At 52.9% G+C, this 140,403-nt stretch overlaps 5 protein-coding genes across 16 annotated transcripts; 2 read left to right on the top strand and 3 right to left on the bottom strand.

The window, feature by feature from the left end:
- Positions 1 to 3,304: 3,304 nt before the first annotated feature.
- LOC139440242 (arylsulfatase L-like) lies at positions 3,305 to 19,364 on the top strand. Of its 2 annotated transcripts, XM_071220382.1 has the most exons (11): positions 3,305 to 3,710; positions 5,675 to 5,719; positions 6,309 to 6,467; positions 7,511 to 7,632; positions 9,645 to 9,767; positions 10,460 to 10,883; positions 12,251 to 12,387; positions 13,043 to 13,177; positions 14,041 to 14,203; positions 16,333 to 16,454; positions 18,977 to 19,364. In XM_071220382.1, the coding sequence occupies exons 2-11, from the start codon at positions 5,697 to 5,699 to the stop codon at positions 19,360 to 19,362; spliced, it is 1,794 nt and encodes a 597-aa protein (XP_071076483.1). In that variant the 5' UTR covers positions 3,305 to 3,710; positions 5,675 to 5,696; the 3' UTR covers positions 19,363 to 19,364. The 2 variants fall into 2 exon arrangements, with proteins under 2 accessions (XP_071076483.1, XP_071076484.1); XM_071220383.1 differs by lacking the exon at positions 3,305 to 3,710 and having other exon boundaries at positions 5,519 to 5,719.
- A 2,739-nt stretch (positions 19,365 to 22,103) lies between these two features.
- On the top strand, positions 22,104 to 35,701 carry LOC139440584 (arylsulfatase D-like). Its single transcript, XM_071220384.1, has 10 exons — positions 22,104 to 22,232; positions 22,859 to 23,002; positions 23,550 to 23,671; positions 25,158 to 25,280; positions 25,692 to 26,115; positions 27,265 to 27,401; positions 27,904 to 28,041; positions 31,071 to 31,233; positions 33,279 to 33,400; positions 33,711 to 35,701. The coding sequence occupies exons 1-10, from the start codon at positions 22,159 to 22,161 to the stop codon at positions 34,073 to 34,075; spliced, it is 1,812 nt and encodes a 603-aa protein (XP_071076485.1). The 5' UTR covers positions 22,104 to 22,158; the 3' UTR covers positions 34,076 to 35,701.
- A 3,698-nt stretch (positions 35,702 to 39,399) lies between these two features.
- Positions 39,400 to 63,843, bottom strand: LOC112313313 (glycogenin-2). Of its 7 annotated transcripts, none has more exons than XM_053917129.2 (11): positions 63,715 to 63,843; positions 63,053 to 63,189; positions 59,614 to 59,755; positions 56,056 to 56,230; positions 54,981 to 55,143; positions 54,099 to 54,225; positions 52,293 to 52,515; positions 50,540 to 50,713; positions 43,698 to 43,802; positions 42,592 to 42,699; positions 39,400 to 39,828 (listed from the first exon to the last, which is right to left on the bottom strand). In XM_053917129.2, the coding sequence occupies exons 2-11, from the start codon at positions 63,057 to 63,059 to the stop codon at positions 39,667 to 39,669; spliced, it is 1,386 nt and encodes a 461-aa protein (XP_053773104.2). In that variant the 5' UTR covers positions 63,060 to 63,189; positions 63,715 to 63,843; the 3' UTR covers positions 39,400 to 39,666. The 7 variants fall into 7 exon arrangements, with proteins under 7 accessions (XP_053773104.2, XP_071076460.1, XP_053773103.2 ...); XM_071220359.1 differs by having other exon boundaries at positions 43,752 to 43,802; positions 63,602 to 63,728; XM_053917128.2 differs by having other exon boundaries at positions 39,401 to 39,828; positions 63,602 to 63,728.
- A 4,491-nt stretch (positions 63,844 to 68,334) lies between these two features.
- Positions 68,335 to 91,866, bottom strand: LOC112313314 (Xg glycoprotein (Xg blood group)). Of its 3 annotated transcripts, XM_053917386.2 has the most exons (11): positions 91,498 to 91,866; positions 83,955 to 83,999; positions 81,861 to 81,884; positions 79,312 to 79,374; positions 78,446 to 78,508; positions 77,677 to 77,739; positions 76,949 to 77,053; positions 74,281 to 74,322; positions 73,491 to 73,526; positions 70,902 to 71,018; positions 68,335 to 69,677 (listed from the first exon to the last, which is right to left on the bottom strand). In XM_053917386.2, the coding sequence occupies exons 1-11, from the start codon at positions 91,556 to 91,558 to the stop codon at positions 69,661 to 69,663; spliced, it is 636 nt and encodes a 211-aa protein (XP_053773361.2). In that variant the 5' UTR covers positions 91,559 to 91,866; the 3' UTR covers positions 68,335 to 69,660. The 3 variants fall into 3 exon arrangements, with proteins under 3 accessions (XP_053773361.2, XP_053773362.2, XP_053773363.2); XM_053917387.2 differs by lacking the exon at positions 74,281 to 74,322; XM_053917388.2 differs by lacking the exons at positions 73,491 to 73,526; positions 74,281 to 74,322.
- Positions 91,867 to 96,633: 4,767 nt separating this feature from the next.
- Positions 96,634 to 125,487, bottom strand: LOC139440583 (CD99 antigen-like). Of its 3 annotated transcripts, none has more exons than XM_071220379.1 (10): positions 125,332 to 125,487; positions 114,859 to 114,888; positions 112,992 to 113,036; positions 111,711 to 111,755; positions 111,057 to 111,125; positions 107,783 to 107,827; positions 106,714 to 106,791; positions 106,473 to 106,586; positions 99,895 to 99,951; positions 96,634 to 98,846 (listed from the first exon to the last, which is right to left on the bottom strand). In XM_071220379.1, exons 1-10 carry the CDS (start codon positions 125,396 to 125,398, stop codon positions 98,821 to 98,823), a joined length of 576 nt encoding a protein of 191 aa, XP_071076480.1. In that variant the 5' UTR covers positions 125,399 to 125,487; the 3' UTR covers positions 96,634 to 98,820. The 3 variants fall into 3 exon arrangements, with proteins under 3 accessions (XP_071076480.1, XP_071076481.1, XP_071076482.1); XM_071220380.1 differs by having other exon boundaries at positions 106,714 to 106,788; XM_071220381.1 differs by lacking the exons at positions 96,634 to 98,846; positions 99,895 to 99,951 and adding an exon at positions 101,515 to 102,938.
- Positions 125,488 to 140,403: the final 14,916 nt, after the last annotated feature.

The following is a 140,403-nucleotide window of genomic DNA, read 5'->3' as shown; positions in this document are numbered from 1 at the left end:
GCCTGACCCACGGACACGCACAGTGTGTGGTGCGGACACAGGGAAAGGGGGCGGGCGCTGGGTGGACACAGGCAACAGCTCGGAAATGGGGACACTTGCAGTAGCATCAGCAATGTACATAAAGGGACAAAATACAATAAAATGAAACGTGAAAACGTAACCCAGGCTACCGTTCGGCATTAACAGGGAGGGACAAGCAATAGACAGGTAGCCAGGTGACTTCAGCACCTTCCACAGCACCACACACTTGTAAGCATCTCTTCCTCCTCTGGGACATGGGACACGTCATTCAGCCTCAGCCCACACGCCTGGACGGGTGAGCGTCCCACACTGCACCCACAGGTGGAAATGGTCCGGCTCTGAGACGTCAGGACCTTGCACCCAGAGGTCAGCAAGATGATGCCCACAAAATGCTTCTGTCCTGGGGTTTTTCTCACTTAGGACGGAGCCGATGGCAGGGATGTCTGGGCAAGAGCAGACGCCCCTTATGAAAACTGTCATCAGCAACCACACGGGTGTGCCACGTGCCAACAACCTGACTCATGCCACGGCCTCGGGATTTCTGGAGAAGCACGACGTTTCCGAGACCGAGGATTCAAGGCGTGTCTTCTCTTATTGCATTTCCCTTCCCTGTTCTTCACAGACAGGGTGCTTCTCGAAAGTTGAAGGCTGAACAAGCCCATCGGCACCGTGTTAGCCACCAATCCGGCTGGGAAGACGGATTCCCTTCTTTAAAAGTAACGTATTTTATTTTGTTTTTTTAAAATTAATTAATTTATTTTTATTCAGTTACAATTGTCTGCATTTTCTCCCCATCCCTCCACCCCACCCCAGCCAGTCCCACCTCCCTCCCCCACCTCTACTCTCCCCCTTGATTTTGTCCTTGTGTCCTTTCTGGAGAGCGTTATGCTAAGTGAAATAAGCGAGGCGGTGAGGGACAAAATACCATATGATCTCACCTTTAACTGCAACATAATCAACAAAAGAAAAAAGCAAACAAAATATAACCAGAGACATTGAAATTAAGAACATTGTAACAATAGCCAGAGGGGAGTGGGGAGGGGATAGTGGGAAGAGGGGTCTATAGGAGCTACTATAAAAGTAACGTATTTTATAATTCAGTTCACATAATACCCTCCAGGTCCGCCCATGTGGTCACAAAGGGCAACATTGTATTCTTTTCCATGGCTGAGGAATATTTCATCGTACATCAGGAGCAGGCCGTGAGTCCCAGGTTTGGGCAACCCAAGGTATACATCCAACTCTTTAAAAGTAAACGGGATGTGCCTCTGTGAGGTGTCCACCTCGTGCCTGGCACAGACGTCTGCGGAGGCTCAGCGGCGTCCGAATTTCCCCACCTGGGCGAAGGTCGGAGTGGGACTCCAGGGCTCCAGACTCCTGTGTGACACCCTCCAGCCTGCGGGTGCTTGTGACTTGCGGGGGGAAGTGAATGCAGATCCCTTATCCACTCACCTGGCGGGAAATTCTACTCCGTTTTTTTGTTTGTTTGTTCGTTTTTGCAGTGTAATTCGGAGAAACGTACAGCTATTGAACACAGAAGCTAACAGGAGAGATGGCGGCGTCCCCCATCGGGCGTGGAGAAGTTCGGTGAGGGAGGGCTGGAAGGGGGGATGGCGGGGGACGTCTGCTCAGCTGGGACCGGGACTGCCTGCTGATGTTCCCACACAGCAGCTGGGAAGGAGCTGACCTCAGGTCCTCGGCTCTTATGTGGCGGAAGAGAACAAGTCCGCTAACGAGGGGCATTGTGGCCTGGTGCTTAAAAGCGAGGCTTGCAGAGTGAGAGGGCTTCGGTTCGGAATTCGAGCTGGGCCCCTGACGGGCTGGATTTGCCCTCGTTGGTTGAGCTACACTCCATGAGCCTCAGTTTCCCCAATTAGGACGGCATGCAGGGGAGAGAAGGGGGTACTGAAAGATATCTCCCTGGGGGTGGCTGCCTTGTCGGAAACAGTGTTTGCTGTGCGGTACCTGGGTGCCTGGAGGGGGGATGGAAACCTGTATGAAAGTCAAACACACACCTGCAGCACTTGAATCCCTCCTGCTCCAGAAACAGAGACAGAATTAAAATTCCAAAGATTTTCGCAAATCCAGCAACGATCAGATAAAACAGGGCCACAGCCGGCACAAGACATGCCTGTTTGGAAACACGTGGATAGTTGAGATTAAAAACAGCCTTTGCAGAGTTCTGGCGAAATAGGTCACCAACAGAGAAGGCGGTTTCTCGTGGAACCTAACCCTTCATTTTACCCTGAGAGCGACATTGTTTTTCTCTGTTTTAATAACACCGGGGATCAGGTGACTAGCTGAGCACTGTGCATATTCTACGTGAGTGAAGATTTTCAAGTGGGTCCCTTTATAATCCTGAACAGAGGGGCTTGAACATGCAATGCAGGATGAAGCAAATATCAGTTAGAAGAAGAGAAGAAGGAAGAGCAGGTAGCTTAATCTTAAAACAACCTGGGAATTTTTAATAAAGACCCCAGAGGCCTGTTTGGGTTTTGTTTTGTTTTGTTTTTTAAGTTTTGTTTGAAGTTGTGCCAAAAGAATTCCAAGTATTTTGAGAGCCTTTTTCAGCTGTCATTCAGTACGCATGGGTAGGTGCTCCTAAGTCAGTGGCCCCTGAGTCTGTTCTTTGGATTTGTTAAAGCCATAAACAATGACTCCAGGGCCAGCCGGTGTGGCTCCGTGGGTTGGAGCGTCGTCCCGGGCACCGAAATGTTGAGGGTTCGATCCCCCGTCAGGACACACACCTGGACACTGGTTGGGGTGCATGTGAGAGGCGGCTTCTCGATGTTTCTCTTTCCCTCCCTTTGTCCCTCCTTTCCCCTCTCTCTGAAATCAATCAGCACAGGTGAGGATAAAAAAGAATTGTCTCAGGTAAGCAGCTAGCTATAAGATGGTTCTTTAGCCCCATCAGTCTCAAATGAAAAGCTGAACAACGCCCAGGCACTGAGTATAAAAAAAAAATACACATGGTGCTTTTAAAACAAACGTGTTGTACGTATTTCAACACCTGCATGGGGGCAAAAAGTTCTTATTCCGTAACGTCTTTGAAAAGAATCATTTTTCCCTCCCATGTTGCGCAAAACAGATGCTCTGCAAGCATATGAAAAAAAAAAACAAACCACTTTTCTTAATGAAAAAAATTCTGGCCCAGAGCCCAAAATAAGTTTGCAGACACCGCGGCCACGTCGTTCCCGAGCGAAACAGTTATTTGCTTGCTGTGGCCATTCTGTCTCCGTTTTATTTTTTCAGGCCGCTGTCGGAGGGGAGGGGAAGACAAATAACTACAAACTCTTCCAGCCAACTGCCTTCCCGGCTTGGAGGAGAGCCAGGCCAGGGCTTTTGTGGGTTGCGAGAAGGCCAGAAGGCCGGCAGGCGCCCGGAGAATAAAGCGCTCCCTGTTTCAGGGAGAGCTGTGTGGCCCGCACGGGGACCCAGTTCGCAAAGCAGAGCAGACGGCGGCGCCCGGGGCAGCAGTCTCCTTCCTTCTCTGAGTCGTCCCAGCTGACGTCTCTGGAATCTCTGTTTATTTGTAGAGTGAATCAGCCAGTGCACAGGCGTGTATCCATCCGAGAGGGGGTGACTTGGAGGAGCCGGCGACAGCCTGGGTCCTGCCAGAAAGAGGTCCCTCGGACAAGCAGCCGCGTGAGGACCTCCACCTGGCCCAGCCCGCCACGGCCGGCATTCAGGTAATGCGCTTCTGTCTGGTGGCTTGCAGGTCCCGTGCACCAGCACAGGGAGACGCTGGGTGGCAAGCCATGACTTCGGGTCCTGCGCCCTTTGGCCGGGACAAAGAAGAAATTGCCATCCAAAAAAAAAAAGGGGAAATGTACCAAAGGGATTCTCCCTGGGGAATGCGCAGGCATACTGCCCAGCGGGGATGGAAAGGGGGCTCCGCTTGGCTTTTAGAGATGGTATAGCATGCGGGCTGGATTTCACACAGACGCTGGAGTCGGGAACCCAGCCTGGGTTTGGGAACAGAACCAGCAGCCACGGCGACGCCAGGCTGGCTGCCCCTGGGGCTGGAGGACAGCCTGATCCTGGAGAGTTCCTTCTGCCCTTGGAACAGACCCCAAGGCTAAGTTACTGGTGCCACTTGCTCGCTGGAAATACTTTCTTCCTCTTTTTAGAATGTTTCCTTCAACGGAGGTGTAATTGACAGATAATGGGGTGTGACTTAAGGTTTTGCAACATCCTGGTAACAGTATCATCAGCAAACGCCTCGTGATGTCACAGAATTACCCTGAATTGATTCGCGTTGAGAGCAATTACAGTGTAGCCTGTTAGTCACGTGGACGCCAGGAACAGTGTTGCTGATGATAATGCCCATGCTTGCGGCGTGACATCTGCAGACCTCAGTCATCTGCCGCTTGCAACTTTGTATCCTTAAGCCTCAGCCCCCTGCCCCCCACCCTTCCAGCCCCTGGAGGCCGCTGCTCTGTTTTCTGTTCCTTGTCTCTGTTTTTCTTACGGAAAATTTTATCTACCCCAACAAGAGCGAACGTGAAGCACCATTGTTAACGGCTAAAACGCTGAGCTCAGTGCAGTGGTGTCATCGTTGGCTCTGTCTAAATAAATGGAATCGATTATTTAAGACGTAGGCCAGTGATGGGTTGTCACTACGCCTCATGTGACTTTCCATCCACAGGGGTGCAGCTTACACTCACACACTCAACTCAAACGCACGCATAACCAGCCTTGTGCCCTACAGAAGTCAGGTGCAGTTCATAAAATGCTTTCTCTCTCTCTCTCTCTTTTTTTGGCTTATGTTTTTATTGTTGACACTATTGCAGACGTCCCTCATTTTCCTCCGCTTTGCCCACCTCTACCCAGCCCCCGCCCCCCTTCCCTGTGATCACACCACACTGCTCCGTGTCCGCGGGCCAGGCGTGCGTTCTCTTCGGCTGCTCCCTTCCTGTTCTCTCCCCCAGTTGCCTCCCCACCCCTCTGACAGCTGTCAGTCTGTCCCTGTGTCTGTGCCTGTGTCTCTACTTTCTTCCTCCGCTTATTTTGTTGATTAGACTCCACAGATGAGTGAAATCCCAGGGCACTTGTCTTGCACAGCCTGGCTTATTGCGCTGAGCCTAATGCTCCCCAGGTTCATCCGCGCTGTCGCAGAAGGTAACATCTGTTTCTTTTTCACGGCCACATAGTATCCCATTCTGCCCCTGGCCTCCAGCTGTTTTATCCATGTACACCTTCCATATAGACGTTCCCATCATTTCATTTTGCGTTCTTCTTCCTTTCACACCGGCTCCCTCTACGTGAGGGATCAGAAACCAAAGCCAGGACAAGCCTGGCGTATTTTTGTGAGTAAAGTTTGATCGTCAAACGCCAACACCCAATCCCTGGCGTGTTGTCCAACACGGCTCTCTATGCACACAACAGCTCAAAAGGAGCCGGCGTGACCCTCCACGCAGAAAAGCCCGAAACAGGTGTCACCTGGCCCTTGGTGCACACGTCCTACCTTCTTCACAGCGTGTTTGGCCTTTTCAAACCCTTCCCACAAGACACAGCACTGTTTTCTCAGTGTTCCCTCGTGGCTTTGGGGGTGGACTGACCGTAGCAGAGACCGGCAACGTCCACCTTTCTGCACTTACGGATGAGTTCATTTTCCGCTGCCGCTGAGGACGGATGTCTCTCCTCCTTACAGGAAATAAAACGCAGGAGAGACCATGTTACCTGTGGAACGTTCTTGGTAAGGTGGGACTGTGTGTGGTGATGAATCTCCCATCCCCGCGTCCGCGTGTCCTCCGGGGGCCGCCTCGGAGTGCACCCGGGACAACGGGTCTTCCTCCATCAGCAATTCATCTCGGGTCTCAGAACTGGGGCGTGAGACTCACCATTCATAGAAGCACCCCTGGGGCCCCTTACCTGGGGGGGTGCAGGGCACCTCCAGAAGGACCTCGGTTCCCCACCTTCCCCATCCAAGTAGGCGTGGAGGTCTGGGAGCTTCCTCGGCGGACCGTGGCATCCGGGCCCAGCTGGCCTCAGGCCTCCTCTGACTTTTCGATCCTTCCTCTCCCACGGGCTGGCTGGGCACCTGCTTTTCCAAGCGGTCCATCAGGCACCTTCATTTTATAACCCCGGGCATTGGAGGACTGTCGTGCCAGTGTGTATGTTTTCACCTAAAAAAAAAAAGAGCAACCAAATGCCTGAGAGATATATTCAGCATCTGCGGCAGTGGGATGGTGACGTCAGGGTCCCCTAAAGTAGAGACACCCGTGCTCCGCGCACAGAAGTCCGTGGCTGAGACAGAAAAGCGGCATTCCACGCGGTTTTCCCAGCTTGTTTTTCAGGAGCTGGCTGGCTGTGGGCATCGCCATCCTGGGCTGCAGGCCCTCCGTCGCGAGGGGCATCTCCAGCTCCCGCCCCAACATCCTGCTTCTCATGGCGGATGACCTTGGCATCGGGGACGTCGGCTGCTACGGCAACGACACAATCAGGCAAGAAGGAGAGAATCACCCAGAAGTGAGCAGCACGAGGCCTCTCAGCCTGCATGTGGGCAATTGGGATGCTGAGTTCTGTACACGGCAATTTAGCGTCCCGATACTGCCGCCGCCTCAGCCCGCGACATCCCCGCTCCAAACCCACCTCACGTAGCAGTCACCTTTCCATTTTCTAAATACGATGGCCATCGCCACACCCCGCGGTGGCCGATGTTCTTAAAGCCGCCGTGGCCTGTAAGCCAAAGACCAAAGCTCTGTCTCTCTGGCGCCTCCATCCATCCCACCAAACACACCCCGTCGTGCGTGATTCCAACGCCACCCCACGAACATCTCTAATTCAGACAGACGACGTAGCTCATGGTCACCTCCGGACGTGACGCGCCCATCTGGCACGGCGACTCTGTCCCCCTCACAATGAGCTCGCCCCCTCGGTCACCTTCTGGCTGTCCTTGGAGGCCAGCACGAAGCTGTGTGTGACCCTCACCCTCACACACCACTTCCACGTGTTGGTCCCACAAGGCGGGGTTTCCCCACTAAGACCGTGCGTCCCAAGTCAGAACCCTGGAAGGACCCTGCCTTCCAGATTCCCCGGGGTATCTGTTTTGGTTGCAGAACCTGAGTGCATAACTGTGAATCAAGTCAATAAGTTTCTTTTGTGTTTTTTTGTATTTTGTTTGTTAATCCTCACTCAAGGGCAGGCTCAGAGGGGACAAGAGGGAGAGAATATCGGTGGGAGACAGCAACATCGATCGGTTGCCTCCCGTGTACCAGGGGGCCAAATCCACAACCCGGGCACTCGCCCTGACAGAGAATCAAACCTGTACCCTTTCGGTTTACGGACAGTGTTCAAGCCACTGAGCCACCCAGCCAGGGCAACCCGATGACTTTGTTTGAAGGTTCAGGAGGCGAAATGCCTCACCACTGCCTTTGGTCATTCTTAGGAACCCCTGGGTGTATCCAGTAATGACCGGGAGACGTTTGTGAGAAAAGCTGTGCTGTCGTTGGTTAAAGAACAAACCGAGTTATGTTTTTCTCCGTAGGACTCCAAACATCGACCGCCTCGCCGAGGAAGGCGTGCAGCTCACCCAGCACCTCGCTGCCGCCTCAGTTTGCACCCCGAGCCGGGCCGCCTTCCTCACGGGCAGGTACCCTCTCCGATCAGGTGCGTCCCCTCCTGTGTCTGCTCACGGGCCAGGCTGCCTGTAGCTCCTCTCGTTCACTTATTAGAGTCCGGATCCTCCGGGGCAGTGGAACAGTACGGCCCAAGCCCCCAGGTTTTGTTTTAATCATCACGGAAAGATATATTTTACTGATTTTAGAGAGAGAAAGAAGCAGAGAGGGGGGCGGAGACATAGAAGGAGAGAGACAGACAGACAAAGGGATGGAGACAGAGAGACAGAGAGAGAAGGAGACAGAAGCATCAATGGGAGAGATACATCAACCAGCACACTCCCCGAGTGCGGATGGAACCCACAGCCCAGGTAGGTGCCCTGACCAGGGATCAAACCTGTGACCTTTTTTCGTGTACGGGGCAATGCTCCAATCCACTGAGCCACTGGGCCAGGGCAAGTGTGCCCTACTTTTATCATGGTGTTTTTGTTCAGATTTTATTCATTTATTTTTAGAGAGAAGGGAAGGGAGGGAGAAAGAGAAGGAGAGAAACATCCATGTGTGGTTGCCTCTCGTGCGCCCCCTACTGGGGACCTCGCCCACAACCCAGGCATGTGCCCTGACTGGGAATCGAACAGGCAACCCTTTGGTTCACAGGCTGGAGCTTAATCCACTGACCCACACTGGCCAAAGTATCGTGATATTGAACTGACTAATTTATAGAGCTTCATAGCTAACGAGGGACATGGACAGGGATTGGCCCATCTGGTGGCTTCCTGTGATGTGGGTGACCAACCAGGGAAGGAGTTGACAAAGGTTTTCTGTGAAGGGCTAGACAGTACATACTTTTGGCTCTCGGGCTGTGAGGACTCACCTCTGTCCTAGCGGGAACACCTGTGCAGACACAGCGCTCACCAGTGGGCGCGGCTGTCTCCAGGGAGACTTTCTGTACGGATCGGAAATGAGAACATCACCTCCTTCCACACGTTACGAAATGTACTTCTGGCATTTAAATTTTTCCCCATCATTTGAACATGTATGCTCTTCTCAACACATTAGAATCAGTTGGAGGGATCTTTCAACTGTCCCAATCACTAATTCCACCCCACGTCAACTATTGGATAAAATCACAATCTCTAGAGTCATAACCAGGTGTCAGAATATTTGCAAGCTCCCGAATGATTCCAATGGGCACACACGTTTGAAAACCGGTAGACCCCATCAAGACTTTGATGAAATCACAAAACCATTTTTAAGTCTTTCTTGTTGACTTCATTCTCTTGTTATTTGTAATCTTCCCATACCAAACAATGAGTCTTCTCACCCACGTTTTCAGTGAGTTGATCATTTTCTTTGCTGCAGAAAATACGCCCCAGCACGGCAGAAGTACATTTCCAACCTAGTGTGCACTGGTGGAGATGTCCACCAAATATTCTACATTTAAAATTAATGGTAATGATTGAAAACGGCCCACCAAGAAATGATTGGATAAGGAACATGTTGTGCATATAGGCAACAGAATATTTCAGCCAAAAAGAGAATGCAATTCTACCACGTGCAACAACAAAGATGGCCCTGGAGGGTATTATCGTCAGTGAGCAGACAGAGAAAGACAAATACCGTGTGACTCTGCTTATCTGGGGAATCTAAAGAAGAACATTGAGAGGCAAACAACAGAGAAACAGACTCACACACACAGAGAACAGCTGATGGTGGCCAGAGGGGAGGCGTGTGGGCAGGGCTGGGTGGAAAAGGTGAAGGGATTGAGAAGTGCAGCTTGCTCGTCACACAATAGTCGCGGGGACCTCAAGTCCCGGGAACGGGGCCCACCACTTTGCCCTAACGGTGCATGGTGCCAGGCGGGCCCTGGAAAGACCAGGGGGATCACTTTGTCAGTTACATGTAACAAATGTGTAACTATTATACTCTACACTGGAAACTAATCTAAGATTGAATGGACACTGTCGCGGGCATGCACAGAATTAGTGGTTAAGTGTAACAATTAAAATAACAATGATCACAAGCAATGCTTCGTGGTGACCTTTCTCTGCCAACTGCTGAAAGGAATGGTCTCCAGCCGTGGGAGCCGCGTTCTGCAGTGGACCGGGGTCCCGGGCGGCCTTCCGACCAACGAGACTACTTTTGCAAAGATATTACAAGATCGAGGCTATGCCACTGGACTCATAGGTAGGTTCAGCTGCAAGTGCAAACGACATTCCTTTCGTATGGAGAGTATGTTTAACCGAAAAGGCTTGGGAGCCAGTGGGCTTTTCCCACTGGACAGCCAGTTTCGTGCCCACAGCATTGAGGTGATGACTCAGGTTGCTGGGTGTCGAGCAGATGCTGAGAAAACAGCACCCCAGTGAGGCCGTGCCAACTTGCTGACGCCCCATCATCCCAAACTTTAACTGCTTTTCTAATTTTACCCATTTTCCAACTATTCCCATAATGCTGTTTTCTTTCTTTTCTGAATAGAAATGTGACTACTTCGTCCTTCTTTCTCTGCGTCCATAAATAGCATTCTTACCCTTTTTTTTTTTTTGAAGATGTTATTGATTCATTTTTAGAGACAGGGGAAGGGAGGGAGAAACAGAAGGAGAGAAACTTCAATGTGTGGTTGAGTCTCGAGCGCCCCCTACTGGGGACCTGGCCTGCAACCCAGGCATGTGCCCTGACTGGGAATCGAACCGGCAACCCTTTGGTTTGCAAGCCCAAGCTCGATCCACGGAACCACACCAGCCAGGGCACATTCCTCATCTTTTGATAAGTCAACAAACTGTGTCACATATGCAATGAAATAAAATGAAGGACACCAGGCACATGCCTCCCGAGGGGGACGATAAGCCCGTGGTCACCCCAGCGTCCTTTTGGCCTTTCAGGGAAGTGGCACCTGGGTCTCAACTGCGAAACCTCTGACGACCACTGCCACCACCCCCTCAGGCACGGGTTCGACCACTTCTATGGGATGCCCTTCACCATGATGGCAGATTGTGCGTACTGGGTACTGTCGGAGAAGCGGGCGGGCCTGGAACGCCAGCTCAGTGTCTGCGGGCTATTCGTGGCCTTCGTTGCCCTGGCGCTCACAGCGGGCAAGTGCACCGGCCTCTTGACAGTCTCGTGGGCGCTGCCCATCTGCTCCACCATTGTGGCCACCTTGTTCTTTATGACCGTCTATTTCATCGGCGTGCTGATTGTTCACGCGGACTGCTTCCTGATGAGAAATCACAGCATCACCGAGCAGCCCATGAGGTTTTCGAGGACGGCGTCGCTCTTTCTCCAGGAGGTCTCGTCCTTCGTCGAAAGGTGAGCGCCAGAGGGTCCGCTTCATCTCGGGGCTGTGCTCCGTGATGAAAGCGTGTCCCAAGGTCTCCCTCTGCCCTGGGTAGGGAGTGAGATGCTGAAATGGTGTGGGGTCCAGGGAGGCGTTTTTGTCAACACGAGCCCTGGCTGACGCTCACTGCAGCGTCACTCCATGGTGTCCGTTCAAACAGGCACGGGTCCCGTGGACGTGAATGCTCTCCCCCTTTACTGAGGAAGGAATCCCATTCCCCCAGCCCCTGGTCACCATGGGCCGCATCGAACGAGCATAACCAGACGCGTCACCCCACAACTCTTTACAAAAAATGTCTAAATCTGTTTCAACTCCGTCCAACCAAGACTAAAGTGTTGTGAGGTTCACTTCAGCCTAGATTTCGATTTCCGTGAGGGAGGAAGTATGTCACGGGAACAGGGGTGTGATGACAAATGGCACCAAGCAGCCAGGAGGGTCTGTGCTTCCCAAGGGCGTTCCAATAAAGCGGAACCAACTCGCCGCGGTGAGCTTGTGACCGTGTTCTGGAACATTCTCTGAGAGGTCTTGATGGAATGCCTCCTATGTGTAAGGCACAAAGCTGACAGTTAGAAAAAAAGCTGACTAATTCAGACCGAGCTGTTCACCTTTGCGTCTACACTTTCAGAATTAGTATTAAAGTCTGTGGAACAAGAATTAAAATCTACGAGAGACATACATTAGATCATAGAATTCAGACAGGGAGAAGAGAAAAAGAAGTTCTGCCTATATAAGAGAGAATCAAATAGAAATTAATAACCTATTATTTTTTTAAGATTTAATTTATTTATGTTTTAGAGAGAGGGGAAGGGAAAGAGAAAGAGAGGGAGAGAACCTTCAATGTGTGGCTGCCTCTCATGCGCCCCCTACTGGGGACCTGACCCGCAACCCAGGCATGTGCCCTGACTGGGAATCGAACTGGTGACTCTTTGATTCGCAGGCCAGCCCTCAACCCACTGAGCCACACCCACCAGGGCCATAACCTATTATTTTTAAAGTGAGCTCTTCCACAACAATTTCACGCCCTAAACGTCGCCAGATACGCAACACCACTTACTCTGAGAGCTCAGGTTTGAGGTGGAAACGGGTCGCGCAATGATCGAATGAGACGAACGTCACATCACGGAGGCACAGCTGCGATCCCCCCTTTCAGCTGTCAGAAGGGGGTTGGGTTGAAATAATCATCATATTCGCGATGCGTCAATCCAGCGTCGATGTTCCAACAGACTTTGACAGGGAGAACCACCCCGTGAGAGACGCTCTAGCTCGAGGACGTCAGTCTCTGGGGGGTTTTTTTTGCCAAAAAAGGAATGAACTCTGGTCCTGCCGTGTTTATTTGTAGAAACAAGCAACGACCTTTCCTTCTGTTTGTGTCCTTCCTGCACGTCCACACCCCTCTCGTCACTACGGAGGCCTTCCTCGGGGGCAGCGTGCATGGGCTGTACGGTGACAACGTGCAAGAGATGGACTGGATGGTGGGTGAGTGCCTCTTTGCGGGGGAAGTGTGCAGCCTCCTCGTCCAGCAGACGGGAGGGAGACCAAGGATGAGGTGAGGCTCACGAAGGGTGGAGACAGAATACGCGGGCATTCTACCGTGATCCCGTGGACGGCTGAGGGTGTAAAGCATCACAAATCACACCTCCGTCTTCCCTGGTCTTCTCGTGCGGAGCGACGGAGGCGTGGGCTGAGAATGGTCAGAAGCTGCGGAATGCTCACCGTCAGACACTTTACGGGGAAATGTGTTTTTTTTTTAAATCTTCCATGCACATCCTCTTAGAGTAACATGCGGGATGTGGGTGAGAAACGGTGGAAGTTGGGAAATGTGTCCAAGCATTCATTTGACATCCTTTCTGTGGTAGGACTAACCCGTCCCGTTTCAGGAGACAGGCTCCTAGTCTTGCAAAGAATGAGTTTATTTTAGGAAACTCCATCCATCGTTGCCACGAGGGGCCCTTGGGTGGCAAAGATAGAGAAATCTCTGCAAAATATTGGCTATTTTATAAGGTGCATGCCATGCTTTCTTTTTAAATTGAATTCACAATGCCACACTTGGGGGGGGGGGTCCGAAAGGCAAGTGATTTGCTGTAACAGAGTCTTCTACTTTGCCCGGCTCAGACGCACCCCTTCTTTGCAGGGCAGATCCTGGACACTTTGGATGAAGAGGGTCTGGCCAACAGTACTCTCGTTTATTTTACATCGGATCACGGGGGGTCCTTGGAGGCTCAACTGGGACGCCACCAGTATGGAGGCTGGAACGGGGTTTACAAAGGTAAGGCTCACAGACCCCCCCCCATTCCTCGTCTGTGGTCTTTGCTGCCATCCCCAGCCCTTCCACGGAAAGGGGGCTATGTACCTTAAGAGACGCAACGAATACGGGTAAGAACTTTGCATCTCTCCTGCAGGCAGAAGGGACAACTTGCTCTCTTGAGATTTGATTCTTGTTTGCACTATTCACTGGTTTTCAGTCCGCTCTCAGAATTGTACAACCACCTCACTCCTTAATTACTGAATATGTTCACTGCCTTAAAAAGAAACTCGGGCGCCCGTTTATAATTGTTCCTCATTTTTCCTGGTGCCCAGCTCTGCCAACTACTACCTCCTTCTCTCTCTCTCTCTGTGTTCCCATTCTAAACATTTTATGTCAATGAAATTATTCAACGTGTAGTCCTTTGCAGCGGACTCGTTTTCCTCAGCATAATGTTTCCTAGATCCATCAATATCGCACCATGCACTTCGCTTGGTTCCTTTTTCATGGCCAAGTAATACTTCATTGGGCAAAGAGACCACACTTCCTGTATCCGTCCAGCTGCTAATAAGCTCAGGTTTGAATCTCGTATCCAGGTAATGCATTCAGGGAGTGTGTGGTGGCCATAATATATATTGAAATTCAGAATCTATTGATTATAAAGACATTATTGGACAGGGAATTCCTTGTTGTCCATGGCTGACATGGATCGACAGAATAGAAAGCCTATAAAATCTGCCAGGGAGCAATTGCATCAGACAGAGAGACACAGAGCCAGACAGAGAGGGAGAGCAGGAGTTTAAAAACCAGCCGAAAGGTTCGATCAGGCAGGGTGAGCAGCCACAGCTGATTCAACCACTCTCTCTTCTCTTCCTCTGTGACCGCAGGCGGCAAAGGCATGGGCGGCTGGGAAGGCGGGATCCGGGTCCCCGGCATTTTCCGCTGGCCCGGAGTGCTGCCCGCCGGCCGGGTGGTCTCTGAGCCCACGAGCCTCATGGACGTCTTCCCCACCGTGGTCCAGCTGGGGGGCGGCGAGGTGCCCCGGGACAGGTACGGAGCCTCCCAGGGAAAGCAATTCACGTTTGCCTCGAGAAAACAGCGATGTGTAATGTGGCTTCTGTTGGCAGAGGGTGAAGTACTGTGTGAAATCAGTACCTGGGGAGAGAGGCCAGGCCTCTCTCCTTGCCTGCCGGGGTCACCTGTCCACTTCATTTCATGCAAAAAACACTCTTCTCGTCTTCTCCCGGCTGTTAACAGGGGCCCATTTTATTGTAAGGGCCACCGTCCGGGAAAAATCTCACAACCCACCATAGGAAGGTAGTTTCAGTTCAGTGTAGTACAGAGATTTTAGGTGATTTCAATTTGTCTTGTCTTAAAATGTGTAGGAAATCTGCCCTGGCTGGTGTGGCTCAGTGGATTGAGCAATGGCCTGCGAAAAAATGGGTCGGCAGTTCGATTCCCAGTCAGGGCACATGCCTGGGTTGTGGGCCAGGTCCCCAGTAGGGGGCGCACGAGAGGCAACCACACACTGATGTTTCTCTCCGTCTCTTTCTCCTTCCCTCCCCCTCTCTCTAAAAATAAATAAAGAAAATATTTTAAATATATATATATAGAAAATTTCAGGGAGAAATAGCAAGGGAATAAAATGATTTCATAACTTTAACAGCCTAAAGGTGAATACATAATTAAATTATGCAATACATATCTAATAGAAATAATTATATATATATTATTTCTATATGCTTATGTATTATTATTCATGTATATTATATATTTTATATATTTATATATTTAAAAATCTTTGTGCACAGACAAAAAAGTAATGGCTTATTCAAGGGTGGGCAAAGGTAGGTTTGTGGTTGTGAGTACATGAAACACAGAGTTTATTCTGGTGTTATTATTAATTATTGTATTTTTATACGATCAACTGGAAACCTACTTTTGTCCACTGCTGTATAGAGACAATTAGCTTTGGAGTTTTTTTTTGGGGGGGGGGTTGGTTTTTACAAAACTCAATTTTGTCGCTTCCCTGCCTGTGGTAACTACCTCCTTAGTAAAAACCGCTGGGACCTGAATTCTTGGGTCAAGCAGTGTGGTTGTCTACAGGTAAATCTCTGTATATCTATCGTGTTCGGTAGTTTTCTGGGCACCGCTCCCAGCCATACGTGAGTGTCTGCCACTTCAGGACGAACAGAGCTAACATCAGCTTGAGTTCTGTAGGTGTTTGTACAACTTAGTGCTCACGTGTGCAAATGCTGCGTGTGTGAGAAGGCACAGACACTTACGGCCGTGTCAGGGTGTCCGTGCGTTCCCGCCGGAGAGCTCGAAGACTTCAAACCTTCGCTTGACACTCTCTTGCTTCATGTCTCTAGTTGCTGGGTTTTTCTTTTTTTAATTGGCAGTTACTTTTAAAATATGTTGATAGAATTTTATCTGTTTTAAAAAGTAAAAATGTCTCTCATGTATACTGCAAATGTGTTTCACTACACAATGAATTGAGCCATATATCGTTGATTCGTAATAAACATACACATCGGTGTGTTTAGAAATACGCATATTTGCAGGGGAAATTACATATGTACACACATTTTGATTATACTATATATCAAATACATAATATATAAGGAAAGAATAGAAATAGAGGTGATGGAATATTGCGTGTAAGAATATTGCATAAATATATAACAGATTAAAGCTGTATTGCATTGAACGACATTCCCCCGCGTGGGAAGTGGGTAGCCCCGTGCCGTAAGCAAATTATTTTTAGTAAACTTGTAACGTGTAAGGGGTCATTCATCAAGTCACAAAACACAGAGACACGTGTTCCATCCCACAGCAAGGGACCACATCACAGAGAAGGAAAAGGCACAGGACTGTGGCTGTTCGTGAGCACCAGTGGGTCTGTCTTCTCCCCTGACAAGGGTGAGAGAGGGGGATCGGCAGCCACGGGGCGGACCCGGCCCTGAGACACTGGAAGAAGGGAAGGGGAAGGAGGAAGTGAGAGCAGAGGGCCGTGCACAGAACACAGTGCTTCCGAGCCTTGCAGAAACACACACCGATTCTAGAAGGACTGCAAACCCAAGTCAGCATCGAAGAACAAAAAGGTGTCCCAAAGACAGGGTGGCTGATTGCTGGATTTGCTGTGAGGTCAGATTGATTCCGCATCCTGCTTCGTGCAGGGTGATCGACGGCCGCGACCTGCTGCCCCTCTTGCTGGGCACCGCCGGGCACTCAGACCACGAGTTCCTGCTGCACTACTGTGAGGCGTTCCTGCACGCGGCTCGCTGGCACCAACGGGACCGTGAGTAGGCTGCCGGACCGCGAGCCCTTGCCTTCTGTCCTCGGCCGTCCGCTTCTGCACTGCGGTCACTCTCCACCCGCTCCTCCTTCTGCTCCCCCGTAGGATTTTCCTCCTGTTTCCAGCAACACACGTCCGGCCATGCCTTCTCGGAAGGCAGTCCGTGATTTTGTATACACACTCACACACCCACATGTGTGGTCGAGTCTGTCTCTAACCTTGCCCGTCTGTTCTTCCCACCCACAGGGCTGTGCACGCGTCTTTCGCAGCTTAGCCGAGTGGCGTGATTTCATCTTTGTGGTAACAATTGTAACATCGTAACCTAAGCTGCAACGTGCTCACCCAACACTTTTCACGCTGCGGAATGTTCTGGGCTACGGGGACCCATGATCTTTTCCGAAGAACTGTAAAATTATTTGCAAGCTTTTTAAAAATCCCGTGAGAATATACATGGCTGTTGCCTACAATGCATCATTGAACTTGGGGGAAACTGGTATCTTTCCAAGATCAACTTTCCCCAACTGGAAGCAGGTTACATCTCTCCAGTTATTATTCACAAAGTATCCATTTCCCCAGGCAGTTTATTCTCTTACCCAGGAATGTGACTGTGTTTTTGTTGCCACACTGTTTCTGCTTCCACTTTCCACCATCCACCTAACAGGAGTTGACAAACGTTTTCTGTTTTTAGGAATCGTTTTTAAAATATCCAGCTCTGGGATTTACTTACTAACTGTATTTTATTTTTTAATATTTTATGTATTTATTCATTTTAGAGGCAGGGGAAGGGAGGGAGAGACACATCCATGGGAGAGAAAAACATTGATCATTGATTGGTTGTCTCTTGTACGCTGCCCAACTGGGGACCGAACCCACAACCCAGGCACGTGCCCTGAGTGGGGATTGAACTCATAACCTTTCGCTTTGTAGGGCGACGCCCGACCCACTGAGCCACATAATTCAGGGCCTGTTTTTTAATGTTATAAATGATTAATTTCTGCCTCTGATAATCAAATCTCACCTCTTTGAGTTCCTCCTTTTTTCTTCATTTGCATTGGTCTCTCAGCCTGCCTTTCCTGGACAGCCTCCTCTTCCCTGCATTTGCTTGACAAACTTGATTTTATTGATTCTTTTCTTTTTGCAGGGTTTGGGGAGGTCTGTGTCCCTTTTGCTGTTGAACCCACATTTATTCCTCCCTTCCTTCCTTCCTTCCTCAGAAGGATTCTTGAGACATTTCCGTTAGTCGTAACCAAGACCGTAAGACTATTTCTTGGAATCTCCCTTATTTACGGAAGTTAGCAACGATTATTCTTTTATCTTCCTCCTTTCCATCCATCCTCTTCAATATCATTATAGTTCTTATAGCTACATCTTTAAAATCACATATTATCACCTCCTCTTTCAGCGTATTCTAACAACTTTCACTCAGTTGGGTAATATTCCACCTGATTCAATAATTCAGTGTAGGTTTTTTATGCCTCATGGCACAGGTAACCGGGGTCAGCATTTGCTCTTTTTTCTTTAGTCTTTGGTTCCCCGTTCCCAACCTCGCATGCCTTGTCCACTGGCCAAAATTTTAAGTGTTTTTCAAGGTAGGTATATGAAGATGGGAGTCCTGCGGCCCCACCTGGCCTTCCCGGGCCCCATCTCTATCCTGCCTGTATCGACCACTTCCTGCCCTGCGGGAAGCCTTCCCGGGACCACCCACTGCCCACCGGTCAGACCCAGTCCAAACCCCTCCTGGGAGAGGAAGGAGCCCCTCCCCACCTCCGAGAATCAGCGCTGACGAAAGGAGCGCTGAGTCGTCTGCAGACTCCAGCTGAGCTCTGTGATTCTTGGACAGACAGACAGACAGACAGGCTCAGCCAGGTCCTGCTTAGGGGCCTCTGTCCCAGCCGTCCTGTCTCGGAATACAGTTCCGGTGCTGAGTCACCCGATCACCCGCTCAGGGTCGACGTCCCTGGGAGTTTAGGAGGGAACGGCAGGGGTCCCGGGCGTGGGTGTGCTCAACCAAGAACACACCGGGCATCTCTATGTGGAGGGTTTTATCTCTTTGCCCGTATATGAATTTTCAGAAGGGGCAGACACGAACATCTAATCACCAACATTCACGTACCATGTCCAAGTGTCCACTTCCCACTGTTGTGTTACCATCACCCCCATCTCATTCCAGAATATTCTCATCATCCACAAAGTTAAGGCCATGCTCACAAGCAGTCTCTCCCCACCCTCCTGCCCCCCGCTTCTGGCAACCACTAACCCCCCGCCTGTCTCTGTGGATGGGCCAGCTCTGGGTGGTCTTATAAACAGAATAAGACCCCACGGGACCCTGGGTGGCTGGCGTTTCTCCCGGAGCTTCCTGCTTTCAAGCTGCATCCACGCTGCATGCTGAGTCAGAGCTTTGCTCCTGTTCCTGGCTGCGTACTATTCCAGTGTGGCCGGGCCCATTCTGTTCCCCGCCCACTCTCTGGTGTACACTCGCATTCCCTGTCCCTCCAACACCTTCCGCCATTCTTGTCTTTGACCAGGAGGAGCCATCTGGAAGGTCCACTACCAGACTCCCGTCTTCCACCCTGACGGCGCGGGAGCCTGCTACGGCAGAGGGGTGTGCCCGTGCTCCGGGGACGGGGTGGTCCGCCACAACCCACCTTTGCTGTTTGACCTCTCCCGAGACCCCTCGGAGGCTCACGCCCTCACACCGGACACAGAGCCCGCGTTCCACCGGGTGATGGAGCGAGTGGCTCAGGCCGTGGAGGACCACCGCCGGACGCTCAGCCCCGTCCCCCTGCAGCTGGACGCGCACCGCAACATCTGGAGTCCCTGGCTGCAGCCGTGCTGTGGGACGTTCCCGCTGTGCTGGTGTGACCGGGAAGGGGACGGGGATGGACAGACCCCGCCTGCCCGGGACCTCTGAGTTGCTGTGCCTCGATGTCTCCATTGGGGACAGAATGCAACGCCCCTGTGAGGTTCGGTCACGCGTGTCTATGGGGCCGACCAGGAGGGCCAATGCTAATAAGAAAGAGACAATAAATAAATATTTATTTATTCTGCTAAATAAAATACACCTTCGGGAGCTGTCCATCCAGACAATAGGCAATAACCAGCAAAGTCCCTCCTGCTACAGAGTCTCTGGACAAAGGACCCCAGCCCTCCCCCCGGGGAAAGCCTGTTCCATCCCCACAGAGAGCTCAAGTCCCAAACCAACAGGTTTCTTTATCATAGGGATGTGCAGACGCCAAGGCTGGCAAGGGGCCACGATGCGGACTGGCAGGGGCCGCATTCCGGAGCGGGGGTTTATCATTTCGGTGTGGGTGAGGACGCCGTGGTTTTCAGGCTGGAGCTGTTTCCGGGGGGTGTTCCCTGGTGAGCAGACGCCCCGGTGAGTCAGGGAAGCCCAGAATTCGGAAAGTGTGCTGGACACCCAAGGGTGGTCTTGTGTCTGCGTCCGTAGAAAGGACCCGAGACTGGGCGCCTTACACAACACACATTGTGTCTTCCCGTCCTGGAGGCTGGAGGCTGAGACGCAGGGGTGGGCAGGGGTGGCTCCCCCTGAGGCCTCTCTCCTGGGCGTGGGGACAGCTGTCTCCCCCTGTGTCCTCACACGGGCGTCCCTCTGGATGTGATGTGTCTGTGTCCCCAGCTCCTCTTCTTACAAGGACCCCAGTGCTATGGGATCAGGGCCACCCTAGGGACCCCCTTTTACCTTCACCCACTGTTTAAACACCCATCTCCAAATCCAGCACCATTCTGAGGTCTGGGGCGGGGGAGACTCCTGCATGTCAATTTGGGGAACATCATTCAGCCCCTAACACGTTCTCTGCTGGTGTCTGTGGCTTTCTCATCAGTTCTTTCTGTCCCCAGATGCACTAACAGTCACTCCTCACGGTTCTTCAAACCCAGGCTGCGAGAAGGTGCCCCACCCTCGAGCACCCTCCCCTGAAGCCACCCAACCCCAGCGGACTGACAGACGAACCCCAGCCTCCAGGAAAGGAGGTGCTCACCACTGCCAACCAGAGCCACCTGCGCCTCTGGCTAATTCTACCTACGGTCGATTCCTCTTTGGGGTCAAGAAAGAAAAGACAGTCCAGCAAACACCCTAGTACCCCCAGCTCTGTGCCCACCACTAGGTATCAGAAACGGAGCCAGCACTTCCCGCCAGCTCTGGCCTGTCCAAGGTCAGCTGGGCCTGGTCACTGCCTTGCCCCCACCTATCTCTGCCCTCGACCCTGGTGGCTCTGACGCCCCTGGAGACCCTACATTCTTAAAGTGAATTCAGACCCATGGGATCAAAATGACCCTTCCTCCCCATCCACACAACCTCCCCCCAACAGACCTTCCCGGGGTTCCAGCTCCCACCACCCTCTCTCTGTTGGCCATTCCTAAACGCTCCTGACAACCCCAAGCGTCCCCGAGCTCCCTTCTCTGCACACTTTGGGCACATCCTGACCCCTTTGGTGAAATTCATGTAGAATTTCACCAAAGTGTCCCTCCCACCTCCGTTCTCAGCTCCATCTGACTCCACACTGCGAGTCCAACAAACCCTCCCAGGGCCCTGAGGGAGGCGGCGGAGCCCCCACCCTCCCCCCCAACTTTCGGTGAACACCGATACTCAAATGCAGAACTGACTGGCAAAGGTGAAGACGTCACTGGTGACGTCCGCGCAGCTCAGGGCGGCCGGGACCCGAATAGGACAGCCAGGGAGACCCCCGTGGGTGACTGACAGTCCGGCTGGGCTAGATGGCATTGAACACACAAACCCTTGGTCGCACAGTAGAAATCTGGGATCCAGGACCGCGGGAAAGTGAATTTGCATCCTGGATGCTTGATTTCACCGGGAAACCTACGATACCCTTCCTCCGATGAAGACGAGGCGGTTCGGTCCTCAAGGCAGAGGTGTGGGCCGTTGGGGAGTCACCGTGCCCAACCCCAGCCCAGCTCGGATTGGTCAGCTCCTCCTTCGCCCCGGTCTCCCGGGGTGACCAAAAGAACCTGCAGGACCCAGGAAAACCTGTTTCAAAGATTAGTTGCCCGGAGGCCCAGGAGATCAAGCAGATTAGGGAGGCGGGGGCCACACCCCGCATATTTTACAGCTCCGGGGGCGGGACTCGGGCGCAGACGGCTCCGGGCAAGGTCCAGGGCGTCTAGCTCGCGCTCCGCCACGGGACAGATGGTGCCGAAGGGCCGCGCCACAGCCGCCGCCAGGTGCGCGGGACCCCGGGACGCAGCGCCCCCTGGGGCCTGGAGCTGGGGGCGCAGGGTGGAGGGGCAGGGGAGTCCATGGTGAGCGTGGATCCCCGGGAAAAAGCAGCTGCGTTTGTGCCTAAAAGCGATCAAGACACTAGAGGCCCGTTTTGACCCGGACCGAGTACAAAATACGTGGGGCGGCGACAAAGCCCCGCCCTCGGGGTTAGGAGGAGAACAAAGAGCAAGGCCGGGCTGGGCCCTCCCCCACTTTCTAAGGCACGCCCTCGCGGCCCCCTCCTAGCGCCCCGGGAGCGCGCTGCCTGACCTCCCTATAACACTAGCCCCCCACCCTGACCCATCCCCCACCCCTGCAACACTAAGATGCGCGCGGTCCCCCTCCCGGCAACCCACAAGCCTCCCCGAGACGCCCACCTCTCTGGCCACGCCCGGGCCCGCCCCTGTCCGGATCCCTCCGGAGCAAGGCCGTCTCTCTCCGAGCCTCCACGAGCCGTCGCACCCGGGCGCAATGGTGGGGTTCGCACAGCACCCGAGGAACCCAGGCGCTCGGGGCCTCCGGACACGCTGGAGCGTACAGCCCAGGTCCGGGAATCCCGAGCAGGGCCACCCGGTCGCCAAGTCCCTCCGGGTTAGAGGGCGGGAAGAGCCCAGGGCCCGCCCCGTGCGCTCCGAGTCCCTTTACGCAGGGTAGCCTGCGCGCTTCGGGAGCGCGCGGTTACGCGCGTTTCAAAGCCGTGCCGTATCTCCGGGTCTTGTCTGGGGTGCTTTTAATCTCACTTTATCCTTTTAATATGTAAGTGGCCCTCCGCCACGACCCTCCCGGCCGCCTGCATCATGGCGCACCCGGAACTCGGGACACCCAGCCTCTCCGCACGGACGAAGGGAGGCGCCAACCCTGAAGGCGCGTACTCACCCTCCTAACCCGCCCTTTACTGAGGCTTCTGCGGTGCAGTTACGCAGTGGTGGGAATCAGGGGTCTGGATTCAAAAACAAAACTAAGTTTGGCACAGCGGGCTTGTTTGGGTTCCCTGCGGTGCGTGTCGTTCTGCAAGCAATTACGACAAAAGGAAGCCAACCGTACATGCAATCCCTTGCTAAATCCTAAATTAGGGGAAAAAGCACACGCCTGCCCAGGGAGCCGCTTTGCAAGGGTGACTTTTCCTTCCAAAGTGGAGACGCTCACGCCTGCCGTTTGCGTTTCTCTGCAGGGCCTGCTGGCCGGCTCTCCTCACTGTGTGTTTGCTTCTGAGGACTTGCGACTTGAAAACAGCCTTTAAACCAAATATTCTACTGATAATGGCGGACGATCTTGGCATCGGGGATCTTGGTTGCTATGGGAACCACACTCTGAGGTACAACGTGCTGCTGGTGGTCCTGGTGGGGTCTCTGAGGGGGCGTGCCCATCTGGCAGAGGATGCTTTTAAAATCTGCCGGGTGAAAGTAGGAAATTCCTGAGTGTATCAGATCTCGACGGTGAAAAAATTAGTTTTCCAGAGGAAAATAGTGCCCTTTTCCAACAATATGGAACAGCGGGGGGTGGGTATATGTTTCCTTTGGCTGCCTTAGCAACAGACCACGCAGGGGTGCACTGTCCTGGAACCGGACCTCTGAGGTCCAGGTGTCCAGGGGCTGGTGGCCGCATCCCTCCGGTCTCTGCCTCCGTCTCCACGTGGCTTCTCCTCTGGGTCTGCGTCTCCTCTTCTGTCTCTTCCCAGGACACTGTCATTGGACGCAGGGCCACCCTGACCCAGGACGACCTCCTCTGAGATCCTCCCCTCATCCCACCTGCAAACACCCTATTCCAAGGAAGGACCCTTCCAAATGCTTTCCAATGCAAGGACCTGCTGAAGCCGGGTGCCCTTCCCCTTCCTGACAGTGACATGGGTGTGGTTTTCTCAGGACGCCCAACATCGACCGGCTGGCGGAGGAAGGCGTGAGGCTCACCCAGCACCTGGCGGCCGCCCCACTCTGCACCCCGAGCAGGGCCGCCTTCCTGACCGGGAGACACTCTTTCCGATCAGGTGGGTGTCGGGGGGAATAACCAAAGAAAGGCACATCTGTGTCCACTCATTTTATTTTTTTAAGACTGTATGTATGTATTTTTAGAGAGAGAGAAGGGAAGGGAGAAAGAGAGGGAGATTCCTGTTGGTGGCTGGAATATCGATCAGTTGCTTCCCATCTGCACCCCTTCCTGGCACCGAACCTGCAACCCAGGCAGGGGCCCTGACCAGGAATCGAACCCGCAACCTCTTGCTTTAAGGGATGACGCCCAACCAACTGAGCCACACTGGCCAGGGCTCGTGGATTTGTTTTTTAACAATCAGGCCGTGATGGCTGAGATACAAGGGAAATGGTAGAAACACAGTTTGCCCTTTAGTGTCTCGTAATGGCCTAATTGCTGTGGTTTACGGAGTCGTGAGAAAAGTCACGATACGTGGAGATTCAGAAGGCTGAAAGTCTCGTGGTAGCTGACAGGGATGTTTTCTTTCTTTAAATATTGGCATCAAGCCCTGGTCGGGTGGCCCAGTTGCCTGGGAGTGTTGTGCTGTACACCAAAAGACATAGATGGTGGCTGGGTGGATAGACATGATGGATGGATGGATGGATACATAGAGAGATGGCAGATGGATGGATGGATACATAGACATGATGGATGGATGGATACATAGAGAGATGGTGGATGGATGGATACATAGAGAGATGGTGGATGGATGGATGGATACATAGACATGATGGATGGATGGATACATAGAGAGATGGTAGATGGATGGATGGATACATAGAGAGATGGTAGATGGATGGATGGATACATAGACATGATGGATGGATGGATACATAGAGAGATGGTGGATGGATGGATGCGTGGATACATAGAGAGATGGTAGATGGATGGATGGATGGATACATAGATAGACATGATGGATGGATGGATACATAGATAGACATGATGGATGGATGGATGGATACATAGAGAAATGGTAGATGGATGGATGGATACATAGACATGATGGATGGATGGATGGATGGATACATAGAGAGATGGTAGATGGATGCGTGGATACATAGAGAGATGGTGGATGGATGGATACATAGATGGTAGATGGATGGATGGATACACAGATAGATGGTAAAAGGATAGATAGATAAATCGGTAGGTGTTGGATGGATGGGTGGGTAGATAAATACGTGGATGGACGGAAAAATAAAAAGAGCTGATGGATGGATGGATGGACAGATTAGCTGAGTGACATGGGGACTCGGACTCGCTACCTCAGCACTCCTGATTTTCGGGGCCGGGGCATTCTCTTGGTAAGTCTGCCCCGCACACTCCAGGGTGTTTCCAAGCACAAGATGCTGTTCGTACCCCGCCCCCCACACTGTGACAACCGAAACCAATTCCAGGCCCCTTGGAGTGCCCCCTGAAGGGGCGTGCACACCCGCCCCCAGTGGAGAGCGTCCACAGCCGCCGGCAGACCCCAAACGCCTCCCCTCTGCTCTGCTCCTCAGGCATGGACGCCAGCGACGGGTACCGGGCCCTTCAGTGGAACGGGGGCTCGGGCGGGCTCCCCCAGAACGAAACCACGTTTGCGAGGATCCTGCAGCAGGAAGGTTACGCCACAGGCCTCATAGGTACTCGAGGTGCTCTTGAAGAGCCGTGGTTACGGGAACCCCTCCCTGTTCTTCCGAGGGGAAACGGTCATGGGTCAGAACCAACACTCGGCGCCGGGCCTGTGCAGATTCTCTTGGGTCGTCTCCGGTGCTGGAGTTTCTCACGTACAAGGAACTTTACTTCAGAATCTTGGTGGACTCCACCTCTTCTTCTCCCCGGACTTGCCCATCTCCTTGTCTCCTGCTGTGCTCTTTCAAATCTCTATCATTCCCTTCTCTTTTAAATGTCTGCTGTACTCATCTCCCATTGCAAACTTGGCTGCTTCATGCCTTTGTCGTCATCGGAACCTCTAAGTTGACCTGACAAGGCGCTCGGTGTCTGACATAGGACGTAGGTGTTTTGCGCTGAGCTTTTTTTGCTTCTGTCTCCAGGAAAATGGCACCAGGGCGTGAACTGTGCCGCCCGTGGGGACCACTGCCACCACCCTCTCAACCACGGATTTGACTACTTCTACGGCATGCCCTTCACCCTGGTGAATGACTGCCAGCCAGGCCGGCCGCCCGAAGTGGACGCCGCCCTGAGAGCAAAGCTGTGGCGTTACACCCAGTGGGCGGCCTGGGGGGTCCTGACGGCCGCCGCGGCCAGGGCCTGCGGGCTCATCTCCGTTCCCTGGAGGGCCGTGCTGGCAGCGGCCAGCCTCCTCCTCCTGTTCTTCGTCTCCTGGTTCTCCAGCTTTGGGTTCGTGCGGCGATGGAACTGCATCCTGATGAGGAACCATGACGTGACCGAGCAGCCCATGGTTTTGGAAAGGACAACCAGTGTGCTGCTGAAGGAAGCCGTGTCCTACATTGAAAGGTAATTTAACCACCAGGTTAAAATTTTTTTCTTTGTTTTCAACGTATTTTTCAAGTACAGTTGACATTCCGTATTAGTTTTAGGAGCACAGAATCATGGTTACACTTTTATATGACCAACAAAGTGGTTCCTCCTGATACTTCCCGTCCCCACCTGGCGCCCTACACAATTATTACAGCATTAGTGACTCTGTTCCCTGTGCTGGAGTCTGCATCCCTGTGACTGTTCTGTCACTATCACCTGTACTTCTGAATCCGTCCACCTTTTTCAATCAGCTCCTCATCTCCCCACCGTCTGACAATCATCAGTGTGTTCTCTGCATCTTGGAGTTTGTTTCGGTTTTGTTTGCTTAATTCTTTTCTTTTTTACATTCCACATATAAGTGCAACCATGTGGTGTTTGTGTTTCTCTGTCTGACTTATTTCACTGAGCGTAATACCCTGTAGCTCTACCCAGGCTGTCTCAAAAGGTAAGCGGCCATTCTTTTTCACGGCCGAGTAATATTCCATTGTGCGAATGAGCCACATCTTCTGTGCTCACTCATCTGTGGATGGGCACCTGTGCTGTTGCCACACCTGGCTGTAACACTGCAGTGAATACAGACGTGTCTTTGTCTTTTTCAATTCGGGTTTCGAGTTTCTTCAGAGAAACACCCACAGGCGGACTTGGTAGGCTGTAAGGCAGTTCCGTTTTTGGTTTTCTGAGGACATGCCGTACTGTTTTCCACAGGGGCTGCCCCAGTCTGCATTCCCACCCACAGTGCACTGGGGTTCCCCTTTCTCCACGGCCTCACCAGCACCTGTTGCTTGTGGACTTGTTGATGCTGGCCGTTCTGAGTGCTGTGAAGTGGTACCTCATGGTGGTTTCAATGTGCATTTTTATCATGGTTAGTGACATTGAGCATCCTTTCATGCGTCTCTTGCCCATCTCAACCCGTCACCTTTCAAAGACAAGAGGAGCTCTCAGAGCATCTGCGTCCCTGTATCCCCTTTGGGATTTTGTAAGCCCACCATTGGTGCAGACGGGCTTGAGGAATTCAACCCTTCCTGTGGACTGGTTCCCCAAACTCCAGTCTCCGCTGTGACCCCACGGGCCCCAGAGCGTTGACACAGAGGCCGTTGCATCTGAAGGGCGTTTTTCTCCTCCCAGTAACAAGCACAGGCCGTTCCTCCTGTTTGTGTCTCTGCTGCACTCACACATCCCCCTGGTCACCACAAACGAGTTTCTGGGGAGGAGTCAGCACGGCTTATACGGCGACAACGTGGAAGAGATGGACTGGCTTGTCGGTGAGTCGAGGCCCGATGGCACTCGCCCTTGGCCTCCCCGGGGCAGAGTGCCAACACCTCGGCCGTTTCACCCTGCAGTAGAATCGGAGAAAAGGCAGGGCAGTGAGCAACTTGCCCCGCATCGCCATTTGCCCCGCTGCTTTGGTATCTTGGGATGTCTTGGTCTCCTTTTGACCAAAAATCACCCTGCCACAAAGTGCATTACTTAAAGCCAGCCAGAGGGATTATGGAAAGTGAAACATAAGGCCCTCTTTCGGGATAACGGGCCAAAATCGCTTTCTTTCTATGGCCTCAAGAAACCAATGAGGTTGTAGACTCTTAACAAATTGTGGGCATTGAAATCATCGCTATAAATGACATTGTTCACGTCAAAATGAAAGGGTTTCGAAGGGCGGGGCAACCGGAGCCCACACAGGGTCCCCATGAGCAGACAAAGGGGTGGCATTTACAAGTGATGCTCTTTTATGTAACTTTTCCCGAAACATTCTGTTTTTCCATAAAGGTAAAATTCTCAGTGCGCTTGAAGAAAACGGTTTGAAAAACAGGACATTCACGTACTTTACCTCGGATCATGGAGGGCATCTGGAGGCGAGGGATGAAGCACTCGGCCAGCTGGGCGGATGGGACGGAATATACAGAGGTAAGACCGATGGACATTAGGGCTCAAGCATAAATAGGTGGCCAAGCAAGTCAGTCTGAACAGTGAAGGCTGGACATAACGTGGAAGGCAAAGAGTGAATTCAAGGGCTATTTTTTTGAGCATCTCTGACAGACCATGTTCTAGTTTGACGAAACGGAGAGATAAGAATACACACCCTTCCCATAAAGGCCTGACATATTTATAGAAGAGACAGATGTAGCCCTGGCTGGTGTGGCTCAGTGCATTGAGCACAGGACTGTGTGCAAACCAGGGGGCCGCCAGTTCGATTCCCAGTCAGGGCACAAGCCTGGGTCGTGGGCTGGGTCCCCAGTAGGGGGCGCTCGAGAGCCAACCACACATTCATGTTTCCCTCTCTCCCTTGCTTCCCCTCTCTAAAAATAAATAAATAAAATCTTTTTTTAAAATAAGAAGAAAAAGAGAGAGATGTAGAACTAAATAATTAAGATAAAATCACAATAAAGCTCATTGTAAATGAAAGGTGACATCGCAACTCTAACCCCAGCTGTGTGCCTGCTTTTCTTCCAATAGATCATATCAGATTTAGGGTATAATTCGCTTACATGGGTATGTTTGTATTTTTTTTAAAGTCTGGTACGGTCCCTTGCGTTATTTAGGGATTTGATATTTCTGAAGTGTTCTACTTCCTAAAGTACATTTGGAACCCCCCCCCCCCCCCCCCCCCCCGCAAATCAGGACTGGTGTTGCTTCTAAAGTCATTCAAACAGCAGCCAAAAGTTGAGTCGCCCGACACGCACGCCCAGCTGAGGCTGGACAAGGTGACGTTTCAACGCTTTGCCGGTGTCAGCTCTCAGGCTGTGAACACCATCCATTTCCTGCCACGTGTTTATATCTTCACGCCTTCTGGTGGTAGGTTACCTGTTTAAAGCAGCCTCACGTGGGAAGAGAAGTTCTGTCTGGTGTCCCTAAGCTCAAGGACGCTGGGGTGTGCCTTACGGAGATGAGCTTCATTCACGCACAGGGGACAGTGTCGGAGGCTGTGAGTTCAGCGTTGATGAATGAGCCACACCCAAGCAGTCAGGGGTCTTTAGGCAGAAACGCCAGAAAGCCAAGGTTTAACTTGTGGGCTGGTGTGAATATAGTGACCACAGGCTCTCAGGCACCTTTCCCCATCTTAACCCAAACACCAATAGTCCCGTAATTTATACTTCAGTGTTGGAGGTGACTTTCTAGAACATACGTACTGGAAATAATAAGAATTGACTATGTACGGACCTATAACGTCTTGGGAAGTTCCCACATGTAATTGTGTTTGTGGTAGGCAGAATTCTAACAGTGGTCCCTCCAAAACGTCCCTCCCTGTGCCCTGGTATCTGGGACCATGACCAGATATGAATGCCAAGGTCACTTTCTGCAACATAACACAGGTGACAATTACACAGGGAGATTATCTGGGTGGGTGAGCCTGGCCTCATCCCATCCATCCATCCACCCATTCTTCCATCCATCTACTCATCCATCCATCCTTCCACCCAACCTTCCATCCCTCCATCCACCCAACCTTCCATCAATCCATCTACTCATCCATCCATCCACCCATCCATCCATCCATCCACCCATCCACCCATCCACCCATCCATCCATCCATCCATCCAACCACCCAACCTTCCATCTATCCATCTATCCATCCATCCATCCATCCTTCCACCCAACCTTCCATCCATCCATCCATCCATCCATCCATCCATCCATCCATCCACCCAACCTTCCATCCATCCATCCACCCATCCATCCATCCATCTATCCATCCACCCAACTTTCCATCCATCCATCCATCTACTCATCCATCTGTCCTTCCACCCAACCTTCCATCCATCCATCCATCCACCCATTCTTCCATCCATCTACTCATCCACCCATCTATCCATCTATCCAACCTTCCATCCACCTGTGCATCCACCCAGACTCTTGGTTCTGTTTCCCTGGAGAACCCAAGCAAAAGGAGTCAGACAGTCTTAAAACATGAGCGCTTGACCAGCTGTTGATGCCTCAAAGGTGGGGGTCACCTGAACAGGTGAGTGTGACCCTCTGAGCATGGGAATGGGAACCTCAGTTCTGCACCCACAGCAAACATGTTTTTCCAACAACCTGAGTGAACGTCAAGGTGAATTTCTCCCTCTGATGCTTTACCTCAGAGCCCAGACAGCCGACACCTAGATTTCAGACGTGTGGGGCCCAGAACAGCACCCAGCACACTTCCTGGCACCTAGTAGACACCTAGTAGACAGCCGTGGCACCTAACAGACAGCCGCTGAGTTTGTAGTGACTGGTTAGGCGGCCGTAGGCAACTACAGCAATAGCATTGCAATGAAGACACCCATAAGAAGCATTTAGTGGTTGGGATTCTGTTTAAAATTCTCCCACTGTAATATGCTAGCTTGCATTTCCGTACCTGGAGGTCCTAAGGAGTGTGAGCACGTGGTTCACTGTTATGTGTATGTTAGGAAGAAATAGTAGTCGTCTAGTGCTTCATCACTATTAGTATTTCAGCAAGAGGCAGACGGGGACCCCACCCAGTACCACAGCTCTCTGGCAGGGGTTCGTCTTGCAGACAAAGGACCTGGAGAGTGAGGGTAAGAAAGCAGGGCGGCGGGTATGCTGAGGTGTTTGGAGAAGAGGAGAAAGTAGGCTCCCAGGTCCAGTGCCCTCTCCTTCCAGGAAAAAAAGGAAGAAGAAAGAGCAAGACCACTAACTTGGTGTTTGTATGAAACCCCACTAATGATTCTGAAGTGACACATTCCATGTCCTGTTTGTTGAGGGGATCACAAAGGCACCCCAAATTTCAGGGGGAAGGGATATGGACTCCACCTACCGGGGAAGGGGCATCACAAGGTTCTGGAACAATCCCTGTGGCCAGTTTTGGGAAACAGGAGCTGCCCCGTGGGCAGCTAGGCACGGGGTTGGGGGGAGTGTGGAGACAGACACACAGACGTGTGGGTGTCTGGATTGGGCAGTCTCCTGGGGAGTCCTCACGGTTTGTTTGCTTTCAGGCGGCAAAGGCATGGGCGGCTGGGAAGGCGGGATCCGGGTCCCCGGAATATTCCGCTGGCCCGGGGTGCTGCCCGCTGGCCGGGTGGTCTCTGAGCCCACGAGTCTCATGGACGTCTTCCCCACCGTGGTCCAGCTGGGGGGCGGCGAGGTGCCCCAGGACAGGTACGTGAGCGGACAGCCTGCTCCCTGATTCCAGACATCATCCACATTTTGGGGGGGAAACCAACAATATGAGAACAGTACAAGAATCCTCACATCCTCCAATGTAGGGGACAGCTTAGCGTAAAGTAACCCAACTCAGGCAAGCTTAAGGTTAAAATAAACTATTGGGTCAAGCTACCTGTTCTGCAGTTTCGGTAAACTTTCAGACCTCTGCTTAATGGGGCGGAGATGAATGAACTCGTTAGAAAGTGACCCATGGAGACATCGCCCCATCACTTTCTGAAATGCCGTTTTGCCCACGTGTAGTTGAAGCTATGATAATATGTAAAAATGAGTTCTCACCTCGACATTAGCACTTTGGCAAAGAATCACTCTCACACGAGAGAAAAAAGTAGACATCAATATATATTTTCTTAATCGTCACCCAAGGACAGGCTTAGAGAGGAAGGGAGAGAGAGAGAAAGAGAAAGAAACATTGATTAGTCACCTCCTGTATGCGCCCAGAAAGACCCATTGATTAGTCACCTCCTGTATGCGCCCAGAAAGACCCATTGATTAGTCACCTCCTGTATGCGCCCAGAAAGACACATTGATTGGTCACCTCCTGTATGCGCCCAGAAAGACACATTGATTGGTCACCTCCTGTATGCGCCCAGAAAGACACATTGATTGGTCACCTCCTGTATGCGCCCAGAAAGACCCATTGATTAGTCACCTCCTGTATGCGCCCAGGAAGACACATTGATTAGTCACCTCCTGTATGCGCCCAGAAAGACACATTGATTAGTCACCTCCTGTATGCGCCCAGAAAGACCCATTGATTAGTCACCTCCTGTACACGCCCAGACTGGGGATCGAACCAACAACCTAGGTGTGTGCCCTGACCAGGAATCGAGCCTGCAACTTTTTTGGTGCAAAGGACAACGATCCAATCAACTGATATCTGGCCAAGGCTAGAAATGAACATTTTGATCATAATTTCATTTTGTTCCAATAGAAGGACCGAAGAAATACGCTTGTGTAAGTGTTGATAATGTCAAGTACCCTTTCCCCAAGCTCCCCTCACAGAAAAACATATTTTTAGTTTGATTATTCGTTGAGAGAAAGAAGCAAAGCTCTAGGTGGGTGGCCGGAATATGGGAGGGTGTGTGTTTGTGTATCAAGCAAGACTTCTTTTAAGAAACTCCCACACGCAATCACAGAAGCCCACAAACTGAAGTCCTAGGTCAGGTCAGCAGGCTGGAAACAGGCGGAATTTGTATATTAGTCTGGGGGCTGAAGTCCACCTTTTCCCAGAAGCCTCAGTCTTTGCTCTGGACAGCCTTCGACTGATTGGATGCGGCCCACCATCCTTCTCCAGGCGGTCATACTCCATGAAGGGTCCACGGGTTGTCGACAGCAGGCCACGGCCGCAGAATGCCTTCATCATAACTCGCAAACTAAGGTGTCCCCAAACGCCTAGCCCAGCAGGCACACAAAGTGAGCCCTCCCCCCCGAATCTGGGTGCAGGGAAAAATAAAACAGTTGCTCCAAGGGCTTCTCTGTGGTCAGAAAAAGCCCCACTTTCCCGCGTTCCACCCAGGTTAAGGCGTCTTCATAGTTACACTGTGTTTCTAAGGAAGGACCTAGAGGCCACGGGCCCATCCAGTTATACAGGTGACAACGTATCTCGGAGTCTGTCGGGATTGAAAAGGTTTCTGCAACCTCAGCGCTTGAGCCGGGGGCCTGGGCGAGGCAGCTGGACTTGGAGAAGGCTTTGTGTTAACCTCCGAGGTCAAATCGGGTGTGTGTGTGTGTGTGTGTGTGTGTGCGTTCTCTTCACCCAATGCTGCGTAACGAGCGTCCCTGAAACGTGGTGACTTCGAGGCTCAGTGGGGCAATACGTGCCTTGCTGGCACGCTGGCAAACTGGTCACAGCTCGGGGAGACACCTTGAACCTGCCCCCCCCCCCCGTCGCTGCCAGCTGGAGTTTGTTCCCAGGGGCAAAGCACGGCCCTGCTGGCCTCGAGGGCTCATTCCTTCCTCCGGTCTCTGCACTGACTCAGGGTGATCGATGGCCGCAGCCTGCTGGCCTTGCTGCGAGGAGCTGCTGAGCACTCGGCCCACGAGTTCCTGTTTCACTACTGCGGGCAGTATCTGCACGCCGCACGCTGGCACGAGAAGGAGCGTGAGTACACGCCCGCCCGACACCGTAGGGGGCCGCGGGGACCCAGGGTTCTCCGGGGAAAGGGGTTGGGTGGGGGACGCACAGGGGGATGGGAGGATGTATGCATGCATGAACACAGACACAGGTACATGCATGGACACACGGACACGTGCAATGTGACAGCTCAATGTCACCAGTCACCTTGCTTTCTCCTCCCTTTCTGTTTCTGTCACACGGGAGTTTGATGACGACACCCCCGTGCCGGTACGTGGGCCGCGTGTCTGCTCTCCATGGATCCCCGCGGCCCTGACCACGGCCCGTTTGCCTCCAGGTGGACGGCTATGGAAGGTGCACTACCTGACTCCGCAGTTCCACCCCGAGGGAGCGGGGGCCTGCTACGGCCGAGGTGTGTGCCCCTGCTCTGGGGCCGGCGTGACCCAGCACAGCCCGCCGCTGCTCTTTGACCTCTCCAGCGACCCTGCGGAGGCACGGCCCCTGTCGCCCGCCTCCGAGCCCCGGTTCCACGAGGTGATCGCCACGGTGGGCCAGGCCGTACGGAGGCACAGGGTGACGCTGAGCCCAGTGCCCCCCCAGTTCTCCCTGAGCCACATTCTCTGGAAGCCGTGGCTGCAGCCCTGCTGTGGGACCTTCCCATTCTGCTCCTGCAGCCAGGACGGAGACCACAGGGACACGTGACCTCCCGGGGGCAGGGGGAGCCGCCCTCGGGAATGTACCCCCAGCCCGCGCTGGCAGGACTCGGAGAAAGGGGAGCCCTCCTGCACTGGAGGTGGGGGTGCAGGCGGTGTGGGGCTTCCTCAGAAAACTAAACATGGAACTAAGTGCCTTCTGACCCGGTGATCCCACTTCTAGAAATAAATCCTCAGATTCCCAAAACACCGGTGAGAAAGAACGTGGGCACCCTTATGTTCTTAGCAGCAGAGTTATTCATGGTTGCCAAGCCCTGCAGACAACCTGAGCGTCCCTCGGTGGGCGCGTGGGCAAAGAAGGTGTTATTTCTATACACTATGCAGGCAATAGGATATTATTCGCCCACGAGAAGGAAGGGTACCTAAAGAGCAAAATAAATGATAACGTGAAGGAAGTGTAGACTATAAAATTTCAGGAAGTGCAGCCCCTTTAAAATGGAGCCTGAGCGGCCGGCCCCGAGGTGCTGCCTTATACATCTCGTGCCTCCAGCCTGTGGGCGTTGAAACAGGGCAAAGTCAGCTCTGCACGGGGCCCAAAGCCACCCTGCGTCCCACAGAGCTGTCTGCAAAGGTGACAGGAAGGCAGACGGGGCAACCCAGGTATGTGCCCTGACTGGGAATCGACCTGGCGACCCTTTGGTTTGCAGGCTGTGCTCAATCCACTGAGCCACACCAGCCAGGACAGTGTTTCTGTCTTTTTTTAAAAAAGGATTCTGCCTGTAAGTGAAATCCTACGGTATTTGTGTTTCTCTCTCTGACTTATTTGACTGAGCATAATACTCTCTAGGTCCATCCATCTTGTCACAAATGGTAAGATTTGGGTGGCGTGGTTTCTTTGTGGCTGAGTGATATTCCATTGCGTGAATGTGCCACATCTTCATTATTCCGCCACTCGTGGACACCAAGATGTAAGTTCTTGGTGCCCAGTAACGACCAACAGCCACACGACCGAATTCCCAGACGGAGCCCAAGAAAACTAAAGACAAGCAGGTGCTACACCCGTTCCCAGCACTGTACTAAAAGCTCATGGGTCACCTCCCTTTTCTCCTCACCACGTGGGCGGACACTAGGTGTCCCTCCCCTGCAAGGCACAAGTAGGGGGCAGTAGGTGCAGCTGTGCCTTCCACAGCCAAGGACACCCAAGGGAGACCCAGGTGAGGCTCATCTGGGGCGCTGATTGGGCTGCTGCCCGCGCTCTCTACCGCCCCCACAGGTGGCTCTCGGTATTGCCTCTCCCCCACACTAACCTCCCCATGCCACGTGCTCACGGCACCCCCATCACTCCGTGGAAGCAATGCAGGTGCCATCCTCTCACTAGAAGACACCCTAGCTGTCCCCTCCCAGCACAGAAAATACCAACTACTCCCCTATTTTCATATCAGAGGTCAGCTTAGTGTCCGATTCTAGGAGCGCACCTGGACATGCTTCCAGACAGGGGGCAGGATGTTCTTCACACAAGGAGAGAAGGTCAATGGATGTCCGCTTAGGGTCAGAGGGACAGGTATTGCAATGGGTGCAAACGAGGGGCACCAGGCTCCACTCAGGTGAGCTGCTGACGGGGGCCGCGCACAACCACCGTTCCACACAGAACCTGCGGTACTGCTCCGTGGCCACGCTCCCCGCGCCCTCGGCAGCCTCCCTACACGGTGCACAGACCTTGATTCGCTACGTGGCCTGCGTACGGGCACGATGCTGAGGCAGGGCACACTGGCAGCTGCCAATAGCGCCCGCCGCAGGAGGCGCACACAAGATTGGCCCTTCCCAGGTGCTCTGCACTAAATTCCGGTGGCCTTTCTTTCATCATTCCACCCCCCAAATGGCCCGTGTGAGTGAAAAAATAAGGAAGCAGTATGCAAAACGACAAGTTCAACGTCTGCAGAGGCCGGGTAGCTAAGGCACGCGGGCTGAATCGGTCCAGGAAGGGGCCATGAAGAAGGCGTTCCCAGAAGGAGGTGAGGGTGTGTGTCCAGCCAGGTAAAGGAGCGCTTGCCAGGTAGATGACTCGTACCATCTCTGGAGCAATGAACTCCTGTGCAACCTTAAAAACTTGGAAAACACTCCAATATTTTAACAGGTTCTGTTCTTGTTGAATTTTGAATTTATTTTAAAAACGTTTCCAGGGACAGCGTACATTGAATACTATTTCGTCTTAGTTTTCACATGGATAGCATAGTGTTCTGACAACCATATACACTACAAACTGATCCTCCCAATATTTCCAGCACCCACGTGGCACGAAGCATAGTTTTTATAGTATTAGGGACTATATTCCCTGTGTTGGACTTCACTTCAGCAATTCCACTTCTGGGTATATATCTAAAGAAGCCCTACTGTTCTGAAGGAATACACACACCCCTATGTTCATTGCAGCATTATTGGAAACAGCTAAAATTTGGAAGCAGCTCAAGTGTCCATCAGTAGAGGAGTAGATGGAACAGCTTTGGTACATATATACACAATGGAATATTACTCAACCATGAAAAAGGAAATCTTACCAGCTTGAGAGCATAAATGGACCTAGAGGGTATTACGCTCAGTGAAATACTTCAAAGAGAAACACCATATGATTTCACTTATATGCAGAAGCTACAGAACAATATAAACGGGCCAACAAGAAGAGAAAATGAACTTAAATTCGTCACGCGCAGCATTGTGAAGGTCTCGGTGCTAACGTTCACTCATAGGTGCACAGGCACACTAGCTGACTCCCTACGTGGTATTCTCTTAATTTTCCCCTGAACATAGGACTGTCATGTTTCACTTCCTGATTCTCTGCTCATTATTTTGCTATAAAGTCAACTGGAGTTTTCTTGAACTACGATTAGCCCTTTTTTTTTTTTTTTTGCTATTAAACTCATAAGAAAATGGCTTGTCTGCAAAGCACGTTTCACACACTGGGTGTATCTGGAGCTGCACCATTGCGTTTCAACAGGCGTACTTTCTGCCACGAATCATAGTCCAGTTTTTGTTTCTTTGGATGGTGGGAAGAGTTGGTATAGAAGCTGGTCAGCTTTTAACCAACCCAAAGGCACTGTTGTGCTGTGAACTCTAAACAACACAGCTCTGTAAAATCAGGATAATTGGCCTGCTTTGCCACCCGCAGCACGGGTGGCCGAGAGCAATGCATTCCGCCTCAGCTTGCTTGCGATTCCACCCAGAAATTCCCAGCCCGCGACTGTCCATGGGCAAGTACGTACCAGGCAATAGTGTCAGCGGGCTTCAGCCAAGGCAGTTAGAGAAAGAAAAGTTCTACCCTTTCTTGCTGTAAAGCTACACATCACACATCTTAACCCACCTGGCCAAATCAATGTACCTGGAAATCCTCTTCCTGCCCGTGCTCCTCCTTTCTGCCCCCCCAAAGTAAGCATTTCTAGAACAAGAAAACGGTTTAAAAAAAATCCTTTCTTTTTACCAAAGTGTTAGGAATAGTGCAGGTTGAATCCCATCTCTCAGGGACTGAGCTTGTATCAATTCTGTCGTCCTGACATTGTGTGGTCCAGACTCTGGCCCTGGAATTATTCAGAACCGTCTTATACTTCTTACATGCATGCCATTCAGAGGTCATCAAAATGTCCTTGAACTTCTCCTGCCCTGTAGTGGGACATGTCCCAGTGCCTCCCATGTACGGAGACCTCAGTGAGCTTTGGGAGGGATGGGTAAGTGGGTGGATGGATGCACGAGTGGGTGAATTGATAGACGGGTGGGTGGATGGATTAGTAGTTAGGTAAATGGGCAGATGAATGGTTATGAATGATGGATGGGTGGGTGGGTGGATGGATGCACGAGTGGGTGAATTGATAGATGGGTGGGTGGATGGATTAGTAGTTAGGTAAATGGGCGGATGCATGGTTATGAATGATGGATGGGTGGGTGGGTGGATGGATGCACGAGTGGGTGAATTGATAGATGGGTGGGTGGATGGATTAGTAGTTAGGTAAATGGGCAGATGAATGGTTATGAATGATGGATGGGTGGGTGGGTGGATGGATATTGCATTGATGATGGATGGATGAATGGACCAATGTAGGAATGAATAAATGGATATATTGGTGGGTAACTAAGTTGGTGAATGGATGGATGGATGGGTGGATGAGCGCTTGGATGGATGATAGATGAATGGATGAATAATGGATAGATAAATGGAAGGTGGATGGATGGATGGATGGATGGATGGATGGGTGGTAGATGAAGCCAAATGCTACAAAAAAGGCAGCTTCCCTAGTCTACGTACCTTACTTATTACCAGCGATGTTGGAAACCTCTGCGGTAATTTAAATGTACTACAGAAAAAGGCAGGCAAGCCACATTCCTTCACTGTGTGGAATACCAACTTTTCTTCTGCTCTCTCAGAACGCACACAAGCACACACCGGAAGGGAGACCGAGTTGCTGTCTCGAAATTTCAATCAAGTGCGTTAGCAGCTGTCTAGCAAGATGAGGATGCAAAAACAGACCTGCGTGTTGAACGCGGTCCGTCGGCCTGTGGACCACGACACCACTGCCCACCAACACGAATTCTCTTCTCCGGAGTGGCCGAACCCGACTCCGATATTCCTCATTCACACTGCTTCCCTCTCCCATGTGCTGGCTCAGGCTTCCCTTTCTCCTGCCCCAGCACCACAGCACACAGCAGCCACACTCTTTCCGTGGGACGCATTCACGGCATTATTCGGACGGTGGGCCACCGCCCACCCCACACACCTCAGGCTGTGTCCCTACGGCTGTTCTCAATAACGCTTTCCCTGACTATCCTTCTCCCGAAAGAGCCGAGGTGATATGGCTTGCAGAACAGCGAGGCTGTTTGGAACTGAGGTAGCAACAGCCAGCACGGAGCTGTTCAGGATGAACACGGTGGCAGCCCGCGAAATGAGCGTCCACATCGCCTCCCCCGACGCTGTGATCACCACGAACAAGTTCTCCGCAGACATCCCGTGCGGTACGCAAGCCCTTGCTTCTTGCACAGAAGCCGGCAGACCAGCTCAGGAGAGGTCACAGCTCCCTGGCCAGCTGGGGTCTGTCTCCCAAACACCTCTGGCATTTCCCACGTCGGGGGTCTGTGGATGGCACTCTGAGGCCCCGTCGGGTTTCACGGAACGGGAGCAAGAGCTGCAATACACTTGGCAAAGTCCAAACGGGACTCCAGCTTGAGACATTGAGCGTTTACCAAGTCCTCGGAGGATGTTCGAGTCTGGGGGCTCCCGAGCAGGCACGGAATGCGTGTCACCGCGGGTATGTGCTTAGGAGCTGAAGAAGATGTGTTGACGGGGAGGTCTATTCAGGATGAACAGGTGGCAGCTGTCCGCAGCCCCGTCAGGCGGGACGGTGGTCCAGGGCCCACCACGAGTTTCTCCCGGCTGCTCTTGCTGACAAAGGGACACCGTACAGGTCTCTGAAGGAAGCCAGGTACGGCTGGGTGGCTTGGGTCAGCAGGGCGCTTCGGTCTGGGTTTTTTGTCTTGGAGAGGCACTCAAGTTGGGCAACCATCATCGGCCGCCCTAAAGAGAGGCACCTGGTGGGACCGGGTCTCCCTGTGGAAGGACAGAAGGAAGCATTCACGCAGCAGGCCCTTCGATGGCCCGGGCTACTGCAGAAAGCGGTCCAGCTTCTCCTGAATTCGGGCAAATGCGTCCCTGCCCATGTAGTCGATATGGCCTTCTTCCCATTTGCGCCGTTCCTCCTCGGGGCTCAGTTCCCTGGCCTTCTCTTCGATGGAAATCTCGGAAAGCGAGACGGCCAAGCCGACCTGGGGAACACAGTACAACAGGAGACAGGTTGGGAACCACCCACACGCAGCCCGATCTACCCACGCCCATCAGTTCTCAGAGGCGGGTATTAGATTCCCGGGGCCTACGTTTTTCTAAGTATTATGAAATGTAATTGCACATGTGTTTGGCTTTTGTTAAGAATTGTTTTTCGCCCTGGCTGGTGTGGCTCAGTGGGTTGAGCACCAGCCTGCAAACCAAAGAGTCACCGGTTTGATTCCCAGTCAGGGCACATGCGTAGGTTGTGGGCCAGATCCCCAGCAGGGGGCGCATGAGAGGCAACCACACATTGCTGTTTCTCTCCCTCTTTCTCCCTCCCTTCCTCTCTCTCTAAAAATAATTTTTTTAATCTTTATTTAAAAAATCCTGCTTTGGATCACCGTATATAATCAGACAATCAAGCAAATCTCACCCTTCGAACTATGAAAAATGAAGAAAACATTCACTTTACGTCAATAAAGCGTATCATATTTTGGACTTACTGCCAACCCTAATTAAGTAGGAACTTCAGTAGTGCCCTCTTTGCAACGGCAGGGTTGCTACGTCCCTCAGGAGAGACTGAATGGTTACACAAGGGAGCGAACGCACACACACTCACCTTGCTCCTATCAGGCGCTCCGATGAAAACAGTACACATGTGTGCTCTAAATGTTCGTCACCCAGGATTATAAAGAGACTTTCTAAAACGTGCACGTGTCGATGACAAATAATAATTGACACACGCACAGACACAAACAGACTCAGGTGCTCTGTGAGGCTACCGGACGCCCACGACCTAAATCGGCATCCCTGTCTCCGGTTATTTGCCACAGTGGCTTTAAAGTGTCTTCACAGAGGGTCTGCTCTCCATTTTCCCCTCCCAAACTCTGTTCCAACGCAGCCATCTAGTCCATCAAGTAAAACGCCAGCGCGAAGTCTTTTCCAGAATCGCTCCCAACTCAACCCCTCGCACACGTGGGCTCAGGGAGTTCCTGCTCATCAAAACGTTTAGGAATTAATGGGACTCGTCCCTCCCAATCCTCCCTGGCTCTCGGTACAAAACGGTGGTGACTGCATCGTCCACGGAGCAAGACGCCCGGAATGTCCAAGAAAAAAAAATGCCCTGACTTTCTACAACAGCATCACACGAAATCCCAAACTGGGGTCATCTGCCACATGGTGAACACGCAACGCAAGAGAAAGAATGTCAACGCAACCCAGTTGAGCAAACCGGTAACCGATCTGTCCTTCTGTGTCCTGGGGTTCACCACGCCCACGTCACCAGATCGCTTTGAGGGCCATCCCCTGGGAGTGGCCGGGCAGGCCTGCAGCTCAGCTGGAAGAGCCCGGAAGCATCTAAGGTTTCTCCCAGACCACTCTCAGGTGTCCTGCCCCGCGTCTCTACAGCTGGCTCATCGTGCGTAAGCTCAGAAACGGTAATGAACTCCCCTGAGCTCCCACACCTACCACGCCGCTGAGCCCTCCAAGACGGATGTGCCCAACGAGGCCAGTCCCCAGCCACGGTACCCACTCACAGCTCTGCATCCAGGGCTCGGAGCCACAAAATCGAGATTCAAGGGCTGGAGATGATGAAAGAGAAAACCCCCACGGGACACGTTCACCAGCACCCTCTCAGAAGAAACCCCAGCACCAAGAGCTCAGATGCCAAATCTGAACAGCGCCCTTGGCATTGTACTAGACGGACAAGAAAAGAGGGCAAAAAAGCGTTCACGCTGTCTGCCAGGCTTGACTCTGGGGAATGCTTCATGCAAACGACACTATGCACCCTGTCGCTGGTCTTTCCCCAAACAGACGTTGCTAGAGAGTGAATACTCAGTGTCTTCCTTCAATCTCCCAGGCGGACAGCTGACCTCTGTGGTGATGACATTGGGCGGAGGGGCCTGGGGGAGGTGATAAGGGTGGAGCTTCATAATGGGATCAGGGTCCCTTATAAAAGACACCGCACAATGCTCCGTCACCCCTTCCACCAGGTGAGGACACAGCGAGGAGACAGCCGTCTATGAACCAGAAAAGGGATCATCACCAGACACTGAGTCTGCTGCAGCCTTGATCTTGGACTTCCCACCTCCAGAAGGGTGGGACCTCAATATGTATTCCTTGACAGCCACCCAGGCTCCGACATTTTTGACACAACCGCTCGAATAGACGAAGACACGCATTCAGTACACGCTTCCGACACCCAGCTACAAAGCTACAGCTCCTATGACTTAAAGAGCAAATTGTGTTATTAAATCATTGTTGAAAAAAATATCAGCAGTGGCTCTCATTAAATGCATGCACGGAGAGAGGGAAGTTTATGAAGACATCACAGGTGTGAGGAAGGGTGAGGAAGGGTGAGGAAGGACTCTTATTCATCCTTAAAGAAGAAATTGCCGCATGCTTGGTTTGGACCAAGGATTCACCCCTAATTCTCCAGCTTTTAGAGAAGGAATCACTTCTGACCACGGATCTGTGAGTGTTGATTTCCAAGCTTGCTCTCTCTACAAGAAAACACAGCATCGCTCCTTAACTTCAATGAACTTCTGCCAGACAGCTTTGGAAGGGAGATAGGGTGTGATTATTCAGGACAGGAGAGAAACGGAGCCAGCCACCAGGCCAACGCTGGAGAGAAGACACCTGGACCAGAGGCCCGGGAGAGGCGGGCAGACTCTAGATTTCAACAAAGTGTGGCTGGAAATCGAGGTCACATAGCAGACAGCACCCAGCAGCAGGAGCCCTGAGTAAGCAAAGGACTGAATTGTCACCTCCAATGCATCCTGAGGGCTGGGGTCCCCGGGGACGTCCGCTGGGGGCTCCGGGCTTAGTTCTACAGGTGCCTCTGATGGGCCACCTCCTGTGTGAGCCGCTGGATGCTGGAGACATAACAGGAACCGTTAGTCTGGGGTGGGTCTCAGAGAACTGCCGTGTAAACCAAACTGGCAGAAAACTCTTCCCGGTGAGAACGAGAGATGATGAACAGGTCCCACGGGCGGCCTTTCTGCTCTGTCTACAAGGGCTGAGATCCCGGCTTCTCTCGAGCACAGGCATGCCTGACACAGGATGGGAGGCTATGAGTTTGGGGGGCCGGGATCGACAGCAACTGTCAGAGACAAGTTCCGTTGGCTCCCAGCGAGTGCCTACGGGACAGTTTGCTAAGACAGCCTGTCCGCCAGAGGAAGGAACTCTCTCTCCTTGCGATGTTCCATGGACAGGTCATTTTTAACTAAGAAGAGTCTGTCTGGCTTCAACCTTCAGAGGACACAGATAAAAGAAGGTAGATTTAGGAAAACAGCCAGGGACATCGATCCTTGTGAAATACGATCCATGTCAAGCCTGGTTCTGGAGTCCTACTGATTTTTCTTTTCTAACGAAGGGATACGGATCTGCCACACTGATGCTCTGCTTTCTTTTCTAACTCTTCCCAAACATGGAAGAGAAAGGCCGAATGGCCCGGGACACACGGGAAGGGTGCGGTGGGTATCTGAGAAGAAAAACAGCTGCCTTCTGCACCTGCACAGTGAAGAGACTAATCTCAATACCTTGTTGCCCTGGCTGGGGTGGCTCAGTGGACTGAGCGCAGCCTGTGAACCAAAGGGTCACCGGTTCGATTCCCAGTCAGGGCACATGTCTGGGTTGCAGGCCAGGTCCCCAGTAGGGGGCGCACAAGAGGCAACCACACATGATGTTTCTCTCCCGCTCTTTTTCTTTCCCTTCCCCTCTGTCTAAAAATTTTTAAAAAGAAAGAAAGGTCACAGGATGCAGACGAAAACCACAGGGCATATTCCTTCACAGTCGGAGGACACAGACAGGCTGAGATGACAAGACCGCCCCCAGACAGACGGGCACCCGTGAGTGTTTACAGGTGGGGTACCGAGGGGCCTGGGGTCTGTGTGATGTCGGTGGAGCCGGGGCAAGGTGCTGAGACCAGGTCGGACGTCACTCCCATGGAAGCCTCGGCATCAGGCTCGCTTATCATCTGTTATAAGAAAAATAACAAAAGCACGTTAGCCAAGCCTTCAGGCAAAGGGGTGCAGCTTCCCTGAAGACACCCTGCTATTTCTCCTCCTCCAGGAAGAAAACTGGGGAAGACAAGGAAGACATGGAGGGCAGAGTGCCGGGTTAGCATCTTTGTTTGGGGCGCACACAGGACACCGCTTCCTGATGTCCCCCTGGTGGGGGAGACACAGCACAGGGGACGAATTCTTACCCCCGGCGCTGACAGCACACACATCCACTCACTGAAAGCACGCGGAGGACCCTGACACAGCCGTCTGCTCCAGCAGCGTGAGGAGAAGAGGAAGGACATGTGGACACCAGACGGATTTAAGTCTGGGCTCGTCCAGGATGCACGGCATTGCATGGGTGTGGGGCCTGTCTGCTCTGTGGTGGTATAAATGGGTTTCCTTGTTGCCCTCACCTCCCTGCTCCTGGATTCAGGCTGCGGCTTCCTGACGTCGGAAGCCGGCTTTCAAGTGATTCGGAGAACACAGTGTGTGTGTGCACGAGAGAGAGAGAGAGAGAGAGAGAGAGAGAGAGAGAGAGAGAGAGAGAGAGCAGGCAAAGGAGGCAAAATGTAAACACCTAACACAGGTGGGCGAAGGACATATACATACAGCTGTCCGTTACGTTACTTTTCCACCGTCTTGTTGGACGTTTTTCCAAACAGAAAAGTGTTAGAAGGAAGACAAGAATGTAACCACCGTTTGGTGCAAATTCAGCCTCTGGGGTAAGTGTGGCCAGTTCTGGGAGCCCACGTGTAAGGCGAGGGACTTTTGCAAACTGCACTCACTGTTCGGGGACTAGCGGTGTCCCTGCTTCATCCCCCTACGCAGCAGCGGCCTCAAGTTCAGGGTCCTCTTGAGAGAAAAGACTCAGGGACCAGGGAGGGTGCAGAGGATTCTTGGCTCAGAGGACAAAGGAGCTCAGACTCGGAAAGAGTCTGAGTCGGGGAAGAGAAAAGCCGGTGACAATGTCACGAAGCCAGATTCCTCGGGGAAGGAACATAAAATTGGCACAGAGACTCAAACGCAGGACCCGAACAGATACATGTAGAAGGAAATGAAAAAGAAGCCCCTCTCTGCACCATGGGCTACAATCTTGTGAAAGCTCGTGCTGCCGAAGGGGGTGGGAAGCTTCAATGCAAGAAGATGTTCGAGAAAGTGGGGCATCTGCATTTTCAGCAATTGGCGAAGCCACTTGGTTCCTATGAAGTTGCCCACCGAAATCAGCTAAACAGACTTGACCAACTACAGACACAAAATATAGAAGAAGCATGTGTATGGAATAAGGGCATCTGGCATCTGGTTTCACCTGGAGCCCACCGAGAACTACAGCTGGGAACCCGGTCAGACATTTCTGCAGCGGGGACCCCACAACGCTGAGGTGTACGCACAGGGGCCCTCCAAACACCACGAGGTCTTCCTAGGGATCCCCCGAGACAGGGACCAGAAATAGACCAGCTGCACAGCAATGAGAAAAACCGCATTTCACGCCAGCTCTGCCCGCGATGGGCAGACCACCTCTAGGGAAACTTCTTGCCCAAAACTAAACTAAAATAAAATAAACGCTCGCTGAATGAGGACAATGTGGTTCAGAGCTTCCAACTCCCACTGCAGTTCTGGGATTCTTCGATGGCCAGAAAGCATCAACGTAGGTTTTTTTTTTTATTTTTAGAATTTTATCAGAATACAGGAAGTGAGGAGTGAACATTGGAACCTCTGAGTAAGCATTTAAAACACAAAGTAACGGGAATGATAGGTAAATAGAGGCTGCAGAGGAATAAATAAAACTACATAATGAATCCAAAGAAAAACGAGAAAAGAGAGGAAGAAATATCCTTAAAACACGTAATAATGGAAAGCAAACCAAGAGACAGATTTAGCCATAAATATACCAGTAATTGCGTAAAATGGCAACAAAGTATCCAAGGGAAAGCCAGAAGTATTTGAGTGGATAAAAAGAAAAAGAAAACCCCATCCTAAGTTTGTTAAAAAGTAACATCCTAGGGCGTGGTGGGGTGAAAATAGAGACGACTGTACTTGGAAACAACAATAAAGAAGAAAAAGAAAAAAAGTAACATCTTAAACATAAGAACACAAGACAGATTGAGAGAAAAAATATATACAGAATAAGATATACCTAATGAATATTAACCAAAACAAAGCTTTAAGGCAATAAACTTCAGTCGAAATATTCTGTGACGATAAGATCAGTCTGCGAAGAACATACAGCAACTTTAAATTTGTTTGGCCAGTGGGTTTACTGAGGTATAATACGCATCCTATAAACTGACCACAGCTAAATCACACCATTCAGCACATTTTGAGGTACCCACGTGAGTGAACATCTATTTTTCCCTTAAAGTTTCCTCTGTTCTGTGTCCCGCTTTCCTGCGCCATCCCCCCGCCCCCCCGCAAAAACCACTCATCTGTCTCTCGCTGAAGATAACGTTGAACTTTCTATAATGTTACAGGAATGGAATCCTACGGGATGTAGTCATTGTCGGTTGCTTTGTGCCATGACTCCGCAGAACTGGCAAAGCCCGTTACTCATCTCCCTCGTGCTAATTAAACCCCCACCGAGAGACACCCCCATGCTCCTTGGGTCACGCACCCCTCTGAGAACACCCTCGGCACCATCTACTCAAGTTTTATCACTCACTTCATGTGGTTAAGGGTAAACGTGGGCATGCCCTGACCCAGCAGCCCCAGCGTGGGGACAAGCCCTCCAGAAATAGCTGCACAGGACAAGGAGAAGCCCACCAGCTGGCCCCTGGTGGTGATGTCGGGGTTAGTCCACACCCCAAAGAGTGCACCAACAGAAGGACTCACCCACAAATGGTGCCTGCACACGATTTGTGACATGCACCCCGAGAGAACGCACCAACTAGGGCTTCACTCAGCAAGATACAGGCACGTCATTAATATGCCCATTGAAAGAGACCAGGCTGGCCCTGGCTGGTGTGGCTCAGTGAATTGAGTGCTGGCCTCAGAATGAAAGGGTTCCCCGGTTCAATTCCCAGGCAGGGCACATGCCTGGGTTGCTGGTCAGGTCCCCAGTAGGGGGCGCATGAGAGGCAACCACACACTGACGTTTCTCTCCTTCTCGTCCTCCCTCCCTTCCTCTCTCTCTAAAAATAAATATACATTAAAAACAAGAAAAGTAAAAAAAAATAGACCCGACTCACAACTCTGCTGCAGGATTGAATTTCGTTGGCGGCGCTGAGGGGTGCACCCTAGTGAGTGATACTAGTTAATAAGACAACAGCTCCCGTTTCAGGCCCGGTTTCCCAGCGCTGCCTGGACCCCGTGTCCTCAGGACTAGAAAATTCCTGCACATGCCCAGAAGGCTCGGCAGCTCCGGGAACTTACAGAACAGGCCACACCAGACCACAACCCCCACCGCACCCTGCACCCACAGATAACATCGCTGCCAGCTGCAGCCTGTACAGCGGCAACCGAAACCTTGCTCCACAGTGGCCCCAACCGCCTAGACAAAGCTCCAAGCCCCCAGCCCTCGGGGCTGCCGCACCTGGGCGCACCAAGCCCCTCTCCCCTCCCGGAGTGAGAACCCACACTCTCCTCTCCGCCCCCTCTCCTCCTTGGGAATCTTTCTCCAACAAAAAGCTTTATTAAAAGTAAGACGCAAAAATGAAATAAAAAAGCATATTGTGAATCAAGGGCGGGCGGGGAACGAAAAGCAACAAAGAAAAATGAAGAAGTAAAAAATATATATATTCCCCCATCCCCTCCCCTAGCCCTGCACTGGGTTAAAAAGTTTTTTTTTTAAAGTGGGGAGAAGGGGAAGAAGCCAGAGTCGTAATGCAACAAGCGGCCAGTAGGTGGCAGCAGCATTGCATCATTAATTCCAAAGAGGCCCAGGAGCAGAAAGGACGAAATACTGAATATATCTCAGATCCTGTAAAAGCGTCTGGCCTGCATCGGTTTTACAGACTCCTCATAAAATATCCAAGCGACAGACATGTTTAAAAGCCCCCCGCCCTCACCCTCCTTCTTCACAGGACGCGTAGAGGGAGGGGGACCCGGGGGTAGCGGAATGCAGCGGCGGGGGAAGCAGGAAGTGTAAAGTAGTTTTTCCCGTATTCTGTCTTTTCGTCCACGTTTTAAGTATCTGTGTCCTGCCTGCAAGTGGGGCTCTCAGCTGCAGTCTCTGCTTCCTTCTCTAAAAGTGTTTACTTCACGTCCTGGCTTTCACTACCCCTGACCCTCTCTGGGCTCCGTGGGGGTCGGGGGGAGCAGGGTCCCTATCCTCCCCATTTAGTGGGATTTGCTTTGCAAAAAAAGCCCCCAAAGTGCTCTGCTCCCCCTCACCCCCAGCGCCTTCGGGGACCAGAGGCACGCCTTCCCCCTCCCCAACCCCTCCTGGGGTCACCGAACATTTTACAAGACAAGTCCCGAGCCAGCTTGCTTTTCAAGATGAGAAGGAGCCGCGATGGACACCTGAGCAGCTCAGGCCGGCCAGCGAGGCGGTCTTGCCCACGCAGACACCACACGGGAGGGTCCGAAATGAGAGCTTCTGAGAGCAAAGCCGGCCATGGCGGCAAGCAGGCATTGGCCTAGGGCAGAATCTTCCCTGACCAACGTCCTGTGTATTGTCTTTTTGCACCTGTGACAATAACACACCTTTGGAATGTCAGATAATGTCCCTTTGCCCCAAACCCCGGGGCCCAAGCTGAGACCACACATCCCCTCATTGCTATTGATAGCATGTTAATTGTTTAGTGCTAACTAGCCTGTGCCCGCCTGTGGGTACAAAGTGCGTGTCTACCATTTTACCTGTTATCCAATCGCAGAGGTGTCCCCACCTTGCTTCCTCCCACCTCCCTAATCAATCACTCACGGGTTTCATGCAATCCCCTTAGGCCTTTTCCCTGACTGTAACGTATAAAAACAAGGCGCAAAACTGCCATTTTCCAAAGTGTTTTCTCACACCGTCAAGGTCTTGCTTCCCAGCCATGGGCATCGGATTGGCTCCCATAAACTGATAAAAACTCTTAGATGTCTGGACCTTTCTTAAAAGGCCCATTTCTGCCTTCTGATTCCCACCGAGGGACTCCCACCTCAAAGCTCTGCTCTCCCCTGAAAACAGAACACTGATCGAAGTCACGAGTGTATCGCAAATGGTTTTCTGACGGATATTGGTGGTCTGCTCTTTGCTCTGCCCTGGCTCGGTCTGGTTTTTCTTCAACGTGTCCTTGCAGGCCTGGCTCCTAGCTGGGGAAGAGAGAGCAACTCTATACACAGCACAGGAGCTCAACCCCACATTCTTCGCATTCCTGGAGCTTCGACTTGCCCTATATTTAACTCCCAGCAGGCATTCCTGGGGCCAGACCCTGGGGGGCGGCGGAGGCGGTAGGGAGAAGAAATGAAAAACTAGAAAAAAAAAAGTTCGTTTCCTACCACCTCCGTCTCCCCTGTCCAAACGGGAGGGTCTTTCCTAATGGTGCGGCATGCGCTGAAATCACAACTCACAATCGATTAAAGTGCAAAGTTGCCTGAGCAAAATTGATTCCATATGCTTGTCAAGTACCGGGTGCCTTCCACAGGACCAACTGCTACAATGTAAACGCCGGGTGTTTGTAATCAGCAAGAAACAGACTTTGGAGAAGTATCTGAAACCCTGAGGCACACAGGACCTTCCTTCCACCCTGTCCCCAAAGCTATGCCCCCACCCGCCATGACCTCCTAACAGTTTTAGCAAGAATCTAAGGGACTTTGAACGTGAGGACTGAAAACGAGAAATCTTTCAACAGCACACATTCATCCAGTGTGTCTGCTCAGAAATCAGGGTGGAGAAGCAGCCGCCGCAGTGAACGTTTTGTTTTGCAAACGGGGTGTGCCTTTCCTTGTCCGAGGACAGAAATCTACAGCCTCCGTGGAAAAGGCAGGTGGGAGGAGATTAACCTGCGCGTGTCCTGTTCAAATTGGGGCTTTGGCCCGACCTTCCCACACGCAGGGCTGCTGACCAGCCGGGAGCCCAAAGCGTCCCCTTGCCAACCGCAAAGTTTCGGGGCTCCCCCATACCGAGATCAGAAGGAACACCTGTGCTTAGGTGTGTGTGTGAGATTCCTGGAACGAGTGGCCACACCCTGGGGACCCGAAGAGCTCCGCAAGTCAGACGCCCCAACCCTCGCGGGTCTCCCCGGGGTAACACCCAGGGGTCAGCAGCATTGTGGTCCTCGTGCAGGCTCCTGCAGCTGACTGGTCACCTCACCTTTTCCAGCGTCCGCAGCCAACAAAGCCACCAGCCTGGCGCCTACCCTCAGCTACCCTGGTCCCACCGCCTTCCTGCGCCCTCACCTCTCCCTCTTCCGAGCAGCCTTGGGATGGTACCGACCGCCACCTGGGCCATCGGGATCACCTCCCCCCGTCCCTGGTCCTTTGCTTCTTTCAAATGTACATTTCAGTGACAGGTGATGTGATAAGCAACGCCTCTCAGGTGTGCAACATAGAGATGACGCATCTGTCTCCCTCACAGACGATCAGCCAGCACAGGGCCCTGCAAAGCCCCTGTCCCCATGCAGGGGAGCATTTCTCGTTCGGCGGATGGGGACGCAGATATCTTGGGGCGCCCACTGCGGGATCTGCCACCGTCTCCAACTGCACAAAGCATCTGCAGCTTTGCCAGACCGCACGAGGGGACCCCATGTCTGATTGCCCACCACACCTGAGTGCGTGGCGTGCAGGTACTCACGTCTTCCGAATGGCCTCTTTCAGGTGAGGGTGGGGCCTCACTCACTACCAGGGGTGGCTCCACTGGGTCTTCACCAGGCCAAGGCGGGCTGGCCCCCGCCACGGAGTTTGCACACTGCGCTTCGGCACCAGGTGCCACGGGCGCACACGGCCCCTCCGTGCCGCCGACACAAGCCTGCACGGAAAATGGGGCACACTTAGTAGGCGGGTCTGACCTGTTTTCAACTCTCGGGCGGCCAAGACCCACCCCATTCTCTGTGCGGCCAGCGCTACCACCTGTTCAACGTAAGCTCACCCCAGGAACGCTGCCGTTGTGGAAGGCACCCCCAAAACCCACATGTAACCTGAGCAGGCCTCATCCACAGCCAGGAGCTCTGAAAGGAAGAGCATGAGATGCCACCCTCTGGCCGTCGATGCAGGGTAGCCCCACGGCTGAAGGACTCCTGGCAATGAGACCACTCACAAAGTCACCCGTGACGAAACACACAGGTGCCAGGTGGCCCCTGAGAAAGAAAGCCGCTGCCTCCCAGGTGACAAGGGCCCCCCAGCACACCTGTGAGCGGTGCAGACTGCACCTCTCCATGCTGTTCAAGCACAGCCCTCGGCCCACAGTGCCCAGCCGAAAACACAGACAAAAACGCATTCCTATTCACCCACGACCCAGCAGCAGAGAAAGGGCCCGTTCTGCTGGAAAAGCAGCCGGGAGATGCGCCACACAGGAAAACCGTAGGCCACCCCCCGCCCCGGCCCACGGGGAATTCTCTGCGAGTTCTCAAGCTATACATTTAGTTTCCGATACTCGTGTTCAGTAAATTTACAATAAAACAAATGCCCCTCTACCGGGAAGTCTGCTGGTTAAAAATTCATCAGGGGACATATTCCAGCGACCGAATTTCAAACGGCCTTTTGCCAGGTAAATGCATCCACCTTGGCAGCAGACTCTTCACGATCTAGAGCATGCAGGGTTGGCAATATATATATTATTTTTTCCCACCAAATAGGTGTCAACAAGTTTTAAAACTCCTCCTCATGAGCTCCCTTTGATTGCCATTTCAATGATGCCTCCTCGAACGACATGAGAATCAGTCACCTTTAGCCACTTATCCTTTGATGAAGCAGCTAATTTAAATAATTCATTTTTTCTGCATTATTCATGCACCAGTCCTGTACAAGGCTGCAGCATCTCTGCTCAATTAAGAGTCACTATTTTGAGTCCCAAAAGGTCACCTCTGCCTTTATTATCCTTCTGTCTGAAATACACTCTGGGGAGAGAGAAAGGGGCCACATTTGCCGGAAATACACTAGGTGTTGATGGTGGAGAGTTTCTGTCCGTTCCCAACTCTTGCTTTAGTTTTCAAAAGGTAATTTGATTTTTATTTTTTTCCCCTCACCCGAGGATGTGCTTTAAGAGACAGGAGAGGGAGGTAGAGAGAGAGGGAGAAAAATAGCCATCTGTTGCTTCCCATATGTGTCCGAACTGGGAATCGAACCTGCAACCTTTTGGAGAACGAGACAATGTTCCAACTGACTGAGCCACACTGGCCAGGGCTAGATACTTTTTAAATTAAAGGATAGTTGACATACAATGTTATGCCATTTTTCAGTGTACAGCACAGTGATTCAACATGGGTGTCCCTCACAGTGTAACCGTTATGATAACTGCAGGCGTCATCTGCCCGTGTGCAACATTGTTACAATATTCCTGACTCCACTCGCAACTGTTGCATTCCAGGGCACCGGCTGCCCGCCCTTACTGTGTGTGTGGCTGCCGCGTGCTCCTCCGCGTCCCGCACGCTTCCGTACAGAGGCAGGATGCTGCGGTGGAAGATGTCCCACCAGAGGTTGAGAAAGGACAGCTGGTACTGGTGGGCCGACTCGGACCCCTCCGCCGACACCGAGCCGGTCTGCGGGTTGTACTTGTAGTGCCACGGCTTGGCGGACCCCAGGAAGTGCACCACCTTTGCGCCAGAGCCGAACCTGAGGAGGAAACACACAGAGGTTCCCCGAGGGCCCCCAAGCAGACACGCACGAAAAGCCACCAACAGCCACGGGGCTCGTCCAAGACAGGTCTTACAGCTCATGGACTGAGTGGAATCACCACGACGTCCCCTCGCAGTTATTCAAGCAAAACCCAGAAGTGATGGCTTAAAGATAATGTTTTGGGGTTATTTCTTTATTATTTCTTCTTTTATTTTTAAAACATGATGGACGCTGGGAGCATTTCAGTTTGCAAATACCGGGAAATGTAACTGTAACCCATGGGGAACATCCCCCAAACTGGAAACAGTAAATGAAGGGTTTTATAAACACAGATGCTATAGGAGGCAAGCTCTTCATCTTCTCAAAACAACAGGGGCAGAGCCAACGGTGAGTTTTGTAGTTCAGAAGGCAAGCTGCCCCTCAAAAGGACTGGCTTCTTTAACAAGTTTATCAGTTTCTCCCTGCTCAGCCTTTTTTTATTATATCCATTATCACCATGGCCAACACCCAGGGACATTTTTCTTTGTTTATTTTTTCCTTCGGTTAGTTATTTCTTATGGTTTTTTTTTTCATTCCATTTCCTCCAGCTCCTCCCCTGTGACAACCATTAGCTTGTTCTCTGTGTCTGAATTTGTTGCTATTTTTTTTTTGCTTGTTTGTTTATTTCTTTTTGAGATTCCGCATGTAAGTGGAATCATACGGTATTTGTCTTTCTCTGGCTGGCTTATTTCACTGGGCATATTACCCTCTAGGTCCAGGCATTACCTTTATTGGTACAGAGGGTAAGAGTTCCTTCCTTTTTCATGGCTGAGTAATATTCCATTGTATGTATGTACCGCATGTTCTTTACCCACTTGTCTTACTGATGCCCAGCAGCTTGCTTCCACATCTTGGCTACTTTAAATAATACGCCCGTGAACATACGGTGCACACGTCTTTTCAAAACAGTGCTTTTGTTTCCTGCGCACAAACATCCAGAAGTGGAAATGCTAGCTTGTATGACAGCTCCACTTTTAACCGTTTGAGGAACCTCCCTGCGGTTTTCCACAGTGGCTGCACCGGGCTGCGTTCCCACCCAAGGTTCCCCCCAGCACCTTAATAAACACCTTTTTCCCCCTGTAATTGCCTTCCGATGAAATGGCAATACCACGTTTGCTCTGCATCTGCCTGCCTTCCCCGTGTGCTTTGTACGTTAAAAAGGGTCCAAGGTTTTCACGCCCAAAGCACGCCTGCTCCCTGGCGGGGGTTGTTGCTCATGTGTGCCCCACACTGACTCACGTGCCAGATTCTTTTCAGATTCCCCATGTTCCCTTACGACGAGGTGGCCCGCCGCAGCTGAGCTCAACCGCCTTGGCCCCAGGACTGCCTGCCGTTCTTAAAAATCACGGAGGACCAACAGCTGTGTCCTGGAGGACTCCATCCAGACAGATGCACCACACCAGAAAGGGAACCCACACAATTATTTGTGTCACTTGTCTCCGTAGAGGTGCACAGGAGCTACGCGGAACCCCCAGGGGTTCCCCGGGCAACGCTTTGGGAACCGAGGACACAGGGGTGGGGGGTGGGAGGCAGGCACTCACTGTTTGAAGGCGGGGCTGTAGGTGTACGCCGAGTTGCTGCTCAGGTTATAGATGAAAGGCAGGTGCTTGTGGATGTCTGCAGTCGGCCAGCTGCTGAAGAAACTGTTCAGCACGCCTTGGTCGGCCCCTAACAGACACGCACGGACGTTAACGGGTGCGGGACCCAGGCATTCGACGCAGGGCAGGGCGGGTCTGAAGGGCACTCAAGGTCGGCACCTCCATGTCCCTGCTTCCGCCTGCTGAAGCGTGACCATGGTCTCCAGGGAGGGCTCTAACCCTTGGCGTTCATTTGTTAATACCATTCATACTCTGAAGCAAATACCACGAACCCGTACCACTAATAGCAAACCACTATTTTAACAATGCACATTCTCTCCAAAATTCTCCTCCGATCGGCCAAAGGACTAACAACAAAATTGCCAACCGTCTTCAAAATTCCCCACTCCACCCACGACAAATTCTATCTTGTAGTGACGATGCTTTTCCCACCCTTTTCGTGAATTCCTCCTTCTTATCGATATGCCATATTTTTTTCCACTACCAAAGCTCTAGCAATTTTGCTGTCTGTTAATGCCCCTTCAGTCAAATGGTGGGCTCCTGGAGGGCTCGACTGAATTCTCCCCTTTCATTCCACAGCAAAGGGTGGCCAGCTGAAGTCTGCACCACTTTTTATAAATAAAGTTTTATTGAGACACAGCCACGCACATTTGGTGGCTAGTTTCAGTGGGCAAGTGCGGACTTAAATATTTCCAACAGACGTCGCTAAACTATGTGCAACCTGGCCCCGTGGAGAAAGGTTTGCCGACCTCTTCTGCACGATCGGGAGTGGGGGGTCACTCCTTCTACGGACACAAGATATGTTCGGTGGGTTTCGCCACCTACCGTCAAAGCTGCCGTGCTCCGTGGCGTGCCTCAGCAGCAGGCTGTGCGTCTCCAGGGACGGCTGGAAGACGAAGACCCCGCTGTTGAAGCAATCCGGCCAGCCGGGGTCGGGGGCCGCTGACAACTCGTGCCTCTCAAAGAGCTCGTCCACGTTGGACAGCACCTGGCGGAAGGGAACGCGGGGACCTGTAGCCACGTGCCTCTCGGCTGCGGTTTGCAGCTGACAGATGCAGGGGAGGCTGGAGGATGGGCCAGACACTGTCGGGTGACGGGGGAAACAACCTGCACCTGAGTGACTTTTTTCTCTTAACCCTGTACAGTCCTGTGCGCCTAACATTTTGGCCAGTGAGGGACGCAGAATGTGACGATGGTCCCACAGAACTGGAAAATCCCTATCCTGTAGTGACATTGTACTCTCTGCAAAGGCATACAATGTGACATGTCACACACCATACCACATACGTGTTGGGGGTGATGCTGTGTTAACAAACCTGTCACCAGATGGATAAAACAAAAACAAAAACAAAAACAAACAGTAAGACATAGACTTATGCCCCGTGCACAATACTTGATACAGGCAAAAATGTTCCTGGTTTATGTATTTACTGTGCTACATTTTGACACTTAATTTAAAGTACATTGTTTCTCCTTCTGAAAAAACAAATTTGCTGGGAAACGGTATGCCCCACCACGAAGGGGTGGAGAGGACCGTGAGTCTCAGAGTGCTCTCCGTTTACCCCAAGTGATGGGGATACCGGTGTCTCTACAAGTAAATTAGTTTCTGAAGGTTCCACATGGTGTCCAGAACACTAACTGGGTAGCCTCTCCAGTGTGCTCAGTAAGACGGCGGACACTCAGCAACGGAAAGCTTTGTACGTGAATATAATGTAATCAGCTGCATTTGAGAGCTTGGCCACTAATGGTAGTTCCATGCAGCCCCTCTCGGCTTCCTCGATTGCGCTGCATTCGGGGAAAGAATTACTCTGCTTGTGTCTTTGTTCTCCTTTTCCTTTGGGCCTCCCTGCGTGTGCAGAGAACTACTTCTTCACCACCGCCTCAGAGTGACCGTACTCACCAGGGTGTCCGCGTCCAGGAACACACACTTGCTGTAGTGCGTGAGCGTCCAGCAGTGGAGCTTGGTCAGGGTGACGCCAAGCTCAGGCCTCCTGAGGAAGGCCAGGTGGACGTAGTCTGCGCTGTCTATCAGGTCCACGCTGACCACCTCATCGAACACCTCGGAGAGGATAAGCCTGGGAAAGACATTTGCCGAATACCAGGAGGACTGGATAGCGTTGAACTGGGAATATGTGCCTTCAACAGGACACCCCGCTGCTGCTCACTAACAGGGAATAGGAGTCTGAATCCCTCCCTCCACACTCTGTGCAGCCTTGGTAGCCTGGCTTTCTTTTTATTGTTTAATCCTCGCCCAAGGAGACACTCATTCATTTCAGGAAGAGAGAAAGGGAGAGAGAGACAGAGAAGCATCCATGTGAGAAGCATCGATCGGCTGCCTCGCCTATGCCTCCCGACTGGGGATCGAACCTGCAACGTTTTGGTGTACGGGATGATGCTCCATCCCACTGAGCCACCAGCTCAGGGCCTGGCTTTGTTTTCTTCCCATGGATGCCTTAGAGTTTTGCACACTTTTTCGCTCATGCTCAAAAAGCATGCAAACTTGAACAGCCTGGACAAACTGTTCAGAACTGTCTTAAGAGAGATTGAGTTGCGTTAGCGCTTAGGAAGGCACCTCTGTTTGCAGAATGGGTGGCAGTGAGCAGGTAGCAACCGACCGATGTTCGCTGCAATGTCTGCCAGTGTTTGCTTTCCGTATTCAGAACACAAGTTGTTAGTTGCGTATACATTGGAGAGTCAAATGGGGAAAGACCGTTTACCCTTTCTCAAAACGAAATGTGCCTCTCTTTCATGTATTGATTTTTGCTTAAATATTATTATTTCACCACAGCCTACAACATCTTGTGAGGATGAAAAATTAAGGAAGAGGTAGAAAAAGGCTAACAGCATGTCAAAAGGATATAAGGAACCAACCAGGAAGCTCCCAGTGGCCACAGCTGAAAGAATTTGATCAACAGCACCAATTAGGAGCCCGATATGGAAAATCAATATTCATGGGTCTGTACTGATATCAAAATTAAATGAGTAAGTAAATAAGGGAGAAGGGCAGGTATTCTTTACAGAAACATTCCAACTAATAAATGTCGAAGGAAGGAAGGAAACAGAAACTTACCAGCACTGCGGCAAACACCACAGTAATAACTTTTGCGGTCAAGATTCAGCGATGGACATTGAAAACCCACCGGTAAAGATTTTTGAGGAGAAACAGCGTGTTTAAAATGGGGTTTTAATCCATCCCCCTTGTTTACAATCATTGATATGTGTGAATTGAATCCTACAGGTTTGGTTACTTTTTCCTTTTAAAATTTATGATACTTTTGTCCTGGCTGGTGTGGCTCCGTGGACTGAGCACTGGCCTGCAGACCAAAGGTTGGCTGGTTCGATTCCCAGTCAGGGCACATGCCTGGGTTATGGGCCAGGTCCCCAGTAGGGGGTGCATGAGAGGCAACCACACATGATGTTTCTCTCCCTCCCTTCCCCCTCTTTCTAAAAATAAATAAATAAAATCTTTACAAAAATTTGATCATACTTTCTTCTTCTCTGTAATCCTTCCCCACCTCTCATTGTGAGACTTGTATTTTTTCTCTCCCTTTCCATGCATTTTATGTTAATGCCTTGAGAGTCATAAGTTTCGTCCTTCAGTGGCTCCCTCAAAGCTCCCCCAAATCATTTGGACCATCCCTGCAGGGACACACACTTCCTGAAACCGTGCTGCTTCCAACTAGGGTGCTGGCCGCCTGCCCTCGCCTCCTCCTCCACTCAGCGGGGGGAGCAAAATGCACACACTCCTAACCCCACGTGGCCCCAGAGGGCATCAAAGGCTCTCCACACACCCTACTCTCAGCCCACAAGCTTCAGGAAGTGGGTGCCTTGTCTGGGGTCCAGGAGGCAACCCCAAACCTCACCCTTCACATCACTAACTCCCATGGTTCTCTGCGTTCTTGCAGCCAGCCCACTTCCAGAGAGTTCGCTTTATGAGGAGCAAAGAAAGTAACATTCTATTGTCTCTTTCTGCCTCTTCAAAGGGACAGCTAAACCGAGGTGCCTTTGGTCAGCTGGTAGCACGCAGAAGGAATCCATGGGGCCCTGAGTGAATGAACGCCATTTACGAAAATCGGGCAGCACCTTCCCGTGCTTCCCTCCAAGTGGGGACCGTCCCGCACTCTGGGGTGACACGTTATCACTCTGTGGTAACTGGGCTGACGGGCTCGGGCATCTGTGCACATGATCGGATGAACGTGGACATGCAACGTCCTTATAGATCTCAGGATGATGCCATCATGGTCACCCCACAATTTCAAGCCACGCCATAGCAAGCCAGACCCCCAACCCCCGACGCTGACTTAGGTCTCGCCATGAGCCCTCAGCGGGTCCCGGGAAACAAGAGCCACGAGGGCAGGAAATAGCTTCTCTCTTGTTCGTGTCTCCCAGCACTTCCCTCTGCAGACGCTGAGTCCACCGCCTTGCGCGGTGACCACTTCGCCTGGCCGTGCGTTGTACCCGCTACGTCCCCTCCACCTTAGAATCTCCCCTGTCCTTCCTCAGACCCTCAATAGCCAAAGACCTCAGGACAACGCACTGGCTGTCACTGTGGGTGGTAAGTGGCAATGTGGAGCATTGAGAAACGATGACACCAGAGGAAACGGGAATCTTAGGTCTACCACTCCTACCCAAGGGGTCTTGGGAAAAAGGGGGGAAGACCAAAGCAACCCCAACACCCAACCCAAGAGGAGTCGAGAGCAGGCAATGAGTGAGCATGTGCAGGGAGTTCACAGTAGTGCCAAATGAACGTCCACCATCCACGTGGCCAGCACGCTGACCCAGCACTTCCAGCTCTGAGGAACCCAAGAATCTGGTCACCATGACAAACCTGTTGTTGATGCCTGCCGGGTTGCTACACCTGCCGTCCCTGGCCGAGCTCCCTGCATCCAGCCTTTCTCCTCACACCAATCAGGAGAGACACGGACCCGAGCTTTGTAGCTGCACTTGTGGTCAGCCAACCAGACACGTATGGGGAGCAGCCCAACCCAAGGACACGTGCGCAGGGGGATGCAGAGGTCTATTCTACGCGCTGGAAAACTCTGTGGAGCCCAGCGGGAAAGGAGGATGCACAGGCCTGAATCTTTCATGTAGTTCGTGGGGGCTGCTTCCCGAGCTCCCTGCGACCCCGAACGGACTTCCACATTTCCACTGTTGAAACAGCGAGCGCTCAGCACACACACTATCCTGTGTACGTGCTCCGACGTGGGGCGTACACCTGGATGGAGTCCTCTACTTGAATAATGCTTGAGGGTCCTTTCGGTAGAGGGTGAGGGTCCTTTAAGAGTCTTGATACGTATCTACAACATCGATCCTTCGTGCATGCCTGCATCCGCCCACCCATCCATCACCAATCCACCCATTCCATCCCGGCCAGTGGGCCAGGACCGCGGACAACGTCTGGGTGACCTTCCCTCTACAGGAGCAGCCAGCTGGGCACAGGTGTGTCTCCCAGTCTTACCTGAGCAGCCGAGACACCTGAGGCGTGACCAACACCACCAGCTTCCGGGTCGCCCTCTGGTTCCTCAGGGACTGGCCCAGAACCAGCGCCCCCTGGCAGTAGACATCATTGGTGGCCAGCGTGACGAATGCCTGGTCCGCCACTGTGGACACAGAGGACAAAGCCAGCAGTTACTTTCCGGGCACATCGCGTGGGACGGCGCCGGTGACGGGCGCGCCCCTTCCTCACTGAAGCTTCACGACTCACATACAGTGGCTGCTCAGTGCTCTCCAGTGTTCGCTGGTAAGAGTTCATGTATGAACTTCCATGTAAACACACCCACACCCACACTCGGGGAATACGAAGGAACCGTAGGCGTGAGGCTAAGTCAACCGGACTACAGCGAAAACTTCCGAGCTCTGGCCAAGTAGCTCGGTTGGTTACAATGACATATGCATACAGGGAGGTTGGGGGTTCGATCCCTGATGGGGCACATGGAAGAATCAACCCGTGAATGCATCAATCAACCCATCAGGCGTAAGTAAGTGAAACAACCATTGATCTCTCTCTCTCCCTCTTCCTCTCTCTCAAATCAATATATAAAAATAAACAAAATAAGTGCCCTGCGGCTAAGATAATGTGCATATACACTGCTACGGCTCTTTCTTTCCTTTCGCATCGAAGCCTCAAGAGTTCACCTCCGATATTTGAATCGTCCAAGGAAACGAAGAAGAAGATGCTGCAAGAACTGGACTATCTGATTTCCGATGAGGCTTCCCCCTGCCCAACTCGAAAGGATGGTGCTCTGTGATCTTTAAACCCTGCACAAACCCGTCCTTGGAAACACGGCAACCCCGAGGTATAGGAAGCCGAGGAGAGGAGGGGGAAGGAAAATACATTGTTTCCTTCACCAAAACTTCTCCGTTTCCTGTCTCCACAGGAGAGACTGGCCGGCACAGAGCACATGTAATCCACAGCAATGTTTTAACTCCAAGTGCACACTCGGGGCGTCAGCCGGTACAGGGACTCGCGAACACCGGATTCTGGGCCCCCGGCAGCTGGTTACCAGGACAGAGGTGACAGCAGGAAGAGAAATCGGTGCCTGGTGCAGGCGGCCGGGCGGTTGGATGACATTAAAATGCACAGCAGGCAGCACTCCCCGGAACACACAGAACTCAGTTGTCGAAGATCCGAGCGCCCCCCGCTGCAGGCCCCAGGCGCCTGGGGCCCGGCAGCCCTCGGAGCAGGCGGACAGACTCACGGACGGGCGAACTGTGACAAGCCGAGGCGGCTTCCGAGCTCTGTTTCCCTGCGGCTGACGCCTCGACAGGGACAGGCCATCAGAGTAAAATTCCCAAGCAAGCCTGTTCCAACAGGAGTCTGTCTGCATACTGTTGGTGGCTTGGGGTTTTGTTCGATTTTTTTTCTTTTTTCGCTTGAATTAAGACGTTATAAGCATTTCTGACATTTCCGCTGTGAGCGTCAAGTCTGCAACTCAAAACATTTCTAGCTATGACAATTTATGTATCATGTATTTATCCATGTACCTTCCGTCTATATATGTATGTGCTATTTATCACCTGCCTACCTATCACAGATCTTTCTATGTATCTACCACGCAGGATGCATCCATCCCCCATTTATCTAACAAGCATCATCTGTCTCTGCCTCCATGTAGCCGTTTACCTATCTGTCCCCTAAATAGGCAGCCGTGGACTTTTTTCAGCACCTGGCGGAAAACAGCACTGTGGTCCCTTTCTAGGAGAGCGCGGACCCGCGGTGGCCGAGGTGCTGGGGCAAAGACAAGGCCAAGGGCAGCGGGGAAGAGGTGCCACATCCCCCGGAAGGAGACAGACAGGGCTGGGTTATCCAGCAACTCAGCTGTCTGTGCTGACGATGGACCACGACTGCCCACGTTACGAATACAATGACGAGACCGCAGACCCAAGACTCAAAGGCACGCTCTTTAGCTTGGCCCCCAGGGGCTCGTACACAACGCCAGAAATCCATGACTAGGAGGAGCTCCATCCCAAATGCAAAGACAGATCAGTGCAGTTTCATCAAACGGAGGATGAAAATTATTGATATGGCCTTGCCTTGAAGACGGGGCCAATGACAGAGCAATTATCCAACTGTCCAAGGCCACTGCTTTGCCGGGACGCCTTTGCACCGGGCCTGGCACCGGGACGCAGCGTGGGAAGAAGGAAACAACCTTTCTCGTTGGGCTCCAAACCCAGGTGAAAAGGAAAAAAGACGAAAGAAAGATATGTTCCGTGGTGTCCGTGAGCTTCGTAACAAATCCGTGAGACATGTTTATTTCTCTGCGTGGCCTGGCCTCCACTCAAGGCATCTTCCAGCCGGCCCCTGCAATAACACCAGCAGCTTCCTCCTCGCCTCTGCCCTCCGCTGAAAGGTGGTTTTGTTTCCTGCAGCTGAGAACCTACGTGGCGTCTTGGGTACGGCACGTCCCGGGGCTGACAGAGGTGTGTCCACAGGTCCAGGGCTGAATGCCGCCATTCTGTGGGTCCCGCCGGCTTGGGGGGCAGCGTGGTTTTGCACTCCGGAGAGCTCCAGGTGCGCCGTGGAACAGAACCTCCTTTCTGCCCCCATGCTCTCAGGGAAACAGCCCTTCTTCCTCTGCCCCCCAAACGTCCCTTTCTACATCTAGACCGGAGGAACACCACACAGAAGCCGCTTGGAGACATATCACATTGCTCCCCTGGATCCAAAGCAACCTACTTTTAAAACAAAACAAAAAAAAAGCAAAAAACTGGTTGTACATGATCAGGTCTCAGCCAAGAGTGGGCCCGTCTCAAGGATGCAAACCGACCAATGTCACTCTCGGGTCCAAGTGCCAAGTGTAAGCCTCGGAAGTCAACTGTCCAAGTCCGACGTTCACAAAAATCCAAGGGCAGACACATAAAAATGAACTTGAGCCCTTGGGGACCAGACTTGGCCACAGACCCAAAGCCCTGCGCCCTCTGTCTGGAGTTGTCGGTCTGCGGAGCCTTTAACCGCAGATCTTTATCGGAATAACTACGTATGCGCGGGGGTCTGAACTCACAAGAACCCCAAGGCACTGCCTTCCCGGAGTTTGGGGGGCAGGAGCCCTCCCCATCCGTTTCCACTCCCTGAGAATCTGAGAGACTGCAACGCTTGGGCCAAGAAACTTGCCCACTGAAACCCCCAGAGCTCCTTTTTGCAGAAGGAGAATTGTGAACTCTGAATGCCCCGACCAGGCAGCAAAACGCCCCTCCCAACTGCTTGGAACGTGCACATCTCCGACCGCAACGGGCGCCGCCAGCCTCTCCAAACTTGGGAGGCGTTGGGGGAAGCAGACAATGGGAAACGAGGGGTTGGGGCTGGTTGTGGGGCAGCGCGGGGTTCTCCCCAGCGCAGAGTAATCTCTCGCGCGCCAGAAGGCAGGCTGAATGGAAGGGGCTTTCGCTCGTCCACTCACCCGGCATGGTCCGAGGCTCCGCGCGCCGTGGGCGCCGAGGGGCCGACGTGCGCCTGGACGCGCTGGGTGGACTCTCGCGCCCCCAGCCGGGCCTAGCAGCAGCAAAGTCTCCAGGGGACCCGCGCTGACTTCCAGGCCTGTGAGACACACCCGTAGATCAGCTGCAGCCCACTCCTAGCTCCGTGTCATCTGGCCTCCGCTGAACCCCGGCCGCCTCCGTGACCCCTGCACCCCACACCTCTTCCTCTGTCTGTCTGCCAGGCTCCCCTCACCCCTTATCCGTCCCGGAGCCATCCCTGTCTCCGCCTGGCGCTGCACTTCCTCCGGGCTCCCCAGTCCCGTACGGCCCGCTGCGTCCCGCCCCTCCGGCTCGCTCGGCACGCAGCGTCCCCCGGTTACCTCTTTCCGCTCGGGTCCACCTCTGCGCTCCCCGCCCCCGCACCTCACCGCCTCTCTGCACTCCGGCAGCCTCTGTGCGCTCGCCCCCTCCCGGGTCCCCAGCCGCGCCCACCAGGCTTCCACGCCCCCACACCACTGGGTCTCCAGCACCTTCTGCGCGCTCCCTCAGGCTGTAGCTCCGGGACGCTTGTGTCCCCAGCCCCACCACCTCCCCACCTCTCTCTGGCAGAGTGGCTCCACCAGCCCCGGGAGGCCCAGCGGACCGAGCACGGCGATTGGTCGCTCTCCGGAAGCACAGTCCCGCCTCTGCCCGGCCCCTCGGGCGCGGGTCTCCACCGCCCTGGCGCCCCCGCCCGCCGGGGCGATTCCAGCTGCCTGGGGGCCCCGCCCCAGCCCCGTCGCAGCCTCCTCCCAGTTGAATGCAGGAGTCCGCGATCTCTCCATTTGGACATTTAACCTTTAACCAGCCGGTCCTAAAGTAAATGTTTGCCATGAGCTCAAGGGCCTGGGCGCAAGGCCAGCGCGCAGTCCGCGTGGAGGCCACGGTGGACACCCGCCAGCCTGGGATCTGCATTCCATGATCTTGTTGAGGGAAGGAAAGAGGGGCGCACGGACGCGCGCGCGCAGCGCTGCGGGAGTGGCTAAATGCAGGAACAACGGCTGTTTGATGAAGTGAGTGAACGCATGATTCCACGCTTACAGGAGTCAGGGAATGGATGCGCGCCCATGTGGCTGGTGGGTTGAATGCGTGCATGCGGCGCTGTGCGCGTGAATGGGTGAGTGACAAATGCGTGGATGAAGGAGGAAGTAGGAGAATAAATCCTGAACAGTGAGTCCCTGGCCTAGAGCGCGGTGAGTGGAAGGCACAAATGCGTAAATGAGCCAAGGGGCTCACGCGTGCACCAGCGAGGGGAGGAATGCGTCAACGCATTCGCATATGCGTGAGTGAACGAATGAAGTACGTAAATGAATGAGTGCAGGCCTGTGTGAGCGAGTGAGGTGGGTGAATGAATGAATGAATGAGTGAATGTACCTGTGCCGGAGAGAGAAAACGGATTGAGAGGAAAATGAGTGTCCCGGAGCCTTTTGCGTTCTTGTTCCTCCTGATTCCACAAAGCCCCTGGAGCTGGAGATAAGGGCCTATCAGTGTTACCTTGGTGATGGTGGATTTCCATGGGGCCACCAACACCCAAGCCAACAGGTGACTGTCGGGCAGGCCGTGCGGCCCAGCCATTCCTGGGGAAATGTGTGCATCTACGTGGAAGCCCTCACTGCACCCAACTGTAGAGCTTCGTACAGGGCATGGGCCATATCAGCCAGCCACTAAGGGTTGTCCCGAGAAGTCCAGGCCTGATGTTCAAATGTTGGTGAGGAATTCAAGGCCACCGTCCAGAACTGGACAGACCAAGGTCTGCGGGGACAATGAGCAGAGGGACCTGATATTCCTGTGGTACAGGACAGAAGACCTGGGCTTCCCGCTTCCTGCTCTGCCAGTGTCACCAGGGGAGGGAAACGGGGGAGTCACATCCCCACGAAAACCAGCCAACGGCCCCAGCAGGGCCACCCTGGGTCACTTCTCGACCATCCGGGCAAACACCACCACCGACACAGTTTCCAAAGACCAGCGAGGTCTTTCTGTTATTATGAAAATGAATTTGGAAATGAAGAAGGAAAAGGAGAAGATAGATAATAGGTAGGTAGGTGGGTAGATGATAGATGCTAGAGAAATAATAAATAGATGATAGGTAAATAGATAATAGATAGATAATGATAGAGAGATGATAGGGAATGGGTGAATGGATGGATGAACGTCTGGATAAACAGGTGATGCAGGAACGGTCACACAGAGGTGAAGAAGGAGAAAGAGGGAGGGTAAAAGCCCTCTCATGCTGGGTCAGCGTTTCCCAGCCTCACGCCCTGAGGCGGGCCCTGGACGGTGTTAAACAGCCTCCCTGGTCCCCACCCACCAGATGCCAGAAGCCAGACCTCTCTCCCAGTTGCAACAACCTTAAATGTTTCCAGACATTGCCTGGTGGCCGCTGGGGACACAATTATGCTGCACTGAGAAACTGTCCTGTACAAGAGAGAGCCTGGGTAGGAGCCAGCTTGGGCTGAACCCAGGAGACACAGGAGGGAAGAGACGGGAGCATTCCAGCGTCCACGGCCGCCTGCGGCTCCTGCAAGGTCTGTCTCAGGGAACCATCGGAGGTGACATCCAGTGCACACCATCGGGGCTGTGTTCTCATGGCGGCGTCTCTCCCTCCAGTCCTTCCTTTGCTGGTTAGATGGCAGAGGGCCACCTCCCTCAAGCCAGCTGTCTCTGTGCTACTTGGCGGACACATCTCCAAGCTGAGCAGAAGCCTCTGGGCTCCTTTACACTCGCCACGCCTCCCCAGGAGCGGAAGTCAGGTCACGACTTCAGGCACACCCTGGGGACTTGTTTCTCAAGAGAGCTGAAGTCTTTGCTGTGCACAGTGTCTCTGGTCTCCACCTGCAAAAGGAGGGAGGGAGGGAGGGATAGGTGGGTGGATGGATACATGGACAGACAGATGGGTGGATGGATGGGTGAATGGATGGATGGATGGGTGGATGGGTACATGGACAGACGGATGGATGGATGGGTGGGTGGATGGATGGATGGGTGGATGGATAGATGCACAGACAGATGGACAGATGATTGGATGGATGGATAGGCAGGTGGACAGAGAGACAGACAGACAGTCCCCCATGTGAACACAGAATTTGTTGCCCTCACCAGCTGACGTTTGTGGCTGGTGACTCTCTGTGTGGGGCAGTTCCATGGTCTCCACCAGCCACGTGCCAGGAGCACCTGTCCCCCCAGTGTTGACAGGGTCTCCAAACGGGACAGACATCTGCGAAAGGAAGGGGGACTTCTGGAGCCCAGAGAGGATGGCGTGGTGAGTGCCCACATTCTGGACTTGGGGACAAATGGCGTGTCCTCGCTAGGTGGGGAGGAACATGTCAGCTGAAGCCCCGTGTTGAGACCTAGGCAGCCACACAGCCAGTCCCATCCGCCCCGCTGCGAAACCCGCTCCCTACGGTTTCCCAGTAACCAGAAGCTCTCCGAACGTTTGGGTCTCCATGGAACCTCAATACTCTCTCCAACTCTCCGGAAAACAGGAGATAACATCAGGGGGCGTATGGGGTTGAAAGAAGGAAGCTTTGTCCCCTGTCCCCCACCCATGTCCTTGCCTCCCACGCACTCCAGCTGGTCTGGCCAGCCGGTCACCCCAAGCTGTGTGTGGCTCCGAGCTCTCCCCCATCTTCCGTTTTCCAGGGAGCCCCAGGTCAGCCGTGATGTGGCTCCATCCATTTCCCCTCGGGCGTTCTGACAAACACACCTCTCAGCTCCCCTCCACCCCGAAATCAGGACACTGAGCCTGGGGGCTGGCACCGCGGGTTGTCCATTCCCCCTCGTGCAAGCTCACGCTGGAGAAGCCCTGTTTTGATGGTGGACATTTGGGCAAGGCGAGCAGGGGGCTGCGGACCTGGGACACTAGACTGGGGGGGGGGGAGTGGGCAGCAGCCAGAGGGAGGGGTGGGTGAACACAGCAGAACGTTTCAGCAGGGGGTTTAGGATGGGTGACCCGCTGCCTCTCTCTCCCAACACGAGAACCACAGACTCACAGTGTCTCCTTCACCCCACAGCTACCCCACCCTGCCACCCGCTGCGTACCAGAGCTCACAAAGCGGAGCCTGAGGGGTGGTCCATTTATAAACCAAGGAAACATCCTGCCGGGGGCGTCTCGGGGTTCCTGTGTTTGCTGGTCTCCAGGAAGCGTGGACACGGGCCACCTGGTGAGGTCCACCGGACATCTGGTAAGCAGAGGGGGCCGCTCCTCCGGGTTCCTGCAAACTGCCACATGAGTCTGCATCGTCCTGGACATCCACTCAGAGAAGATTTGTTCACACGCCAGGAATGATATTATTGGAAAGTTATAGGGCCTTTCTGGGGATGGACCTCAAACCGAGAATCCACAAAAGACATGCCGACCAATTGGATTGTGTAAGGGAAGTTTTTGCGATGGACGCCCTGGGAATTAACTTGAAAGAAAAGCAAAGAAGGAGAGAGAATGGGTACCATATACAGATACCTGTATATGTGTGTATGATGGAAAATTTATAGCCACATTGGACGCACTGACAACAATTAGCCTCGTGATATATAAACCACTAAAATGGTGAGCAACTTGATACAAAAATAAGCAAAGGATTTCTAGCACACGCTATTGGTTACCACTCAATCTCCATTTTTCTCTTGCTCATTTCTGACAGATGTAGGCTTTTCCGCCGGAAATCATGAGTTCTCACCTGATCAATTTTCGTCTGGGGCTATACAGTGCCTTGTGTATTAATGAGGACTGAGAGCTGGGGACTTGTGGAAGGAACTCTTTAGTTCCTTCCAAGACATCCAAGGGGAAATAATCCCAATCTGGCCTCTGGATGTTGGGATGGGGGCTGTGATGGCTGGAGCTACAGCAGCCGTTTTTTTACCATGAGTGACACCCATCCGTGCCCTGGGAAGAGAACCCACCCCCCGGAAGACACCCGTGAACCCTTAAATTACCTCACCCCAGACACCCCAATCTCCAGTAGGTCTCCTTGTGTGATACACGGGCTGTCTTCACGTTGCTCAAATCCCACCTCACCCCAGGACGTGAGACATGTCCTTCTGTTCTAAGATACCTCTATGCGATCATCAGTTTTTTTTATTTTCACTATAAGTTATATTATAAAAGGAACCTCGGAGATTTCCGCACGCAAACCACAAGCACAGCACTAAAGCTGCAAGAGCCATTATAATTGACAATTGGCCCTCCAAGTCTCTACTGTGGTTGTGTTCAATAACCAGGACACAGAGATTTATAACCATTTTTGCTCTTTTGGGTTTTTTTAAATGTTTATTGAACTTATTGGGGTGACATCGGTTTAATCTGTACAATTGTAAAATACCGCCCTGATATTGTATTGGGTGCTCACCACCCCAAGTCAAGTCTCCTTCCATCCCCATTTACCCCCCTTTACCCTCTTCTACCTCAATGATTAAGTTTCAAGTTCTTTTACAAACAGCTTTTGCTTTCAACTCTCTGTCTCTTTGGAGACCGAGCCCCCGACCTGCAATGGAAGCCCACACATTTGGGGCTTTGGGGGTTTTCTGTATGACTTCCCCATTGTCATGTGGTCATCACTGGTTCTCATAGTCACAGCCACGTCTAGAAGTCCTATGAACTTTCATCTGCGTGGAATCAAGCTACACCAATAGACCCGAATCACCCCCTTTGCTCTCTCCCCTGACATGTCTCTACAATACAAGCCAATAGCTGACAGCAGCTTTTGGTGCCAAAGGACATAGGTTTTCTGCCGCAGCGCAAAGAAAAAGTGTAAATGCAGCAAAGCCCAGTGGTGGCTGAAGCACCGCTGCCCCCAGCTTGTGGAAGACTAAAAGGCACACAAAAATCTCAGCACCGAACATCACTATTTCCGCCCCATCGTTTCCAAACAGACACTGAAACCATGAGGTGTCACGGGACCGATTCTCCGAGGTGCTTTTCCCACAAGCCAGTTTGCACTTAAGCCTCCCCACCCACACTTTCTGCAGGTGATACAAATGCTGTGTGCGGGGGAGCGGGAGGAGGGGAACAGGTGAGCGGCGTCTGCCGCCCATGCTGTCCGTCCCTCCTCCCGGCCTCACCTGTGACACTCAGCACTCAGGGTGTGTGACATCACTGAGGAACACAGCACCGGGCAAATTACCATCACCTTCCGGAGACCCCTGTTCACCCAGAAGCCCGTCACCACCCTGCCCAAGACCCTGAGCCATTTTGCCCACAGCGTGTGTTACGGCCCAGCCCCCGGGCACAAACATGAGGCGTGTGTCAATTGCACCAGGAGGTAGTGTGAGAGCTCAACACAGACACACACATCTGTGTCCAAGGGCACGATGCACCAAGACATCGGGCGCATTTGCACCAGCCGGTCCAGCGGTCGGATTTATCTGCAGAAGCAGCTGTAGCACACTCAGCGAGCGGTGGAGCGGGGACCGTGTGCTCAGCAGCTCATCGACGTCCAGCAGGAGAGGAGACGCGTGCAGGGAGGTGGACGATGCCAAGGACGAAGGAGACTTTCCGCAGGGGTGGGGAGCGGGGCTGTTGTCTACACTGCGGTTTTCCCAGGACACCCCGAAGTCCTCAGACGTTCTCCGGTACTGCAGGGCGAGATCGCAACGGAAATGTCTCAGCTCAGGAAGAGAAACTCTACAGAGTGATCCTCACACGCGATCCTCTCTCCGTGTTTTACAGTTTGCCGTTTGGGAAGCGTTTGTAAACGTCCCAGATGAATGGAGCAACTCTATGCCTGGCATTCAAGCTAATCTTTGCACAAGCTGCTACTGTTTCTATTTCATTTCATTCCCAGCTCTAGGAAACCTTTATTTGTATAAGCAGGAGGCAAGACTGCATGATGACTGAGATGAATAACTGGCTCTCCTGGCCCTATTTCCACCCTCTTCTCTCGGGCCCTCACGCGTGCAGCTGCCCAGAAAGTCAGGTCTTTGCACTAAATTCTGTTTCCCCCACAACCACACCGCACTGTCGGGGTTGGGTGTTCCCAAGACCCGGGCTGGCCCTCCAGGGATGGCTGGGTCAGTACCTCCCGTGCACCAGCAGAGGGAAGCCACAGGCAAGTTTTAGGATTTTGAAATTGCACAAACTGTAAGGGAACAACTAAACAGAAAAACAAGACCATCAAGATAGGTTTCTGCCGATAGCTTCGTCTTCCCACCCAGGATTGTGGGGTGGAGGCCCCCTCCTCAAGCCCCAGACAGCTTCGCACATGGGTGGTCTCCCAACCAAACGTCCAGAGACCTCAAGTTAAAATCTGAGCTGTTAATTTGTGCAATAAAATTCCCCACAACCCCCCACCCTGGGTCCCTCTCTTAGAGACACATTCAGAGCATTCAATGACCAGCAGCTGGCTAACCAGGAACACTTCTCCAATCCAGGGAGCCTGGACCACTCCTGGCTGCTGTGGCTCAGTGGATTGAGCACCGGCCTGCGAACCAAAGGGTCACCAGTTCAATTCCCAGTCAGGGCACATGCCTGGGTTGCAGGCCAGCTCCCCAGTAGGGGGCGCGTGAGAGCCAACCACACATTGATGTTTCTCTCCGTCTCTTTCTACTTTCCCTTCTCTCTAATAAATAAATAAATGTATAAATCTTAAAGGAAAAAAAAAAGATTGAGCATGTGAGAATGCATGCATCGGTTTCTCTCGTGTTGCTCCGTGTTTGTGACAAAATTCCAACTTGAGATCCCTTCCCGGGCCAAGAGGCTCTATGTGGACGGAACCAGAAATAACAGTGTTCCAGAAAGTATGTTTACCAGGCTTGAAAAATGGGGGGTGGGGGGGTGGAGAACATGGGAGTGGATCTTACCATTGGTTCTAAAGCAGTTTCTTCTCCGGTTGCGCTGGAAGTAGGTGGCTGCCGCCCCCACCAGGGTCACCACCACTACCGAGACGATGGGGGACACAATTTTCGCCACCGTGTTGCCTGTATGGGTTAAGAACAGCACACTGAGTGAGAACGGAAGGCAGCGGAAACCCGTCAGAGCAAGAAGCTTCAGCAAGGGACTAATGTCCGCCCCGAGTGGAGCTAATTCACTGCCGCATACCCACCCAGGACCCCCAAGGCTGCATGCACAAGACGCCCTGACCGTGTTTCTTAAAAAATGTGTTTGGTTGGATCTGTACCTTTTGGGACATAGAATGTTAACTCATGAAAAAGCAACGTTCCGCCCAAAAGGGAGCAGGCCACACTTCCCCCAAAGCCTGCTGGGGGTCTGGACAGCAGACGGTGAGGCCTTGAAATCCCGTTTCACGCAAAGCTCGGGATTCCTGCTCACAGAGCCAGGCTGGGGGGCCTCGGAGGGTCAGTCAACAGCCCCCGAAATGGCCGTCTCTGTTTCCTTCATTTAAAAATAATACTATAAATAAAGCCAGTTTGCAAAGGAGCCGCAGCTGCCGGCCCCAGGGAGCTATCTCTCACGTCACCTGATGCCTCCCTACTGTGGGCGTTGAAACAGGACAGAGTCACCTCTGCTCACGGCCAAAAGCCACCCTGTGTCCCAAAGAGCCACCTGCAAAGGTGACAGGAAGGCAGACGGGGTGACGAGTGGACGGATGAGCACAGGACTGAGAATGGAACATGCTGTTGAGAATCAGCGTCACGATGCCACGTCATCTGCGCCCACAGCCACGCCTCCCTGCTGTGGGTGTCCCTGTCCCCTCCCCCTTCTTGTTAGTGCTACCCCTGCGTCTGCTTATCATGGGGACCCCGTGTGGGCTCCTGTCTCGGTCAGCACTTCCCCAACAGCTGTTCTTATGAATCTCCATAAACGCAGCCGCCTCTCACTTCGAAAGGCCCTTGATTGTTACGGGAACAGCATCTAAGCTAACCATGCATGTCTCACAGCTGACCGGGTCAAGCTCCTGGCATGTGGTAGGGGACAGATCAATGGCCACTGCAGGAACGAGGCTCCCAGGCTGGCTGGAGTCCCGAGACCTGTCCCTCGTGCGATAACAATACCACACCCTGTCTCTTGTGGTTCAGACTCCCCCTCCCTGCATCCGCACCCTCTGCCACGTGATTTGGAGCCACTGCCCACTCGAGAGGTGGCGACCAGGCTTCATGCTCGCAATGTGGACTTGGGCCAACATAACACAGACATGCGGCTTTGTGGATTCAAAGTCCAGATACGCTTCCCTCCATTCTCCCTGTGAACAAGCCTGGGCTGGTCAGTCGGAGGGAAGTGGGCTGATTTTAGCCCAACGGCCGACTCCTATAATCCTGCTCCTAACAAATGCTTGTGTTTTAAGCCACTATGTTTTGGGATCTTTTGTGACACAGCAGAGCTTACTGATACACGTTTTGGGATCTTTTGTGACACAGCACAGCTCACTGATACACATTTCCCTCTCTGCTGTCCTGTACAGAACAATCACGTCAGTGATAATCGCCAAATAACCCTCAAAGACAACCTTTCTTCTCCACCTCTGCTTCCCACGTCCCGTCTGGGAACCACATGGGTCTTATCATCGGTCTCCCTGACTCTTAGGTGGCTCTGCGTGATGCACACTTCACGTGAGGGCCAGCGGTATCCCGTCTGCACACCTGGCCATTCTCTAGGCCCATCTGCCCATCACACTCCGCACCCTGGCCACACAAATTCCTGGTGTGCCAGGAGCAGAGCCAGCCTGACCTTGCTCACCGTGGTCCCTGACACCTCCATGTCCTGTCCTGGCTGCCCCTGACTCAACCTATAGACTGTGGCTTGGATGTAGTTTTTCCCAAGAGTTCTAAGCCCGCACCGCACCCCAACCTGGCGTGGGATTGGCTCTCTGTGTTGCTACAGGGCCGTGCGCATCTCATCCAACTCTGTGTCCGACCTGGATTTGTCTCTCAGGCGTTACACCTCCCGCTTTCTACCTTAGGGTCCGTCTAAGAATACCAAACACCCAACCAATAGGAATCCAGAGACTCCACAGGCATGTCACGACTTCCGGTTGCAAAATCACTTTGGCCCCTTTCCCCCCATTTAGAATGGACATGTCACCGCCGCCTCCTCCTTGGGCGGGCGGCTTTCTTCTCATCTCCCAAGTAAATGTCTGTGACTAAGAGGCCGGGACCTGTCACCCAGCTGCCTTCATCTTGGACCTGCTGGCTGAGCACTTTGGGGGGTCTGCCAGGGCAGAATGACCATAGCTCCCCAAGAAAGCCCGTTGCTGCTCACACAGCGATGGGGCGCCTTGCAGCGTGACCTCTAGTCTCCATGTCCCTGCTCTGAGCTCCACACACCTGACCCACGGTGAAGGTGTTGTTCAGGAGCTCCCTGACAAAGAAAGCCACCAGGTGCTTATGAGTGTCGTTGGGTTGGAACAAGGACGCACGCCTACACCAGCCCTTCCCCCATGGGCAGGCGACGCTGTGCGCTTATCAAACACCGGGGGTGCGGCGACGTATTACCTTGCGGGTTGCCGTACGTGTTGTAGCTGTCTCCACCTGCAACAGCAAGAGCACAGGGTCACGCGTGCGCTTGGCCGCGCTCACGGGCACCCTTATTGCCGGCACCGCGCAGATGCTGGGGGGGCCGCCGTGCGCAAGCAGGCAAGAATGCACGTTCTCACGGGGCTCCCCGTGCGGCAGGAAAGGGGACACGCAGTCCACGGTAGGAACGCAGGGCGCAGACACGCCACGTCACAGGGACAACGAGGGCGGAGCACAAAGGGGCAGGGAAGACAGCTCTCAGTTCAAAGGTCAGGGAATGTGCACACCTGAGCACAGGTGTCCAACGCACACAAGCACACAGCCACGGGAACACACGGGCACACACACAAAGACACACATAGGCATGTGCCGGCGCAAACACATGTGCAGGACACGCATTAACATGTATGTAACCCTGTGTGCATGTGTGTGCACGCAAAAGCGACATGCATGCTCTGTGCAGACAACACACGTGTGCAAATCTATGCTCGCACATGTATACAACATGCAGCTCACGTATGTGCATGCAGCCCGTGCATGCTGTTCATGTCCCTTCAAGAAACTATGGCCTCATCCCATGCAAACCATCTCAGCCAGCAGTGGGGACAGGCGGGGACACCGAGGACAGAGCCGGGAGGTGGGTTAGGTAGCAAGCAGGTAGCCCAGCGCGAGCCAGGGAGCAAGCATCCCACCAGGGCCCGGGAGGGTGTTAGTCAGTGCCGCAGAGGCAGCGTCTGCCGGCACAGCTGGGAAGAGGGAGCCGCATTACCATACTTATATCCATCGGAGTTGGGTCTAGAGCGCCCACCTCCTGCAGGCAGAGAGAGAGAAGGCGTGAAGGGGAAGACAAGGCCCAGGAAGGCTGCCTGCCGTCCAGACGGGCAGCCCCAGGAGAAAGCCAGGAGCCCTGAGGCCGGAGGCAGGGAAAGGCCAGCAAGACTTCGAAGGGAATGGACAGTCCCGCGGGTGGGCTGGCCTCTCAGCAGAGAAGAGACAGGGCTGAGAGTGCCCCCCAAAGGAGAGAGCGCCCCCGAGACTACGTGCCACGTCCCCCACCAGGGCACCGTGACAGAGCTGTGTGCACCCAGGCTGTGCGAGCAGTTGGCAGACAAACTCCCAGCGTGGCCGGGGCGACACCAGGGCGGAAACCCTTCCCGAATCACCGTCACCACCAGTGACAAGGAAGACAGAGGTCCATACTTTTCCTGATGCCTGGGCACCAATGTTGGCAGCAGGATTTGGCATGTGTGAAAATGGGCACCACGCCCATTGTGTGGGTTTTAAACTGGACTCGTCTGCCTGCTTATTTCTACATGTCACGGGGCATTTCATAGACTGCCTACTCTATGTGCCCACTGGATGCTCTGGGGCTGAATTATGTCCACCCCCCAAATTCGTACGTTGGGGCTGTCACCCCAGAAGCTCAGAATAGGTGTGTGTTTGCAGATGGGTGTTCACACAGCTGAGGAGGGTTAAATGGGGTTCCTACGGTGGCCCCGATCCCACAGGACTGGGGTCCTTATAAGAAGAGGAGATGGGGACGCAGACACACCCAGAGGGACGCCCGTGTGAGGACACAGGGGGGAGACGGCCATCCACACGCCCAGGAGAGAGGCCTCAGGGGGAGCCAGCCCTGCCCACCCCTGGGTCTCAGCCTCCAGCCTCCAGGACAGGGAGGAAGAAATGTCTGTCCTGTAAGCTGCCCCGTGTGGGGTCCTTTACTTTGTGAGCCCAAGGTCACCAGGACAGTTCCTAGGAGAGAAGCTTGGCCACTCCTCAAAAAAGAAGGGAAACATTGTGTGACCTCACCAGGCCACAGGACCGACTTGGGACACGCCCTCCTGGAGCGTCAGCCCAGGCCCCCGCCGGTGTCCCAGGGGAGGAGGGACCACGGCCAACAGTTGGGTGCCACCTGCGGTGAACAGCTGGGTGACTCAGTGCGCTCTCTGCGAACCAGACTTGTGACGCTCAGCCGCGCGCAGCTCGGGGCCACAAAACAGCCCCCGGGGCTGCAAGACCACCCGGATGAGTGCGCTGTGGGCCCCGCGGGAGCTGGTCCCCCCAAAACGCTACTGCGTACTGACAGGCCGACTCATTTTCTGGGAAAACGCGCCGAAACCGAGTCTGGGCCTCCTGTGGGGTGAGTCATTTCTCTTTAATCGATGAGTGTGATAGAAGAACAGGCTCCTCGATCTAATCTAATCAAAGAACCAAGCGCGCGCGCGCACAGCACCTGCGCGGACGCGGAGCTTTCAGAGCGCGCGCACGTGGAGTTGAACGCAGGTAACTAGCAACTCATCCGCGACCTTTCTTCCACCTTGTGGGGGCAGAATCCTGGGCTCGGGGCCACCTCGATGGGGACAAATGTCTAGCCCTTCAAGTGTAGATTGTTTGGGCATCACGCTTGCCTTTCTTTTTTGAAATCTCGCCACGGTCTCCAATTAAGAAGATTAACGCGACCGCAATCCAAGAAGGGCTTGCGTGCGTTGTAAAGCCTTTCTGGGGATACAAGCATCCACCCAAAATAGTCCCTCGATTACTTTTAGACGTCCGAAACGCTTAACAAATGGCAAACAGCAAATAATAATAATCATTCTTTAAAATGTGTCCCTAGATTAATAGGTGGATGAAGGCTGTCGAAAGGTATAAACTTGCAATTCTAAAAGAAGTACATCCCAGGACGTAATGTGCCGAGAGGAGACTATAGTCAATTCCATATTATTATGTTATGTTATGTTATGTTATGTTATGTTATGTTATATTTGTTATCACAACCCCGCACTATGTATTTCAAAGTTGCTAAGAGAGTACATCGTAAAAGTTCTCATCACGCACAAAAGATGGTAAATGTGAGGTGTTGCACGTTAGCTCGGCGGATTGTGCTGAGCATTTCCCAACCTATACAATTATCGAAGCCTTGTGCCGCGCCCCTGAAACTAAACAATGTATGTGTCAGTTCTGTGGGCATAAAAAGGTCAACCCCGTGGCGTTTTCCTTTCCCGGCTCGGGCGTTTCGCCGCCATTCTTGCCCTACGGAGTCGAGAGCGTCGGGACCTCCAGGCGCACTGCGCGTTCGGAGACCAAGCCGCGCGCCCAAGCCCCGCTTCGCCGCTTCTGTGCAAGGTACCCTCGGACCTGGGCGTCATCGCGCGCCCTAAAGTGTCCCTTCGCGCTTTGGAACACAGGAGCTGCGTAACAAGGAACGCCCCGGGTACGGCCCGCCCTCTCTCTGTTCCTCTCCACCTGGACGCAGGAGTGTGGGCGCCCGGAGCTCAGATGCAGGAGGGGCAGCGAGTCCACGCAGAGAAGCGTGAGAAGACAGGCCCAGCAGGGACAGACCCGGATGGAGGGGGGGGACCCCAGCTGGGAGCCCTGGATACCCTCCCCGCGCCCCACCCTCGCGCCCTGTGCTCACGGGGCCTCCGCGCTGAGCGTACCGTGCGATCCGTAGCCGTCGTGACCGGGGCGGTAGCCCCCTCCGCCGCCGCCGCCTCCGTAGCCATCGTGACTGGGGCGGTAGCCGCCTCCACCGCCGCCGCCTCCTGTAGAGAGAAGGTGGGGGGCGGTTTCAGCAGGTGAGAACAGCGAAGACACCCCCAAGAGTCACCCCAGGGAGCGCCCGGCAGCGAGGTCAGGAGCAGCGGTTACTGGGGGACTTTCCACGGGGTGTGTGTATATATAGAATATATAAAAGAATATAAAAGAATATATACTAATATGAAGCTATATCTACGCACACACCACTAGTATAAGCACATTAACACATATAAAGGCACATGGCCATATATCAATACGCAGGGTCCCGCAGCAGTAAGGGTTGCTCCGGTGAGGTTGCCGGGGTCGTAACCTCCGTGCCATAACTGACAGCTTGAATCTGAACATGTGGGTCACCTCAAATGCCCTACAGGGTGCTTCTGTGGGGTCTTGTCTGGTGGGGAATGCAATGCCTATGATTTTGTCGTGAAAGGTTGGGCCCTGAAAAAGCGGTGTTATTTGCTCTGGTGTTATTTCTATGATCCTATAGGCACACGTGTATGTACGTTACATGGTTTGCTTTCTGCTACTTGTGTTATTACGTGTGCAGGCGACGCAGGTGCCCGCTGACCTGCCACACTGTGCCCCAACAGGGCCCTCGGCCCCGGTGACCCCGGGAAGCTGCACATACCTGCCGGCGGCCTGGGCCTGGGCGGGTAGCGGCCATCGTCCCGGTCCCCGTCACTGAAGTAACCTGAGGGGGCAAAGACCCAGCCATTCCCACGGCGCTCTGCAGACAGCACGCCCAGAACCCAGGTTCGTGGGAGGCTCACAGGGGCGGGTGATGGGACCCTGTGGGGGGCCCCTTCCTGCACCCCCCCCACTTGTGGTGGGAACTTGGCTCTTGGAGATGAAGAGGGTCGTGACCGCGGCCTGCGGACACAGGTCGACGCCGTGCAGCTGGACGTCACAGAGTGTTTGGGGCCGTAGGAATGTGACGTCCGAACGGTGCTTTGGGAGAGCCAGGCACACAGCAGGCATATGTGATGCCCGGCACATTGGAGCTGCCCCAGCGCCCGAGACAAACGCACGCCCTACAACAACTGTGACTCCTCCGTTGTAATGGGTGGGGTTCGTCTGCATCTCACGACAAATACGGCAGGGGCCCGGGCCATGGGACCCCCAAGGGCTTATGCAGGGAGAAGCAAAACTCGACAGAACACGGGATGCACCGAGCGGGCACTGTGCTCAGTGAGGCACGCCCAACGGAGAAAGACAAGCACCGTACGTTCTCACACGCACGGGGAATCCCAGGTCTGGTGGGGAGCAGGTGGGACCCCTTGCAGAAGCACGCCGGGGTATTGCGAAGCAATGGGCTTTTCACCATCCCAGAGAGACCCCGAGACGATATGTTGTATCCAGTGCTTGTATAATGCACCCCAATAATCGTCCCCACTAACCTCCACCGTCGGGGTAGCCAGGCTGTGGGCGAGGCGGTGGTGGCTTTGGCCTTGGGTAAATATCTGTTGGAAAATACCAAGGACACTTTAGGACATAATTCAGCAACGAACAACCTACATGATATGAGGAGGTCCTCCCCCCAAAAAACAGAATTATTTTCCGGAGGGCGGGCCCCTTGTAGTCTGGGCTTCCCGCACTAGGTGAGAGTTCTAGGGACGCATCTGTATCAGTGAACCAGCTGGTGTTGTTGTGAGAGGCTGAGTTTGGCTTCAGTGGATTTTTTTTTTTTTTTGAAGATTCTTTCAACGCGTTTGCCCATTTCATAATGGGGGATTTACGAGTGCACCAGCCCACTCCGTGCTGAGTGTTCAGCAGCTTTTGACTGAAGGTGAGTCTTCACCTAAACGGAGCATGTCTTGTCTTTTTCCATCTATGATAACACCAGGCCCATGTCCCTCCCAGTTCTTCTTTTTTTTTTCCTTCTCAACAATCTATGGGAGCTGTGCCTGGCAAATGTTGGCAACAAGCCGGAAGCTGGGGAACAGTACTGTAAAGCACAGGAGGTAGGTGGGCGCTCTTCAACGAAAAAGCCACTTTTTCAGTGCCACGAAAAGGATGAGCAGCCTAGTGAGAAATCTATCCCAAGAACACACAATGGCCTCCAGCGTGTGCCCCAGCTACCAGGCAGCCGAGGAAAATAAAGACCTCTTGGCTCCCTCCTGGGGAAGAGAGAGAGAGGCCCTGGCCGCCCACAGGTTCAGGGCGGACTTTGCTTCGGAAGCGGCCCCAGGGGAACCCGTGGGAAACACAAGGCCAGGTTCCCGGAGCCCCAGCTGACATGAGTCTGAACGCTGAGCATCCTTACTTCCGCTGCTGTCGGGGTTTCCGGGCTGCGGGCGGTAGGGGGGCTTCGGCCTGGGATAGATGTCTGCGGGGCAAAGACATGGAGAGTTTAGAACAGAAGAGAAATCTCCTTCCACTTGTAAAACCAGCACGTGCTGGTGGCTACAGATTTCATGTTTTGTTCACAGTTGCCACTCACAGGTGACACATTAGCATCGACCGGCTGAGAATCACGTCATTCCCGGCACAGCACGCTCGACCCTAAACCTTCAGGATAAAGAACAAATGCACGCACACCCCAAACTCTCCGGATTTTTTTAGAAGCTAATTTTTGCGGCAAGCAGTTGGAGCGGGGACCTGTCACAAAGGTGGCCCGGGGCTCCAAGGCGGAATGCAGGAAAGACACACCTGGAATCGATGTCTCGGAGCCCTGATGGCCCCTGGCCTGCTAACAATACCGAATACTCTGCTTTTAACAGTACTCATTCTAAGAGGAAATTGTATTTCCCTCGACGAGCAGTTACATTTTTATTTTCAAAGTACTAACACCTGCCCCACTGGCTCCAGCTCTCCCCCTGAGAAAAGGCCCAAAAAGGCACTATGCTATCATTGGTCTGCTTGTTCTGGTATGTTATGTGAGCAGACCTGCCTTTCCCTGCGCCTCACCAGAGAAAATCCCCCCTGACAGACACCCTTCTATGTCACCAGAAAGCTTCACGTGCTTTCTGTTCCCTGCAGGCATTTAACCACAGTGAAGCTTCTGCCCGTGAGGATTGTGTGAGGCTCAGTTTGTCTGGGTCACGTGTCTTCCACCCGGACGGCAAGCACGCCAGCCCATGGACTCCCTCGCTTTGCAGCATGTGGTGACGTCTCTCACGGACGCAGACTTAACACCGTCAGACGCCCATGTCCACCGCCTCGGAGCCAATGGGACGGCTGCGTTTGTCCCCTCGGCGGCTGTTTCAATGTGTGTAGCTGCATCACAAATCTCAGTATCTATTAGGGCAATGAAAGTCCATATATATACACATATATTCATGTTTCAAAAGTTTCTTGGTTCTCCTTTGCTTATACAGGGCGATAGAAGCACTCACATTCTATGAAAAGAATTTTTTTTTAATGTCTATTGGAAACGCAGCTCTCAGGTGACTTAATACCTTTATAATGTCGATTCTCGCCACCCTTGGGTGAGGTCGATGTCTATTTCGTCAGGACTTCCCCAACGCATGCCACGAATTTTATAAGTTTGTCCATACTGGTCTCATGCCCTTTGTTCAGGTGGTTTTTTATAGACCTTACAGATTCTGTGGCTATTGCCGGTGGAATCTTTTTTTACAGTTACGATTTCAAGCAGGCTTCTCCAGGTGTGTGGAAATGTGACTCATTTTTGTATAGTGTCCTTATATGCGGCAACATTGTTGAATTGTGTTACTTGTTCTTACACTGTGTTTGTAGCTTATCTCCGGGATGAAGACAATTTAATAATAACAGTAACAACAACAGGAATGCTTGAGTGAAACCACATCCATAACCAAAACAAACAAACAAAAAAAACCCACACTCCATACAAAATGCTAAATTGTAAGAGGCATTTTCTTTAAAATCAGTAATAAGATGATGTTCTTAAGGTAGCTCCCAAAGCAGTCAGCATTAAAGGGAAGTGAGCTAAATTTATTTCTCTGCAATTCTGCTTCTCAAAATTTAAAAATAGCCCTGCCCAATGACCCAGCGGTCCCACTTCTGGGCATTTATCTGAAGGAAACAAACTTGCTCATTTAAAAAGCTATATGCAGCCGTGTGTTCATTGCCGCATTATTTACAAAAGCCAGGAGGTGGAAGCAACCCAACTGCCCATCACTAGGCAAATGCACAAAGAAGTTGCACTGAGTAGATGGGGCATTCGACAATTGTGCGCCCGAAACCTGTATCATTTTGTGAACCAATGACCCCCCCAAAAAAAATTCAGTGAAAAGAATGACAATGGCCGTAAAAGAAATAAATAGATTTTTAGAAGAAGCTCTGGTACGTGTGTGCAACGGCATATTACTCAGCCATAAAAGGGCTGGAGTTTTACTCCTTTTTCATGGCTGCGTAATATTCCACAGTGTGGCTGTGCTCACCTATTTACTCACTGGTGGACAGCTGGGTTGTCCCTATTTGGGGGCTATGGTACATGATGCTGCTATGGACTCATCCTTAACGCATTTTTGTCGGAGTCCCTATTTCATACCTAGAAATAAAATTGCTGGTACCCAGAGTAACTGTAGGTGGAAATTGTTAAATAACCTCTAAACTGTTTTGCACGGTGGCTGCCCCATCCTGCATTCCCACCAGCCATCCACACGGGTTACATTTGTCCCCCCGCCCCCCTCGCAAGAATGCGGTGGCGTCTCTCGCTGTGATTTTTCACATGCCGTGACTAGGGTTTGCTTCTGACACCTGCTGGCCAGCCATCAACAACACCCCCGGACACACAGCACATCGCACCCCTGTGAACCTCCTCACACGTCCCTTGAAACACACCCGCTCGAGGGCGGGGCCTCTGGTCCACCCGGCCCAGTCATCTCTCACCTGAGTTCGGCTTCTTGGTGGGCTCTGGGGATAGAGAGAGAAAACACACTCCATAAGCACGAGGGCAGACACGTGACTTGCTTTTAAGAAATGAACAAGGGAAGGCGCTCAACCTTAAGGAAACTGAACACAAATTCCATGTTTTGTTTCCAGGGGGGAAAAAGACCAAAGAAGACACCCCCAAACCGGGCACGCCTGTGCTAGATGCAGCTGCCAGGGGGTGGGGGCGAGGGCGACGCTTTCATGAGGAGCCAGCTCCGTGCGTTAGGAAGTATGTTTTAGCAAAGACTATGAGCAGGCGTGGGAGTGGGACTTCAGACACAGGCAGCCAAGAGCATCAGGGGCAGGCAGGTGGAGCCCTAGTACCACAGACACGAGCAAAGGCTGGTGGATCTGGCCACAGAGGTGGAAGAGGCAAAAACCAAATGTGGATCCGGCTTTCCAGCTTCCAGAAGGATGCTTCTTCCCTCATTTTGTTTTGCGCAGACCTTTATTCATTCAACAAACGCTGCCGGAGGGCTTGCTGGCCCCTGGACGTCAGTCCGTGAGACCCCCAGTCTCGGAAGGGACCGGGATGCTTCATGCTCAGTACTCGTGGGTGTGGGCGCAGCGCGCACGTGGCCCCGTGGCTGCGGGAGCCCGGCTGTGCCGGCAGGTGGACAGACAGGAACAGCAAGAGAAACCAGTTTGGGGAAGTTGCTCGGAGGAATGAGACACCACGGCTGAAGTCTTTGCAAGCAGACGAAACTGCGTGTTTGGAATCCTTCTGTGCACGGAGCCTCCTGTGTTCAAGGTCCGTCCACGCTGCAGCCTGAGTCAGAGCCTCGGTCCTGTTCATGGCTGCGTACTATTCCATGGCGTGGATGCTGTGTATCTCTTTATCAGGTCAGAGGGACTCGTGTTGTTTCCACCTGTCACAGCCTTTGTGTGGGTCCCTCCGACAATACAGCCCCGAGCCCACGTCCTTACTGTTGTCCTTCTCCATCCATCCAATCGCCCCCCGCCAACCGCACAGGCTCAAGTTCTCAGGACATCACTCAACTGTTCGCTTTCCTGAAACCTTCCCCGCTCGGCCGCCCAGACTGCGCCGCACGGCACCTCCGGGGGCGAGGTGTCTCCATGTCACTCTGCCTGTTGACGTTTCTCTATTGCCCTGACTTTACTCCTCACCCCACTCCTCTGCAGTTATTGGCAGCAAAGGCCTCGGTGAGCGGGGAAAATCAGGGTGGTGGGGTGTTCGTGTCTGGCTGCACTGATCCTCTTTCAGCTGGGGGTCTGGTCCTCACTTCCCTGTTCCACGGGGCCGAGTAAGCACAGGCTGCCCCCAAGGCCAGAAGCAGCCAAGCATGTGTCTCTTGGTTTTGTTTTTTTAAAGAAATCCACTGTTCCTGTGTGCTTGTGGGCGTCCCCTTTCCTTGCGTCAGCCACGCAGGTGCGAACACCTGAATCGCCAAGCTGGATGCTGAGCAGGGACGTGAGTGAGGCCCAGGAGCAGCTCTAAAGTTCAGGCTTTGTTTTCGCGTTGGGTAAAGAGGAGCTACGGAAGACGTCGGAGAGGCTGTAACTGCCTTTCACTTGTGCGAAATCTTGGGAGGGAGCCAGCAGGCGGCGGGGGCGCAGAAGTGATGGGGTGAGGCAAAGTTTTCACGCTCTGTGGGTGCAGGTTCCCACTCAGCGAAGGTCGTGGCCCTCGGTGGACAGTCCGCAAGGACAGCGGCACCTCTTTCCGACCCCCGCAGTGAAGCCACTTCTGCCGAGAGCCTGCGGGAGGTTGTCCCAGAGCCCCTCCAGGACGGAAGGAAGCTGGAGGGCATTTTCGTTGTAGTTTGCTGAGGCTCATACCAGGCTTCTCACCCACAAAACTGGAGCATAATAAAGGCGTGTGATTTTTAAAAAAATAAATGAAATGAAATGTCACTTAAAAAGTAAAAAGAGGACCCGCTGGGAGGAAGGAGGCGGGTTATGGGGCATCGGTCAGAGGCAGGACCTGGTCATCTATCTCGATCTCATGGGAAGTGCACAGGTGTCACTGCCCTGGGGATTCTGAAGCCCCCACCCGACCTCGCAGCGGGAGCCGGGGAGACAGGCACTTACCTGCGTTGTCGTCAAGAGCGTCGGCCAGGTCGAAGTCGCCTTGCCCTGTGGGGAACACACAGGATGTCAGTCACACCGGGAAGGGTGGCCGGGGTCCCTGCTTCCTTCTCCAGAAGCCACAGACCCCCCTTGGGGCAGAGGTCAGCCCCACCCCAAGCTAAGCAAAGTCCCCTGACCCTCCCGGTCTCAGGGCAAACTGATGTGGTATCTTTCCGGACAGGCTGGGGCCCCCTCACAGGAATATAATTCCATCACTGTCTTTTTTCTTTTGTTAAGTATTTACTTGTCAAGAAAGGGCAAGGGAGGGACAGAGAGAGGCAGAGAAACATCAATATGTGGTTGCCGCTCACGCGCCCCCTGCTGGGGACCTGGCCCACAACCCAGGCATGTGCCCTGACTGGGAATCGAACTGGCGACCCTTTGCTTTGCAGGCTGGTGCTCAACCCACTGAGCCACACCAGCCAGGGCTGCATAACTGTCTTAAAGCAGAGGACAAACATCGTTTTACCATCTCAGCTGCCTCTGCCTCCTGAGCAAACCACGGGGGCATTTAGTCAAACCTCAGAATCTGAGCATTTTGCAAATGTTATGAAGTGTAAAGCTATGCTGGCAGGCACGCTGTGGGGCGCTGGGGAGCAGAGGGTGAACCCCACAAACCCGCCCTCCTGTCCTACAGCAGGAAGACATACACGAAGCTATGGGTGAAACCCAGCAGGCACCAAAACACAGCCAGCAACACTGGTGGCTTGGGTGAGCAGGCCTGGAGGTCTTCCCGGAGGAGGTGACAAAGTGAGTTGTTGTAAAGGTTCTGGTTAACTCACCAGGAAAGTTTCTGTCCCCATTTTTAGCTCACGGGAAATAGGGTACGGCCGGGACTAGAGTCCGGGATGCCTTCCTTTATGGCTAAGACAGAACAGATGTTGCCCCTTAGCCCAACCCCATGCTGTTACTCATGCCCCAGGACTTCCTGGAGAGCCTGCCGAAACCACACCACCCCAGGCCCTCCTCCCAGTGCAGGGGGAGGGCTCTGAGATTCTGTTTACGTGTGGGTTTCTGAGTTGCAAAAAATAACCCGAGAAAGTGTGCCCCGTGGGAAGGCCACGAAACCAGGGACTGCCTTTCTAACTGGTTTGAGTCCAGGAAGGCTGGATGGGTCAACAGTCAGGTGGGACGTGGGGGGACACCGATGACAGGCACGGGCTTACTTTTGGGGTGAAATGTTCTGGAATTGGGTGGTGCTGGTGGTTGTCCAGCATCGGGAATTGATGTTAAAATGATTAACCTGATGCCCTTCATGCACGTGGCTTTCATCTCAATGAAAAACACATATATTTTTCATTGATGTTTTTATTAGAGATAGAAGAAGGGGAGAGAGAGAGAGAAAGAGAGAGAAACATCGATTTGTTGTTCCACTTATTCATGCGTCTTTGGTGGCTTCTTCTCTGCACGCTGACCAGGGATCGAACCCACAACCTTGGCATATGGGGGCCATGCTCCAACCAAGGGAGAAAAACAGCCAGGGCTGAAATATGTTCATTTTCCACGAGCTGAGGGTTGCAGACTGCACCGACCGCTTTCCCTGCCATTCGCCTCCCGCACCCTACAGGCCCCCAAATTACAGAGCCCAGATCTGAGAACCTTAGAGACCCCCCGGCGACCTGAGTCGCACCCTGAAGCCTGGAAGGAGGCCCCTCGGTGGGCGCGGGGTCTCCTGGAATCTGCCTACGTTGTGTGCGCCCCGGAGGGAGCTCTGCTGGGCCCTGCCTGGGGTCCGCTCAGCCTCTTGCACCATGCTGGCTGGGAGGCCGCATGCACAGGCCGTGGGGTTACCAGCGGAGGGCCCTCCGACCCCTGAGTGGGCGCGTCCCCGCACAGGAGCCTTCCGAGTGAGGTCCAGTCACCAGCTTGTTCCCTCGGTCATGGTCGTCCACGGTCTGGGGACAGAAGAGTCTGTGTGCCACCTGGCTGCCTGGGGCCCCTGCCTGCCTTCGGGGGCAGCCCCCAGGGGGTGGCTGACTGGAGACCCTTCATCTGCCCGGGCAGCTCAAAGGGGCCAATTCCCGGGCGAGGTCCCCAGCCGGCTCAGCTGGACTGACAGCATTGCAATCGCTCTTGACCGCTGTCCACAGGCTGCCAAAGTGGCTCGGCCAGCCCAGCGAGTGATGAACTGTGCCCTTCAGCCTCTGGGCTGGCCACGCCCCGGCTCCCAGAGCCGCCAACGCCTCTGCAGTGTCTGCCCTGCCCCCGCCTCTCCGAAATGCCCTTCCCCACACGGTGGGAGGGACCGGCGTGTTACCCCAAAGGGCCGTTCGGGGGAGGGAGGTCCATGCATCCAGGGGGATGTGGGACCCCTGACCGCCAGCCTCTGGGTGCAGGGGGTGCCTGTCCTGTCTCTGCACACAGCCTGCCCTCTGCGTCCCCTTCTCGGCTGCCTGCTTAGCCTTGGAGGTGCTTGGGATGCTTGGGAGGGGCGGGGACGGGGGCCAGGGCGAAGGAGGGCCCTAGATGGAGCTGCACCTGGTGGGTGTGAGTGCTCCCGTGCACAGAGGCGTGTGTGAGCATGACTCACGCGTGTGGGCGGGTGGCGGTTCCAACCACGTCGTTGCAAAACCCAGGCCACTGCGGCCTACGCCGGCAGCAGGCAGCAGACACGAAGCTGACCACGTCTTTGCAGATCCCTCCTGTGGCAGGCGTCCCCCGTCTCCGTCCTGGGGGCGCTGGCTCACGCGCAGTAGCTCTCACTATGCAGATGTTCTGCTCAGAACATGAGGCTGGGCGTGGAACATGACAGCTGCTTCTCATTTGCTTTTTGTGTGTGTTTTTATTTTTGCTTTTTTGCTTAGCTAGCTCCGTGGTGAGTCCAAGGCCCACGGCCTCGGCTCCGGAAACACCGGGGAGGAAGCGGCCTCCGCGTGCCGGGGTTTCAGAATGGGTGTTCCCCCTCCAACGCCAGAGTGCGTTACCACGGAAGCTCTTTGAAGACAGACCGCACCCCCCCCCACACACAGGACCCCATCAGCCTCAGCCTCTGCATGATTTCTAACAAGCCGTTATTTATGATGTGACAGCCATTCTGTGCCAGGCGACGCATTCGAACTCACTTGAAACTCACTCTCTGGCTGCTCGAATGCAAGACACACCGGGTATCACCCTACAAACACCCGAGTTGACATCCCTGTGCAGAAAGCGGATGCCCCGCCAGCCCAGTGGAGCATCGTGGTAAATGTTCCAAAGGCCCGTGGAAATCTAGCAGTTACGGAAATGCCGAGATGATTGGAGAGAAGTCGAATTGTAATTGCATCCATCAAAGAAACCAACCAACCAACCAACAAAAGACCACGTCGGTCTTTTATCCCGGACAGGCTGTGAGCATGTCCAGGGCTGTTCTTCCAGGAATAATAATAACAATAATAATATTGACAATCGTCCAAGAGGGAGTTTTGCCTGATAGCTGCTCAGTTAAAACAGACCAGACAACCCAGCAGAAGTCTCCCTCCCAGCTCCCGGGAAGCCCTGAGTGAGTGACTCAGGATCTAAAGGACCCGGGGAGCCCCAGGCCAGCTCTGACAAAGGAGACAAAGAAGACACAGACCCCACACCATTGAGAGGCCTCAGGCCAATGCCTGCCAAGGACAGCAGGAGTCACACCCCGCTGAGCTGAAGCCCCGTCCAGGGCACATCCCATTCCTAGGCACACAGACAGGCCCTTAGAGTTTGTTCTTCCTGCGGAGACAAAGGTGCCTTCACAACAGCTGTCTTTCACAACAGCTGTCTTTCGGGGTTTTTTGTCTGTTTTTTTCCTCCCCAGAGTGCAACTTTTTTTTTTTTTTTGAACAGGTGACAGAAGAGATTTACTCAGAAAGGCCAAAGCCCTCCTCCTCGTCCTTTCCTCACATAGGATTTTAGTTCTGTCCCCCGAAAAGGTGGCTGCATCGAAAGGCAACCTGCAGGCTCAGGCTGACTCGTGACCTTAAGTCACTATGACGTGTGTGTCCTTGACTTTGTCCACAGAAGAAAGCAGGGCTTCCCCGGAAACACATCGGGGCTGTTTTTAGGCAAATCTTCATGTTCCCTTTTGAGTCTGACTCAATACATAAATTTTTTAAAATGCTCAGCAGGCATGTACAGTAGTTTCTTCCTGGCACGGCGTGACTCACGGCGCACAGAAAAATCAACCATCTGCCTAGGTGCACGGTCCCGGGTGTCGGAGACCGTGAGCAGGAGGCCAGCAGGGGACACGGTGCCTGGCGGGGTTGGGTGCGTCACCCCCACCAAGCTCCTGTGGCCTCACTGAATCCCCACCGCACCTGGAGCAGCCTTGCGACTAAATCCCCTCTGGTCCTGACTTTCTCACAAGGTTTCCATCTTCAGGAGGAGAGCGAGTGTTCTTTAGCTCACCTGGGTTCACACCGTCCACACCTCAGAACACACGCCCACGGAATGAATGACCGCCATCCGTGGAGCTGAGAGCAGACACCAGAGTGCACAGGCGGCCCTCCCACCCAACCCCCGAGGCTCACGCTTCCTTCTCGCCTTCAGCCACCTCCTCCGAGCAGGCGGGCGGCTCCCCAGAAGCCCGACCCCGTTGTCCCAGGTCCTGGGGTCACAACAGGCTTGCTAGGGGATTTCAGATCTAAACCGTCTGCACCAGCAAGGTTCTCCCAGAAGGTAAGTACTCGCTCCCAAAGGAGTGAGAAGCGACCACTCATCCATCTGTTTTCAAACGGAGACAGGAGAGAAATGCCCCTGGGCGTTGCATGAAGTGGGATTGGACGGCGTTTCCCAAAGCCGCCTCTCCATAGGGCCCTGGGTCCGGGGGTCCCTCGGCCTGTGGCTGATGCTCAGTCGCTGAAATGCACGCTCTGCTGGGCACCCCCACACGGTGGCACTTCTTCCAGCGCCTATGAGGTGTGTGCGCCTCCCCGGGTGGGGCAAGAACTTTGAATTTGCCCGGTTTGACCATGACAAAGCCCCACAGATAGGGGAGCTGCTACAATAGACATTTCTTCCTCCCCGTCCTCCAGGCAGGGGTGGGCAGGGCTGGCTCCCTGCTGCGCCTCTCTCCTGGGCGTGTGGACGGCCCTCATCCCCCCGTGTCCTCACATGGGCATCCCTCTGGCTGTGTCTGTGTCCCCATCTCCTCTTCTTACAAGGACCCCATTCCTGTGGGATCAGGGCCACCCTAGTGACCCCACTTTACCGTCCCCGCCTCCCTAAAGGCCTTATCTCCATACACAGCCCCATCCTGAGGTCCTCAGGGTTAAGATATCAGCCTGTGAATGGGGGTGGCCGCTCCACCGATAACAGACCTAGAGACGGAGGTTGCCCCACCCCTCAAAGAAGACAGCGTTGGACACTCCAGTGGAGTCTCAGGGAGGCAGTGCCCCACCCCAGGGGTCAGGAGGAAAAGGAGGAGCTCTTTGAAGACAGACCGCACCCCCCACACACACACACAGGACCCCATCAGCCTCAGGTTTGGGGCCTCTGAAGCCCTCAAAGACCCACACCTGCCAATCACCCTGGAATGCGGCCACCTGCAGATTCTGGCTGAACAGGTCTGGGTGAGGCCGCCTGCCTTTCTCCCCAGCTCCCAGGGGTGTGGGTGCTGCTGGTCCCGGACCCCACTGTGGAAGTTCATGGTGGGAGCCGGAATACTGTCCAGCTGACCGCACGGCCCAGGGTCCGGGAGGTCCTCACACCCAAAAGAATCGGAGTGCGGCCAGGAAGACGCCCCAGGCTGCTTCTCCCGTCAGACAGGAGGGGAGGCGGCCTTGGAGCCCGCCCTGCGCGGATGGACTCCACGAATGTTCAGCTGATGCTCGTGGGGTTCCTCGGAGCACCCCACCACGTAACCCCAGGACACAGGGAGAGAGGGGACTTGCACTCCGGGCCGGGACCAGTGGAGCACCATTGTGTTGGGAACAGCTCCCGAGCACGGGGCTTGAGCAGGGAAACACCTTCGCTGTGTTGCAAAAAGAAATCCCCTGCAGGTAGGACTTGGGTGGACGGCATGAGGAAGCACAGTGACAAGGGGGAGAACTTTGTCCTGGCTGGTAGCTCAGTTGGTTGGAGCACTGTCCCATGAGCCAAAAGGCCGGAGGTTTCAATTCCCAGTCAGGGCACGTATGGGAAGCAAGTAATCGTGATGTCTCTCTTTCACATTGCTATTTCTCTCTCTCCCCGTCTCCCTCCCTTCTTTTCTCTAAAATCACTCAACATTTAAAAAGGGGAAAAGAATGAGGGGCTCCTGGCACGGTGGGATCTTTGGCTTTTTTTCTGCGGTGAACGCACAGAAAGCTCACACCAGAGTTCCCCGCAGCTTCCAGGTGACGGCCTGGTGACCTAAAGCAATCTGCCGTCTGATTCGTCACAAAGGATGGAATGCGCTTTGCATTCTGGGGGTGCCACCACCTGTGGGGTACAGGAAGCCCACAAGCCTCGTGGCCGCGCTGTGGCCGCGCTGGCCACGCGGGGATAAAACTCTGGCACACACCGTTCTGGGGCTGGGTTTTCCCCTGTCCTGCTCTGGGCGAACGTGAAATCTGCCTTCTGACTTCTGCTTCTGTAAATTTGGGGACTAGCATTTGCCCGCAGAGATGTGGGTGATAGGGGGGTCTGGGTGGAGAGCCGGGTTGGTGGGAAGGGGGGGGCTGTGCAGCTAGGAACATGTCTGTCCCTAAACAACCCACCCCTTATGCCTCAACACGGACGACACGGGATAAACAGGAAACGGCATGATCCATCGGACGCCTGGATGCCATCTTCCAATTTCGAAGCCACCACACTCTGCCAAGTTCCCCGTATGCCTTTCCCGCTATCGGAACAGTGAAACAACAAAACAACAAAAAAGCAGATGGAATGGCTGTTCAAACCCTACACAGCTCCGTGAGTTCCTAAACTAGCTCCCCTCCGTTCCCAACAATCCCATTCCCTGAGAGAGAGCAGCCTGCCCATGGGCGTGGCATCTGGGGCGTAAACAACTCAGAAGTTTTAAATTTACAAGCAGGAGCCGTGACTTGCTCAAAAGCTTACATGTGTGAGCAGACTGCCTTTGAAGCACACCCTGTCTCGGGTGAAGCCGTCTGCCGCAGAACCAAGCTGTGTTTCAACGGCCTTTTTTTTTCTTTGATTTTTTTTTTTTTTTTTTTTTTTTTTTTTTTTTTTTTTTTTTTTTTTTTGCTCCGTGAAACCCATCGGCACCAACGTGTTCGATGAGCCCAAGGAAATTTAGAAATCCCAACGTATACTCCATTCTGCTGAGAGGGTCTTGCAAAGACCCTTGGCAAAGGCGAGAGACACACCCTCCTCCAAACCAGAAAACAGCCTTAGCTTCCAGGGGCCGCGGGGACATCAGCCCACACCCTACATTTCTACTTTCAGTTTCTGCAGCCACACGCCGTGCTGTGGTCCCCGTGCCCTGCCAGCCGTCACTCCTGGGTCTGCTTAGTAAAGCCCTTCCCCTTGCTCCTTCACACGCAGATTTTAAAGCAACCAACAGGCACCCCCACCCACACATCTCTGTGTGAGCCCGACGGTCTCTTACCTCGGGCGTGGATGAGGAAGCCCAGGGCGGTGATCCAGAAGAGTCCCCACTGCGTTTCCATGGCTTTGCCTCCAGAGGAAAGACCCCAAGGTGCCCCCCGCCCCCAAGGCACTGGGGAAATCAGTCCCCGCCGCCCACACGGCACGTGCGGCTGACTTCTGGCTCCCCAGTGAGGAAGGAAGAGAGAGATGATTTCCTCAGATGGAAAGTATGAAGCTGACTAGAATCCTGTGGCCCACATTACGTGCGCTTGCCACTCAGATGCCAAAGCCCAGACGGGGGACCCGCGGGACGAGAGCTAGCATGCTCCGCATCTCTCGTCGGGCCTCCCTGAGCCTCAAAGGCCCACCCTCGGGATGAGGCAGAGGCAGAAGCGGGCGTTCCCCGCGAGCCCATGGGCCCGCCCTCTGGCTGGCTCCACTCCCTGTGAGCGTGGGAGGTGGTGCGAGAAGAAATGTTTCAACCCTGAGCTCAGCATACACCACCCACGGGGCTTCCCCAGAATCCTGCTATGCGGGGACACCCGGCACCCTTGTTGGGTCCACGCGAGGGCACCTCACAGACCCCGTGTGACTCTCAGCTTCCGCCACGGGCAAGACCCTGGCCCTTCAGAAGGTCGCCCTGTCCCCGGCCTCAGGCAACTGGGGAGATGTCCGCACCCAGCTCCGATGTAAATCGAGGCAGCCGGAATCTGGGCTCCAGCCTTCACCCTCGCTGTGCTGCTGCGGGCGGGTCGCCAAAGTCAGCTCTCAAAACCTGTTACAACATTCAACGGGGCAAAAAAAAAAGGGAGGAAGGGATGCAGCCACCGGCCCAGGGATACCTGGAGCCCCCAGAGCTGGTGCAGGAAATGGAGATGACCGGCGGGTTCCAGTTTTGTGCTGAGAGGCCTGGGACGGGTAGACGGGAAGCGTGAAGGCCAGAGTGTGGTCCAGCACTTGGCACCAGGACCCTGTCCAGTGACCTAAGGGGGCACCCGCTCCCTAATTTCAGGACTGTTGTCCACACTGAAGACTCAAATTCCTTTACGCAGTAACGATGTGGCCAGTACTGACTTGTGTGAGGCGCGAAGGTTGCAGGGGCTACGAAGCTCACTCCCAGGGGCTACGGCTTCAGGGAATACACCATCGCTGTTTTGGGGGTGCATGTGTCCCCTCTACAAGGGTATGGCACAGTCCGAATGTCCAGGACCTCAGAACGGGCATTATTTGCAAACAGGGATTGAGTGAAGGATCAGAGAGGAGGTCGTCCTGGGTCAGGGTGGCCCTGCGTCCAATGACAGTGTCCTGAGAAGGGACAGAAGAGGAGACACAGACCCAGAGGAGAAGCCACGTGGAGATGGAGGCAGAGACGGGAGGGATGCGGCCACCAGCCCGGGGACGCCTGGGGCCCCCGGAGCTGGAAGAGGCAGGAAGGCCCCTCCCTGGAGCCTGTGGAGGGAGCACAGCCCTGGGACCCCTGGACCTCAGACGCCTGGTCTCCAGGACGGGGACAGGAGACTACACACATTTGTGGTCTGAAGCTCCCTGGTTTGTGGCCATTTCTTACCATGGTAACAGTAGCTTAATACAGCTTTTTTTTTTTTTTTAAACAACAATAACACACACACAAAAAAGAGAAAATGACAAGAGACCAAACACATTTCTGTTCTATCACAGAAGTGAGAATTCCCCACCGCGCCCCCCCCATGCCACGACATAAACACTATTAGACACGTTAATCCGTACAATGGAGCAGAATTACACACACACGACTTTTTATGAGGTTTTTTTTCCCCCTGCGAACAGGAGTAGGATAAGGACAAAAACTGTGTATTTTGACAAAGGTAGGAGCTGGAGCGAACGGCCACGGACCAAAGGAAGAGCCCCTGAGCGCAGTCCTGAGAGGTGACCGTGGTCATCCTAGTCTCTGTGACTGTCCACCAACCGCTCGGCTGGCTGCGGGGAAGGCGACCTGAGCGGAGGTTTCACAGGACGACCTGGTCTGCCCCACGGGAAAAGGCAGAAAGCCCTGAGCACCCAGGACCGCAGTCGGAAGCACGGTAGGCAGCTAGCCCAGTATTTACTGTTCCTTCCCAAGTCTCCCTGGAGAAGCCGTGCAGCCCAGGCACTGAGTCCAATTTCTTTCTTTCCCTTTTTTTTTTTTTGCCCCGAGTATCTCATTTATCTTGTGCCTGATTTATCCAAATACGCTCATCGATTCACCTTTCCAAGCTCCTCACGTCAAAGCAGTGGGGAAGAACAGAAAGCCGGTCTGTGCCAAAGGCGTTGGAGCCCTCTGAGAAAGGGAGTACGTGCCCAAGAAAACAAAATAAATAACTCTCAGTTTAGGAACAGTTTCTAACTCCCCGGAAAGGCTGCACCGAAGGCAGAGTGAGCCAAAAGGAGAAATGAGTCACAATGGGTCCGGGAGTTTTTTCTGGCCCCTGGAGTGTGTGTGTGTGCTGGCGGACATGCCGTATTTCACCGTGTATAATGTGCTTCCCAATGTAGTTATTTCTACTTATGAAGTGTAAATTTACTTCTGTGCCCATCAAAGACAGGACTATTATACTCATTATACCCGTGCTTTGTAATCATTATAGCCATGTGCAAGGCTCATCCTTAGTTCTTCCCTCAAACATTGGGGCAGAAGGGTGCACGTTATACACAGCAAAATACGGTAAGTCACAGTTTGGACCAGTAGGGAGAACACAGGTTATTCCATGAGTGGTTTGGGAATAATGGGATTATCCCTGGAAGAGTGAGGTGTGGAGAATTATATACACAGAGCAACCTCTTCTCCACGGCCCGTGCAAACATGGGTGCCTGCGGCCTCAAATGTCTTAATGCAAAAAAAAATAAAACTGCGAGAAATATGAGGTTTTTACAAAAATAAGTGTTAGTTCGTTTATTTTGTGTTTTAGATTGCACATATAAGGGAGATTATATGGTATTTGCTTGCTCTGGCTCATTTCACTGAGCACAACGCCCTCTAGCTGCAGCTATGGGGGTTGCACATGGTAAGATTTTGTTCTTGTTTATGACTGAGTAATATTCCTGTGTGTGTGTGTGTATAGCTTTATACACAAATACTGTAGCTTTTTATTCAGTTGTGTGTGTATATAAATATATAATCCAGTAATATACAATCACTATTATATCATATAATAATTCATAGATATACAGTTTAATAACACAAAATCATTAATATATTTTAATAAATATATAATTTGATACTATAATATTTCTATACACACACACACCACAGCTTTTTTATTCACTTGTCTATGCTGTACACCCCAAACTAATACCACATAATTTGGAATGTAAACAATCATTGAAAAGTGAAATTAAAAAAAGGTCGAGGAAACTGAAGTGGCTTCATGTTTCAGATAGAATTATATTCAAAAGGGACCCATTTTAAATCACGGTTTGTACCAATGCTCATGTCTCAATAAACACATTTTGTATGTAAGATAATAATAATAGTGTCAGAACGGTCGATGGTTTTTCTCAGTATGACGGAAACCACAGAAGCCCTTAACTAATTTCATGACACAAAACTACTAAAGAGCAGAATGGGGAGAACACCCGCTCAAAACCCGAAAGACTAAGGTAAAAGTGAGTAAGCAGGCCTGCTCCCTAGCTCACAGTCTCACGGCACTACCCTCCCTATGTAAAGAGTTCCGGCAGATCAATAAGAAAAGGGCCAATGACATAGATATAAATGGGCAGAGGGCCTATTCAGAGAACTTCCTAGGAAAAGAGTGCCGATGGACTTTGCCCACCGAGATTCTTGTCTCACTCCTGCTAAGACAAATGCAGTGTGGAATAATCGATCTGACACTATGTTTCAACAAACAGATTAGCAATCAGCAGAAAATTTGCAGGACTCTGAGAGAACAGATCTGTGTATAATTGGGGCTACTGAGCATTGGTACAACCCCCACGGGGTGCGATTGTGTGGTGTGGATAAAAATTAAACACCCACACCCCCTTTTGCTTAACAAACACAATGTGAGGTGTTTCTGGGACACACACGTTTGCTGGCAAAGTTCCATATGTACAAAGATACATATCCATATGTAGCATTTTCTTTCTTTTTTGGGGGGGGTGTTGAACTTTTTATTTGTTTTTTTTTTTAATTTTTATTGTTATTCAATTACAGTTGTATGCCTTTTCTCCCCATCCCTCCACCCCACCCCAGCCCATATGTAGCATTTTCTCGATAGCAAAAACTTGACCCCAGCTCACGGGGGATGGTTAAGGACATTACGACCCAGACTTGTAACAAATCTTGTACTATGTTACTCTTACCCTTTCACGCTTAAATAAATGTTAAATTCTGATTTCAAAACCTACTGGTCTGCGATTTCTTCTCAGAGAGCTCAAAGAGATGAAACCAAGCTTTTTTTTTTTTTTTTTGCCAAACTATTTAATGATGCCATAAGCCACCTAATTGAAATGCAATTTTCCAGAAGATCCACTTTGGAGAAAGTCATGTGTATTTTTACATAATGTAAAGTTACAGTGAATCTAGAAAAATGGTCATACAGCCTCCATAAAAAGTAAGCCTAGCTGACCCATTTCTTAAATGTATAGACTTATTTATGAGTCATAATTCCACATACTGTATTTTGCCATGGACAATGTGCACCCACGTTTTTGGCCCAAAATTTCAGGGGGTTCAAAATTTTCATTGTACCACCCATGTCTAATGCGCAGCCTTATTTTTCCCTCAAGAATCTGAGCAAAAACGGTGCGTAGTATATATGGCAAAATACGGGTATTTTTAAAAACATACCCGCTCGTCCACTATTGCCTGCTCTCTGTGAGACATGTATGCTCTCAGCCTATCATTATTATGCTTATAAAAGTCAATGCTATTCAGAGCCACAAAAATCTGCATTTTTACATATCATTTACAAAGTCCGTCGGTGCGCACAGTGGGGCCGCAAAGGCCATCGATGGCTGATTGGGGAGGAAGGGGCACATTCTCTGCGGCCTTTATAACACAGTGGTTCCCGATTCTTAGCGAAGGGTTCTGGGCTCATCGGCTAAACTCAGCACGTGGTGACCGGTCAGCCCTGCCCCTTGCTGACTGAGAGAACGTGTGTGGGATGCATGTGTTACGTCCCGTAGCATCCAGAAGCTCACGCCACCGGCTGCACACACCTGAACCCAGGGGCACCCAGCAGGTATCTGCATGGCTGTGCTAGGCCCCCAGGGGGTCTCGATCATTTTTTTTACCCTGTTCTTAATACTGAGAAGCTATCATGGTATCAGAGGCAGAAAAGTGACTAAAATTCCCAATAAGCCAGACATCAGTCTTGAGAAGGAAGTTCTTGGAGGTTTTGGACCATGAAAGGAAGCAGGGGCTGGGGGAGCAATGGGAGGGTGGAGCATGGGGCATCCTCAGCAGGAGGGCGGGTGTCTCGGGAGCCCACCACACAAGCTACTAGGGGCAGATTTTACAAGTTCCAATATGGGGAAGACCCAGACATGAAGGTGGCCCAGCCTTTCCCCCAAATCTGGCTGCGGACAGTGGCCGCCCAGCCAAATGCGAGAACACCACACCTTCGAACAGGGACAGAGGTGCGTGAGGCTTGGCTTTGGGGACAAGCAGTGGCCCTTAAGGGTACAGGAAGACATCCTAATTGTCCGGTGGACAAAAACACGTCAAGGACGCCCACACCTTTTAGAATGCCGGGGCTCCCGCACTTCAGGAGGCAAACAGAAAACACCACGCAAAGTCCTTATAAAAAGCGTGACTGTGCCGGGCCTCACGGGGCGTATGTGGCCCTACACGGGGACATGCTTCCCGCAGTGGAAACGTCATCATTTACGGCAAGGATGAAGCAAGTGCTTTTGGTTCATTCCACGGCGTCGGGAAGAGGAGAAGGGGATTTTTTTTTGGCACAAAGCAGTTTTGCCCCTAACGTACAAGGAGCTCTGGCACCAGAGCACTCAAACCATTTTGTAAAGATGCTGCCAACACTTCATGAACTGCTGGCCTTCGCCCCCATGGGAGAAGGGGCGTATCTCAAGGCTGGGGAGTACCTGCATGCAGGGGGGAGTATCTGAATGCCGTGGAGTATCTGAGTGCAGGGAGCATCTCAGTGCAAGAAGGTATTGGAATGCAGGAGTATCTGCATGTGGGGGGAGCATCTCAGTGCAGAGGAGTATCTGCATGTGAGGGGAGCATCTGAGTGCAGAGGAGTATCTGCATGTGAGGGGAGTATCTCAGTGCAGAGGAGTATCTGCATGTGAGGGGAGCATCTCAGCACAGAGGAGTATCTGTGTGTGGGACAAGCATCTCGGTGCAGAGGAGTATCTGCATGCAGGGGAGTATCTCAGTGCAGAGGAGTATCTGCATGTGGGGGGAGCATCTCGGTGCAGAGGAGTATCTGCGTGAGGGGAGTACCTGCATGTGAGGGGAGCATCTCAATGCAGAGGAGTATCTGCATGTGGGGGGAGCATCTCAGTGCAGAGGAGTATCCACGTGTGGGGGGAGCATCTCGGTGCAGAGGAGTATCTGCATGTGAGGGGAGCATCTCAGTGCAGAGGAGTATCTGCATGCAGGGGAGTATCCGAATGCGGGAGACATGTGAATGCAGAGGAGTATGTGCATGTAGGGGAGTATCTGAGAACAGGGCAAAGGGAAAACCCCTGCAATTATGAACAAGGACTTAGGCTGGTCCTTTGTCTTCCAGCCCCAGCCAACGCGCCGGGGGATCCATCCCACTAGGTTCCAGAGCCTTCCCGAAAAGTCACCCCACGGCAAAATTATTTCAGGGAAAAAGTACATGGTTTCTAATTCCGTTTTATTCACCTGCTATAAAAATGTCCTGAGCCACGGAAGTTGGAGGAAGCGGATTGAAGGGTCCTCTCGCTTTGCAAAACGGCCAATGCTGGGGAAGCTTCCGATGTGCCCGGTGAACACTCAACACGTCCATGGCTCGGGGTTTCTGCAACTGGAATGACGGGCACTTTGCGATGGACAGTTTGTCACATCCCGTGGGGACCCTGGAGGGCCTTGCAGAAGGTGCGGGAAATTTTCCTGTGGATGTCAAACTCCTGGTTGGGCGCCGTCATCTACCCAGGACAGCGACAGGCAAACCGCTTCTGAAGATTCGGCCCAAGGATCCAAGATGAGCAGGGGACGAGGCTGGTGCAGGTGGGGCCGCCCAGGCGGGGCTGGTGCAGGGGGGCTGGTTCCCGGCACGCTGCCCCAGCCGGCGCTGCCACCCCACCCCACCCCCCTGCGCCCGATGTTTACAAGTGCTGCCTCGCAGTCCCCTAGTCCTGCTCTGACCGCCAAGCTGCATGTGCTGGCCATCTGCTACTTCTCGACAATCGTCTGTTGAACTGCCGGGGACAAAGAGACAAGAAAAGACGTCACACAGCATTCCCAGCTCCCCCCGACACGCCCGTGACTATCTGTTTCTTGCAACTCTGGGACGTGCTGACTCTTGCTATCGAAAGATAAATGGGCCCAGAACTGCTCCCGGACAGGAAGGCAAAAGCAGACTCACGTGCTAGCCACAAGCATCAGTAAACTCCGCGGTGGGATACAAATGTACCCAGAAAGAATAAAACACTCCAGGAAAAGGGGCAGAAAGGCAGAGAAGGCATGCTGTAGTCGCCACTTCTCTCAGGCACTCCAAACCCTCTGTCAGCTCCCCAACTTCAGACTGAATAACCGTCTGAGGAGGGTTCTTGTTTTTTTTCTTATTTTACAATGATCTGTGGCTGCACTTCCCTCATCAGTTCATTTGAGGTTTAGAGGTCTCTCTCGTATTTTTGGTGCTTAAAGACCAACATTCGTTTTAAACATTTCCCCCGGTTGGAAACAGCACTGAAGTAAACACTGAACTTCCTCAAAGTCTCTATTTTGAGAAGTCAAAATCCCTTTAAAATTGCATTCAACACAGTTTTAATTTATCAGGTGCCCCGTACAGGGACACCTAGTGGGTTTTTCTTTGCCATTTTCAAAAGTGGTCCAAATCTCAAAACACCTGCCTTTTGCCCCGTAACATAAACAATTGCCTCTTGACCCCGCTCTGCCCCCGGAGAAAGAAAATTCCTTCCAAGTGGCCCCGGAAGGGGACAAAATACCGTGTCTCAGAAGACGCTTTTTGCTTCTTGCCGGCTCCCTGTCTATGTACTCAGGGGGCGCCACTTGGAAAATTATCACCATGGGAATTTCAAAGAGAGTCTGAAGCCTCAAGCCCAGGGAAATTTAAATGTCACCTCCCGAACACATCCCCTCAAAGGGAATGAGACAGAAAGGATGCAGTGCGGTGTCATACAGGGCGCTGGAACGGGGGCAGGAGCCCGACGCTGCTGGGAGAGGCACAATCATAGACACCCCGGGCCAGCTGTGGGCCAGCTGTGGGCAGCCCCCCCTTCTCACCGAGCGGTTCTGTGTTGGTGGTGCGATTGGTCTCCATGTTGATGTCCCCCTGGTCGGCTGCAAAGGAGAACACAACAGCCCCCAAGTGAATACGCAGAGAAGACCCCCAATTCTGCCCTCGGGCTCAGCGGAGGCCCCCCACGCCTCCCCCCAACCCCAGTGGGGAGGCCAGAGCTCAGGGGGCTGCCCGCCTGCTCCTCACTTTTCTGTCCCACACTGTTTTAAAACAGGGCATCGTCCTTCATTTCCATAATTGTTATGATAACGTACTTTGCTTACATTAAAAGTATCTTCGTGTGATGAAAGGTGCCTATGTATTCTATGTCATTAGGGAAACAGGCAAAGTGACAAAGAACAAAACCCAACTACACTTGACATTCTGGCAGAGGTGGTTCTACTCTCTCTTCTGGGCACGCGTTTATTTTTTTACCAAAACATTATACTGCGAATTGTATCTTGCTTCTTTAACCGACATTTCTAACAGTTACACATTATTCTATTACGTGGAAGTGTCCTAATTTGTTAACACAATGTTTTTCTTAGTTTTGGGTATTTGGATTATTTGTAACACTTTGCTGTATAAAGAACGGCGCCGTGAAGACCTTTACGAATAAATCTTTTGGGAGAAGGAATACTGCCCTAAGGTCCATTTCTGAAATGGGAATTTTTGCCTGCGAGGCCTGAAGTTCTTGCTTGTCTTTACTCTTTACCGTGGACGATTTTCAACGCACAGAAACGTAGAAAGAATTGGTAAAACAAACTTCTATTTCAGTCGCCTGGACTTTGTAGTAGGTACATTTTGCCACATTTCCTCCATGTATTTGCAAAATTGTTTTTTAAATGCCGAGCAAACGAGGAATCTGGAAGGGCCGCTGAAACACCACATGAGAAAACAAATCGCCGTTCCTCAGTATCATGTTTGACTGGGACCTAGTATTGCTTTATTTCCACAATTTTGCAAACACGCAGCCACACACAGACGGCCTCCTCCTGACACGTTCCCCGAGGTGCGCGGCCTGAGGCGACCAAACCCAGGACAGAGTGGCAGATGTTCAGACACATCTTTGCTGCCCAGGACGACGCAAGCGAGGCACCTCCCACGGGAAGACGGACCCAGACAAGGACATCGGATCCGTGTGAATCTGCGTCCTGTACACAAAAGTGTAACCTCAGGGAAACCGCATCACGCGTGCTGAGCCCACGTTCGCCCACGGACACGCAACTTCTCATGCACGTCACGCTGTGTAGGACCTGATTCCCCAGGCACGGACGCCCTCCCCCAGCTACCAATGGCTCCCATCTCCGAGACCAAACGCCTGCCACTCAAACGGGAAGGAAGCAGACCCAAAGCGGAGGGACGCCAAGGGCCACGGCGTTCGTTGGCTGGCAGGGCGGCCAGTGCGTCGCCAGCCCCAGGCACATTTCACAGCACGCTGCCTAGAATCTGAAACCTTTTGTGTTTAAAATTGGTTTATTGAACTTGCTGGGGGTGACATGGGTTAATACGATTATATAGATTTCAGGGGTACGATTCTACAACACATCATCTGTAGGTTGTGTTCTGTGATCGCCTCCCCAAGCCCCGTCTCCTTCCATCACCGTTTACCCTCCACACCCCCCTCCGCCTCCCCCACCCCCTGCCCGCCGGTCATCATCACACTCTTGTCTGTGTCTACGAGTTTATCCTTATTTTTTTGCTCAATCCCTTCATCTTTTTCACCCAGCCCACTAGCCCCCTCCCCTCTGACAGCCGTCGGTGTGTTCTCCCTGTCTATGAGTCTGCCTCTACGTTATTTCTTAGTTTACTTCATTCATTCCATTCCCTGTATGAGGGAGATCATATGGTGTTTGCGTTTGTCTGCCTGGCTTCTTCCACTGAGCATAATACTCTCCAGGGGCACCCCTACTGTCGCAAAGGGTAGGCTTGCTTTCTTTTTCAGGGCTGTGTAGTATTCCATTGTGCCGATGTTCCACAGCTTTCTAATCCCCTCCTCTCCTGATGGGTTTTCATTGCACAGCACACCATGGGTGTCTACCAAAATAAGACGTAACCGATGAAACAGCAAAGACATTGTAATAGGACAGTAAATGTTAGGCAACCAAAGAAAAGGCCCGTATGATCTAGTACAGCAAGAGCCAAAGGCGTTGTGGGTGAACGCTTCTGCACCCACAGCCCCACCAACAACCCCCATCCTAACCCCAAAACCTCGGCCCCAAGGCACCAGCACGGCACGCTGGACCCCCCCGCCCCAGATGCAAAGACGAAAAGTCATTTTGACGCCCGTGAAGCAGACGGGCAAGGGTGAAGAGGAACCAAATACCCAGGGATGATTCTGCGCTTCTGGGGGCATGCACAGACTGAAAAATTCTCTGAGGCCAACAAGAATCTGCCTTAAAATGACAATACCGTGAGGTGGTTTGGATACCCCTAAGTACGTGGACTTCCCCCCCAGCTCCCAAACATAGAGAAGTCCCCATATCTGGACAAGCCGATTACAGACGGAGAGTTAGGAACTGATTTGTGGGAGATGGAGTGGTGAATGCACCATAATGAAAGTCTACCGGCTGTGAGTCCAAGTGTCTAAATCGCATCTGGGGTGTGACAGGTCAGAGCCAATGACCCCGGTCGGCTTGGCCCCAGGACGATGCAGGGAACATGGTGGCCGTCCTCTGCCCTCCGGCCGAAGGCACCGCCAAAGGTGACCTTGGTGACGAACTTGGTTCATGCGTGGCAGCTGTCCACCTTAGTTCTTTCTGCGGGGTTTCACTTGAAAAAGCAACGTCGGCATGCATCTTCACTTTCCGAAGTGACCAGGGCAGTAATACAACACGCGTCCATGTATCACAAAGGGACAAAACAAGGGACGTCATGGGATGGCAGGGAGTCTGGGAGCAGGTGACGCGGAGGCATTCGCTAACGCGGGAGGGGAAGAGGGCCAGGCGCGGTGTGGCCGGGCGTCTTAGGAGACAGACACAGTGATCAGACAGGACGGTCTGGAGGCCCTCACAGGGGGGTTCCGGTCTGCCCTACATCTTTGCTTCATCTGAAAGGGAAGGTTGGGGAAGAGAGAAAACAGAAGTGAACCGTCTGAGAGGTTGGCTCCCGCTGTGCGCCCACGCCCCAGGCGGCAGACACGGGCTGTTAGAAGGGCGGAGGAGATGTTAGAACATCGGGGCCTGGCTCAGAAGCAAAGCGAGAGAGGCCTAAAGAGCAACAGGAGGTAGAATCAGAGCGGAGACCAAAATTAAGGGGGTGTGAACGGGAGAGGGAGGGAGGGAGGAAAGTAGGAAGGAGGGGAGGAGGTGGTGGAAGGCTTGGAGGGATGATGGATGGATGGATAGATGGATGGATGGATGAATGGATGCACGGTAGATGGATGGATGATCCTGGATGGATGGAAGGAAACATGAACTGAAGAATAGATGGAGAGGACAGATGTACAGATGGAGGGAAGGAAGGACAGAAGGAGGGAAGATACAGCAGTAGCGGATTTCACCAAAGCCTCAAGAAACCGCTACCAAGCAGACGCTGCCCGAAGCCGGCGGATGGGCCCTGAGCAGCGATACCCAGCTGCAGACACAGGGAGCTGCCTCATTCACGTCCGGTGACAACAGCCCACAGCTGGGCTCTGTCAGTGCGCGTCAGGGGCCCTGTGAGCAGGCGCGTGGAGCAGTTCCTTGAAGTCAGCACAGCAGACCACAGAGACACGCAGCAACCACGCGCCCCAGTCTGAGACGGCGTCAGCGGCGCACCGTGGAACCCAGGTCACAGTTTCCGGTCTATAAAGTCAAGTCGTCATGAATGAAGAACCCGTCTACCAACCTGTGCGGGCTGGAGACACGGATACGTTCTCCACACTTGAGCTCAACACGTATTACCGAAAGGCTCCCACACAGACTTTGGCCGAGACGGACCGTGTGTGATCAGTGTGTCTCCGTGTTGAGAAAACAGCTCCGCTCCGCCCGAGACTCATCTCGATGCCAATTCAACAGACACCACAAGCCTAAATGTCCACTCACGGAGCCAAGAGAGAGAGTCACTCTTCTGCACTAGGGTGTGTAGGAGAATACCACCTAATTTCCTTGGTGTGAACGGTGCACAAGAAATGACAAATCACAAGCTCCGGGTCTTGAGTCTGACAGAGACTACAAAGAATTAAGCAGTAAAGTTGCACCTGATGGTCATTTAGCCTCAGAAGGACAAAGGACTATAGAGAACATTTTCTAGGGGAATAAATGTAGCTCACTTTCTCAGTGCCATGTGTGGACTCCTAAGCTTCCCTGAGCCAATTATTCAGAAAAGAGGCTCTAGTTTTTGAAAAACGGCAAGGGCAACTATTTCTACCCGGGGAGCTGTCCATTTTCAAGACCATCCACCCCCCAAAACGACAGACAAAATGCTCCGATGAAAACCGAGACCCAGGGATGGGGTCGCAGCTGGTTTTCCCAATTTCTGAATCCCGTTTCCAAATAGTGGATGACGTCAAGTCTATTCAGACCCTTTGGGGGGCTTCTCAAATCCCTGTGCCTTGGGACATAAATACCCTCCGTAGCGCCACAATATCCCAGGGGTCCATACATCCAATAGGCCAGGTGACAGAAATGCTTTATAACACCAGGATCTGCCTGGGTTTCACCTGAAGATTTGGGAAGATCTGTGCCTCCTTCCCCAGCAAGTCCGCCGGACCCTCTGCTGGCTGGACATCAGGCTCTGAGGTGAGCATCGTCAGAGAGGAGGGAACATGTGATTAATAAAGAAACACGCCCTGACTGGTGTGGCTCAGTGGATTGAGTGCCAGCCGGCGAACCAAAGGGTCGCAGGTTCGATTCCCAGCCAGGGCACATGCCTGGGTTGTGGGCCAGGTCCCCAGTAGGGGGTGTGCAAGAGGCAACCACACATTGATGTTTCTCTCCCTCCCTCCCCCTCTCTAAGAAATAATTAAATAAAACCTTTAAAACAAAGAAAAAGAAACACAAGTTCACTCCCACTGAGCTGCTGTTCCTTTGACCTCTCCGCTGTTTCTAGGAGATGCAGGAGAAAGAGGTGTTTTATTTTGTTTTCCACCTCTCAGTGATAATCGTTAAGTCTTTTTTTTTTTTATCCTAATCCAAGGACATGCTTAGTGATTTTTAGAGAGAGGAAGAGGAAGAGAGAGAGAGAGAGAGATGGAGAGAAACATGGATGCGAGAGAGATGTATTGATCCATTGCCTCTCACATGCGCCCCGACTGGGGACCGAACCCACAACCCAGGCATGTGTCCTGACGGGGAATCAAACCCGTGACCTTTTGGGTTGATGCTCCAACCAACTGAGCCCCACCAACCAGGGCTAAAATTGCGGGTGTTTACTAGCAATCTCATTGACTTAGTCATCCATCCAGTTGGGCACCCAGGGCTGCCCGCCATTAAGTCAACCCACCATGAATTCTTGGGCACCGCCAGATAGAAGGCACCCGGTCATAGGTAAGAAATCAGGGCAATCAAGCACCCTTCACTGCCAGAAAGGGAATATCAAACCAGCAGCTCTCTTTACGTCTCTGAATTCACAAAGCTGTGCAGGGTTTTTTCATTTCAGGCTTTAAATCGCGTGTGTGAACCTAAACATCGACTCTCATGGGACAAGAATGAATTCCGTCTGTATAACCCAGCTGTGTGTACATCAGCATCTCTCCAGACATGGTGGAGATTCCCCTTTAGGCACATGAGGCCAACGGCTAAACACAAGTCAGCATTAGGTCACAGGAAGGATGAGAAGTTCAGACACCAGAAAGCCCCTTCCGTGGAGCAGAAGGATCTAGCCCCTGGGACCCGCTCCCAAAACCCACATCACAGCCCACCCCTCGTGAGCCCTGCAAAAGTGCAGACAAAACCTAGAAAGAGATGCCGAGACACATGTGGCCATCAGCTGCGTTCAAAACAGAACTTTCAGACCCCAGGACAAGGCTGAAGAAGTGTAGGAACTTTTGCACAGAAGACACGAACACACCCAATGAGGGAGTTGCCGCCACGGAGCTGCGCACGCTGGCATTCTGGCCCTCGCCCTTGTTCATCTTGCATCCCATCTGAGGACCTTCCCAGGAGCTGCCGGCACCAGCTTCTCGCACAAAGGGACCCAGTGGCCCTGTGTTGGAGTTTTCATCACATTGCGGGTAGAGAAGAAACACAGTGGCCCTTTGGGGATGACGGCAATGCCCACAGCCTCGGAGCTCACAGGTCTTCCATACTCGCTCCGTCCCAGCCCGCCTGCCAAGACGTTCACGCACGATCTCATTGACCCCCACGGAAACTGTTCGGAGGAAAGACTATCACCTCCCCCTTTACGGATGGGAAACCAAGGACCGGAGTAGCTAGCCACACACCGAAGTTGACACAGCTCAACAGAGGGCATGCCGGGATCACACCCCATCTGATTCCAGTATTGTAGCCACGTGAGGGTCAGTCAGCCAAGTTCCCCTTGTTTAGCCCCACGTGAGCTCTGCGTCTCTACGTGGCTTTGTTTGTTGGTTGGTTTTTTAGAGAAAGACCAGGGTTCACCCTAGCAACGCACAAGACAAAGGAAGCAGGCATGGAACTCTTACTGTTTTCTTTGAAGCACAGTTTCTTCTTCTGGTAGGCAATGAAGCTGGAAATGGCCCCGGCCACGGCCACCACCACGGCCCCTATGATGCCAGGGACCACGCCCTGGGGCTCGCCTGGGGGAAGAACGCAGGGCACTGCTATGGGACCGCGTCCGCTGAAGGACGGCGGGCAGTTCAAGCAGGCTGCTCAGGCCCTTTCCGGACACCCGAAGCCAAGGTGTCACAAAGCAGGCCTACGCACCTTGTTCCTCCCCATCATGCCTCTGGTTGCCTCCGCCTCCGCCACCGCCGTCGCCAACACCACCGCCACCACCTCCTGCTGAAGAGAAGGACACACGGGTCGACCCATGACATCACAAGGATTTTTGGCGAAGAAAAACGCATAGCAAGGAGCAGGTCCTGTGACCTTGAGTTGTGAAGGGACCTTCACAGAAGAGGCCACGGCAGGGACAGCACATTGAATAGCAGGGAGTCCCTTTCCCTGGTCAGGCAGGCTGTCCCTGCTCTGTGGAAGGTGTCATCTGTCTCACGCGCTTTTACCAAAAAAAAAAAAATTAATGCAAACCATCCGTGTGCGGTGGGCTTCAGGACAGCCACCACCTAGGGAGTCCCAAAGGGGCCTCCGGACTTCTGTCCCGTCATCCTGGACATGGGGACAGCCCAGGCCAGGGTCCCAGACCCCACCGGAGACCGTGCCCCTGGTCATGGCACAGGTGGGAATTCAAGACATATTTCTGGGGGCTCCCAGCAGCTGTAAAATATATGAAGGCAATCTACCTATAAATATAGCAAATGCACATAAATACATTCTAACAATTACAAACGGATGATATCATTCCGTACCGGTTGCTTGATAACTTTCAATGCTGTCTGACCCCGAGTATGAGCTAAGCTTTCAAAGACAGAAGCAGAAAATGACGTTTATAACTGTAACAGGGATAACGAGGGTCCTTGGGGAAAGTCACATCTCTCCATTTCCAGGGCCATGATTTCAGCATTTTTGAGTGACATGAATACTATTTACAGAAGTATCTGCCTAATTACAGCAGACAGAGGTGTGTGGGTCGATTGGGACACATCTGGGAAGTTGCCACTGAGCTCCATCCCACTGGAAAAGGACGAAAGGTCCCCAGACCACACACAGGACAGCCAAGCACCAGCTTCCACAAGGAAGGACGTAGGGTCCACACCCTTGGCACATTCAGAGGGTCAGGTCCAAGGGCTCAGCCTCTCGACCCTTGCTGATTCTGCACCGCAGCTGAGCCACAGGCTCCCACAGAGCAAAGAGACAGAAGCGGTAACAACTCTACCTCCTCCGGACGTGTGGTCAACCAGGTCGGCATCTGAAAACCCACCTAGGGAAGAAAAACAGGGTCACCTGTCACATGGGAACTGCTGACAGCATCTCGATGTCTCGGATGGAAGGAGACCCACCACGAGCACCCAGCGAGGGGACCCCGCAAAGGTGCCGCTTCACGGAAGCCATCTTTCAAAGAGGCCAACGACAATTGGATTCCATTTCTGTGGCGAAAGTCCTAAAACCAGTCTTGGCCAAAAGTCTGCTACTAAACCAGAAAAAGAACACCCCCCAAAATGGAAAGTGTACCCCATATTTTGGGTGGATATAAATGTAACAGTCGGAAAGGGCTTGATCTCATATAGGTTTGTTTCAGTTACGACACCTGTTTTCACCCTCCACATTGCAAGTTCTTCCTATTTCTTCAGTCTGGACTCAGAGGTGGGACTTACTGGGTTGGCCAAAAAGTCCGTGTGGTTTTTTTCCATAAAATAACAGATGCATTTTTCCTTTTCCCCAACGACTTTATGGATTTGGATGCTTTGAGTGCGTCGGCTCTCTCCCGCGTGGTACAACATCGGCTGTTCTTGACGGGATCTCTAGCCACCGCCACTGGGATGCCTGACCGCAGGGCATCGCCCAGCGAGACCCCTCCCTCACGCAACGTCACAAACCACTTCTGGCACACCCGACCCATCACCACGGCGCCTTCTGCACACACTGCACAAACCTTTTCTTTGCATTTCAGCTTTTACCTTTCTTGAAAGAATAAACCCTACAATGCCAAAAAATGTTGCATATTTTCTTCCATCTTCAGCATTGGCATGGCTGCCCCCAAATTCACGTTTTTATGTGTTTTTTTTAAATGCACGCTGATATGCCAGCTGTCACGACACAGTCTGACAAAATCGTTTCGAATGAAGTTGAAGACAATGAAGCACTACGAGAGTCACCAAACGGAAAAAAACAAAGGAGCTTTTTGGCCAGCCCAGTATTTTAGGCAACTAGATGGTAGTAACATGGGAGATCAAGCAATAGTTTTAAATAGCCTCTTTGAGTTTGGTGCTCCTGCCCCATAAGCATGAGCTCACATACGCGTGGTATCAGGGTGTGACCAACACACGAGGAAGGCACCCAGCAGCCCAGCCGAGGCCACCCCACACAAGGTGACCCCACCGGAGCCAAACCAACGTCAGCCAAGCCCAGCCCACACTCATTAGGACACCATAACTTTTTAAAAACATGCAGCCTCCACATTTAGGGTTGGTGTCTTCGGCCGCGACACCCAGCAAATGTAACCCATCAGCTTCGCAACAGCTATCGTGACTCACCGGAGTTTCACCCGTGAATGCAAACACGTATGTTCTATAAAAACACCCTTCAGTGAAACTCATCACGGTTGTGCGTTCAAAGAAAAACAATGACCATCTTTGCTGACCACACGCGGGGGCTACCATGGAGCATGATTATGCCTTTTTAGGAGGTAAAAGTGAATATGGATGGAAAGACACTTCTGTAAATGAGTATCGGTCTTTCCAAAAATAGGTCTTTAGATTTTAGCGGAAGTCGGGTGTGACAAATGTCTGCTCTCTCAGATGTTAAACTTGGCTTGGGTTTTCTAGCCCAGGCATAATGGTACAAATACAAGTACATCGTAATAAGAACATATAAATATAATAAGAAAGGGAAACATTTTGAATAAATCATTGGGCAATAATGTGACAATGTTAGACAAACTAAGAAGTGAAAGAGAAATTATTAAAAGTTAAAAGGCTGTTCACCATGAAGTGTCTAGTTTAAAAAATCTATAACACAGAAATAAACAGAAAAACAGTGCACATAAAAGGTAATCACAGAAATAAATAAAAACTGGGAGAAACAGTGTGGCTCAGTTGGTGGGGCGTCGTCCAGCAAACCAAAAGGTAGCCAGTTCGATTCCCAGTCAGGGCACATGCCTCGGTTGTGGGCCAGGTCCCCAGTAGGGGGCGCATGAGAGGCAACCACACATTGACGTTTCCCTCCCTCTTTTTCTCCTTCCCTTCCTCTCTCTCTAAAAATGAATAAATAAAATCTTAAAAAAATAAAGCCCTACAGGGGTACTTCGCACATATCTACCTAAACAGTTAGAGTTCTAGAATCTCTTTTTAAATGCACGAAGATGGCTTAAATTTGCTTTTGTAATTCATAACTCCAAAATTTCAGAAGAAACAAAGTAGACCATTTTCAAATTGGGAGATTAGTTATAAGAGCATAGAGCTGCCATTAAAAGTTATGTGATAAAAACTATGGAAGGACATGAAAAAATGTTTATAGATTATTAATAAGCAAAAAAAAATTTTATGACCCAGAATAAGTAAAAGATTAACATTTTTACTTAGTTTGTTTTATCTAATTCACACATAAAATACTGAACAGAATAACCATCACTATGTTTACAGTGGAAGATGAAAAATATTTATATTTTTCTACATTAAAAAATTAAACAAATATATAAAGAAAAAAACTCCCGAAACCTGAAATTTGAACAGGCATTCAATTAAAAAAACTGGTGCTAGCCAGGTTATTCAGAGGATATGGTGATGTGCCAAAAAAAGGCAAAAAGGATGAAAAAAGCAAGCTGACACTTTTTCTTGTATCAATTCTGTACATTTAAAGTGTTGCTGGGCATTTATCCAGTGGAATTCTACTCAACCATAAAAAAAGAAGACAATTTTACCCTTTGCAACAGCATGGGTGGACCTGGAGAGCATTATGCGCAGTGAAATAAGCCAGTCAGAGAAAGACAAACACCATATGATCTCATGTGGAATCCAATGAACAAATCGAATGAACAAGCAAAATAGAGACAGACTCGTCAATGGAAAACAGACCACAGCTAGTTGTCAGGGGTGGGGGCTGGGGGGTGGAGGCATCGAGCAAACAGGAAACGGGCTCACAGACATGGACAACCGGGTGGTGATTGTTGGGGGTGGAGGTGTAAGAAGGAACTAAACGGTAATGGAAAAAAAAATAAACAACACTAAACGAAAAACATGAACTCTTGCATTCAGTTCTTTAAAGGGCCCACAAAAGCTTGGGAGTAAAATAAGCCACTGCCCCATAAAAACCACACGCAAACCCAAAGGACCTTTTTCAAGCCTGCCCTCGCTGCGGGGGAAGACTGGAATTCTCCTACCCGGAACAAGCAGAGTCAGCACGGGCAAATCTGAAGTTACCCCCTTGCAGTGACAGACACAGGCTGTCCTCGGAAAACTACCCACGGCACCTGAACGGATCTCAGGTCTTACCAGAGGTTCCCGGGTGGTTGGGGTTTGGATTCGGTTTTGGTCTCGGTGGACTGGGAGGCATGGGATCATCTGTCGGTAAAAGAGTAGAGTTGCAGTAATGAGCCATTTTCGGCAAAGAGAACGAAGCATCCATTTGCACGCAGAGGGTCTACCCAGCGAGCCCTCGGCCCGCCCCCTGCCGATCTCTTTCCACCGTCTTCCAGCTGCAGAACTTCCGTTCATGTGCCATAGAAAGTAAATGCCAGTGTCAGGACCAGCTGCCATATCTGTGGGTCCCCCGTGCGAAATGACAATGCTGGGTCCCCAGGCCACGCAATCGGTATCAATAATTTCAATATGGCAGCAGCGAGAGCGTGCAGCCACGGACGGGCCCCTTTGGAGGGAAGGACGGTGCCTGCTGGTCGCACGGAACCAGCCTGGGCAAGGGCAGCCGGCTTGCCTTCTATCCCCACAAACAGTGCCCGAGTTTCCGAAATAAAAGTGAGCACCCAGATAAACTCCATAAACAACACCGCACCCATTCCCTAGGTTTTGCTGGTTGAAAAAACCAACAATTCTACGTATCGTTTTCCAACGAGGAAGCTCTTTGAAATCACACTCATTTGGTGCTAACAAGCAAGTCAGCCCCGGAGCGGAATTACGACAGTTACTCACCGTGTCCTCCCCCAATCACTGCGTCTTCTAAACTGAAGTCATCACCTAGAGAAGGGACAGGACTTGTTAATACCCGAGTTGTGCGGTAAAAAAGCAAAGCAAAAGGCGTCCTTCGGAGAAAAGCGTCGCCATGTCCCTTTGTATGTTTCCGTTCTGAGCAGGATTGCAATGGAAAACCCATTGTCCCCAACCAATTTCCATATCGTTCATCTCTCAGATGAAGAGTACAGTATTCAACAAGAACAGAAGTAGCTTATCAACCAACGGCACCACACAGGCCGAGGCGGATTGCCAACCCCACCTCCCGAAAACTCTCTCCGGTTTATCTCCCATTCTCCGATCATTCCCCTCCAAATGGCCAACAACTCCTGCAACATGGATCGCCAAGACATGGGGACAGACACGGGTGACCAGATTCGTGTGACAAAGTCCCTAAACAATGGTGGCCCTGACCCAGGTGTCCTTGATGAATTGATATGACGATTCTGGGTGGTTTCCAAGGACGCCTTCTTGGTTTTAAGAACTGTTTTCGCAATTCTGGCAAAGATGTAGGCACTGGCACGCCCACCCAACAATATACGGAACGACTGTGAAGCATGAATGGGATTGGACGGTGCCTGCCACGAGGAGCTCGTGGTAGCACAAATTCACGTGGCCAACCACAACTTCTCCCACAAGGTGTAGGGGCCTGAAGCATCTCGGCACCTGGGTGTGGACGAAGTCGTGCGAACCCGTCACTCAAGAGACAACCTTCTACAAACGAGCCCAATAATTAAGCGGATGTATTCTTCCGGAAAATAAAAAGTCAGAAGAGCTGCAGAACTTGACACATGAATTTTACTCCGAGTGGCTAACCGCCACTAAATTAGAGCCGTGACCAATTTCCGTCTTTGTCCCTAATTTCGGTGTTTTATTTGACAGCATCGTGAGCATGACCGCAAGGATGCCGAAGTCCTGAAGGCTGCAGTGTGAATTTTCTCATGGGGTCTATGCGGGTCTCAGCCCCTAAAGTGATTTCTCCAAGCGTCGGACACTCAGGGTGAAGACCCCTAGAAATACTTACTGTCCAAAGGACCCGAGAGTGTCTCACGGGAGAGTCCCCACCCTCTCATGCAGGAATCATTGGGTGTCACAGATACAAATCTCAACCAGACCAGATACAGAGCCCCCGAGTTCTGAGTATTTCTATTTGTCCGTGTCTCATCCAGTTCTCAGGGAAACCGGGGTGCAAGACAATAATTTGCCCACTCTCTTTGCACACAAAGAACATTTGCTTCTTACCAGATGAGGGTTTTTTGGGGGTTGGTGTGGGCTTCTTCTCAGTGTCTAAAAAAAAAAAAAAAAGACATTTCTGTCAGTAAAACTCGCAGCTCGGAAACAAAGTCAGCTCCCTAGGATGCCCCATTTTTTTAAAAAAAGTACTCAAATCATGTTTAAAATTTTGTTTTTTTTAACATTTACCTTTCATTAAGTCAACCAGTAAGAATGAGAAATCCAAAATATCAAAACTGGAAATCATGAAGGATACTTAACACCCTTACACCTGACTCATCATCTAGTTTATTGTTCCTAATAACGTCATTTCCCACACCGATACATCGTGTAAAATAGCAACTGTTTTCTATTTTAAAAGTATTATCAGAACAATTCATTCCAAAATTTCAAATGTCTGAAGACACTCTTCCAACGTCTTCACAAAAGCAAGGCAGCCTGGGTGGAAAAATAAAAACATCGGTGGACTTTGTAAGGTTTTTAAAATTGTTTTTATGTATTGATTTGCAAGAGAGAGAGAGAGAGGAAGAGAGAGGAAGAGGAAGAGAGAGACAGAGAAAGAGGAAGATAGAAACAGAGAAAGAGGAAGAGAGAGACAGACAGAGAGAGAGAGAGACATTGACTTGTGGTCCCAGTTACTGAAGCATCATTGGTTGCTTCTTGTACGCACCCTGACCGGGGATCGAACCCACAACCTTGGTGTATCGGGACGATGCTCTAACAACTGAATGACCTCGCTAGGGCTAGATTGATGCATGTTAATCCACAGAATTTTAGGGACCATCATTTTTGTTACTGTGATTCGTCACACCGAATAAAAACAGGCTTTAACAGAAAATTCCAAGTAAATGACCGCAACCCCCCTGAAGAGGGTTTGAGCCTGTTTTCAGCTCAATGTGTCCTGAGAGGAAGGGACCTGCCACCCTTGCTCGAAACAGCTCCGAGCTCCCCGGGACCCCTCCCCAGGCTGGTCCTCTGGGAAGCAAAGGACAGCAAGCTGAGGTCCCCAGGACCGGGAAGTGCCCACCACTTGTCTTCCAGCAGCCAGGCAGCAAGACTTCCTCAGGGGCGAGATTACCCTACGGGCGCTCGGCAAAGCTCTGCCTTCCTGGGTCTGAGTCCAGCCTTTTGCCTTGGGCCCCAGGCATCGCAAAGGTATCCTGGGTTGAATCCTCGGCTGCCCCCTCAAACTCGCATCCATTGGGATCCCCCACAGGGGACCTTATTTGGAAACAGGGTGTTTGCCGATGACTATCGATTCGATCGAATGATGACAAAGGTTATGGTCCATGAGCACAGGTCCTTATAAAGTTCCTGCCTCCGTGAGGAGCACGAGCTCGGAATACAGAGGTGCAGCTATCCAGGGAAGCGCAGGTGGGACTCACGCCCAGGCCGGCGCCCCTGCTCCATCCTGTCTCGGCATGCCAGCTGGACATCCCGTCCCCAGGCTCCTGCCACCGTCCCTTGGCATTTGTGACCACTGAAGGGTGCAAAATGTACTCCGCAAGAGTACCTACCCCACCGAGGGCATCTTGCTCTCTCTCAGCTTATCTGTCTCTCGTTCCCACAGTGCAGCACACCTAAATATATTTGCTGTGTGTCCCACTGAAATAGTCACGGTATCTTCTTTAAAATGCTGTTAATAAATATCACTCAATGCCCTGGCTGGTGTAGCTCAGTGGATTGAGTGCCGGCCTGGGAACAAACCGGTCGCCGGTTCAAGTCCCCCTCACGGCACATGCCTCGGTTGCGGGCCAGGTCCCCAGTAGGGGGCGCACGAGAGGCAACCACACACTGATGTTTCTCTCCTTCTCTTTCTCCCTCCCTTCCCCTGTAAAAGTAAATAAATAAAATCTTTTAAAAAAATGTTACTCACCGTCCAGGGCATCCAATAAATTGAAATCATCTAAGAGAAAAACAGTCAAGTTAGAACTCAGGAGAATCCAAGCAAACTTGCAAATTAAGAACGCACCACTAAGAAAGGGGCTGGACCGGGCAATGTTTGGGGTACTTGGCAGGACTTGAAAATGCACTAAAAATGTGTCCTGATTTGTCTTCTCATTCTAAATACTCACTTCCATGCCTAGAACTGGTATGTCACTTTGCATGTACAACAACTGAGGATGGTAGAATTCAGCAGAAAGCAGAAGTGCGGAACAGGGTAATTTCGCCTGCGCCTCGTTCCACAAAAGGGTGGCCCTTTGAAATTGCTGCGGAAGGATTTCCAGCCCGTGGAGACCGACAGCTTTCCTGCGCGTCCGCGGGCGCGCTCACCCACAGCCAGGCACCCACGCACGTTTACGCTTCCCGCCCCCCCCAAAAAACGCGCTCTCTCCACCTGAAGCCAGGGACTGGGAGCTTTCTCCTCGCCTTCCCTCACCACGGGGGTGACTTCCGAATCGGAGGGGCTCTCCCGGGAGTGTGGGCAAGGCACCCGCGTAACACAGTACGAGAGGGGACGAAGGGGCCTTTCGGGGAGCAAACACGCAGGGGTCTTTGGCATTGGGAAACCCAACAGCGACAGAGTTGAACGGAAATCCCAGGTTTTTACGCGTAATGCTACTAATTCGTGCGATTTCGCCCTCAGGAAGAGAGGGTGGCCCCAGAAACGAGCCAATCCCTGCGAGCGTTATAGGGAGTCACAGTTGTGTTGAGTGTGCGTGTGCCAGTGCGTGTGCCTAGATGTACGCGTGTCCCCAGCCCAGCTCAGCCCTCCCGCTGCACCGGCCTGCACGCTGGGTTCAGCCCCCCACCGAGCGACACCCACTCTCTGACGCACTGCCTCCTGCCCAACCCCAGCCCAGCCTGCCTTCCCCAGGCCCCACCAGCGCAGAGGTCCTACTGTCTGTCCCTCCGACCCCCCTCGTCCTCAAACGTTTCAAGCCAGCAACCGGGCGCTGTGAGACCCCAGGCAGACGTGGAGTCTGCAGCTGGGGAACGTTCAGGGCACCGGGGTCAGGACAAACGCGAGTCGTGGGTACCTCCGAGGAAACCCGGGTGCCCGTGGTTTCCAGCCGGCCCCTCACAGCTCCGCGAGCTCTGCACACAGGCGGTGAGTCACCCTGGGCGAGGCCCCTGGCCCCAGGGTACAGGGCTGACTCACCCTGACTGCCCTGCCCCTCCTGACCCTTGTCTGATTCTTGTGGTTTCTCCTGGGGCCAGTTATCTCGGGGAAGCACACAGGGGGACGTGAACGAGTCCCCAGGACCCTGGTACTTGGGCTGCCCGGCGGGGGTGGGGGCACCGGCACCTGGGACAGATCCACCCACACCCTGACAGATGCTCCTGGAGGACCTCAGACTCCCCTAAATTCCACCACCAGGGTGGACTCCTTCAGGAACATGGGGGGCATGGAAAGAGTCACCACGGGGACTTCTCAAGATTCCATCCCTTATCTGCACAGCATGTCCTATACAAACACAGCGAGAACTCACAGCGTGGCGGTGAGAACAGAATACAAATAAAACACCTATGATAATAAAGTGCGTAACTCACACGCTTTGCACAGGGAACGTACAAAGTACATAAAGAAATGTGTAGAATGAACATTGAAATAAATTATATACATGCACCTAGGGTAGATAACAATACAGCTCCAATAATAGATTATAAAAATTAAAAATTACGCAATTTATATATAGCATGTGTGTGTGTGAATTATATAAATCTATAAAACTAAAATGGAAATAAATTAGAATAGAAATAAAAGGTATACATGATAATACATTATCGTGATTATGACATATATAACTTATTTATATATAACAAGTATAAATTATAAAAATAAGCAGATATAAATTATAGTGGTAGAAGTGAAATATGAATGTTTCTAACAATAAATGATATAAATTGTGTAATTTATAATTACATATCATTTATTGTTATACCTTATAAATTACACACTTTATAATGTGTACGCAGAACTTATAAATCATATAAATAAATACAGAAATTAAAATACATGAATTCGAGAAATAAAATTGGAACAGAAATCAGTGACAACATATAATAAGAAGTTGTAGAAGGGATGAGTGACGTAGCTTCAAGAGAGAACCTACAAATGATATAAGAAATAGAGGTAAAAATAAAGCAGAAATGATGTGTAGAAAGGACATCAGAACAGAAGGAAAACTCGGGCAGTCGGACGGGGCCTCAGACTTGCGGGCTGACCCTTGAAGAGCAAGAAAACCATAATAACGACAGAATAACAGCACAAGAAGGCAGGGATGGATTTTCTCACGGCCGGCTACCTTCCTGCAGCTCTCTAGACAAGACAGTTGAATTCCACAGCTCGGTGGCAAGTAGGAGGGGAGGAAAGGAGGCCCCACCCCACCCCCCACACCCTGCACCGCGTGGTCAGGCGGCCACACCTGCTCTCGGCTCCTGCAGCCCTGCCCCCGTCTGGCTCCTATCCCGGAGTTCTTTCCTTCCGCCCCTGGTCTCTCCAGGCCTCACTAAGAACCTCGGTTGCACAACAGCCGGCAAAGCCACGAGGACAAGACGCGGCAGCCAGGCACACACCCCACGCCCCGTGTCTGCTCACCCCAGGCAAAGGTTTCCCAGTAGGGCCGAACCCCTAAAAACCGGACGTCCAGGTGTGCGGGTGGAGCTTGACGCAGGGTAGCCTGCATGTAGAACATTCTAGCATAAAGCCCAAGCTGTGCACACCCAGGACAGGCAAACAGAGAGCCCAAAATTCCCAGGTGAGGAGGGAAGCAAGAAGCAGCGATCACGGCAGTTGGGTACATTTTAATTTGGTTTATTTTTAAAATATTTGGAACGCCCCGCTTTTTCGGGACGGCTTCTGAAATCTACCTTTCCAGGTACACGTGATGTAACTTTCTGCCTCGGTCTTACAGTTACCTGGGTTTGGCAAGCTGTCTCATTCGGGGAGCGTGGATGAATTCGTGTCAAGAATGAATGTTCTAGAAGAAAAAAAAACGCAGTCGACAGCTCTATTAAGCCCCAGCTGGCAATGTATTCAATGGTCACAGTCCATTAAACAGCTGAAGCCCACAGGGTCTGGCAGCCCCGCGAGGCGCCGTCTGTGGTCACAATAACTACACTGGCCGTCGACGGGCCCCCAAAACATGCTCTGCTGCCCCAGCCTGAGAAAAAATGAACCTCATGGGCACGGCGAGCTTTCAACGCGACTCTGTGTTTCTTAGTTTTAAAGCCTCACGCCGTCACGAACCTAACCCGTGTCCGAGGCGACTTCAGGTGACAAGAGGCAAGCCTGTTTCCTCCTCGTGGGCACGTGAGCCCCAGGGCTCAGAGAGGATCGGGCGCGGTCCTGTAGCTCATTCTACAATAGACCTGATGATAGCAGGTGAACTTGCCCCCCCGAACAAGCTCCGGGGGAACCTGACCCCGCTAGCTCCGGGGAGCCGTCCTGAGGGACACGCTTTGAGGCTTACAGGGGGGCAAAGACCACCCAGGACCCTCTGCTCCCTTACCTCCACGCAGAGTGCAGTTCCCAGGACTCCACTGAGTCCCTCTCTGCTGCTGGGAACTGAATCCTAACGGTTCCTGTTGTGTCTGACGGATGTCACCGTGTGGCCACTAGCCCATTTATAATTGTCGCCAGCATCTTGGGAATGAGTTGTGAGGCCCTCAGAGTCCCAGAGTTTGGGCACCTCCCCCCTCCCTGAGTCTTCACTTGCATCCGCCACTTGGCCATAAGTGTCAAACCTTTCTTCGCATACCAGAAAAACTCTTATTGATGCCTCAAAGCCCCGAGAAAATGACACCTCCTCTGGGAAGCCTCTGTCATTCCTCATGGATGCAGGGGTGGGTGGATAAGTAAATGGTTGGGTGGATACACGGAAGACTATGGGTGGGTGGATGGGTGGATGGAGCGATGCACAAATGGATGGATGGACAGGTGGATGGAAGGATGGATAAGTAGATGGACAGTGGATGGATGGGTGCAGGGATGGATGATGAGTGAGTGCATGGACTGACAGCTGGGTGGGTAGAGGGATGGTGGAATCCACAAGAAGTTAGAGAGACCTCGCTGATGGATCTTAGATAAGTTTGCTACCAGGACTGAGAAATTTCTCTCTGTACCGAGCTGAACTTCCCTAAATATGGGACACTCTCTTCCCCCACTGAGCCACATTCCTCGTAGAGGCAGGTGTCCCTGCATGGCCCACACCTGGCGAGCTCGGGGCTACCTACACAGGCAGCTATCCAGGCCCAAGGCCACGGGGCCCATCAGCCAGGGGCCACCATGGGCAGAACTTATTCCCGCCTTCATCGGTCCCCACACGCGGCCGTGTGACCCTGAGCAAGCTCCTGAGCTCTCTAACCTCAGAGACGCCATCTACAGAAAGGGCCCCGATAAATTTATTAATGGCGCGGCAGAGATAGAGTAACCAAGTGAGCAAGCACCCTTTGAAACATGTCACACAGCCCACACATGTCAGTGTTACGGAAAACATTTCAGCATCGAGAGAAATGCCGAGTGGCACGTCTGGTGAAACAAGATATTCGTGGTTTTTTCCTGGACTCCATTGCCTGGGACTGCGCCTTCGTGGGCTTTTAAAAAAACCCTGATGGAGACGCAGCCCCCTACTAATAACAATCAGGTGGCACAGGTAGGTCCAGGCAGGAGCAATAATCCCTTCAAGCTCCAAAGGGTACCGTGCTCTGGGGCCAGGGCCGAGACCCCCAAAGCTGGGCTTCCGGAAGCCACTGAAGGGTTGCTGAGCAGGTCCACATTTGGGAGCATCACTTGGGCACCAGAAGAGAGACAGAACACAAGATGGAAGGAGTCACGGGAATGCCCAGGGCACAGAGCAGCATCTTCTTTGTCTGGGCCCTGGGGAGTTGATTTCCTATAACTGGTTTCCCTAGAAACCTCTCTATTTCATCTTATGCATTAAAAAAAATGATATAGCATCCCGAAGGGGGAGTCTCTGGGAGCCCTGAAAACACCGCAGGAATCCAGGGAAAGAACTAGATGATGGCTCTGTGGATGTGCGGATCTCGTTGGAACAAAAAGAGAGGTGGAGAAAGGAGCCCGGGCCGAGAAACGTTCAGGAGGCGATGTCAACTATCTCGGCTAACAGATGGGACGTAAGACCAAGGAGCTGGCAACAGTGACTGGCAGCTCTTCCGTTTGCGAGTCTGGGCACATGGCCGTATCACGAAAGACAGGGATGAAGGAGGAGATGCAGGAGGGTGAGGAAGTAATCAGAAGCTGCAGGTATGATGGACGAGGAGACAGCATTGGTGCAGCCGGATGGACCTCATCTATCAGCAGTTACCTGTGTAAGCCTGCCGTGCGGACAGATTTGGGGTGGGACCTCGAAAAGCTCCATCTGTGCATCTCTGCCTTCCATCTAATCCTCTGCCATTTAGCTACCGTCTATCAAGTACATCTACCCATCCATCCATAATCTATAATCTATAATATCTATCCCTGCATCCTTCCATCCGCCCATCCCTCCAACTACATACACACCCACCCACCCATCCATGGACCCATCCAGGCACACACACATATATACACCGTCTATGACGTCCGTCCGTCCGTCTGTCCATCATCCATCATGCCCAGTGGCGTGCCACCTCACGCCAGCCAGGCCACGGTCCTTCAGTAACTTTCTCAGCAGGGAGAGGCCCCCTCGTCGTCACCCACCCCTGCGAGGCCCCTGTTCTTAACCGCCCTTGCTGTCTCTGCGACCCAGCCTACGCTCCCCTTCACTGTCAAACCCTGGACCGTGCTCCTCACCACGCATCCCTCTGTGGGGGGCGGGGGACACGTCCACGTTCTGCTGAGTACGTGGCAGGCGGCACCACTTGGAGTCACATCGTGGACTGAACCCACGCCCTCTGCACAGGAAGATAGCTAACGAAGGCAGAAGTGGACCGCCACTCGCTGGCTTCTTGCTGTATTTAGAAAACTTAGTGCTTGCAAGCCCATCTGCCCCACCCCCATCAAGAGAACAGGCGCTATTTATGCTTCGTGCACAAGTCACTCGGGCGCGTTGTGGTCCTGTGGAAACACACACCTTTTCTGGTCTGCATCCCTCCCTGGTCCAGCATGCCTGGGCAGCGCCCGGCAGGCCCCGGTGTCTCAGAGACACGCACAAGAAGCTGGAACTCTGACCGCATGCAGGGTGTCGGGCGGAGTTACGGGAGCTCTGGCCCTTCAGAAACACAAGCTGCTGACCCCACCCCCACATCCACGGGCCCCCCCGTGGGCCCCAACTTGCTGTTTGAGAATCACTGGTCGGAGGACTGGCCTCTGCCTCTGCGGTGAGTAAAAAGGAAGTCTGTAGCTTCCTGTTTAGGAGATTTAAAAAAAATAATAATAAAAGAATGACTAGCAATAGCAAGAGAACTGCGCGAGGGAAGGCGTGTAAGAGTGAGTCATTCGGAGAGAAATCTGAAACACACCCAGGTGTTCTGCTCCCAAAACCGGTCAAGAAAGAAAAAAAAAAAAAAAGGAAAAAAAAAAAAGGTAGGCAAAGAGTAAGAACAGGAATTTCCAGAAAGGGAAGCCCAGGGCAGGGCTATCTACAGATGTGAAAGATACCCTTAATCAGGTAAATAGGAAGAGGAATTTGATGAGTTAGCACCTTTTCGGCCAACAGATGGGCAGAGACTAGGAGCAGGGCATGGTGGGTGGTGGACCAGAAGTCTGCAGGACAATGAGACCGCATTCGGAACCAGTGTGGCGGCACCGACTGGGCCCCATGAGGGATGCCTCTTGGGCAGCCTGGCCATTTTTCCAGAAGGAGCCAATTGTAACAAAATATTGTCAGACACGTGTGTTCTTAGAGGTCTTGGTACGGCTTAAGGGCAAAATGTCCATTGAAACTAAGAGTCCCTGTGGGACATCAGGAAAGGGAGTTGTCTTTCCCTCCCTTTCCTCCGTAGAATTTCCTTCTACGTCCATGTCAGATGCATACACCTCTTGCAGCGGCTGCAGGAGCCTCTGTTCAAATACACGGCATTGGCTTATACCCTTTGTCTTTCTAGAAGCCAACAAGAAAGAGGTCTCTCTCTTCCTTGGCGATCTTGCTGGCCTGTGATGTACTCCGTAGTCTGTTGTCCTGTGCATGTGTCATTCTTGGAGGTTCGGGAAATCCGCATAACTGCAGGAAATATTTTCCAAAGCATTCTCTCGCCCCCCACCCCCGACAAAAAGTATCGGGAGGTTCCTCTGTGGGCACACCCACGCCGTGATCCACCACTGGATTTGGCAAGGCGGTCACAGGACAGTGTCTATGGACCCCCTGGGGACAGGCCCCCCAGTGTGAGGACCCAAGGAGACCAGGTCATGGGGACCAGGCACCGGAAGAGGCGCTCCTCAACCATCTGGGCGTCTGAAGAATTCCACGTGGGCCCCCAGTCCCGAGCCATTTCCAGCCTCAAGAGACATGTCAGGCTTGTCTCCAAGCTGGTCACCAAAACAGGGGACCCTCTTCCCTAAACCAGACCATCGTGATGGGAAAGTGTGACCGGGAAGGGACAGCAGGAGGGCTCCCGTGGAGGACTCATCAGCTGGAAAAAGCATCTACATCATCTTCCACCTCCAGCAATCCTGCGATGACCCCACGCTGCCTTCTCTCCCACAGGACAGTCTTCCACCCGCCCCCGGGCCCGATGGAAAAAAGCGCTCCTCCCCCTTCAATGAAGTGGCTGAATATCTTGACATGCAGACAGTGTCTGGAAGCATCAGTGACAGAGGGCGCGGTGAGGTGGTGAGTGGGTTGCAATTAAGCTGTATCGGGGCCCAGCAAGCAGGTGGGACGGTGGATGGCTTTTCTCTGCGAGGAAGGCAGCAGCAAGCACCCTCGGGGGCGAGTCCACGGGCTGGGGAACGCAAGCCCCCACGCAAGCCTATGCTTGTTGGGGGGACGGCGGGGAACCCCAGAGACTGGCCGTGAGGCGTCATCTCAGGTGGGCGTTGCAGCTTCCAAACAGGGGAGACGCAGAACTGACTTTGGGAGGAGGGACCCAAGTCACGCCCATCCTCCCTGAGGTCATCCTCATGACCGGCGGCCAACAGCCCGTGGCACAAACACCAGAGTCCCTCGCCCTGTGCCCGAAGGTCGTCTGGGGCTGCAGAACTCTCTGATGTGGGGCATCATGGACCCTGGAGGGTGTTGAGCAGAATCCCCGGCTTCCACCCAGCAGATACAGGGCCACGCCCTTCCCAGTGACAACTAAAAACGCTTCCAGATATGAAGTGTCTTCTTTTGGGGGAAAGCCATGTCAGCGTAGGGTTAAAGCCACGTCTTTCCTTCCGTGGACTGCCTTGTCTCCACCCCCGAAGGTCGGAAAACCCCTGGAACACGGGGCCCCAGGACCCAAGCATTCTGAAGTCAGGCCAGGGTCTCCAGCTCCAATGTGGAGACCTGTCCCCGGGCCTCACAGGACTTTCGCAGCCGGAGTGGACACCAAGGCACCAGCGAGTTTCTGTAACAAATTGTTCTCCGTGCCACCAGCCAGAAAGGAAACTTTGCTGATAAAACCCAGCTGCGTCTTCAGAACAGCCTGTTCCTGTCCCCGGCCCCAGGACGGGAGCGGGGAGGGGGCACCTGAAGGAGGTCAGCGGCTACTAAACCTCGAATTTCTCTGCGTTTTGGGGGGCCAGGCTGGCTCCTGTTACCTGCCTATCCCCCTGTTACCTGCCTATCCCCCTGCTCCGTGTCCCCACACCCACCGCTGCCACCAGGTCAGCCAGCCAGCATCTGAAACACATCAACCAACTTCATGTTGCTAAGCACAGTCTTCATCAGAAGCGGGCAATTCCGGGCTAACAGTGCTGGGTTTTTTGGGTTTTTTTTTTATGTCTCTCCCCTGAAAACTTTCAAAATGACTTGTTTGGGGGCTGCCCTGACCTGCAACCGCAGACTGACCAGAAAACCATAGACACAGAGCTGGTCACTCTCGCCGATATTGACCACCTCACCCCACCCTTGGGGCCCTGTCCCATTCACCTGTTTGGATATTTTCCCCCTCTGCCCCCACAGATGGCCCTTGCTGGGGCAACCAGAACCAGGGCTCACCCATTTCCCTGGAGGCAGGCACACAGTAGGTGCTCAGAAAAAAAACCCATCAGAAAACCATAAACAAGTAGCAGAGAGGGACCGGTCAGAAACTTTGGAGGAGCTGGTGTGGTTTTAACGCATGGAACATACACGGACAACAAAGCAAAACAAGAAAATCTATAAAAAAGGGGGGGGGGGACAAGCAGAGAGCTTCCAGAAGGAGACAGAGAGGCAGGATGCCTCTCCCCCGCTCTCCCAAACGCCCCCACCCCGGGCCCATAGATCAGGCTTGATTTGCTCCGAAGTCACGCACCAGGCCTTCTCTGTCCTCTCGGTCCTACGTCTCGTTCCAAAAATACACCCAGCGCCCACCAGACCAGTCCTGAAACTCCACTGCCCGCCCCCCTGGCCAGGTAGAAGTGTGGCGGTATTAACGAGGACAAATACCGCACCGTTTGGTGTAAAATCGCACGGCAGGCCGGCGGACCTCCGGAATCCCGACTTTCCTTCCTGCAGGGCAGGGGGGAGGGGCAGCCAAGTCTCCAACTCCCTTTTTGAAACGCAGACACCAAAGCGCACGCCAGGAACAGGCCGGGCGAGCTGTGTGGGATTGCGGAACCGGGCTGCAGCGAAGTTTCCTGCTCTGGAAACTCCTTCTGTGTCTCCTGAAGGATCCCGCACTGCACCCTACGCGCTGAGAACACGTTTCTGGTCTTCGCGCAGCCCACCGCCCCCCCCCCCCCCCCCCCCCCCCGGCCAGGGCTCCGCGGGCGCGGCAGTCCCCGCGGCCTGAGGACTAGGCGGGCTTTCGGACTCCTCCAAGGCCCGGAGTTGGTCTAACGTTTCCCTCCCCCACCCCGCGGCTGTCAGGCTCCCGAGCAGCGTCCAAATTTAGGCCCGGGACAGGACACAGGGCGTGGCTCGGAGCTCCCACCGCGCCCCAGAACAAAGGAGTGCGCTGGAGAGCCCCGCCCGTGTGGGGGCGCAAAGGCGGGCCCCGGGAACAACGTTTGCCCCTCGGGTGGGGAAGGCGAATGTCACCGGTCCCTCCAGACCCCCGCGACTTTTCACAGTTGGTGGTTTTGTTTGTTTGCGGTTTTTTTGGAAAACCAGAGCTGACGTTTGTCCTCTGGACTGCGCCCAAAACGGCCCGCGAAGAAAGTAGGCGGAAGCCCAGCGCCGGCCGCTCCTTGGGGCGTTGGCCACCCGAGGGCACCACGCGTCCCGCGCGGCGGGGAGACTCCAGCTGTGCCCGGTGCACCCCCTCCCTGCGCCCCTCCCACACCGGGCGCCCGCGGGTCTCCCGGGGAACCCGCGTCCTCCCCCAGCCGCACGCTCACCCTGCGCGGACACCAGAGCGTTCAGCAGGCCGATCAGCAGCAGCGCGAGGACAGCCCGGCGCGCCATGGTGCGCCCGGTGTGGCGAAGGGACGATCCCCGGAGTGGCGCTCGCGGGCGGCGGCTAGACTCAACCCCCCCACCCCCACACCGGGGCGGAGCCGGAGCGGGACTGGGGAGAAGGGGCGCGGCGCTGTCACCCCGCCCCGGCCCGCGCTCGCCCCGCCTGTGACCACCCAGCCCTGCTGCCCAGAAGCAGCCCCGGGTGGAGCGCGCGGAGCTGACAGCGGACGGCTCGGCTCCCACGGGGCGGCCTAGGCTGGGGAAAGGAGCCCCGTCCCCACTGGGGAAAGGATGGGGATACCCCCTACCCGCCCCTAACGGGAACGCCAGGGCTGCACGGAAGCAAACAAAACCCGCTTTTACCTCCGTTTAATGGGGCTCCCCCAGCGCCGTGAAACCCTTCCCTTGTCTGGAAAGTGGGGGGACCCTCCTTGTCTCTACAACCCCTTCCAGACTGTAACGGGACCCCCTCCCCCAAGAGAGACTCCTTAGGAAGACAGAGTGAGCTCCTCTAGCTTTGAGGGGAAAGTGGGGGTGCACTGCCCCCCAAAGTCCAGGCTGGACTCACGGACACCACAGCAGGGTGGGGGCTTGGAGGCAGTGCGGGTCGGTCGTCTCTTCCCCCGCCTGACCAAGGGCTGCCGTTCGAGAGGCCTCCAGTTCCCGAAAATCCCCCCAGGCCAGGTCGGGGGTGTGGCTGGCAAGGCCGGACAAGCCTCCCCTGTCCCATCTGAGGCGGCAGGCCTCGTTCTCAGGGGTCTCTGCAGGCATTCAAAGGGCACCAGCTGCCTTTCCCTGTGCCAGGCTTGCAGTGTATTTCTTTAATGAAGATATTAGCTTAAAATTCTGTCCGCGTGGCCGCGGGGGCCTGAGACTGCGTCTCGGACGGGGGAAGGATCCCTGAGTCACAGTGGCGCAATCCGCCCGCCAAGGCCGACCGAGGTCTGGTGAGCGCAGCTGTCCCCTCCTCCCAGCGCGAGTCAAGGCCCCGGTTCCTGGCCTCAAGGAGCCGGTCTGCGGCCGCAGGCTGGCGCCCAGGATCAGGCACAGCCCTGGCCACAGGGGGCGGGCCGTGCGCCAGGGCCCACCTTGCCTCTGTGTGAACGCTCACCTTACACCGGCTGCGTCTGACAGCTCCTCGGGGCCAGGCTGTTCATTCCTTGGCCGAGGGAATCCCAAACACGTGCAGACCAGGTATCGTTTCAGCGAGAAAAAACAAACAGACCCCCCTCCCCCCAGCCTTTAAAGTGTTACTTCTTGTAGTAAGCCTAGGTGGGCCACCTAGCTGCAGAGCCCCACCCCCTGTCCCCGGTTCAGGCCTCTTTACATCTTTTTTCTAACCCTCCCCCATGTACCCTTAAAAGTGTCAATTAGTACTTTCCATCTCCCCCCTGCCAGTCTTGGGGCCAATGGAGGGTGGAGACCCTAAGCCAGAGCCAATGGGAGGACCTCAGAGCTCTTATGGTGGAAGAGGATGGGATGCTGGAGCTGCTGCAGCCTTTTTGGCACCTTGAGGTCAGTCAGCCTCAGAATGGAGCATAGATGAAAACGAACAAACAAAAAACTCGTGCTTCCTGCAGAATGCAGAGATTCTTTCCTGGGAAATTTCCAGTTCACTCCTATTATCTTCAAAAGAAATTCCTACCTGCACAATCGCAAACTCTTCACACTTGTAATGTCCCACAAAGTTCTGGAGTCGGGGTGCATCTTATCACTGAGGGGTTAGGCCCCCATCACCCAGCGTAATAAATATGCCTGGTCACTCTCTGAATGCCGGGCTTGCAGGCTTTTACGTACGTGGCTACAGAGAGGCCTTTTGAAAGCTTGTCTTTCTAATTCACTCAGCTGCCTTGGGGTTATTGCCAAGTGCAACTTTCCTCGGCTCCGAATTAAAATGTCCACAATATTTCACAGCCACTCTGGTGACAGGGGAGCTTTATCTTCCAGAATGGCAATTAAGTTAGTGGAAGAAACCTCTTGGGTTGTATCCAAACGGCACGGGAAGCGTGTTGGAAGGCCGTAAGCTTGACTGAGAGAAGGAGTTCAAGCTGGCCGTGCATTGTACTGGCTGGACCTCGGGGCACGGCCAAGTTCTGACCGTTTCCGACAGACGCCAGCGGCCCTCCTCTATGTTTGTTTCAACGTAACCCTCGGTAGCTCCCCGCCTCTGCCGGACCCTTGCCTATCTCCTGAGTGCGTAATGATTAATCCCCCTGACTTTGGTCTATTTATAGCCTGTTCTCCAAGCCAGTCACATGCATATATGCACATATTCCCTCTACATTTACATGCATGTCATTATCCATCCATCTGCTTGTGTGGTAATCCGTTCATCCATGCATCTGACTGTCCATCCTCCCATCCATCCATTTATCCATCCATCCATCATCCATCCATGCTTCCATTCATCCATCCATTTATCCATCCATCCATTCATCCATCCATCCATCCATCCAACCATCCATCCATCATCCATCCATGCTTCCATTCATCCATCCATTTATCCATCCATGCTTCCATTCATCCATCCATTTATCCATCCATCCATTCATCCATCCATCCATCCATTTATCCATCCATCCATCCATCCACCCATTCACCCACCCACCCATCCATCCATCCGTTGTGCATGAGAGACTCTAATTTGCCCATCCCACATCTCTTCTACTTTCTCCCACAATCAGAGACTTGGATTTTATTTATGTTGGCAATATGCCACCTATGAGACTATTGGCTCACTCTTCCTTAGAGTTAAAAAAAAAGAAAAGAAAAGAAAAGAAGTTCTATGGAATAACATTAACGTCAGCAGAAATTGTTAGGGAACACTTCTGAAAAATTCTTGAAGAGGTAGCGCAATGGCCGGCAAAGGCCACTTTGAGCTCTCTCTGCTTCATCTTCTGGCTGCCTGGAATGTGGAGGTGATGTCTGGAGCCCCAGCAGCTACGCTGGGGCAGGAAGTAACCTAGGGGCTGGGATTAGAAGCAAGAGTTCTTAGCTCCCGCATCTGAAACATAGCCTGGGGTGGGTCTTCTGCAGAAATCAAGAGCTGTGGGGAAGCTGCTTCATCTGTGAACAGCTGCTCTGTTGATGAAGCTGCAGCCCGTGGTTCATGTGGCTCAGAACCAAGAACCAGCTTCCCAGAACCCTGTGTTTCAATCCTGAATCCTGTTTGTCTCTCAGTCTGCTTCAGCCGGTCAACAACCTTCTGTGTTAGGACTGCCTGTGTTGCTGGCATCGTGTCCCCCACCTGGGGCGGCTGCCAAGGGTGGGCCAGGGTGGTCACAGTGATGGGGTGAAGTCAACCATCCAGGGCGCCCCCAAGACGTGGGGCGGCCGCAGAGCCGTGGGAAGGGGACGTCTGTTGATTTCTGTGAATCTCCGTCTGCTGACAAGTCTGACGCCTGTGCACATTTCCCGCGTCGGCCCCTGGCCTGGAAGCCCCACCCAGCCCAGACTCAGGGCCCTTGTAATGCTCAACCCCAAAACCAAAGGCATCAAAGTGAAAGTGAGCTCCTCCCGCTAAGTGAGGCATTCAGGTAAAGAAGCTTCTTCTCGTGGTCTCTGTCCTCATCGGCAACACACCCACCGAGTCTACACTCGCGCTTGAGTTTGAGGCACCCACTCGCGAGCAGCCAAAGACTTGCGCATCCATTTGGGCTTCCCCCCAAACTTGACTACCGATCGCCTGCTGCTCACAGCATGCCTGACGGACCTCATAAACACTCAAGGACATGGTTTTGTACAGCACATGTACCGTATACTGCAGTCCCACAACACAATGAGCGAGGAAGAAGACAGTGTTGGGAAGAAAATTACAAGGAAGACAGAGTACAGACGTATATTTTCTGCATGTCTGACGTATCTACATGTCTACTTAATTTTTAACACGTCGGCCATGTTTGTTTTATGTGGGTTTTTTTCCACCAATCTCCCCACCATTTTCCAATAGAGTTGCTTAAAAAGTATCCACGTAAGAGGGGACCTGTGTAGGTCAACCCATTGCTATTCAAAGTCCGTCCGTGCCTGTATAGGAATGAAAATGGCATGGGGGTGACGCGCCCCTGCCCGTCACTTCTAAAAGGGTGAATTGTTCCAACCGCTGTGTCTAATGAGCTGATCCCAAAACTTTGTGTTCAGGCCCGACTCCCATGCGCTTGCGTGGGGCCTGGAGTCTCAGCAGGCTTGTGCATTTCCATGGCTAATTGTTAAGACTCCCTGTTGGCTCAGAGAATGACAAAATAGATAATTTATGGAGTTAGAACATGAATTGTTACTGCCTTTTTTTTTTTTTTGCTACAACTCAGCAAAGCAGGCTGCCTGGTTCCAGCCAGTGCACCAGCTGTTGGTTAAACACCGTTAGGAGAGTCGTAAATCATTTACGAGAGTTGGTGGTTTCCTGTGATGCAAGTCTCTCCTGTACAGTTTTCTCTGACGCCTTCTTGGCTAGGGGAGCCCCGAGACCACACTTACCTCTGTGGTCACAGCCCCTGGGCCGGAAGTGGAGGCATGAGACCTTCTGCCTTCACACCTGTGCTGGCCCCTGCTCACCCAGGTCTCCTGGGTCCAGCATTACCTGCACTCCCCACCAATTCATTACAACAGAGCTTCGATTCCAGACGGACCTTACTATTCGGGCTGCTACGACGGGAGATCATAGATCGGGCAGATGAGAAACAACAGACAGTTACTTCTCACCCTTTGGAGGCTGAAGTGCAAGACCCAGGTGCCAGCAGATTCGGTGTCTGGTGAGGATGGTCGTCCTCAAACAAGACTGCCAGCTTCTTCCTGGGTCTTCACCCGGTGGAAGGAGCCAAGGAGCTTTCCGGGGTCTGTTTTATAAAGGCCACTAAGCCCATCATGGGTTCCCCATCCTGATGACTTCAGCACATCCCAAAGAACGCACCTCCTAACACCATCACGTCAGGCGCTGGGGTCTCAGCCTCTGCATTTGGGGGCACGAACCCCTGCCTTCAGTCCATAAGAGAGTCAGTGATTGAGCTACCACAGTCCACTCTCTGATAATATCAGGAGAATTCAGCCAGAGCGTATGCGAGATCGGGCTTAGCCCTCTGTACACGGATGATGCCCACACTGAGAGACGGGACGCCGGCCACGAGGGAGCAGACAACTCAGAAATGCAACGGGGAATTCATTTGGCAAATCCAGGCGATCATCCGGTCTAGGGAGTGCCCAACACGCTGGGGGTGAGCCGTCTGCCAGCTGTCCCTGCCTCCGGCCACGTCTTCTCGGGCTCGGGGTCTTTGGAGGGGGGAGCCCCAGGGCACGTTATGAACATGGGGTGCACAAGGGGGTGTGGTGCATTTCTGCCCATGGTGAGCACATGTGCATGGTGGCTTTCTGGCTTCTCCCATGCAGGTGCAGTGCCACAGGCCCGCCCCCTTCTGTCTGCAGCAGGATTGGCACTGGCGTTGGCCAATGGAATGCGGCAGAGGTGCTGTCTACAGTTTTGCAGCTGCTGACTTACGTAGCACCTGCCGCTGAACGAGCTCTCCCAGCTGGAGACAGAAAGAAAGCCGCCTTGCACCACCCAGGGCCTGACCGCTGACCCACCAGCGAGTCCAGCCCACAGCAGAAGGACCGCCCCGTCGGCCCCAACCCAGATAGCCACATCACGGAATTGAGAGTAAAATCGACGGTTACGAAGTCCTTTTTTTCTATTGTATTCATCTTACTTAGCCACGAAAAGGAAAACAAACCTAGACACACATCATTTAGAGTAGAGAGAGCGAATATTGAGCAAAACATTTTGGAACAACTGGAAGTATCTCTAAGTGTGATTCTGGGACAAAGACAGTAAAAATCCAGCCCTATTGGTGTCTTTACGTGTTTTTCAGTCAAAGCTTGCCATTCAAAATGTGTTTGATATAACTATATACTTTTTGTTGGTATATCATGTTTCTTTCTGAAAATTTAAAAACAGGTTTTCAGTTATGGTTTCCATTCCGTGTTATTGTGAATGCGTTTGAAGAGCACGGCATAGCAATTACACAGTCATAGAGTGTGCAAAGTGACCTCCTTTGGTTGACAGGTTCTCCTGAGATGTGAGACATCTTTCCCTGGTGGGTCCACACTAGCCACGTGCGAGCAGAAATCTCCTGGCTGCATTCCCCACGGGTGGGGTCCTTGTGCCCAGGTGCTGAGATTCTTGAAAAGGAGGAGGCTTGACTTTGGGTCACGGTGGGCTGCTTGGTTTGTAGCCAGCGTCCCAACAGAAAGGTGGGTGTGCAAAATCACCCACCTTTGAGGGGCCTCCCGTGGGTCCCCTCAAAACACAGTCTGGGATCCCGTTGGTACTTTCCACTTGGGGGGGATTGAAGTACGAGACTCAGGATACATGTTATGTGCTGTTCGAGCCGTGAAGGACGTGGTTAACACTCTGTTGTTAAGACCAGGAAATGTTCTGATGCAGGCAGGTGGGCTTGTCATGTCACATTGCAGAATTCTCAGTGGAAGGCGCCCCTTCCGCTCTGGGGCCAGGGACTGACACCTGGACACCCTGCTTGTCTGTCCTCTTGATCCGTAAATGAATAACCGGCAATCCCGTCCCCGTGTCGGAGTGTGCACGTGTGTGTTTACACACCCTTCAGTTTGCTCCAGTCTCCTCTGGGACTCTGGTCAATGGTTAACCCCGACTTCGGCAAACACGGGACTCCACCGAGCAACACAACGAGAGTGCCTCCTGTCACAGAGAACCCTTTCGGAGACTGGGCGTCGAAACAGACCCTCCAATGTACCTGTTTTCACAAATGTTCTACACATTGTGAGATGCAATTTTTTTGTATTTTGCGATAATTACCGAGTCACGGAAAGTTGCACAGGAGGCAAGGCCAGTCGGCGCCTGCCCTCCCAGAGTCCCTTAACCCAGCTTCGCCACCCAAGGGCAGGACAACACCAAAGCTAGGACAGTGCCTGTACCAGGGTGTCAGTGGGGTGGGCATCGTCCTGCAAAGCCCAAAGTCACCGGTTCGATTCCCAGTCAGGGCACAGGCCTGGGTTGAGGGCCAGGTCCATAGTTTGCAGGGTGCGCGAAAGTCAGCCAATCAGTTTCTCTCCCTCTCTTTCTCCCTCCTTTCCTCTGTCTCTAAAAATAAATAAGTAAAATCTTTAAAAAAATAAACTATTAAAACAAGCAAAAAACAGGACATCAGCACTGTGATATTCTTGTTTGAGAGACTGCAGACCCCAATGAAGTGAAGACTTTTACCAATCCACTGAACTTAATTTTTTAATTTTTATTGTTTTAATTTATTGACTTGACAGGGAGACATACCTTGATTTGTTGCTCCACTCCTTGACGTATCACTGGTTGATTCTTGCATGTGCCTTGGCCGGGGATCGAACCCACAACCTTGGTGCATCAGGACGATGCTCTAACCAACTGAGCTACCCGGCCAGGGCCATTCAGTCAACTTTCAGTCAACACATTTCCGCAATGTGTCGCCCTGACCCTAACCCTACAGGCACAAAGCATTCCAGAGGGGTTACCATTTATCGGCCAAGCAAGAAATGTTGCCGGAACACCCCTCTCTCATCTATGTGCCGGGAGAAATACTAACACACGTGTCCTGTGTTCCAAATGCAAACACCCCACCTCCCTGCAGTACCCGGCCTTTGGGGGCTCTTGTGGCTGCACACACGTAGGGTGGGAACCGTTGAGGGAGGACGAGGGCTTGCGTTGTTCTGAATCAGCGTTGGGCTGGTTTGTTTAGAAGCAGGGTCACCCAGTCGGGGTGAATGAGACACTATCATCCAACAGTCTTCCATCGCCGCCGCCACGGAAACCGTCCGGCATCTGGAAGGTATCAGGAGAGACATTCCAGAGGCAAGATGCTTGGGAAGAGAAGGGGTGGGTGGGACTCCATCCAAGGTCTTGTGGGTGAGGATGCCCGATGAAAGAAATACAGGGGAGACCTCAGAGGGTGGGCAGGGGTTCCCCAGAAATGAGGAGCCAGGGCTGGCACCCCCTGGGCTGGCTCCTGCAGGTGGGGAGTGCTGAGCGGCAGCAGCCCTAAGGCAGGAGTCGAAGCCTCAGATGAGAGGGGTGTGACCAGCATTAGGACCCCAGGGTGAGGCAAGAGAGTCATCCTCAGACTCCCCAGGACCTGTGTGGAAGCCACAGGGCCCCTCTTGCTTGAGGTCAAACCTCAGCCCCTGCTTCTGGGGAAGCCCATATCCATCACCCCCTTTCTGATCTGTCAGAGAACCTTAATTATCTGTGTGTGTGGAGGGGGAGGGGGTGCTCCCAGCCCTGCCTGGCTCCAGAGAAGCTGGTTCCACATTGGCCCAGGCACCCCACGCACGTCCTGCCCGACAGCCCCATGCAGATGAGTCACACAGAGAGAGCCCGCAGCCCTGCCCAGCTCCAAATCCCGTTTCCTTCTCTCTTTCGGGCGGCCTTGCCCAAGGCCGCGGCTGCACGCAGGCCTTGAAACAGCAACTCCGGTTTCCACTCAGCGCATCAGTCAGTGGTTCCCGGGGACCCGCCCAGCTCTGCACTGTTTTTCTGCAGACGCAGCGCTGAAACCACAGGAGTTTCGGGCAGGGGGGTGGCCCGTCCCCTAGCGTTGCCGGGAGCGAAGCCCGCCGGGGCCCGGGAGGCTTTAGCGTGTGGGCTTTACCGCTCCACCCGCCGCCCTGAGAACCGAGGCAGGAATTCACAAAAGGACGCAGAACACAGGAAACGGCCCAGATGGGGCCCTGCCCCCAGCGCCCGCTTGGGAGCCTGTTGTTTTGTTGTCGCCGTCTCCATGGAGACGCGCGGCTGTGAAACCCACTTTAAAACACACACACACACACACAAAAAAAAAAACCACAAAAAAAAACGATGACAGAACTGAAAGTTTTAGGTCGGGTAGCAAGTGTTTTTGGACCGGTTGTCAACACATTGATTTTTAAACTTATTTTATTGAATTCCCCAGGGTGACAGCGGTCAATCAAAGTACACAGGTTTCAGGGGGACCATTCTGTGACATGTCACCTGTATGTTCTGTGGTGTGTTCAGCACCCCAAGTCACCTCCCCTTCCATCACCATGCACCCGGTTTACCCGCTTCTACCTCCCCCGCCCCGTTCCCTCTGCTCATGCTGTTCTCTGAGTGTATGAGGTTTTTTTCTTTTTCTTTCGTTTTCTTGCTTTTTCTTTTTGCTCAACCCCTTCTCCCAGCCCCTCAACCCCCTCCCCTCTCCATCTATCAGTCTGATCTCTCCATCCACGGCCTGTCTCGAGTTTGTTTGTTAGTTCACTGCTGTTCCTTAGATTCCACACAGAAGTGCCATCACGTGGTGCTTGTCTTTCTCCGAGTGCCCTATCTCACTGAGCGAATTTTTATCTTAAAAGCTATTTCCCTTTTCAATGGATGTTTTGAAACATATTACGGAGCCAGAGCAGGGACTAACACAGGACACGTGTGTTCGCCCCCCGCTGGCCACCACGATGGGGCGATTCGATGTCTCTTCAGGGTCCCCACGGGCCGCCCCTCTGCCCCACGCCACCGGCAGTAGGCCCGTCGTATTCCTGAGGGCACATTCCTCGAATATTCAGCTAACATACGTTCTGGATCTGTTTACCTGCATGTCTCGAATCTGAGTTACGCAAGGGTCTGGTCACTCAGCTGGACGCTCGGGCTGACATCACCCTGAATGCCAGCGGAAGCTGAACAATAAAATTACTAAACGTGCAAGTCAGCCCTGGCCGGGTGGCTCAGTGAGCTGGGGCGCCATCTCGTACACCAAAAGGTTGCGGGTTCGATCCCCCGTCAGACTGCATACGAGAGAAAACCAGTTGCTGTTTCTCTCTCACATCCATGTTTCTCTCTCTCTCTCTTTCCTTCCCCTTCCTCCCTCTCAGTGGTCTCTCAGCTGCACTTCAACACCCCGTGGGGGGCAGCTAAACCATCCCTCTCTGGGGTATCAGGAGACCCCCCCCCCCAGCTTTGTGAATTTAGAACTCCGACACACTAAAGAGAGGCCTGGTGAGCACGCGGGGTTCCTCGCCAACTTTGAGCCCCCACCTTCCCGTGTTAGCACGCGGTGGACGTGGCAATGCTGCACCTGCGAGATAAAGGCGAGATGGAGATCCCGCATGGCCGTGGAAAGACTCTGACCGGCGAGGCCTCTTAGACGCAGACCAGAACGCGCCTCCACGGCGGGCACGGCGGAAACACGGGTTCTTTAGGAGTGAAGCAGCGAGCTGATTGTCCACAGCGATTAGGGGCCCCGTCTGGTCCGAGTTGTTGGTGTCATCGGTCAACCCAACGCCGTAAAGTGTGGGACGTGAGCGACACCAACCCAGAACCCAGAGGTGCAGGGAAGCTCCCAGCCGCCCCGTGGGAACTCGAAAATCGTCAGGCTCCAAAGCCGGTCTCCTCGTCTGTCCCCTGGGGCCGGTGGTCCACGCTGAGCCCAGGAAGACACCAGTCCTCCAGCCGGCCACCCACTGCATCGCCCAGGGCATCGGCACACGCACGCCTGGTCCCCACAAGATGCTTGTGCGGCCGGAGCCCCCATGATGGAAAATCTTGGCAGGTGATTCCAGAGCAGCTAAGGGAAAGAAGTTCAGGTGGCCTGCAGGTGTGTGGGTCCGTCCCATCACGAGATTGTAGAGTTTGGGGGAGACTGTACCTGTCACAGGAAAAACCGCCGATTCTTCCTTATCGTCTTCACTGATTCAAATCAGGGAACATGGCTTCGGGGGACGTGGAGCTGCGTTAATGTGAGGCTGAGACGCCGCCTGGCCTCCACCTGGCTGGAGAACTTGACCTCAGGTAGGCCCAAAGGCCACCGGCCGGAGGATGGTTTGAATTTCTAGAAACAGGTATGGGAGGCGTGGCTTTGGATGATGGGTCATTCCCTGAGGGGCTTCCAGGGACGGTGGAGTTAGCAAGGGACCCGTAGGTGGCTCTGGGGACAGATGGGAGGGGCCAGGGTGAACCAGCGGCTGAGATGGAACAGCCGTGACAACACAAAGTCACAGGTCAGTGTCCTGGAAGGAAGCAGCCATCCCTGGGCGTGTGGCCAGTGAGAAGAATGGCTCTGTGGGTCGAAGCAAGGCCTGGGTCCACCGGGCGCTGGGCTCATAAACAGGCATCAGAATTGTTTCTCGCCTCGGTTTAAATTCACGCAGCGTGAAAGTCACTATTTAAAGGGTTCGACTCAGCACCATTCTGCCCCTTCACAATGGTGAGCAAACCACTGCCTCTGTCTGGTTCCGGAACATTCTCCTCACCCCAGAGGGAAACTTGGCCCCAGGAGCACCCACCCCCATTCCCTCCCCCAGCCCCTGACCACCACTGACCCTCTCTCTGTCCCTGCGGATCGGGCTGCTCTGGACATTTCCCACACACGGAATCCACACCACGGGACCGTGGGTGTCTGGCGTCTCTCACGCAGCCTCCTGTGTTCAAGGTCCGTCCACGCTACAGCCTGAGTCAGAGCCTCGCTCCTGTTCCTGGCTGCGTACTATTCCACTGTGTTCACGGACCCCCTTCTGCGTACCCACCTATCCATCCACGGACACACTTGGCTTGTTTCCACCTTTTGGCTGTTTGGGGCAGTGTTTCTATGAGCATGCGTGCACAAGTTTTTGTTTGACCCTCCTTTTGAAATGCCTTTGGGCACACACACCTAAGCGTGACATTGCTAAACCACGGTGTAATTATGGGTGAGTCTCTTCCAGGAATCAGCAAGTGGTTTGCTCGGGGCAAGGAAGGATGGCTGGAATTTCTCCCCCTCCCGGTCAACAGTTCTTACACTCCTCTCCTTTTAAAAATGATCAGCATGCTCATGATATGTTGGGGCCTTCACAGTTGCTCACAACTGTGGTCCTGTGTGTCTGAGGGTGTAGAAAACAAAATCCAACTTTTTGTTTCCATTTTTTTGTCACATTACGAGAACTCAAAACATTGCACTGTGGACCGATGGTCAAGATGATTTTTTTTTAAGATTTTATTTATTTATTTTTAGAGAGAGAGAGAAAAAGAGAACAGAAACATCAATGTGTGCTTGCCTCTCAAGCGCCCCCTACTGGAGACCTGGCCCATAACCCAGGCACGTACCCTGACTGGGAATCGAACCCACAACCTTTCCATGTAAGGAATGATGCTCCAACCAACTCAGCCACCCGGCCAGGGTGCAAGCTGATTTTCCTTGCTAACTTTTTGAGTTTGGGTCACCTGAACCCCTTGGAGGGAACTGGGACATTCTGGGACCCAGAGTCCACACAGTGGCCCCGAGAGAAGGCTGTTCCGAACCAAACATAAAACACCCCACCGTTGGCCCTTCCTGCTTTCTAACACCCCGGCAACAGCAGGAGCAGACGCTGCATCAGCCCAAGGCGGGGTTGATGATGATCGATGATGAAGGCCGATTTCTACAACCACACCCTCAAGAAATCCTTGTCACCTCTGATCCCACCGCTCCCATTACGCCCCTTTCAACTGTGGGTGCCGTCGGGGCAAAGAACACACGCGTTGCCCGAAAAAGCGGAGCGGTGTGGACGTGTCCTGTCTTCTCTTCATTCAGGTGCACTGAGACTGGGGGACAAAGGCACCCCTTTCCCCCAAAGGATGGGGAGAGGGCTGCCTGCTCCAAGAGAAACAGTGCATGAATATGCGGGTGTACAGGGCAGGAAAGGGGCACCCCAACCCCCATATTTCCCGGGGCTGCAGCTCAGCTTCCCCACCAACCACTCCAAGAATCGTCTGGCTGCTGTGCTCAGGGACAAATGCCTGGCTTCCAGCAGACCCCAGACACCCAGGCCCCTCCCTGGAAGGGGGCACGTCTCTGGCCACCTTGTGGACAACGAGAGTCCCCCACATGTGCTGGCTTCTTCTGTGGGCAGCCTTTGTGGGAGCTCCCCTTCCCGCCCCCCCCCCCGACAAATGCCTTCCCTCGCCCATCCCATCCTGGCCTCCGGGCCCAGCAGGCCGCCCTGACACAGCGACCCTTGTCCAGAGCTGGCCGAGTGGGGGCCGCCTCCTGAATGGGTGCCCGGGAGGGCGCAGCTGACTTCAGGACATTTTTTCAAAAGTTACGGCAGTTTCTTGGTCTTTTCCTGTCTGCAGACACATTCCGCACGTCCCACGGGGCACCCGCCAGTGGGCGCTGTCGACTTCTCCCAGCGCCTCTGTGTCCTGAGATGTCCTGGGGCTTCCGAAGTGGACACCCAGGGCGTGGTAGGGACCCAGGTGGGGGTCGGAGGGGATCCCCAGGGCAGAGGAGACAGCTGAACTGGCGTCTGTTGAATGAAGAGGTATTAGTGTTTCACACAGGGGGTGGCAGGGAGTGTTGGCTGTGGCCCTGGCCTGTGCAAAGGGCCTGGGGTAGAGGGCACTGAGGGTTTGTGCGGGGCTGTTTGAGCACCAGACGAGGCAGCAAGTGATGAGAGCCGGGTGCATCCCCAGTCCCGCCCCACTCCTGAAAATGTCCCTTTGTCCCCAGGAACCAGAGTGGTTTTATTTTTTTAAATTGATTTTAGAGAGGGGAAGGGAGGAAGAGAGAGAGACAGACACTGATTTCTTGTTCCACTTATTGAGGCACCATCGGCTGATTCGTGTATGTGCCCTGACCGGGAATCGAACCCATAACCTTAGTGTATCGCAACGATCCTCTAACACACTCATCTACCCGGCCAGTCCCATCTTTGCCTTTCATTCTAGTGCCTTTCCCCTGCCTGCCCCCGCCCCTACCCACCGCCTGTCCCTCTGCCCTTGTCTCGGCTTATCGCATTCCTGATGGTCCCCGTCTCATCCCCGTTGCTAATGGTTGGGCTTTGAGTGCAAAATTCATTTTCTGACTGGGAAAGCAGCGTGAGCTCAGGATGGGCAACCACCAAAACCAACAGAAGTCCGCCGAACAAACCACCCCTCGTAGGTTGCCGTGGCAATGACCCTGGGTGGCCCAGCTGGCACCCTTCTGCTTGAGGACGAACTTTGCTGAGACAGGTCCAGTTGCAGATACAGCTTCCCCTCTGCGTGGAGGTGGCGCCCCCTCTTGGCTGGATGCTCCCAGGCTGCTTGGTGCCACCCTGCCACCCACCTGTTCTAGCAAGCTGGTTTCCGAGGCCTCGACTGCAAAGGGGACATCTTCTCCCAACTCTGGGCCCCATCAGCTCTTCCGACCCCATGGGGCAGCTTAAAGAGTGGTCTCCAAACATGCTCAGGTCCTTGTCTCTGGAACCTGGGGAGAGGTTCCCTTAACCACACAGGGGGCTTTGCAGGTGGGATTTGGTTATGGGTCTTCCGAAGATAACCCTGCATGTTAGCTGAAATCAGAAGCTTTCTTCCAAGAGACACACGAAGGGGTTTTAAAGAGGGTCCCCAACATGTGTCGCTTTGGGAAGTGCCTTATGCTGAGCTGAAGGCCACCGAGAACATATAGGCTCCCGGGAAGCCCTGAATGAGTGCCTTTGGCTCCAAAGGACACGGGGAGCCCCAGGCCAGCTCTGAGAAAACGGGCATTGGCACGCAGTTTCATTTGACGGTTTCATTTGACGTCACCCTAGGAGACACACCTGCGTTCTCACGGACTTCCTTATTCCAAGAGGGAGCCCGGGCACCTTACAATGCTTGAAAAAGGGCTTCAGCGCGTGAGAGCAGGAGACAGAGGAAATGGAGGTGAAGTTAGCACGAGGCTATCATTTCCACGGACTGCCTCAGCGCCCTGCACCTTACCCACAAAAGCGTGATACTGCGTTTGCCAGAAACTTCGCTCGGATTTTCCCGTCAGATGCTCTAGTAGCTAGCGCCTCACTGTCTGTAACTTCATTCAAACTAATTCTGTGCGATGGGATGGGGACAGCTGTTGTATCAGCGGGCACTTTTTAAAAACTTACCACATGGGTGAATTTTTTTGGTGCAGCCTTCGTAATGTTGAAGATGCAAGAAAAGACGCGACATTTTCAGCGTAGGGGGCTCTAGTATTTCCAGACAGGTGAAAAGGCAACTGAGATGCAAAAAGGGATGTGTGCAGTGCGTGGAGAAGGTGCTGTGAGTG

Source organism: Desmodus rotundus, chromosome Y (genome assembly GCF_022682495.2).
Source record: "Desmodus rotundus isolate HL8 chromosome Y, HLdesRot8A.1, whole genome shotgun sequence".
NCBI classification, from domain to species: domain Eukaryota; kingdom Metazoa; phylum Chordata; class Mammalia; order Chiroptera; family Phyllostomidae; genus Desmodus; species Desmodus rotundus.
Note: the sequence above shows the minus strand (reverse complement) of the source record. Positions and strands in the feature narration are given on the sequence as shown.

Bases quoted from the DNA above. Each gene is read 5' to 3' on its own strand.
- LOC139440242 (XM_071220382.1), top strand. From the start codon at position 5,697: ATGTTACCTGTGGAACGTTCTTG. The intron at 7,633-9,644 runs GTGCGTCCCCTC...AACTGCTGAAAG, and splicing joins CAGGTACCCTCTCCGATCAG to GAATGGTCTCCAGCCGTGGG. The intron at 10,884-12,250 runs GTGAGCGCCAGA...GTTTATTTGTAG, and splicing joins GTCTCGTCCTTCGTCGAAAG to AAACAAGCAACGACCTTTCC.
- LOC139440584 (XM_071220384.1), top strand. From the start codon at position 22,159: ATGGTGGGGTTCGCACAGCACCCGAGGAACCCAGGCGCTCGGGGCCTC. The intron at 25,281-25,691 runs GTACTCGAGGTG...TTCTGTCTCCAG, and splicing joins TTACGCCACAGGCCTCATAG to GAAAATGGCACCAGGGCGTG. The intron at 26,116-27,264 runs GTAATTTAACCA...TTCTCCTCCCAG, and splicing joins GCCGTGTCCTACATTGAAAG to TAACAAGCACAGGCCGTTCC.
- LOC112313313 (XM_053917129.2), bottom strand. The intron at 52,516-54,098 runs GTGAGTGCCTGC...TTTCCTCCTCAG, and splicing joins TACAGCCCCGCCTTCAAACA to GTTCGGCTCTGGCGCAAAGG. The intron at 39,829-42,591 runs GTGACAATTCAG...TGTGTTCCCCAG, and splicing joins GCCCTCAGGATGCATTGGAG to GTCGGCTTGGCCGTCTCGCT.
- LOC112313314 (XM_053917386.2), bottom strand. From the start codon at position 91,558: ATGGAAACGCAGTGGGGACTCTTCTGGATCACCGCCCTGGGCTTCCTC. The intron at 84,000-91,497 runs GTAAGAGACCGT...TGTTCCCCACAG, and splicing joins CTTCCTCATCCACGCCCGAG to GGCAAGGCGACTTCGACCTG. The intron at 78,509-79,311 runs GTAAGGATGCTC...ATTTTCCAACAG, and splicing joins AAACCCCGACAGCAGCGGAA to ATATTTACCCAAGGCCAAAG.
- LOC139440583 (XM_071220379.1), bottom strand. From the start codon at position 125,398: ATGGCGCGCCGGGCTGTCCTCGCGCTGCTGCTGATCGGCCTGCTGAAC. The intron at 106,587-106,713 runs GTGCGTAGGCCT...TTCTTCCCCCAG, and splicing joins GCATGATGGGGAGGAACAAG to GCGAGCCCCAGGGCGTGGTC. The intron at 99,952-106,472 runs GTAAGAGTTCCA...TCTCCTTTGCAG, and splicing joins ACTGTGCTTCAAAGAAAACA to CCGACCAGGGGGACATCAAC.